We start from the raw sequence: 130,453 nt of genomic DNA, 5'->3' as shown, positions 1-130,453 counted from the left end.
GCCCCTCCACAGGCTCCGCAGTAGGCGTGGAGTCTGCTGGAGATTCTTTCTCTCCCTTTGCCTCTGCCCCTCCCCCTGCTGCCCTCTAAATAAATAAATAAATAAATCTTTAAAAAATGTATCTTGTGACATAGTCTTTATAGCCTTATTCCTTATTTCTAGCACACAGATTTTTCTAAATAAAAGTTTGACCGTAATTACACACACTGACTCATACTCTACTTCTACTTAGAAACATGGCATAAATGAATTCCCATGTTTACCAACAGTCTTCCACAATGCCAGTTCTCAATCTGGTATTTTCTTTCACTTAAGAATTAGAATCTATTTTACCCACCTACTATTGTTAATATTTGGCATGCCGATGCTATTCTGACAAAGACCACTGCAGGAGACACATTCGGAGACATGTCTTATGTACATTCTTGATATTTTCCTCAGAGAAGTTTTCAGAAGTGGAATTTCTTGTATACACACACACACACACACACACACACACAGTGTGTACATATATACTCACAAAATATATAGGCACACCTATTTTTTTATATATTGACCAGAATAAGGCTCCAATAATTCTCTTTCCCACAACAGCACTTAAGAGCCCCTTGTCTTCAAACAAGGGGCTCTTATTTTTCCTGGGCATTAACATTGTGCTCTATCTTTACATTTTTTAAAGATATATAAAACAGGATCTCATCATGAAGTCACATCTTTAAGCTATTAGTAGGGTTGGATTTTTTTCAACATTTTTGACCACTTAAATCACATTGATGGATGCAAATGCTTTATGTATTTATATTTAATGTTACAAATATCTTAACCCCGTTGGTAATTTATCTCTTAAATTTTCTTTATGGCGCGTTCTAATCAATAAGGGATTATGTTTAGCAAGCAAAATCTGTTGGGTTTTCCCTTATATTTCTGTTTGGAGAGTCCTCTTTCCTCATTTCAAAGTTAATGAACATTTACCTATTTTTTCCCCGTGGTTTTGTTTACATTTAAACCTTCACTCCCTCTAGTGCGTGTCTTCATCTCACGCTGGACGACAAACTGACTTTGTTTTTCTCCCAAATGGTTATCAAGCTGTCTGAGCACCACCCCTTGACTTCTCCCTATCATGTCCTCATTAGTTTAAAGGACGCCCTTTTCAGGAGCTAAATTATCGTATGCACTTGAATCTGTCCCTAGACTTTCTAATCTGCTTACAGATTTCCCCATGGAGATCAATGAAAGCAGATTAGAAGGTCTAGGGACAGATTCAAGTGCATACGGTAATGCACTTATTAAAGTATGTTTTAACAACTTGTCGGCAAGGATACGAACAGGTAATTCTCTGAGGAAGATAGTCAAACCAGTAGCAAAATTGTGTGAAGACGCTGGACTTCACTAGGAACCGGGAAAATGCACATTAAAACAACAAGACATTTTTTATCCATCAGATTTGCAAAAACATTGAAGACTGGTGACATCCAACATTGGAGACTACGTGACAGAGGCTCTCAGAGTCTATTCACCAGAGTATGAACCGGCAGAGCCCTTTAGAGCAACTGTGGCAATATCAATCATGATTCAAAATGTCAATATTTGTAGACTCAGCAATGGCAGTATCTAACCTATGTAAATATTCCCAAATGCGCAAAAAGAGAGACGTCTCTGTGCATATTTCTGTGGCCTGATGTGATGCGATCCTATTTACATAGTGACAGCCCCGTGCTGTCCGTAAGCGTTTGCGCACGTGCTGCACAGAAAGATGTGCGGAGGGTCCCACGCCAGGGGGAGAAGGGAGGTTGGAATTCAGGTGGGCAGTGGAGCGCCGAGCACCTGGGGGCTTTACAAGTGGAACGGAAGCTGACCCTTGAACAACGCAGGTCTGAACTGCACCGGTCCGCTTATATGCGGATTTTTTCATAAATACAGAGCAGTGCTATAAATGTGCTTTCTCTCCCTTATGATTTTCTTAATAACATTTCCTTTCCTCTAGCTTACCGTATTATAAGAATATAGTACATAATACATATGCAAAGTATGTGGCTTGCTTGGTGGTTAAGAATACAGTGTATAACACCTGTAACATACAAAGTATGTGTTAGTCGACTGTTTATGTCGTCAGTAAGGCTGCCGGTCAACAGCATGCTCTTGGTAGTTAAGTTTTGGGGGAGTCAAATTCTATGTGGATCTTCGACTGTGCGGGGGGGGGGGGGGGGGGGGGGCGGAGGCGGAGATCAGGGGTCAGTGCCCCTGGACCCCTGCATTGTTCAAGGTCAACGGTACTTGTGTGCTATTTGCATAGTTTTCACTAACTAGCAGAACAAAGCTCTTGTTCTCCAGGTTAGTCTAGCTCAGCTGCATTCATTGATTCTTCCCGATTAACTTCTGTCAAATTCTCTTTCCCCCCACACAGCTCCCTGGGCCAAAAAATATCCCATGAGAATTTTGCTGCGAATTACATAGGCAACATATAGATTTGGGGAGGATGTGCTGCTCTACAAAGACTTAAAAGTAGAATCTGTAATTAGGGAATGAATTTTATGTAAATGAAAACTGAGTTTTAAGAGAGTCTGAGGTGACTTCATTAAATTAGTTCAATATTGCCTACATCAATTTTTTTTAAAGATTTATTTATCTGAGAGAGAGAGAGCAGGGGGAGGGGCAGAGGGAAAGGGAGAGTCCTCAAGCAGACTCCCCACTGAGCACAGAGCCTGATGTGGGACTCAATCTCAGGACCTGAGATGAAACCAAGAATCAGATGCTTAATCAACTGTGCCACCCTGGCGCCCCCCTCTACGTCAACTTCTACTGCCTTTAATTTGCTCGGCAAACTCTTCAGGGAAAGTTTCTGGCCAACGCCGGCTCGCAGACACGAGGAACGCCAGCATGGTGGGGGCTGAATATGCAGAGCTTCTCTGCATCCCAGCAAGGCTTAGCACAGCCATAGAGCCCTCCAAACAGAAATGACCAATTGTGGCCGCCTGGGTGGCTCAGTTGGTTGAAGTGACTGCCTTCAGTTCAGGTCATGGTCCTGGAGTCCCGGGATCAAGTCCTGCATCGGGCTCCCTGCTCAGCGGGGAGTCCGCTTCTCCCTCTGACCCTCCCCCCTCTCATGTGCTCTCTCTCTCTCTCTCTCTCATTCTCGCTCTCTCAAATAAATAAATAAATAAAATCTTAAAAAAAAAAAAAGAAATGGCCAATTGTGAGCACTGCGGACTGGACACCTTCATGCCCAAGTCCACCTTTGCCCAGGGTGGGTGGGCTAGCCTGCAGCAAGGAAGAAGCTCATGGGTCTGCTTTCCCAGGGCTCCAGCCCCGTGCCTCCCAGGGCAAAGAAAGTCCAAACACCCACATGCTCAACCACAGGAAATGTTTCACGTCTGATCTACCCATGATGAGGAGCACGTATGAGAGGCAGGATGCCCCCGTGTTATAACGATGGGATGGATCACTGCCCAGCGAGAGGGCGGATTTTGGTGAGATGCAAAAAAAGAACCAAGTGCCCCTCCTCTCTGCCCTCTGTCGGCGTCAGAGGCTCACGGAGAGGCACGGCTGCCCACTTTCTGTATTTGGAGGGGGTGGGAGGGTTCCCTGAGTTTTTAGTATTCCTCGTCAACATATTTACATAGACTGGGGGAGGAGGGCACACATCGTTTCCCACCGACTTACGTTTTTGTTCAAGAACTTGCCCTGGTACCTGTGGTTCAGGTGAATGAGTTCGGCCGCACCCTCTTGCTGTCCATTCACCCAGGTACCTACGTACTTACTGCCCGTCTCTGCATAGAAATAGGTGCCTTGCCCATGCCTGGTTAAGACAGAGAGAACAATGCGTTTTGTTCCAACACAGTGAAAAATCTTCCAGGTTTATAAGACACATTTAAATTGAGGGTGGCCTACACTTAACTTCTCTATGTGTGCCATCAGAGCTCATTCCTGCTCCGTGTGCCCAGCATGGGAGGGGAATCGCCTGCTGGACAGCGACGCCCGTCCCGCGTATCAGCCACTTCACGTGGACAGAGGCAGCGCTCCTGGGAGCTGTGGCTCTGTCCCCAGGAGGGCACTTCCGTGGCCTCCTGGCCCCGGGGGCTCTTGAATGAAGGACCACATATTCTCCCTGCGAGTCTGCACCTGCCCAGCAATGTCGCATCTGGCGTGGCCACCTTAAAGCCACGAAGGGTTTGGACTGCCTGGCAGAGTTGGCTAATGGGCTCTTGTCATAGTTCTGCCCCATACTAAGACGTCGTCCTAGTCTCATTACATAAGTGAGTTTACAGAACGGAAGAGAGAACGCAAACCTTTGGTGAGCAAACCACTCCCCCGTGTAGGTGTCATTATTGACGTAGTAGTAAATGCCGTAACCGTGCCTTCGGTCGTCTGCCCACTCCCCTGGAAGGGACGACACAAAGCAGGCCCAGTGAGAAGAGGGAGAGAGGACTTTCACCTGCTGTCTCCTCCGTCTGTGACCCCCTCTTTCCCCCTGCCCCTCCAGCTGGACGGCATGGCGTGGGGGTCCGGTTAAGGGAAGCTGAGCCAGGGGCTCCCTGGATGCAGGTCTGGGCAGGGGTAGGCATGTGGGCTGCAATGAGCTGAGTGTGCCAACAGCAGGTATCACGGCTGGTCAGTGGCAGAGCAAGGATTTGAACCCAGGTTTTGTCTGCCCAGCTGTCCCTAGAGCACACTCGTTCTGCTTGCATGTATTTAGCGATCCAGCACCACCACCAAGGCTCGATGATCTCTCCTCAGGCCCTAGCCAGCAGCTCACTCTATTCCCATTCATCACCTGGCTCCCACACAGCTTTCCAGCCTGGGCGCCCGGGGTGCCCCACCTGCACACCAGCTCCATGCGTGCGGACGCCGCACCGTTCCCAGCCCCTGCCTCTACTTGGACCCTTCCCTCACTAATTGTCCCTGCCTCCTCACCTCCGTGCCGGTTCCTGCGAATCTCCTGCTGACTTGCTGAGAAATACTGGAATTGGCAAAGATACCGTAAACTGCCTGACACCTCTACCATAATGACAACAGCAAACTAGTTAGTGAATGCAGTCGATCCTTGAGGATGGATCCCTGCACCAGGAGACTTCTGACGCCCTCCAGTCTTACAGCTCACACAGGAAAGAAACTTAATAGAGGTTTCCGAGGTTGACAACTCTCCTAAAAACACACGTGGCATTGCTAATAACAAGTTGTTACCCTGAATGACGCTTTTCGAGCCTATGAATAATTTTTAAAAAAATGAATTTTGATCAATTTTTGATCAAAGACAAAAGATAGAATTCTCTATTTTCTCTGTAGAAAGGGATATTACAAAATTGTTGTCGGACAGACATTCCATTATTAGCTAGAAAGGTAAGAAAAAGGAGTGCAGCAGGCATGTCAGACATGAATTTTTTTAAACATCCATTTGTCACTGCCTCAGATTTTGTACTGTTTGTGGTATTTTAAAGTTGTTTTTATTTACTTTGATTTTTTATTACAAATAAACATTCACATTTATGCCAATGTTATATTCTTTTTCTTAAATAGAGCCCCTGAAACTTGCATAAGCTCCTGGCTTACAAGAAAACTGGACCCGCTTCCGCATGAAGAGAAAGCATAACGCAGCATGCCAAGAACATGTGGACCATCCAAGAAGTATGTGTTTACATGAGAGAACCCCATGTTTGTCGACAACAACAAATCCACAGAAGGGCACGTCCACATGTTTTCTCTCTCAGTCCCACAGGTCCCGAGCACTCTGTGAGACAGACAAGCAGCACTTCCAGGAACAGAGCTGCCCTGGGAGAGCGTGCCATCACCCGGGCGGGAGGCCAACCCGCAGTCGCAGCCCCAGCCGCAGAAAGAGCTGCGTGTTCAGGAAGCAGCTAGCACTCCAGAGAGAAGGAGCTGGGGCCGGTACCAATGAAGGAAGACGCGTGATGTGTGCCAGGAGCAGCGTGAGCAGGGGTGATGGAGAACCCAAACTGAAGTAATTCAGCAAACACAGGGGCTCGAACCTAAAGCCGCCCTGAGGATAGAGAGAGTGTGCAGAAGTCCTGGAGGACTTGGGCTTTAAGGGGTCACTGTGTCCTGGTAAATTACCAGTTTAAAAGAAGGAGAAGGAGGGCAGATGTGTAGCACGGGCCGGTTTCTGCGGTGTAAATATTCCCACTGAGGCCACGGTTGAGCTGAGTATGGGGCTGGGGACAAGCAGCCCAGAGCTGGCTTGTGTGAGCGCTCAGGAGCTGAGCAGCCAGGGCCCCGGGGGCCAAGACGTCCCTTGGTTTCTTCCCCCAAAAAAGACCATGATAAAACGGTTCCATCCTCTTCTCTTGGCCATGAGAGCTGGTCTCCAGGGCAGCATGGCATGAAAAACGTAGAAGTATTTTGCAGAAAATTTTCGAGAAAAATAATTAGATTATAAGGGCACCTGGGTGGCTCAGTCAGTTGAGCGTCTGACTCTTGATTTTGGCTCGGGTCATGATCTCAGAGTCATGGGATTGAGCCCCGTGTCCAACGGGGTCTGTGCTCAGTGGGGGTCTACTTGAGATTCTCTCTCCCTCTCCCTTTGTCTCGACCCCCATGTTCTTTCTTTCTCTAATAAATAAGTAAATGTAAAAAATAGGAAAGGAAGGAAGGAAGGAAGGAAGGAAGGAAGGAAGGAAGGAAGGAAGGAAGAAAAAGAAAGAAGAAAGAAAGAAAGAAAGAAAAGAAGGAAAGAAGGAAAGAAGGAAAGAAGAAGGAAAGAAGGAAGGAGAAAGAAAGAAAGAAAGAAAGAAAGAAAGAAAGAAAGAAAGAAAGAAAGAAAGAAAGAAAGAAAGAAAGAAAGAAAGAAAGAAAGAAAGAAAGAAAGAAAGAAAGAAAGAAAGAAAGAAAGAAAGAAAGAAAGAAAGAAAGAAAGAAAGAAAGAAAGAAAGAAAGAAAGAAAGAAAGAAAGAAAGAAAGAAAAAGAAAGGGGCGCCTGGGTGGCTCAGTCGGTTAAGCATCTGACTCTTGATTTCAACTCAGGTCATGGTCCCTGAGTCGTAAGATCAGGCCCCGAGTCAGGCTCTACACTTGGTTCGGAGTCTGCTTGGGATTCTCTCTCCCTCTCCCTCTGCTCCCTCACCCCTGCTCGTGTGCATGAGCGCTCTCCCCCCCCCCAAATAAGTAAATAAATAAATGAAATCTTTAAAAAAAATAAAATAAAACAAAACAAAAATAAAATGAAATGCCCTTCCAAGAAGCTCTCTTCCCACTTAAAATGAGGGTTAGTCACTGTCTGCCCTGCTGGGTCCCTCCACTGCTGGGTCAGCAAAACATGGAAGAGACAGGAACTGACATTGGTGGGGCATCACTCTGGTGGTGGCTCCTGCCAACTAGGGTCTTTGCGCTGGCCACCTCCTTAGGGATGTGTAATAACTGAAACACGTTTTTATAGGGACAGCACCCAAAACCAGAGAGATCATGCACATTGCCCAAGGCCACACGGCAGGACTGAAATGAAAATCAGGGTTTCCTGGGCTCCAACATCATGCTCTCCACCACAAGCACCAACGGCCAAGCATTCGTGTCTTCTTCCGCCTCCTGCCACCTGAGAGCTTCCAGAAAAGCCAACTTCAAGTCATCAGAGCATTTTGTCTCTCCACAGTGTTATTACTAAACATCTTCATCTTTATTTGCTCCTTGCGGCCGGCAACAGGATCAGCGCTGGAGAGGGGTGCTCCCTCTCCTCTCCCAAGCCCTCACTGACCCTCCATCCCCACATCTCACAATCTGTAGAGGTGGTCCGAACACCCCTCCAAAGTCTGGCACCCACTCACCCCTCCAACCTCATCCCCTGCTCCGCCAAGCACCCCTGCCTCCCTGCCTCTGCTCAAGTGGCCCCCAAACTAGGAGTGTGCGCTCGTCCCTGGGCTCCCGAGCTGGGAGATCAGTAATGTGCCCCCTACCTCGGGCCGAGGCTGAGCGCTCTTGCTAACCTGCAGGAAACCACTCTGCATCCCTTAGGCTGACCGTCGCCCCATACACAGTTTTGAAGAATTCAGCCATGTGTTGACTTAGACTTTGTGACTGGAAGGTTGTTCACTTACTGAGCTAAAATTAACATTGTAGCTTCTGACCTCCAAGAATAAATCTCTGAGCAGTGACTACACCCTGCACCCTTTAAGGTACAAAGCCACATGGACACACAAAAACTCACATCTATTTCCAAAGAAGGTTTACATGTTGGCTAACTTTCACGTTAAAAACTCCTTCGATCCCTTATTCTGAGTATCTTTTTTATACATTTACATGTTGTTCAGCTTGTATTAAAGGTCTACACTCAAATACAACATGACAACAATGCGATTAAGTTCATAACAGTCTGAAAGGAATTAAATCAAACTCTAAATTGTTTAAGGTTGATTTAAAAAGCAGATGGTGCTCCTTCTGGAATAAGCCCTCTAAGAAATAGGAAACAGAGCAGAAATTCCCTCTCTAACACAACCAGCATTGGCACCCTTCCCCTGGCTCTCGGACACTGGCAGAATCTCTGGTTTAGAATTCCCTGGTTCCACTTTCATTCAGCAACAAGGGAGGCAGCTCTGGCTTGCACCCGAAGGACACGGCCTCACCGGGAAGCGATGTACCCGGCCGACGCGTACTGAGCGCTCGCCATCCGTCAGGCACTGTTCCTACTGTTCGGGCCTCACGCTGCAGACCAGAAAGCTGGGACAGCGAGCAGTGAGCCTCCCTACATGAGGTCATACCTCTTGTCACCACAGCTCCAGGGGTGTGGTCACGGGCCTCCTGGGAAATCTGATGAAAACTGGACACATTCTTCCCAGAAAAAGTCCAGAACACAGAATCCTGCATAGTTTCTGAGGGCTCCCACCCACTCCCCGCTTGTCTTTCTTCTGCTTTGTGAGCACATCTCACCTTCATATCTTGATCCATCTGGGTATATAAAAGTGCCGTGACCATGCTTTTTATTTTTAACGTATTCTCCAATGTACCGAGCACCGTTTTTAAATTTGTAGACTCCCTGAAACACAGTAATTACAGACACTTCATGTCATTCCTGAATTCAGGGCTCACCACGAGAGTATTAGCTGGAGAAAGCTACCCACCGAAGGCACCCATTCTGACCTGGCCATGTCTTTTGCCGTGTTCATAATTCCCTTCGTACGTGTCCCCATTGGGCAGTCTTGCTTTCCCGTGTCCGTGTCGTTCACCTACCTCATTCCGCTCCCCCTCGTATTCCTGGGCAGAAGAGACAGGGGTAATTACAGCCACCGTGTATTAATCGCGAAGGATGGGTTAAGCATTTTTGTAAATAGTATTTCACGGAATCCCTCCCAATCCTCAGCCCCATCTTACAGGTGAGGTAGGTAACCACACCTGAGCGAGGAGGAGCATCGGTCCAAGGTGACATCCCTAGGACCTGGCACTGGTGGGAGCCTCCCTCGCTCTCTCCAACATCTGAGCTTGCAATTTCTCATGATAATCCTTTACACTGTAAACAAAATCGACAAATTGTGGAAAACTCAACGTATTCCGAATTGTGTTCTTTATGGGAACATGTGGGAAGTAATAGATGCAGGTGGAATAGGTCTCAAGCCACACAAATACCTCCCTGTGGCTTCCTCCAATAATCCAGGACTTAAAATGCAAAAAGCCACCTCTTCTTTCAAGGATCCCTGGGAGCCTGCGGCCTCCTGACAGCTTTTACCCTCAGGAGGGGCCTGTGGGAGGGGAAGCCACATGGGGGAGCTGAGGAGTAACTAGGGCTCAGCTGTCACAAGAGTCCCTAACTCCACTTAGTCAATCTCCTTATCAAGTTTAAAGTCCTTATCAGGAGACTTGAGTTTCAAACACTCAAAGACTAATACGGAAATAATTATGTACCTTAAAAGTAAATCAATAAAAAAAAAAACTAACACAGGCTTGTAATTCACCTATTTTCTCCTACCCTTCACAAAATAAACATTCCTCAAGCATCTAATCATGAGTGCAGGGTGCACATAATAAATAATAAAAGGGCGAAGGCACAGAGTAATGATTTGACATGGAGTTGTACCTGCAAAGACTTACTGCAACACGGGCTCGGAAACACTACTAGGACTTCAGAAACAAACACCTCTGCGGTCTGCCCTTGCCTAGCACTATCTAGCTCAGAAATCGTTGCTTGGAACAGAAGGTAAAAATGTGTGACCTTACTGATTTGTTTCAGGGTTAGTCTAAATCCAAATATATAGAAGCTACCCCCACCCCTCAGAAGACCTCCCAATGCACCCGATACTGAGCTGGAGTGACTGAACAGGAGGGGAACTCTTAAAAATGACCCCAGCTGTGATTTAAAGCTAAAATTATGGGCACAAAAGAGTTACAAAACACTAGGGCTACCTGAGGAGACAAACTTGAAGGCTTACTGGGCAGATGCTGTAGGTTGGGTTCCCCCAGAAGCAGACCCCGAGCAGGTGATTTTTTAAAACTGCTCCCCGAGAAATCAATAAAGGGGGAAACAGACATGAAAGAGGAGCATGGGGGGTGTCAGGAGATGTCCCCGACTTGGCCTCACCGCACAGGGGATTCTGGAGTGTAAATCACTGCAGTTTGTCCTGCTTTTTAGCACTAGCTGCTGGCTGTCTGGAGAGCACGTAGATCCCAGGCTTCTGGCCCTCCCTACTGGCCAGGTGGTTCCGCTTCATAGACATGCTAGTCTTGAGCAGTAACCGGGGCAGAAGCTGGGAGATGGACGCACAGAGCTAGCAAAAATGTCAGAGCAGGCACCAACCCATCTATCACAGCGGAGGTGATAGATTTCTCAGTAAATTCTGAAACTATCTGAACTCTGTACACCACGGCTGGGGTTCCCACCTGTCCGCCAGGAAATGGTCACCCTCTGGGGTAGAGTGATTAATCTGTGGACATATATATACACCCGCAGAGAGCCCAGCTCACACGGCCGGATGCTGTGCACCCGGCACCGCCTCTCTGCTGCCTAAACCGGGGAATGCCAACGACTTGGGTCAGTTCCCACAAGACTGAAGAAAGCACATGGGATTCCGGGTCTCTAGGGCAGAATCTTCGGGAAGCCTTCGCTGAGACCTTCTCAGCATCTCTTGAAGGCTGCCGCGAAGCAGCTTTCCTCCCTCCACCTCGATCCTGAGGAGCCAGGCTCCATCACAGAAAGGACTGCTCCGGACAGCACGGCAGGGCGGGGTGACCCAGCCGACCGCGGAGAGCGCCTGGATGGAGAGTGGCAGCAGGCCCGAGGAGGCTTCCAGGGGCTTTGACTCGGAAATGGTTGCCTTCAGTGGGAGGCGGGATGCGGAGGGGAGGAGACGCGAGAAGGGATGTGGCAAGAAGACGTCAGCGTTTCACCTTTCACCGCCAACTTCCAGGACGCGGCGCCTCTGGGGCCGGCGCGGTCCCCGTCCCTGGCTGGGAAGCCTCCCCCTCGCCCGGAGCGCTCACCCCAAGGTCATTCTCCCCCTCCTCCTCCAACTCCTCCGAGCCCAGGTCCGACATGGCCTCGCCCCGCTGTCGGTCCTCGCCGCCACCAGCGCGTCTCTAGTCGGTAGGTCCCCGCCGCCCGCACCGCCGCGTCCGCCGTCGCCATGGACACGCGGCCTGCCCCGCCTCCCAGCGGGCGGAGGGGCGGGGGGGCGCCGGGCGGAGCCACTGGCGGCTTTCGGGTGCTGTCATAGCAACGGGAAGGGGCGCCCCGGCCTATAGCCGCCCCGGAAGACAGGGGGCGTGGCCTGGGGCGGGAAGGGGCGGGGTGGGAAGGCGCGGGGCGGAGCCGCTGGCCGCCTTCGGTGCTATCATAGCAACGGGGAGGGGTACCTCGACCAATCGCCGCCCGGGCAGAGGGAGGGGGGCGGGACTCGGGACGGACTTGGTACCCGCGAGCTGTCAAACCTGGACCCCATGTGGCTGGCCCCGGGACCCTGCAGTCGGCTGCTGGGTGGTGCTGTAACGAGGAGCCACCTTTGCGCCAGGGCCATAAAGACGTGGTGCACAGAAGACGCACAGAGACCAGCTCTGGACAGGGCTTCACCTCTGCCTGGCGCTGGGCACTGCCCCCTCCGACCCGTCCCCTTGGCTTCTTGGGTCCCTCCGTGGGCCCTGCCCCCTCCTCCTCACCTTCTGGGCTCTTCTGACCCTTCGGTGTTGGCAGTCCAGAGAGATACGTCCGCCGAGAGCTTTTCTCGTGTTTATAAACCTCCTCCTGACGCAAGGAGTCAGCTCTAACCTCAGCAGAGGCGTGTCCACACGGACGCCCTTCGGAGTTTGACATCCCTTCTCCACCCCGAGCCTGAGTCCAGTCCCCTCTATACCCCAAGGAGGAAAGGACTTCGACTCCATGTATCATCTACCTGCTTGTCATCCGTCCATCTATCTATCATCCATCTGGCTATCAGCCCCCACAGCACCTAGAAAAGTGTTTTTCACACAGTAGATGCTCAGCCAAGCCAGTGAAATCCAGTCCATCGGGGCCTTTAGATCCCAGGTGAGATGGAAATATGGTTGAGGTCTTTCTTCATCGGTGGTACTCAAAAGAAGTTCTATTTTGTATGTGTAAATAGACAAAGACCACCCAAATGAACACGCAAAGACCATTTATTCAGAGCTTGCCCTAGCAAGGAAGTCAGCCGCCATCACTTGCATTTTGGCAGAGGCTCACAGGCAGGTGGAGGGGCGGCAAAGCTTACAGTGGAAACGAGAGGGGGCTTCAGGTGTGCCCCGATTGCAGGCTGTTGGCTCAGGGAAGCTGTAGGTGATTATCTAGAAGTGGGACATCCTAGATGATTGGTTAGCAGTGCAAACTGAACCTTCTCTGGTTGGTCCTAAGCTGGAAGTGGGGACAAAGATTAAGGAATTGCTCAGTTATTAATCAAGTCCTGGCCAATTGTTACAGCCGTTAGTGTTTGCTCCTAGATCAATTGGTGGAGATAGCAGAATGACTTCCTACAAGTCTGACTTACAGCACACTGGCTTCCTGGACTGGTTACTGTAGATAATGGGTTGGTCTCCTAGGCTGTAGCTTGTGGGTCAGAGTTCTGTTCTATGTGGTTTGGCATTGTACATTTGCATAATTACACATTTGCAAATTACACAAATAACTGTGTGGTCTCAAATCTCAATATTGTTGGGTTTTGAGTTTTAATACCTTGAACAATAACAATAACCCAAATCATTTTATTTCTTTAAACCTAATATTTAAGTACTCAAAAAAACTCATCTAAATGGAGGGGAAACAGGTCTCAAAGTCATCATTGTTCACTGAAAACATTACTCTCCTAGAGCTAGAATGCCCAAGTTCTAACTCTGGGTTCCCACGGCTTTGGTGACCTCAGGCAATTCACCTGCCCTCTGAACCTCCGATTCCTATTTTGTAAACTGGGGAGGATAAGCCCTTCCGATCTCAAGGAGGTGCCGTGGGGATCAAAGATACTATTTTATTAATGTATTGTTATTTATTATGATAGCTACCTAATGTTAACAATAAAACTATTACAAAGAAATCACATATCATTAAAAGAAAGTTCCCCTCACACCCACCCCAAGGTGTGTTGTTTGTTGTTGCTGTGCGAGTAGGGGGAGGAAACAGTTTGATCTTGCCGACAGCCTTAGAGATGCCAAACCCATGAGGGGAAGCATCCACAGATCTTCCAGAGCACACATACTTTGCAGCCTTTCCCTCAGAAACAGTGACATAATGGAAGGTAGTGATCTTAACCAAATCTCAGGCCCAAACACATCACTTACTGAAAAAAGAAACAATTTACAAGCAAATTAACACACAAGACCCTACAATTAGCATTATTTGTTAGTTGCAAAAAAAAAGGATTGTAAATACCAAAATTTAACAGTTTTTCTTGTGGGGAAGAGTGAGGTGTTTGGGAAAAAGATAATCATGATCTTCTTTATACTTGGCAGTTGCCATATTTACTACAATTAAGCATTGGAGGCTGTTGGTTCAGGGAAGCTGTAGGTGTCTTTTTATAATAAAATGTCAAAAAAAATATTTTAAATGCTAGAAGTCTGGCGTGGTAATTGGTAATTCAAATACATTTTAGCTTTTTTGCATGTGAAAATGAATGTCAGAAATTCAACATTCAGATTTGCTCTAACAATGACAGTAGTCAAGTTTTGCTAAGTTCTGACTCTGTGCTGGCTGTGTTTTAAGAGTTTTATATGAATTATCTTATTAAATCCTCGCTGTCATTCCCCCACTGTACGGCTAAGGAAAGGAAGCCACAGAGAGGTAAAGTCATTGTTCAAGTTCACACAGCCAATGGGATTCAAAGCCATCACTGTCCATCATTACACTCCACTGCCTCCCAAATCTCTGATTTAAAGGAATAACTGGTTTTTCTGGGAGTGGCCTTAAACCATCTACTAAGCAGAGAACCACTGGCTCAATGAGCTTTAGATTGAAAACACACACACACACACACACACACACACACACACACACACACACACAAAATAGAAGTGGCTTAAGCAAACCCTATTCAGGATCACATCCATTGGCAAGCAGCTGGGTGCCTAGCCACAGGCAGCACTAGTGAATTCTAAAATTTACAACTTGATTTACATCTCGTGCAAATTAGTCAGTTACCCCTCCCCCCCAGATCTTTCAATCTACAGTAATTTCACTACACGGCAGGTTTAGCAATGGCCCACATAAGATAAGACGGGATAACAACAGGACCGCGTCCCTAGCTTCCCACAGCAACACCGGACATGACGCAAACTCCCCCTCCGCCCAGAAGAGCTCAGATCAGGCTCTCCCCCTCTGGGAGACCCGGGGAGTATACCAGGAAGACTTCATCAGGCCAGGCTGATTCCTGGTACCCCAGACTCCCTGACCCCTGGCCCCCAGGTGACCCCGAAGTGCCCGGTAGTCACAAAAGCAGCACTTTCAAACTCCGAAGTAAGGCCCTCAAGAGGCTTCCTTAACTCGTCCTCTTCCTTTCTTCGTGGGCATGAGGGGGAAAGGGTGAGAACATCAACAGAAGCGGGTTTCTTCACTGGAAAAAAGAGAAGAAAGCCTCTTCCACCTCTTAAAAACATTTTCAGGGAGACACTTCCCAAAATTCACCTGCAAGGTCTCCCATCATCCCCCAGCCAGCCCTTCCCATCATCCCCCAGGAGGCGTTTCCCATCATCTACCAATGAGCCCCTCCCATCACCCACCACGAGGCTTCCCATCATCCCCCAGGAGGGATTTCCCATCAATCCCCAGCAGGGAGCTTGCGCAGATGCGTCCCTCCGCGAAGGAGGGAGGGCCTCGGGTGAGTGGAGGTGGGGAGGGCGCACCGCTCTGCGCCGCTGTTTCCCCAGTAAGAAATTATCTTCTTACCTTTACCAAGTAGAAATGACAGAGACCCACCTCTCTCAACCTACCCGCCCTCCTCCAAAAAAGGAATGAGTGAAGAAAACGCGGCCCAGGCTGGCCAGGCCGGCAAGGGGGCCCTCAGCCTCTACCCGGGGACTGCTCCAGAGGGGAGGAAAGTGTCTCGGAAGCACCCGCCCCGGGGGTCTGCCACCTGATTCCACACCTTTCTGCCCACCTCCAAGCGGAGGGCTGTAGGCCTGGCAGTTGCCATGGCGACTAGCTGTGTCCCTGAGCCTGGCCCTTCTGAGTTCCTCAGGACCCGCTGGAAAAGGCCCTGAGAACTAGGTAGAGTCAGAAGAATGCAAACAGGCCTGTTTTGTTTTGTTTGTTTTGTTTCAGGCTGTGGCAACTGCTCAGGTAATAGGTAGGGGCTCTCAACAAAATGAGTTCAGCCCCATCTTGACTATGGAAATGTCAGGCTGTTAATTAAAATTGCCTCCGTTCTTGGCAGTGTAAGCTTGTACGTATGTATACACCCATGCAAACCTACGTGTGTAGGTACAGAGAAATAGGCAAATACAGGTGGACGTATAAATCGGTACACCAAAAACAGGAATTGCAGCTTCTTTTTGTAAAATCGAGTTTTAACAGCATTTAGTGGATACGAGCCAGATGCAAGGCTGGAATCCTAGCCGTTTCCTACTTTCTGAAGTCCATTTGCCCATCTTTTTTTATTTTATTTTATTTTATTTTATTTTATTTATTTGACACAGCGAGAGAGAGCACAAGCAGGAAGAGCAGCAGAGGGAGAAGCAGGCTCCCCGCTGAGCAAGGAGCCCGATGCGGGGCTCGATCCCAGGTCCCCGGGATCATGACCGGAGCCGAAGGCAGACGCTTCACCGACTGAGCCACCCAGGCGCCCCCATTTGCCCATCTTTAAAATGGAGATATGGTCACTGCCCTCTGAGGGCTGTTGTGATGTCTACGTAAAATGTTTACAGTGAGCCTCGCACGGTGCCAAGCACACAGTGAAGGTGGCTGTAAGCTATTCACGGTTATACTGTGTTTATCGCTCGTGTAGTCAGCTGAGCACCTTCTACCAGTAGGTCTTCGGTTGATCTTCGTGATTTTCAACCATTGTTTCTTCCTGAAAAGGATCAAAGTGCCAAAGGTGGTTCGGCCAGGTAATTGCTTGTGAGGATCAGAAGTTGGTCTGTGACGAAGTCTTGTATTCCTTAGTGCCGATGTGTATGAGAGCGAGCGGGAAGAGACCGCAGTTCCTTGCAGTTCAAAGTGAACAGTCTGAAGTTACGCCTCTCGTGCACATGGCAGCCAGCAAAGAGGAGACAACCAGCTACGCACACCTACCTGAGTTATGTGGTTTAATGGAAGGATGTCAAGATGCTGTCATCAAGACACAAAAACAAATTCTCGTCCACCCAGGAAGTGAAACCATTCAGTAATGCGGCACAACCTGTGGGGCAGAGAGCTTAGTGGAGTCTGCCGGGGCGGAGACGAGATGTCTGGAAATTGGGCAGACTAGCATTTTATGTTGGACAGCAACTCGAGGGAAGAGCCTGCAGCTCATCCTCGCTCCCCTCTCTCACCACACAGCACAGAGCGAGTGTTCGGTCAACACGTGCGTATCAAATTGCATGTTAGACACCATTTTGCAACATAACTGTAATTTATGCAATACTTGGAAAAGAGAAAAAAGTAGAGCACATCAACTTTTTATTCCTTTTTTCGTCTGGTTTGTGATTCTGTTTTTTTATTCTTAAATCAGATTCGATTGTCCAGGGGCTCTCTCAATACATCAGTTAAGTAAGTGTAGCTGAGTGTGTGCTGAGCCCCTGGGTTGTATATTAGGGGGCTCTGAGGAAATGAGAAAAATTTACAGACCCATTTGGGACAAATTCAGCATTCATGCATGCTATTAAAAAAATCACCAAAACTCTGATCCTCTGTGGCTTCCTCTTGATCCATTATTCTAAAACGGATGTCATTCTTCCCTCCTAGTGGATGTGTAAGCCTGGTTCTACTCTGATGCTACAGATGAGCTTGCGGTGGCCAGGGGTGGTGGAGGGAGATGCCGAGGTCCTAGGGGCTGCACCTTCCAGGGCCTAAGGATGCATCAGGTTCTCCGAGGCAGGTGCAGGGGAGGAGCCTGCAAGCCAAGTGGCTTTTCCCAGAATAAGGCTTGCCCTGCCCAACTTGGGGGAAGGTGATGAGGATCGAATGAGATGAGGAGGATGAAATGCTCTGGAAAGGCCACGTACTGCTCGGGTTTTTAAATCACTGACCACATACTGCTTATCTGTACAAAAAAATGCACGTTCCCATGTGTCAGTGATGTAAGGTCGTAATGCGGTGAACCCACTCCCTGAAATGAAGAAGTGAACGAAGAGAATCATTGTGAGGATCTGAGTGCGAAGATCTCTGTCCACACCTCAAATCCAACTGTGCAGAATTCAGCCTTGTAGGAGTTGAGGGTTCCCGGGCCAGTAGGAGGAGCAGGGAGACTAAACACTTACTACCCTGTGTTGCCTCCTAGAATGGCGGGTCCCGTGCCGCTGTCCAGCAGAGTGACTGATTCTCCAGGATCCCTTGCCTGCTGTAAGTCATTTTTCTTCTTGGCTACTTTGGTGGGTGGAACAGCATCTCATGGTGCCTTCCCTTTGTATTTCCTGGATTGTTTGTGAGGATAAGCACTTTTCCCCACAGGCTTATTCCTCACCTACATTAACCATTGGTAATTATTTAGATCGTTTTTCTACAGGACACCATCCTAGATCAGTGAATGCTGTTCTCTCTTTCTGAAACATGATTCTCATGTTTCTCTACCTGGTGAACAGTTCTTCACCTTGAACGCCTCACCCAGAAGTAACCTCCTCGGGGACGCTCTCCTACCTGCTTCGAGCCCCTGGGTACCTCCCCTTCTCTCGGCTTCTATTGCAATCCTGGCGCGCTTGTGACTTGTGTTTCCAGGTCAGCCTCCCTACGTGCCCCAGGGCCTTGGCCTCCGCAGTCTAGCACAGAGCCTGACACACAGTCAAGGCTCACGTTATTAAAAATTACTAGGTGCTTTTGGCAAAATTGGTAAAATTCACTGAAGTATAAAGAAGAAAGTAAAGATGACCAGTAACCCTCACCTCCCTGGGACAGTCACTTACTGGCATTTTGGCGTGAATCCTTCCAGGCTCTTAAAATGCATATATATTTGTATTTAATTGGAATGGTTTCATTTATCACTCGCCATTATCATGTGCTATTATATGGTAAACACGTCAGAACTTCTTCAGGAGCGTTTTAAATAACTGAACAGTATTTCATCTTGAGGATATGTCAACATTATCTTGACTCAGTCAAGGTTTGAGGAAAGAATGAATGGAAATGTGTACTTACAGGTTTGAAGGAGGTAGGGAGCGTTACTTAAGGAGATTGTACTCCTTTATGTTATTAAGAAAATACCATTTCAAGGTCTTTTCTGGGTACCTCATTCATCCCTCCTCTGGGATGACCACCAAAAGCACTTCCTCAGCGCTGGGCACAAGCCTTTCCTCTGCTTATGGCTCTGGTACCCCTGCTTGTTTGTACGTCTTTCTCTCCAGCCCGGGGCCTGGCTTTTAAAGATCCAGCTGATAGGGCAAGCCTCCAAGCAGTTGTGGACCAAATACGGTAGTAGTCAGGAGAACTGCAGAAATCTTTTCCCTTCCCCTCCACAAAGGGGAGAGCCAGGAAGATTTTAAATGGGGCTGGTAGTTTAAGATTTCCTAGGACTGGCGTCCACGCCATATGAGCACTAAAACTTGGCCCCAAGAACCGGGCTGGGATCCACTTTGGGCCACGCTGGGCCCCCGGCTGCCAGCTCTGGGCATTGCAGCAGCTCATGAGCTTAGTGCTGTTTATTTCCGGCACTCGATGCACGGCCTCTGTGTAGGGATCCTCAGAGTTTCCCCGCTGAACAAGAACGGGAATGTACAAATCCTCACGTATGAAGCAAGTTCAGTTAGGTGAAGATAACTTCATCTCACCAGCGCATCCCTTTGATTAGTTCCTTAGTATGTTCAAAATAGTATTGGATTCACAGAAGTTACAATATCAAAAAAATACGTGATTTTTTTTTTCTAAAAGAGTTTTTACATTGTTGTAACCAGAAATTTTGTAACATGTTTAAGGATTTGGGAGGACTTGGGGGTTTTGTGGCTTGAAGCTCACTGTAGTTTCATACCGACTAGATGGCGAGCTCCCTGAGAATGGCATCTGTCTTCTTCCTCTTTGTAACAAGGACGGTGTGTTCCGGAGCCAAGTGCTCGGGGACCGTACATTAGAGAAGACACTGAGGCCTAAAGAGGGTCAGGAACGTTCCAAGGTGACACATCTAGCACGTGCTGCTGGGCACAGCAAGGACGCAGGTAGCACCCCTGCAGGGAGCCTGTGGGTGCAGGCAGCCAGGCCACTCTGCTCCCTCTCCCCCGACATGGCAGGGCGTGTCCCCTCACAGATGCTCCTGCGTTTGCCAGCAGGAGGGGGGCTGCCACGTAATCCACAGGAACTTTATAGGCACATCTGGGTTTCAAACCTCCATTAGCTTTATGCCACGTAACCAAACCTTGATGGGACTTACATTAAAGATAGGCGGGAAATCAAACTCCATTTTCAGAAGAGAAATGGCAGATCAACCACGCACGCTGCCAAAAGGGGCCCTGTAGCTCGCTCCCTCTTACGCCGGTGCCCAGGGCGTGTCGCGAATCATTCTGTATTCATACCGACCTGCTGTGCCTTCCAGTGTTTAGAGTAGCCACCACTTGGGAGCAGTCACTCAGCAGCAAGGTTTTCTCGAGTGTAACTCCTGCATGCCAGGCTTGATTCGAGGTGGTAAGGAAGGATTCACTGATGGACAAACGAGTAAAAAAATCTCTGCCCTCGTGGAGCCCACATCCCAACACGTGACCTCCTTCACCCTCACGCCAGCCCAGGAAGTCCCAGTAGGACAGCTGGCGCTCGGGGAGAGGACAGTGATGTTCCTGCTCCCCCCGCCTCCATGGGACTCACAGTAAGGGGGGGCCTGCAGGACGTGCTTAATGGACAGTGGGAGGCTGTCCGTTCTGTTCGTTACCAACAACATTAATAATTGAACAAAACCCACCTTGCTCGCCAGGTAGCGCCCCATACTGCTGGACTTTTTGATGAGTGGAGATTAAAAATGAAGCTTCTCTTCTCCACGTTAAGCAAACAGGTTCTGATTTTACCTTTCCCTCCCTCTCTAATAATGTTCCACGGTTCTCTGCTTTCTAAGCTAGGGGCGTTCTCTCAAGCTCTGAAGTTCGGACTCATCAAAGCGCCCTCCAGGGAGGCCCTCCCCAGGGAATGTCTGCTCCTTTCCCCAATGCACCCTGGCCTCGCCTCCGGGGTCCCTCGCAGACACCGAGCTCTTGGACAGAAGGTCCTTGTTTTAAACCTTACTTCTCGTTGCAACCGCGGCTCCTAGCACACGGTTTCTTTTGCACACAGGAGGGTCTCAAGCTTCATGGTTCTTTCTCATGAAAGACCGAACCTTCCAGAAGGTGTCAGAGTCGCCCCTTTCTCAATGCCAGGGGAAAGGAGTGACTCCTCCCTAGAAATTGGGGGACTGGGGGGTCGTGGCAAAAGCTGACCCTTCAGGTTGGAGCTGCCCACCTTTGTCCTCTCTCGGTGTCACTCGGGCCACAGACACACCCCAGCGCACACACAGATTGGCACCGATAGAAACTCACGATCTCATGACTCTCCTTCTCATGGCCAGCGGCACCTGCTGCCCTCCAGGCAGTGTTCGCGGCAGGTTCCCTTAAGTCCTGATTTTCCTCAAACGCCAGAGGCTACCTCCTCCCTCTTCGCTTTCAGCCGCTGACTTTATCTTCCGCGACAGGGGCCGTAGGTAAGGGCTCCCCGCTCGTGCCTGCCCACCTAAAATGGCCTCTGTCTGCATCTGTCCTTTTCCATATTGCCCCTCCTCCATCCTGGGGCTCATTCCTCCTCACGTGTTTTGGATTCCTTGTCTTTCTGCCTCTGGAGGGACATGTGTCCTTTAAGCTGACAGCCCTCTCCCCTCTGCACTCCGACTCCCGTTGTCTCTTCTGGCTTCTGCAGGACGGGTGCCTCCTGAGAGAAGTGGCTGCTTCCAGGCCTGGGGCACCTGTGTGGGATGAGCTGAGGACATTGTGTCACGCTGGAAGGCAAGGACATTACCAAAGGACCAGGTCGTGGCAGGAGGACTCAGGAGCCAATGAGAGGAGCCTCTCACCGGGGGCCCCTGGGTGGCGCAGCCTGGTTGAGCATCTGACTCTCGATATCGGATCAGGATCTCAGGGTCGTGAAATCGAGCCCCGCGTCAGGCTCTGTGCTCAACGCAGAGTCTGCCGAGGATTCTGCTTCTCCCTCTGCCCCTGCCCCTTGCTCTCTCTCTCTCTCTCTCCCTCTCTCTAAATAAATTTTAAAAATCTTAAAAAAAAAAAAAAAAAAAAAAGGAAGAAGAAGAAGAAGCTCCCACCGGCCAAGATGGGCAAATGAGATGAGGGCGTATAACAAAAAGGCCGAAACAACACGAAAGGAAACTGCTCGATAACTTTTGAAGACTGCTAGAAAACTAAGTCATTTTGACAAGTGGCAGAGAAAAGAAGAAATCCCGCCTTTATCCTGCCTTTTCCACCTGAACCACGCCTCAGAGTTGGCTAAGTAACCAATGAGGGCAAGTCTCTGTGGAAGTGAGCTACCAATAAACAAACAGAACTCGTGGGACTGGGCAGGACTTCTGTGACAGCCCTTCCCAACGGCTGTGATTCTAACTTCCGAGGAAGAATGGACTCAGGCGGGGAACATCGACTGTCACCCATGCCGTGCTCCTCACTGCCCGAACCTGACTGCACCTCAGGGTCTCACCACCAAGTTCAGGAAGGGCAGGGGGCAAAAGAACACATTCGATCACCTCCCAAAGATGGAGCCAGCGCCGCGCAGGGTGTGGGAAACTGCAGGACAAATGGCCCAGCCCCTGCAACCACAGGGACAAAGTGTCAGGGGCAGAGAGAGAGAGAGGCACAGGGCAAATCTCCAGATGGGGAGACCCGGGGGACGCATCAGGGCAGTACGTGCGCGGTCTGCACGGAGCCGCATTTAAAAACAAAATAGAAGGCGAGAACATTGGTAGGACCGGCAGGGAGGCTGAGAGCACAGACTGGGTATTTGATGCTGTTACGGGATTATTCTTGTTTGGGGGAGCCACGATGCTTGGGTTGTGGTGATGTTCGAAACCATATCTTTTGGAGATACATACTGAAAATTTACAGATCCAATGCTATAATGTCTGGGACTTGCTGCAAAATACTCCTGGGGCAGGAAGGGGTTGAACAAGGAGGAAACTCGATTGGCCGTGTATTGGTAGTTGATGAAACTGAGTGATGGGCACCTGGGGCTTCATTCTAGTGCTCTCTCAACTTCCGCATATGCTCGAAAATGTGCAGACATTCAAAACATGTCCTCCTCCTTCCCCAGGCCCCTCTCGAGCTTTGGACCCTTCTCTCCTCCCCAGGCACGGCCAGCCTTCCTGAAATGATTGTTTTATGCTGCCTCCTCTTCCTCACTCCCCACTCAGTCCTGCCCCACAGCGGTCTGCCTGCCCCCATGGAAGCTTCAGTCCCCCGTCTTCTGGGCGAAGCCTGTAAACCCTGACTTCTGTGCAGCCTCTGACTCTATGGCCCCCTCCATCCCTTTCTGGAAACTGCCTTCCTTGGGCCCTTGGACATCACCCTCTCCTGGCCTTTCCCATGACCCCATCCCCAGCTTGCAGCCCCTCCTCTCTGCCTGGCCCTTAAATGTCCGTACCCCTGGGTTCAGTCTCGGCCTCCCGCCTGGGCAAGGTTCTACTCCTCTGCTGTCCATTGCTGTCCAGACCCGGCCTCCCTCACCAGCCTAGGGTTCTTCCAGGGACTCTAAAGCCACACCTCCAGCCCCAGTCAGCATCTCCACTGAGGGGTCCCCTGGGAACCAGATGCTCAACAAGTACAAATACATTCCTCGTCCACCTGCCTCCCAAGTCTGTATGTTCTGTGTCCCTCTCTCCACGAGGACTCCACTGTTCACTTAGCTGCCCAAGCCTGACACCTGGGGGCCAGCCCTGGCTCTCTTCTCTCCTTGCCCCCTAGACCTTTCTCCCACCCCTGCTCCCCAGCAACCATAATCTTGGGCCATTACCACTCCTCGACCAGCCTGCTGCCTTGCTTCCCAGGCTTTTGTGCATGCTGGGTTCCCTCTGCATGGACCGTGTCCCTTCTCTGCCCATGCTCTTGGCCAACCCCTTGTACGCTCCTGAGATGTTATCTCCTGTGACCGGCTAGTCTAGATCAGGTGACCCAGTGTGTTCGCTGCTGTAACGTGTAACTGTGTTGTGATCGCTGGCTACCTGTGTGACCTGTTCCCTAACCGGATGCTCTCTCTGGGGGGAGGGGGATGGAAATCACATCTGTCTTTGCCTCCTGGAGCTGCTCTGTGGCAGTGGGACTCCCTTGCCTCTTCCCCCCTCTTGGCTTGGGTCAGTGAGGGAGTGGGACTTAGTCGTAGGACTGTTCACTCCCTGTTCCTTCCCCGCCGGGCCACGGCCTGACAGCCGCTACATCCCATCCCAAGCCCAGTCTGTCCCCAGCTCTGGCCGCAGCCTCAGCTCCCTGAGTCCGAGGAGCTGCTCACTTCCCCGGCCCAGCGTGCTAGCAGCCTCCTGATGTTGCTAGCTTGAGGGTGCATTCCCACACTGACCTCCCTACCCCCTGTGCCCTGCTTGACCTCTGTAGTGGCCCTGTGCCAGTCTGGTGCCCCTCCCCCCCACACACACAAATTCTTGTCCTTCCCGGTACCGCAGAACGTGACCTTATTTGGAAATAGGGTGGTTGCAGATAGGCCAAGGTCCTATTGGAGTAGGGTGTGCCCCAAATCCAATATGACCAGTGTCCTTGTAAGAGGGGAGACACAGAGACACAGACACGTGGCAGGAAGTGAACACAGACACGTGGGAAATGCAGTGTGATGGCAGACCCCCCAGGAGCCATGCATCTACAAGCTAAGAAAACACCAAGGATGACCCCAACGCCGGAACCTAAGAGAAAGGCCTGAAACAGAGTCTTCCGTGGAGACTTCAGAGGGAGCACAGTCCGGCCGACACCTGGATCTCAGGCTTCTGGCCTCCATAACTGTGAGACCATGAATTGCGGTTTGAAGCTACCCGGTTTGAGGTACTTTGTCACGGCAGCCCTGAGACGTGAATATAAGCCCCTTCCTCACGCTCACGTGAGTCTCCCTTTGAGGGGACTGGCCTATTCTTGCCACACGGCTTTTGCTCTATGAACTTTTCCAAAGTCAAGGCCCCTTGTTGACTCTGAGGCCTCAGTGCCCGGCATAGGGCTGGCCCCTACCGGCAGTAAATACCTGTTGGGTAAGAATGAACGTGCCTCTCATTTGGTCTGTTCCTCCTTTACTGAAACAACATCAAAACAAAGTTAAAGCAAGCATGGACGTTTTGGGTTAAAGCAGAGGCCCACCCAGGGCCGGTGTGTTCAGCTGACAGCCCCATGTCTGTCCCCATTGGGTTCATCCATCTGGAACCCCGGCCCTGGGCTCAGTCGGTGTTAGCCCGAGGGCACAGCACCTCTGGCCTAGCACACCTTGTCATGACCTTGAAACACTGGATTGGAATTCACTCTGTTCGCACAAGAAATCTCCGTATTACATGTCAAGGAAAGAAAAGGAAGAGCTGTTAGATTCTTTATCATTCCAACTGTTGTAAAACCTGTGATTGTAAAAAATAGCTTTAAAGTTACCTAGGGCACCTGGGTGGCTCAGTTGGTTAAGTGACCGACTCTTGATTTCGGCTCAGGTCATGATCTCAGGGTCATGAGATTGAGCACCCTGCATTGGCCTCTGTGCTCAGGGGGGGAGTCCGCTCGGTATTTCCTCTCTCCCTCTCCCTCTGCCTCTCCCACGCGCGCGCTCTCTCTCTCTCTCTCCCAAATAAATTAACAAAATCTTTTTTAAAAATTTCTAAAAAGTTACCTAGTTGCACAGAGAAAGTATCTCAGTGGTGATGGCCCAGCTGTCCTCTCTGTCCTGAGCTTGCGTGCAGCCAACTTAACCATAAGACCTGGAATGTTCATCGAAGCAGTCACAGGTTCTCATTTCAAAGTGTGAACTGTTTTATTTGGAAGTTTTATACATCTCCCCTACTACATTTTTTGGTGTTTCTTATAATCATATAAAAGATCAATATTTTATAAAAGATTAATATTTTAATCTTTTTGAAATTAAAAGACTAAATATTTTCAGCAAATATGCTATAGACCATCCTGGCCCCCTCTGGTTTTCCACAGTGTGCCATACAAATATTTCCTCTGAGACAGCTTGCATACAGGGACTGCGGCCTTCTGAGTCAGGGCATGACCCTGAGTATCTCCCCAACTAGATTTAGAAGTAACTTAGTACCAAGTCACTGTGATAAGTCGGGATAAACTGGTTTCAGCTGCCCCCAGGAAATGCAGAGCAGGCCGCCCAAGAGGACAGAGATATTTGAGGCCCGGAGGAAAGGCTGAGGTGGGGCGGGCGTCACTGTGTGAGAAAACAGGCCTCCCGGAGGCGACAGCACTGTCCCGAAGCTGGGGCAGGAAGCCGCAAGAGTGGGGTCAGACCTTGTCCGGCTACTAAGGGACCAGGTCTTGTTCCTGTGGGACAAGGGGCACCGTGAGGGGTTTCATCAGGAATGATAGGATCCCAGCTGCTTTAAGAGGGCAATGTGAGGCAGCTGTGAGTGGGTGTCTGAGGGAGAGCTTGGAAGTGGGGGGGAGCAGTACACACTTTCAGTGAGAGAGCAGGAGCCCCGAGTGGAAACCATGGGCGTGCCAGAGGAGGGGTGGTTTGGGGAGAGATGGGAGCCAGACGGGGCTCATTTGGGGATCACCAAGAACAGATAGTAAGGAAAGGGAGAAAGAACTGGCCCAAGGGAGAAAGAACTGGCCCAAGGGAGAAAGAACTTGAGAGGCCTGGGGCCATCTGCCTTGCCCGAGGAGGGGGCCCAGCAGGTGTCCTGTGGCTGAAACCTTGGGGCCCCCTGAGGCTGGCAGGTTTCCTTTCTGCATGGAGAACGCTTCTCAAAAGCCAAAGGGGACATTTGCGTGGCTCAGTCAGTTAAGTGTCCGACTCTTGATTTCCGCTCAGGTCATGATCTCAGGGTCCTGGGATAGAGCCCCGCATAGCATCTGGCTGGGCATTCAGTGGGGAGTCTGCTTGGAATTCTCTCTCCCTCTGCCCCACCCCCACCCCTGCGCACATTCTCAAAAAAAAAAAAAAAAAAAAGCCAGAGAAGTGGTGCATTCTACACAACTCAGTGAACAGAAAAGGATAGCAGAGTGTGTTTTAGAAACAGAACAGGCCGCAGGGGAAACCGTGAGGCCTGGCAGGGGAGGAGGAAACCCTCTCCAGGCTGGGCTGAGGGAGATGCTGGGCGGGGCAGGCTGTGTGCCCAGACCCACTGTCCCTACAGACCTCTGGGCATTTACAGCGAGGCCTTGGATTGTTTTTAGCCATAAGCATTGTTTTTCTTGTTGTTTTGTTTTGTTTTTTATAACCAGGGGCAGCCTCCTTCCTGGAATTTCATCTGCAAAATGTGTTTTCTGCTTCCCTTGGCTCCTCCTGGGAGGTTCAGTTCTGGGAGCTGGGCGCCTGGGCCCAGTTAGGATGCTCGGTGTCTACTGTGGGTGCCTGTAGGAATATGATCAGGCCCTTCTGGGGGCTGCCCAAGGTCAGAATGGGCCCGAAGTGAGAGTGCGATGTGATGGGAACTGCCTGTGAGGGCACCAGCGAGGCCGTGGACGCAGGTGACTGGAGCCAGACTGGGCTTCTCCAGTCTAACCGTCTGAGGTTCGTGTCATGCGCGTACAGGTGTGATTAAAGAAGGCTCAACAGAGCCTATCCGTGGGCCCCTTTTCACTCAGTAGAATGCTAGTTTTATGATTCTGACCGTTGAGAAGGGGCAGTGGGAATAAAAGCAAGTAGACCAAGGCACACCCTCTTTAGCGCTGGGCCTTCCAGGGGGCGCGTCGCTTTACCGCTTGTGGGTAAGACCCACCTTGAAGACTAAGGGCCCAGGGGGAGCTCCCTGTCGGCCAGTGGAGAACAAGCCAGTAATTGACCGCGAGCCCGCCGGTGCAAGGTGCAAGGACACAAGCCGGCCGCCAAGATCCCGAGCCGGGGGCGGCCTGGGGGCCCCAGCAGCCGACGGGCGGGCAGCGCCACTCGCGTGGGCCGCCCCCCCGGGGGGGCTGTTTGGGACCCTGGGCGCGCCCCGGGGCCGGGGGAGGATCGGGGGAGGGAGGGGAGGATCGGAGGAGGGGGACGAGCCGGAGGGGGAGGGCCGAGCCGCCCGCCGCCGCCCCGGCCCCGGCGCCCCGCCGGCCGCAGGAAAGTGAAAGGGGCGGCGGGGCCGGCGGGGCCTCCGCGCGCCGCCCCAGGAAGTCGCGAGCAGGAAGCGCCCGCGGCGGCCGGCTCGGGCCGCGGCGCAGGTGAGGCGCGGGGACAGGGACAGGGCGGGGGGAGAGCGACGCGGGGACGCTCCGCACCGCCTGCACCCGCCGGGCCGCCGGCCTCGAGCTTTGCGGCCGCGCAGCACCTGCCGCGGCGGGGCGGGTCCCTGCGCTCCGGCCGTCCCCCGCCCCGCCGGCCTTTGTGCTTGGCCTGGGCCTGGGCCGGGGAGTCTCGACTCCCGCCTTGCCTCGGGAGGGGCCGGAGCGGAGCGGGGGTCCCAGGCGAGTGGAATCAGGGGCGAGCTGAGCGGTCCTGCGAGCGCCCCTCCCCACCCGGCCCCGGCCGCGGTGACAGCGGGGGTCCGGGGAGCCCGCGGGAGGAGCCCCGCGCATTGGCAGCCGCGCGCCGGGGCCGTGGGCGTGCCGCCGAGTCCGCCTCCCCCGGGGACCGGCCGCCGGGGAGGAGCCGGCGCTGAAAGCCGTCCGGGAGCCTCGGGGCGCTGGCGCTCTGGGCCTCTGGGCTGTTTGTTGCGCAGGTGGCTCCCCGGAGCTCGTGAGCCTCCCGGCCAACAGAGTGACAGCATCCTTGTGGACCGATAGGAAAGCGCCCCACCTGCCCACCTCCAACCATCCGGCTCTTTTTTCCTCTTTCCCCCACCTTCCGGCGCTCCCGGCCCTAGCAGCCACGCCGCCCCTCCTGGTGACCCGGTGACCCACGGGACCGTCCGGATTTGCATTTGAACGGAGGACACCGGAAAGCTCCTTTACCCAGCCCCCAGGTTTGCATTTCTAAAGGTGGAATTCCAAAGCCTGCCTCTCCTTCCGTCTCCTGGGGCTGGGAGCTGGCAGCTGGCAGCTGGCTGCGGGGGGGGGGGGGGGGGGGGGGGTGCCTCCTGCCTGGGACCAGAAATTGTGGGAAGTTGAGTTGGTTAACTGTGTTAGATTTTCTCCCAGGCTCCTTCCTTGGTCTCCCTGTAGGTCAAGACTCCAGACCTTAAGCGTCTCACCATGTAGTCTTGGACCCCCATCTGCAGGTTCTATTTTGTGCATTCCCTTTGACGTTCAGTGTGTTGGTGGGGGAGAAGACAGTGGTGGTGCAGACAGAGGAGTCCTTTTTGTGTTTAGACCACAGGAAAGAGATAGTCGCCACTGTCAGTAATGTTTAATATGGAATAGAGCCTTTAAAGTACAAACCATAGAAAGTATTTTCTCTCAAAAGGAGGTTGTATTCATTCTCCCCCTACCCCATTTTCTCCTCTCTCTGTCTTTCCAGGAAAAAGAAATAACTTTTGGGGGGGACATGCACCTCCCAGCCAACTTTGCCTTAAAATAAGATCCACTTTAGAAACTCTGTCTTTAAGTAGATCATTTAAAATCTGCACAGGGCTGCTGAGATGATTTACAGCAGCGTTCCATTCTGGGAAGACCATTTTCAGTGTTACTCGTGCCAAGACTTTCAGTCTTAACTCTTGTCGGAAGAGTGCAGGGAGCTGCTCTGGGTGGCGGGTCACCCGCGGGCGGCCCGAGGGCCCGGCTCAGGGAGTGTGTGTTTGTTTCCGGTCATCCCTCTCCTCGTTGCCTGGCTGGGGCTCTTTCAGAAGACGGGTATAAAAACGTGTCTGTTACGGATTTTGACTGAGCTGCTCTGGGAGGAGGGTGGGAGCTGAAGTCCCTGTCTGATGGTAGAATGACACTGGGTGGTGTGACTTCTCTCCTGGATCGGTGAGTCCCAGAAGCCCCTATAAAGAGCGACTAGGGAAAAAAGTATGTCTTCTTTGCAACTGGGCTGTACACCCAACACAGGGTGGCAAGCAAGTGCCCCGCCTCGTTCCCCTGTGCTCTCCGGGGGACACGGGGCAAGCCGGAGGAAGAGAGGGAGGACGGGGCTGAGAGAGTGTTGACCTGAATTTGCGCAGTGTCCGGCCCACCGGGCAAGCTGCCCGTCCTCGTCGGAAGGGAGTGCCATGCCTCACGGCGGGCCTCACAGGGCTTGGCGGGCTCTCCATGCGATTCAGTCGGTGCTTCTCTGGGGCCATTGCCCGGGTTCCGGAGGAAGGAGCCTCATTAAATTGAGCTCTTAACATCCCGCACGTAAAATCACTACCTTTACGCAGCTTAACAGCACCTCTCTGGGAATTACAGTACTTGCTTTCACCCATTTCACAGGGGAAGCCCCTGCAATTGTTTTAAAAAAGAAATTGAGATGGTCTTCCCCTGCTGATTTCCAGGGCCTTCTGGATTTTTTTTGTTAAATTACAGGTTTTACCACAATTGAGGTTGATTGATTGATTGATTCAGATGGCAATAGAATATTCCTAGACAAGCCACACCTAGTGGACAGAGGAAGAAAGTGGACTCCGACCACCCATTTTCAGACCCTGAAAAACTTAAATCAAATCCTTTACTCTGAAGTCACCGTCACAAAATTGTTTCTCAAAGTATATGGAGCCCCAAAGAGGACCACACTCATTTTGAGCGGAGTTTTAGTAAAATATTCTTTAAATCTAGATTTTGAGCAGAAACATCTTCGAAGCATTTGCGGAGCCTGGTTTAACATCTCTGGAGCACTTGCTCTGTGCTGAGTTTGAACCTAAGTCTTGGGAATGGGGCAGCCACCTGCAGCCCGGGCTCCCTCTCTAGCTGCTATTTACAGAGCTGCTTCTACCCACCAGGCCCTGGTGCTAAGGGCTTTCCATGGATGATTTCCTTTCCTCTTCCTAAGAACCCTAAAATGTAGGTGCCTAAGGTCAGCTGCGGCAGTTGGTGGGGGGGGGGTTGGTGTTGTGGGGGGTGGGAGGGGGTAGCAGCAGGCTGGCTGGCTGGCTGGCCGAAGCAAAGGTCTAGTTCTGGCTGGGGCACACATACCTCCCTGAGAGAGATGGAGGGGTCAGGGTCAGGGGTCCTGGGATGAAAACGGCCCAAGGATTTTGACTTTTTTGCTAAAGCATGCAGGGAGATCCTTGAAGAAGGCGCAGTGTGTGGAGTGGGGAGGGCTGGAATGAAGGGGGGGCGCCCAGGCTCTTAGGAATTTAGCTGGAGCCTTCCAACAGAGCTATTTGCTTTGCTTGTCTGTAACCCCAAAGAAGTTCTTTGAAGATATTAAATAAATTTCAGCAGATTTAAATTGAGATGCATGTTTACTCAAAAGTAGCTTAAAAAAAAAAAAATCATATAACCGGTGAATTTTCAGTAAGTATTAAGACAGTATGAGCTATGCTCCTGCATGCACGGGATTTGCATTTTGCATTTGCATGGTGTTATCTAATACATTGGTCCAAAAGATTCCACCTTGCCAGGCACAGAGGACAGACCGAAAAGTACCACGTCCTGAGGTTGGCTTTGGGACAGGAGACCAGGCCTCCCTGCCCATTCCTTCCCATCTTGCTCTGCCTTCGGCCCTGACTTCAGAATGGGGTCATTTCCCATGACCTCTGAGTGACCACAGGAGATGAGGTATCAAGAGGCAGAAACACAGTCAGGTACCTGCCCACAGCAGGAGATGCATTTCATTTCAGTTGCAAGGCCACAGTGAAATGATTGGTTTGCTGACCTGCCATCTTGCCCAGGCCCGTGTGCCTCTCTGTTAGTGTGGCTCAGCGTGGCCTGGTCCACAGGGGGTGGAGTTGAGCGTGTCCCGTTCCCTGGCATGCTCTGGCAATTGAGCACATGGTGGAACCACTGGGCACGTTACTGGTTTCACATGAATATTAATATTAGTTCCATAGAGTATTGTGGTTAAGAGTGAACAGGATGATCTGTAGATGTCTCCCAGATGGAGAGGGACTCTGGGTCTCTCTATTCCTCATCAGAACACCAGGTGGAATTCATGTCTGTGATTTTTGAGCAAGCCATCCCCGAGGGTAGACACTACCTCCACCCAGTAGCTCTGATGGGGGGCAGTTCCCTATCAAGCTGGAAGCCCCGCTTTGATCTGGGCTGGCTGACACCTGCACTGGATGTTACTTCTGCCAGGGACTCCCACAGGGTCCCTCTTGGGACACCTGACTTTTCCGTTCCTCATTCTCCTTGTAGAGAGCCAAGCCTCTGCCCGAAGGAAGAGGGCAAGCGAGACCCTGCAGGACACCTCAACGCACCTTCCAGTCCGCAGGAGCTGCAGGGGCCAGAGAGAAATACTTGGAGCCAGGGTTGATCACCTACGCATGAAGCATCTTCTCTTGTGACCAGAGCTCCGTGGTCTGTGCAGTGTAAATGGCTCCACTGCCCCCCGGCATTCGCTTCATCGTCTCATTCTCCCGGGATCAGTGGTGAGTGTTGGCTCGTCGGTCCTGTGGCCCGGTGCTGTGTGGAGGTGCGGGCCCTCGCGCACCCTATGTCATTATATAACATGCACACAGATGCCTGGCCTCTCTGCGTGACTGTTGAATGGCTTATCAGTGGTGGCAGCTGTGACTGGGAACGTTGCTAAGTTGTCCTCTGTCTTTGGTTTTCAGTAGTTTCTATAATAATCACGGTGTCCCCAGAAAAATGACCGCTGGCTACTGGCAGGATTATAAAATGGCTGTGGGGGAGATAAGTGTACGAACCCTGAGCCCAGTGAGTGGCTTAGCCGGGGCAGAACTTGCTGAGAGAAAATGAAATCTAAACAAGTTAGATGCAGACCAGAACACCGCTTCCTGTTCTGAGAGCAACCTCACCTCGCATGCTCTGCCGGCCCTTCTCACCCTGGGTTCAGCTCTCCCACCCTCCTTAGAGGAAGAAGAGGGCGAGGGCAGGGTCTAGGGCCAGCTCCTCCATCCTCGAACCCACCCTCTTCAAAGTTCCTCTTCCCTGTTGATCTCTACTGGGAAGGAGTAAGTTTTCCTCTATCCTCTTAGGCTCTTTCCTGAGGGGCATGCAAATTAAACTACAGAAAAACAGATGTGATCACGTGAGTAGGGGAGGTCACCGCAAAATGTGACTCCGAGGGCTTATCTGCCATCTTAATAAGGGAAAAGGAGGAGGAGAAGGGCATGCATGGAAAAACAGATGACTTTTTGGAAAGGTTAAATGGGCCCCTCTGGGAACAGATGGGAGATTAGATAGTGCTGTGGCAGCCTCCGTGTAGGTGTGCTGGGGATTCTTGTCATTTCCAGTAAGAAGAGTCTTCTCCCCTGGTTACCCCCAGGGAGGGGTTTATGACACTTGAGTTCTTCTAGGTGGCTGTGCTTTTAGGCAGATGAGAAATTTCAGGAACTCAAATGCCTCCCACTCAAAATCGTCCCTGTACCATGGCAGCATATTCTGGATCCCGTCATCTCTGCCACGACAACCCACTGTGGCCGCCACACTCTTACTTGCTTCTCAGGCTCCTGCTGGTTGGTGGGCACCCCCAGGGCCTCAGGTGTGACTGCAGACCCCTGCCTCCCTTCCAGAGCAGTTCCCTTGTCATTTCGTGTCTACCAGTAACCTGGCCACAAGCTTTAGACACTTACCTTCCCATCTGGTGGGTGCTGACCTTCAGTGTCCTTGTCTGTTTTGGAACTTTATTTTGATATAATTTTCAAAATCACAGAAGAAAATTGTAAGAATATCACAAAGAGCTCCATGGAACCCCTGTATATCACAAATCCTTTCTTTCTTTCTTTTCTTTCTTTGGTTGAGGCACTGGTGGAGCAGGGCTTCTCACACTTTAGTACACATGTGCATCCCCGCCCCCCAGGACTTGTTAAAATGCAAATGCTTACTCAGGAGGTCTGGGGTGGGGCCTGAGAATCTGCATTTCCCAGGGGATGCGGTGCCCTGAATCCCCAGACCACACTCTGGCTAGCAAGGCTATAGAGTATGTGTTCCATCTCTGCCTCAGACTTGCTCTTTGACCTTTACTTTCTAGATCCCAGCTTCCTTCCCTGTAAAGGGAGAGAGTTGGCTTTAACATTTCTTTGAAGGGCTTTATATCTTTTTCCCAGCAGGCCTTGCCCTTCCTAACAACATCTTGATTTCCTTTGGGGACCTGACTTCCCTCCTTTTTGTGCAGTTGTGGGACTGATGCAGGCTGGCTGGGTGGAGGTGACCCAGAGGAGGGCCCCGCGGGACCAGCCAAGAAGGCCCTCGGCTTCATGCAGGATAGAAATCAGACATGAACCTAGAGGGAAGTAAGAACAGAGTCTATTAAAGATACAGAGAGAGTGTGGATCCAGACAGAGCGTTTGGGAGACTCAGAAAGGAAAGAAGAGTGAGTCTCATATTTGCTTGGGGCCTGGGCTTTTTATTGATGATGGTCTGGCGCCTGTGTCTCCCCATTGATCCAGGAACAAAGACAAGTGTTCAGCTGTCCTCCAAAAAGTCACTTATGCCTTGGAGCCAGGGGTCTTGGTGAGTCTGTGGTCTTGGAAAAGTTCATGACGACTCCACCCAGTCACTCCTTAGGTGTTCTCTGTTGTGCTGGAAGACTCCAAAGAAATCATTAACTCCTTGACGTTTACAAGGAGGACACAGTTATCTGTTCTGTGACAGATGTGTAAGGCGGGGATGTAGGTCCTAGCAAAAATAGACGCAGGAAAAAGAGTGAGAAAAACAGTTTTTTATGGGGTTCCTTTAGTTTCCCTATCTCAGTAGGCGGGTAAGTCTCGGGACTTTGGGGTTCATTATGGAGGCCAACGGTGGCCCCGGAGGCCCTGTTACCATGACCTTTCTCCTTAGCCCACATCCCCCAGGAAGCAGACTAGGACCCTGGGTGGGCTACGGGTCTCTCTCCAGGGATGTTGAGTCTTGAGTAGAATAAACCTAGGGTAGAGGGACTATTGAATGCAGCCAGTCCAGCTGGGGGCCAGGGCTCAGCTAGCAGACACACCTTCACATTCTGCCTCATTTGCTTCTCCCTCCACCCTCTGTGTGTGTGTGTGTGTGTGTGTGTGTGTGTGTGTGTGTAGATGTATACACACACACACACTTTTTTTCTGAATCATTTGAGAGTCAGTTGTAGGCATTATGCCCTTTTATTTCTAAATAGGTTAATGTATTTCCTATGAATAAGACATTCTCCTGTAACTGTGCCTGAAGGTCAGAATCAAGAAATATAACATGATGTAATACCATGATCTAATCCACAGTCCATATCCAGAAGTTATATCAGATGTCCCGTAATGTCTGGTCCAGTGTCCCCTGGTCCAGGACCCCATCCAGAATCACATGTTGTCTTCAGTTGTCCTGTGGGTTTAGTCTCCCTTAATCCGAAACTGTCTCTTGGCCTTCCTTTGTCCTTCATGACCTTTACATTTTTGAAGAATACCAGCCATTTATTTTGTAGACTGCTCCTTGTTTTGGGTGTCTAGTTAGTATTTCCTCTTGATTAGATTCAGTTAACGTTCTTTTGTCAGGAACACCACAGAAGGGAGATGACTTCTCACTGCTGGGTGAAGGAGCTACGAATGTGGGTGCAGGAGGGGCTGGATGGGTCAGGTGCTGTTGGCTTGGAAATAACGTGATCAGGAAGTGCTGGAGAAATGGATACATATGGTTCTGCTCTGTGTTTGATGTGTGTGTGTGGTATGTGTTGTGTTTGATGTGTGTGGTGTGGGTGTGTATATGGAGTGCGTGTGTTTGATGTGTGTGATATGTGTGGTATATATGTGGTGTGGTGTGTTTGTGCGTGTGCGTGTGTGTGTTATGTGTGTTGCATGTGGGTCACGTGCCCTGCCCCCCGCCCGCTCAGAGGCCGTGGGAACAGCAACACTCAAGTGGCGGTGAGCACCATGCAGCCGGATCTTGGTCTCTATGTGCCGTCTCCCACAGAGGGAGCCAGGCTTCCTTGGAGACTGGGCCGATGTCAGGGCTGTGGGGCAGCAGGCCAAGGAAGATGAGCCGGGAATATCTGGTACCAGAAAATAAGGAGGTGCTTGAAAATGAAGGGGCTCTCACTGGCTAAGTCTAGAGTGACTTGAGATTTAAAACAAATGATACTAGTGATGGATTAGCCCGTTGAATAAAATAACCTCGTGAGCGCGCACTGCGGTAAGTAAGTGTGTGCACAAGGGGGAGAAAGGAAGCCCCCCCCCCGTGGATCCCTGCCGCTGAGTAGAGCCGTGGGGCCTGGCTGGCCTGCTCCCGTTCCGTGACCGTCAGAAGCACACACTGTGGGGGAGACTGGAGGACAGGGTAGCCGTGTGGGCTCCACGTATGTCCCCACAGACTGCATATTAATTACACAAGGGAAAGTGTCGCTTCCCTGAGGGGCGGACAGGGGCAGAGAGCCCCTTAACCAAGTGGTCAATGCCAACGTCACTGACATCCTGTCTCTGCTTTAGGGTGCTCTGGAAAGGACTCACATCATAGCTGTGTGTGGTTTCCTTGTTCCCAAGTTAAGGATGGCTTTGGACTACTTTCTATGCCAGATCCTAGTGCCCAGTTACTCTCCATCTAAAGTATTTGTTTCTCCTCATCTGTATATGACTCTGATAAATAACACCCCAGCAAGGAAAGAGATACTGTGCCCTGCATCGCTCAGGTTGAAGCAGGTTGCTGTTCATCTGGGGGCACGTGCGATGTTCAAGAACATGTCTAAGGAGACCCTGCGGGTGCACACCTGTCCTGGGCTGGCATTGCCGAGATGTGCTTTTGTTTTGCTAGAAACTTCACGTTAACCCCAGTGCTGGTCTTGTCGTGCTTGTAGATGCGAGCAAGGCTACCCCCAGACATAACCACAGGGTAAGTGGCACACCGAGGAGCGAAAAGGTTCAGTAGCTCACCTGTAATTGTACGTGTTTAATGTTTCCAAGCCTAAATGTGACACCGAACAAAAATACAAGTGTCGTCTTGCATTCGTGTCCTGAGGCTGCTGTAACAGCCCCGCACACAACAGAAGCTGGGAGTCAAGAGACCCAGGCATCGGCGGGGCTGCGTGTCTCTGAAGGCTGCAGGGAAGGATCCCTCCTGCCTCTTCCAGCTTCTGGGGGTGGCTGGCGGTCCTTGGCCTTCCTTGTCGTGGCTCTGCCTCCGCAGTCACTTGGCCGTCTTCCCTGTCTGTCCCTGCATCTTCATACGGCCTTTATAGGGACGTCAGTCATTGGATTTAGGCTCTCATGTGATCTGAGGTCATACATGGGTTCAGGATGGCCTCATCTTAACTAATTACATCCACAGGACTTGATTTCCAAATAAGGCCACGTTCTGACGGACTTGAATTTGGGGGGCACAGGATTCAACCCAGTGCAAAATGGATGATAGAAAACAAATATCATCCACAATTCTGCTTCATAAAGGATACAGGAAGACAGAAAATGAGGTTAGAATTAATTACAAAGTGGGAAAAAGAATCAGGAAGGTTGTGTAGGACTTTGGTCCCATAACCCCGGGGAATCCCACAGAAGTAAAATGTCTGCTCAGTCTCCAGGACAGGTAAATTGACACGGCTGCTGTGGTCAGACCTTCTGGCGGGGAACAGTCAGCCTGGGCTGCTGGCTGTTCCCCCCACCCCCCCAAACCCCATGTAAGCAAGATGAGGAAAGGAAGGGAGGAAGGACAGATTTGGAAATAGGGGAACTAGAGTCGGCCCTGATACTGGCTAAATAGATAGCGTTTTCCTGTTTAGGAGACGTAGGTTCTGTCTCCAGGAAAATGCTAGTATACTGTGTAGGTTCACCCGTTGCCCTGACTTCGGGACAGCTTCTCCCAGAGAGCCCTGCCAACCTGTAGGCAGTTACCTGCCCCAAAGAGGCTGATTCATCAAGGAAAGTTCAGTTCAGTCTGGAACCATGCACTGCCCCCTCTGTGGCCCCTTTAGTCATGGGGCGTCCCCCCAGCGAGGGACAGTCAGGGGAACCCCCTTCATCCCACTGGGCCCTGTGCTGGTAAGAGCTACATGTAGAGATGCCCGTTAGGGAAGGAGGCAGCAGCCTGGGGAATGAACGTGGAGGCCCAGGGAAGGAGGATGGCAGCCCAGAGGTGGAGGCTGGAGGCCCAGGTGGGCCACTCAGTCCCGATGACCTAGACAGACTTTACCATCTAGGAATGCACATGTATCAGGGCCCCTGGGGCTCTTCAGACATGATCTGGACACACAGAGGAGCTCTTTATTTCTGGGCTTATTTATTCTATTTAATAAATATGTTAATGTCAATAAGGATCAACTATTTGTGCATAGAATATTCTATTTATGTCTGGTTTGAGACTAGAGAGCATGAACCCAAGGCCCTTTGAAGTTGAGCCACTCTCTCAAAATCCTTACCTGGGTGACGATGAAATTCACATTCTCCTGGTTGATAGTACACCTGTGAACAGGTGTCAGGTAGCATCCTCGAGGGCTCCAGATTCTTCTCTGAGACTCCGATCTGGGAGGTGCTGGGGCTGACTCAGTCCCAGAACTTTGTTCATGCTCCTTGTGGAGATTGCAGAAGGGAACCCTGTGCCCAGGTGGGGTCAGCTCAGGGTCCCCACAGAGCTGGAGCCCTGCCTTGTGCCCTTCTGCCACCTGTACCTCCTCCGTGGGTGACTGTCCACTCGGGCGGGCACTCTGTCTGAAAGTCACTGGCCTTTTCAGGCCAGGAACAGGCAGGTTCTTCGGCGGTAAGGGCTGTGCCTCCTGAAACGAGGGGCCGGCCTTGCCTTCCTGGGGGGGCCCCTGCTCTCCTTCTCCTCTCTTGCCACGCTTCCGGATGACCTCTTTTCTTCTGCAAGAAGTACTTTTCTAGAGAGTGGTTCAAACTTTGAGGCTGGAATGAACCTTTCTCTTCTTGCCCAAGTGTCTTCTTTTCTCTAGTCTCTGATTCATTTGTCTTACTCTTGGGCTGTTTTTCGCATAAACCAAGAAGAGCAGCAGGGCCTTAGGCCAGGCTTTCTTATGTCATCAGCCTTGTTCATAGCGTGTCTGCGTCACTGACTTTCTCCTGGAGGTCAGGGAGATATTTATATTCCTGCCTTGCATGTATCTTTCGAAAAAGTTGCACAGAAGCGAAAAGTAAAAAAATAGATAGGATCTTAAATGCCCAGGATATGGGCTTACAAGAAATTTGCAGGTAATTCTCTTACAAACCAGTTAATGGTTTCTTTCTGTCTACTTTGTGAATTCTGTTCACTTCTGCGTCCCAAATTTCTCTTTGATTATGGTTATTTTTTTTAAGAATATTTAAACAGCTTCAATTGCACAAAGCAAAAGTGGCAAAATTTTTAAATGTAATATTATGGTGATGTTGCAAATAGGATAAATAATTGATATAGGACTAAGTGAATAATACACAGCCTAGGACAATTTAAAGTACAGTTATAATGTATTGTTTGTTTGTTTTTTAATTTATTGATTTTAATCATGGTAAGTGCACTCCTCCTTCATCCCCATCACCTCGCTCGCCCATCCTCCTGCCTTCTTTCCCTCCGGTGACCATCACTGTGTTCTCTAGAGTTATGAGTCTGTTTCTTGGTTTGTGTCTCTCTCTCTCTTTCTTTTTTTTCCCCTTCACTCATTTGTTTTGTTCTTAAATTCCACATATGAGTGAGACCATATGGTATTTGTCTTTCTTTGACTTTTTTCACTTAGCATAGTACTCTCTAGATCCATCCATGTCATTGCAAATGGCAAGATTTCATTCTTTTTTAGGGCTGAGTAATATTCCATCACACACACACACACACACACACACACACACACACACACACACCCCACTTCTTTATCCATTCATCTCTCTGTGGATACTTGGGCCGTTTCCATTATCTTGGATACTGTAGATGACACTGCTATAAATGTAGGGATGCACGTACCCCTTTGAATTTGTGTTTTTGTATTTTTTTGTGTAAATACCCAGTAGTGCCAATACTGGATGGTAGGGTAGTTTTATTTTTAACTGTTTGAGGAACCTCCATACCGTTTTCCAGAGTGCCTGCACCAGTTTGCATTCCCACCAACAGTGTAGGAGGGTTCCCCTTTCTCCGCATCCTCACCAATATCTATCATTTCCTGACTTACTCATTGTAGCCATTCTGACAGGTATGAAGTAGTATCTCATTATAGTTTTGATTTGCATTTCCCTGATGTTGAGTGATGTTGAACATCTTTCCACGTGTCTGTTGGCCATCGGGATGTCTTCTTTGGAGGAATGTCTGTTCATGTCTTCTGCCCGTTTTTAAATTGGATTGTTTGTTGTTTGGTGTTGAGTTGTATACGTTCTTCATATATTTTGGTTACTAACCTTTTATCGGGTATGTCATTTGCAAATATCTTCTCTGATTCAGTAGGTTGTCTTTTAGTTTTATTGATTGTTTCCTTGGCTCTGCAGAAGCTTTCTATCTTGATGAAGTCCCAATAGTTTATTTTTGCTTTTATTTCCCTGTCTCAGGAGATATATCTAGAAGGATGTTGCTATGGCCGATGTCAGAGAAAGTACTGCATGTGCTCTCTTCAAGGATTTTTATCTCTTCAGACCGATATCTCTCGTGAATATAGATGTGAAAGTCCTCAGCGAAATATTAGCAAACCAAGTCCAACAATATATCAGAAAAATCATGTATGACAGTCAGGTGGGATTAATTCCTGGGATGTAAAGGTGGCTCAATATTCAAAACAATCAACATGATACGTAATATCAGTAAGAGAAAGTTTACAAACCTTATGATCATTTCAGTAGATGCAGAAAAAGCATTTAACAAAGTACAACACCCATTCATAATAAAAACTCTCAACAAAGTAGGTCTAGAGGGAACATACCTCAACATGATAAAGGCCTTATATGAAAAACCCACAGCAAACATCATACCCAATGAGGAAAAACTGAGCTTTTCCCCTAAGCTCAGCAACAAGACAAGGGTGTCCACTCTCACCACTGCTACTCTACATAGTACTGGAAGTCTTAGCCTCAGCAATCAGATAACAAAAAGAAGTAAGAGGCATCCAAATTGGTAAGGAAGAAGTAAAGCTCTCTCTATTTGCAGATGACATGATACTCTGTATAGAAAACCTGAAAAGACTCTACCAAAAAAACTGCTAGAGCTGATACATGAATTCAGTAAAGTCACAGAATACAAAATTAACAGTCAAAAATCTGTTGCATTTCTATACAATAATAATGAAGCAGCAGGAAGTGAAATTAAGGAAAAAATCCCATTTACGATTGTACCAAAACCAATATAAAATATCTAGGAATAAACTTAACCAAAGAGGTGAAAGACCTATACTCTGAAAACTATAAAACCCTGATAAAAGAAATTGAAGATGACACAAAGAAATGGAAAGACATTCCATGCTCATGCATTGGAAGAACAAATATTGTTAAAATGTCCATACTACCCAAAGCAATCTATAGATTCAATGCGATCCCTATCAAAATGCCAACAACATTTTTCACAGAACTAGAACAAACAATCCTAAAATGTGTGTGGAACCACAAAACCCCCCAAATAGCCAGAGCAATCTTGAAAAAGAAAAACAAAACTGGAGGTATCACAATCCAAGATTTTAAGATACACTACAAAGCTATAGTCATCAGAACAGTACGGGACCGGCACAAAAATAGACGCATAGATCAACGGAACGGAATAGAGAACCCGGAAATGGACCCGCAACTCTATGGTCATCTAATCGTCAACAAAGGAGGCAAGAATATGCAACAGGAAAAAGACAGTCTCTTCAACAGATGGTGTTGGGAAAACTGGACAGCCACATGCAAAAGAATGAAACTGGACCACTTTCTTACACCACGCACACGAATAAATTCAAAATGGTTGAAAGACCTAAATGTGAGACCTGACACCATAAAAATCCTGGAAGAGGGCACAAGCAGTAACTTCTCTGACATCAGCCCTGGCAACATTTTCTAGATAGGTCTCCAGAGGCAAGGGAAATACAATGTATTCTTACTGCATCTTATATTATTTTATGTCATCCCCTACCTCTGTTTTGTGTTTCAGGTACAGAGCCTTCATTTTTATTTTGACATTTTTGCTGTACGCAAGTTTCCACTTATCCCGAAAGCCTATCAGCATAGTTAAGGTAAGAAATCATAAAAAGCACCCCATTTCATATCCTGCCTGTAATTCCTAGGAGGAACTGGTAATTACTTTAAGAGCCGTTTTGGGAGTGGGGGAAGGGGTGGGGGGGGCGGTGAGATAAATGGAGAAACCAGATGGTTTAGAAGCAAGTTATTGTGCTTTGATTGTTAGTTTCTCTTTTCTGAAACAAAAATCTTTGACATACTTTTAGGGTTTATCATTTTAGAGGTGATATTATATATATATATCAGTTATATTAATTGACAGCTGCAGAATTCTAAAGCTTAATTAAGTATTTATTCTGTGAATTTTCCCCCTGAATATATCCAATCCTAAATTGTTCCCCAAAGTGCCTCTCTTGTCATTGTGCTCTGATTCTAAGTCTGGCTGTGGTGGTGGCTCTCTATTATTCTTAGAACCCCCAGCTTCTGTTTGAGTGATGGGTGAGCAGGAAGTTGCTCAGCAGACATTTAACTACACTTTGAGAAAAGAAGATTAAAGTAGACAATCCTACATAATAGCCAGTTATAACTGGGGAAGAAGCAGGATAATTTTCTTACTCTCATTGGAATGACATCATTTTTATAGACTTTGAAAAAAGAAGATTAAAGTAGACAATCCTACCTAACAGGCAATTATAACTGGGGAAGAAGCAGGATAATTTTCTTACCCTCCTAGGAATGACATCATTTTGCCTATAAACTCTCAACAGGCTTTTGACTTTCAATTGTAGAAGGAACAAGGAAATTGTCCGGTGCCAAAGAGTGCTTATTTACAGCCCGATTGCCCCCTCCCTCACCTAGTTGTGGGCAGGGACACGGGTCCAGCACTGTAATTCTGACCACTGTGGCCACGCCTCCTCCAATCCCACCGAGTGGTTGAGTGCTGGCCTCAGTCTTCAAGCCAATGGGAGAGGCAATGCCAAGCAAGGCTGTTGCTTCTATAGACAGTTTTGTACTCCCCATTCTCCAGTAATGCCCAGTGGATGTTAAATAGCATCCATCTATGCAAAGGATCCTACAATTCCTCCTTGACCTCTAGTAAGCCTTCCATGCCCTTCATGGAGGAGACTGTTGGAGAGGTCCCATTGAGCGCCGTGGGGCTGAAGGAGCAGGAGTTGTTGGGAACCTGCTGGGGTTTCAGCTTGGGATCAAGCTTGGATGGGGGAGGTGGACCCCTGGAGTAGCAGATGGAGGATGGGCCCTCACCGTGAAGCCCCAGCCTGGTGGGCAGAGGCTCTGCTGGGACACAGGCAGTGTGGGGAAGGCGGGCTGGCCATCGGAGGATCTTCGTGGCAGGACAGGACACTTGGATTGGATGCGATATCGTGAGGGCCTTGTGTAGCCAGGAACGGATGTAGCAGTGCTGTAGGGCACCCTCCCAGCTTCCCTTTGGGAGCTTGGGGCTTACTGATGGGCGGTGTCACGATGAAGCAGGGTCCCATCGGCTCTTCTGGAAGCATTCTCTCAGTCACAGGGCTTGCTGAAGCCCATGGCGCGGCACGGTGCACCTGCTCATTTAATGGAGTCCTCTCAGCGGCCAGGGACTCAGGCGCACAATCCCCTCCTGCAGGGCAGTGCGAGCTCCGGTGAACTGGGCAGGGTCTCTGCTCTCAAGCTCTGTGCCACGGGGTCTGCAGGGTATTGAATTACCCGAGTGTATCCGCAGCCCCACAGCCGGGTCTTCTTCCACACACAGATCTTCAGACTTAGCACCTTAGTTGTGCTTGGACATGGATTGGCCTCACGCAGGATCTCCTGAGATAGATAAGGACGTCCCACTACATACGCTAACTTAAACTTTATAACGCCTTCCAAGGCTTTTACATGCTTTAGTGCATCTTATTTATAAAACTAGAACTAGGGGTGATTCTGGTGACACAAGGAGTAGTTTGAATTATCTGTAGCCTGTATTTCCTAACATGTGATAAGCAAAACAAAATGAAAATGTATGTGCTTACCTGGAATTGATCACCAGTGGCTGTGAATTATAAAATGGTTCACGTTCCTTAATGACATTTGAAGAGTGGCGTGACATACGTCATTTCAGTGTAGCCAAAAGAAACGAGGGTGGTAGCAATGGACACGGGCCGGGAGCCGCGGGCGGGGCTGGGGCCGGCGCACCTGCTCCTTTCCACGGGCCCCCACGGGATCGGGGGCCCCCGCCTGCTCTGAGTGTGAGTGCCCAGCCCTCTCTGCACACAGGCAGCCTGGAAGGAAGGAGCTGTGAAGCGCTCAGCGGCAGATGGAAGACAGCTGGGAAAGCTGGCGGGGCACACCCTGACTTTGGTGGGAAGCTTGCTCTCTGGAAAGGCCAGTGTCCCGGGATGAAGGCTGGAACAGAAGGCAGCTCCCGTGGAATGTCTCGGCAGTGAACAAACCCATCCAAGAATTTATGTAGAAAAATGTCCAAGGGAAGTGTGGAGAAGATAGCGTTCTTAAGCCACTGTAATCAAATTCTTATGGTATTGCATGAGAACAGACCAAGAGGTCAGTGGAAGAGAATAGACGGTGGGAAAAGTGTAACTTATTTAGCAAATGGCATGAGCACGACTGGCTATTCTTCTAGAAGAATAAAGTTGGATCCCTATCTTATAAAAATAGATGGGTGGATTAAAGATTTAAGTGTAGTAAATAAGTAAAAATCCAAGGGCAAAATTATGTCCGTCTGAGGGGTGGGTGTGAGGTTGGCAGACCTGAAGGACGGCCAGAGAGGGCGGAGCGGTCGTTCACAGACAAGGAGCCGGAATCTTGCCAAACCGGATGAGGCGAAGGCGGTGAAAGTCGCCCTAGATCGCCTCACACCCACTGTCCAAACACCTGATCGCGCGCTAGCCCGGGTCACGGGGAGAGGGCGGCAAGGGCAGCAAGGAGGGGAAGACAGCCGGGCGCCGCTGATGGGAGCTCAGGGCTGCAGGCTCCCGGGGAACATTCTGTGAACACCTATATGCACCCTTCAGCCCTGGGACCCTGGCCTGTGAAAACGCAAGGGTCCACACTCAGGAGAATCTGCGTAAGTGCCTTCATTGTAGCATCTGCAATTCCAAAAAAAAAAAAAAAAAAAAAAAAAACCAAAGGAAAAAGGGGGAAAAAAAAACCCCGCATATTATGTGACCCTAATCAGCAGGTGGAAGTTTGAGTAAATTATGGCCAGTCCATATTCTGACATGTGCAACCACTTAGAATTAAGAGAGACACCTGGCTGGCTCAGTCAGAAGAGGGTGCAGCTCTCGATCCTTGGGGTCATGAGTTCAAGCCCCACGTTGGGTGTAGAGATTCCTAAAAAACAAAACAAAACAAAAAAAAAACTTTAAAAAATAAATCAATAAGTAAATAAATAAGGCCACAATTAAAAGAAAAAAAAGAGGGCGCCTGGGTGGCTCAGTTGGTTGTGCGGCTGCCTTTGGCTCGGGTCATGATCCTGGAGTCCCAGGATTGAGTCCCAGATCGGGCTCCCTGCTCGGCGGGGAGTCTGCTTCTCCCTCTGACCCTCTTCCCTCTTGTGCTGTCTATCTCTCATTCTCTCTCTCTCTCAAATAAATAAATAAAAAATCTTTAAAAAAAAAAAAAGAAAAAGAAAAAAAGAATTAGAGCCACACCAGTTCACACAGAAAGATTTCAGAAACGGATATGTTGAGTAAGAGGAGTTAAGGGGCCCTGAAGTCTGTACAGAAGGATTCCAGTTTTGAAAAATCAGCCATGAGCAGAAAGCTCCCCCGCTCTCTGCGTACACCTGTCAGTGGGGGTGTGTTTGTGCCACTGTCAACGTGGCACCTGTGTTCCCTCAGAGCCCCTGACCCCGCACGGGTCCCGCTGTGGGGACAGCATGGCCGGCCGGTCCTCCTGCCGCCGGCCTGGTCTCAGGCACTCCGGCTGCTCTCACAGAATCCCGTGCCCCGGTGGCTTCTCAGCCGCGGAGATTTACTGCTCACAGTTCTGGGGGCTGGAAGTCCCAGGTCCGGGTGCCGGCGGGCTGGGGTTCTGGTCAAGTAGTCGCTCCGGTTCCAAGCTTACACAGCTGTCTTCCTGCATGTACCTGTGTGTAGGTGCGTGCCTGGGAAGGGCCCTGCTGCCCACTGATCCCGCGAGGTTCCCTTTCGCTGCCCACTGGTGAGGTGGGGGCAGGGCTGGAGAGGGATCTGCAGGGGGGACAGGCGCAAACACTCCCAGCCACCCCTGCCCGCCGCTCCCCCCAGCCCCGCATTGCCTGTGGCTCCGTGGCTGCTCACTGTGTTCCCCCGTCACGCAGTCCTCTCCCGCCCCCGCCCCCGCCTTCCAGTCCCTGTGGCCTTTGCTGTGTACTCTGTTGCTGTTCTTCCTCCGTCGGGCACACGGACGGTGGTAGACGACCTCGAGGATCGTGTACCCGGCGCGCCATGCGCCACCTCGTCTTCCCATTGCTCAGCTTTTAATGACGGCCTGCTGCCCTGTGTGATTAGTGCTGCTTGTCTGTTGGAGCGCTCTGTAAACACTGGCAAAGGCAACTGCTTTTGTGAAGGTGAAGGACAGACCCCAAACGCTGTCACGCCGAGGTATGCGCCCATTCACCTGCTGAGCGTTTTTCTGATCGGTTCATCTTGGTCTATTTAATCCTTAATTTTCCCTCAAACGCCAGGTTGGGGAGTAAAACTCGCTGAAATACGAAAATATAGCGGTGTTGCTGAAACGCAGCATGTGGTGACGCAAGCATCCCCAGGACCCTGTACCAGAACAGTATGGGGTCTTCCCTTGCTTCCGTGCAGCCTTTCAGCGGCCCAGAGCAGTGGAGATTGAGCTTCCCCGGGGAGGGGGCGGGCTGTGAGTGGGAGACCCCCTGCCCATGGCCGCCAGTCACCACGCCCTCCGCGAGGCCCGGGGAGGAGCGGTCTGCCAGCAGCTTGGCACCGGCGTCCCAGCTCCGAGTCCCGTCACTGCGGGACAAACCAGAACAGAAACGCTTTTCTGCTTGTTTCTGAAACAATCTTTTCTGTTTCTCACAACGGCTGCTCCCTGGGAATCTGACCTGATGGTAGAGGATGTGAAAACCGCGTTTGGAGCAGGGGTCGGCAACCTCCTCCCCCCTTGCTCCCGTGTAAGGCCCTGCACACGGGGGTCTCTCTTTCTCGGCAGGCGGCACCCCCCCACCGCCCCAGCCTGCCTACAGCATTCTTCGTGGGAGGTGAACAGGGAGGACAGTGAGGCGCAGGGTCTGGCCCAGGGAAAGGCTGATTTCTGCAGGCCAAGAGAAGGAACCAAGTATAGAATCAGGGGAATGGGGGAATGTGAGACTGCCCGCTGCATGCGGGAAGGAGGGGTTCGGCCTCAGTCTCCCAGTTCTCTGCCACATCCTGCTGGATGAGCCCAGAGCACGGGCAGGGGCAGAGGGGGCTCTGAGTAATCCAAGGAGGACGAGAGGAAAGTTATTTAGCAAAGACTTAACTAAGTTTGTAAAGCAGAGCCTTTAGCTAATTTTTAGGCAATGTTTGAGTTCTAGCAGAACGGCCAACGATGATGACAAAGCCACAGGACCCCAGAGTGGCTGAGTCCCGTGTGCCATGCCAGGTCTCAGTGGTGTGTGTCCATGCAAAACCAGGAGGTGGCCAGCCCAGGCTGACCACAGCCTTGGCAAGGGCGGCCGCTTGGAGGTGATCGGCCTCTTTGGTGACTCCCTTCTGAAGAAACGGGTGCCAGCAAAGGATGGTTGTGGGAAGGACTCTGGCTGCCCCCCACCCGGTGCACCGAGGTGGAGCTCCTTGCCAACTGCTCTGTGTCCTGACCTGGGGGGGAATGCTCCTCCTGGGGCCAGCTTTCCTGGTGCCCCCCAGACCCCCTGCCTCTCTCAGGTGGCAGCTCAGTTAAAGTATGCCCCTTTAGGGCCCCTGCTCCCCCTAAGGACCATCTCCCTGACCTTGAGGGTGCCTCCTTTCTGCCCTCCCATCTGGAGGATTGCTTCCTCTGGGCCTCTTGCAGTGAAAAACCCAGAAAACGCACAGCAGGTGGCAGGGAGCCCCTGGGGAGGAGAGGGGAGACATGGGCCGAATGGCAGACTGGCAGATGCATGGAGGTTCCCCCATACTAAGATGGGCCCCGGCCGTCATGTGGCACTTTTCTGGAAGTGAGGTTCCTCTTCCTCGGGAGCACCCTGCATCCCCTGTGCCCTGCACACGTCCCCTATGACCGCTTGTCCAGCCCTTCCTGGCACCTCCAAGCCCCACTGCAACGGCCACCTTTCCTCATGGGGCGCCACGTCCCAAGCACGGTGCTGACTCATGGTGTTCAGCATCGCCGATCCCAGGAAGTGTTCTGTGGGTGAGGAGGGGCCGCCCCATCTGCAGGCGGGCACAGTGAGGCAGGGTGGGAGCGGCTCGCTCAGGCTCCCACACCTGTCAGCCAGAGAGCTCCTGAGCCTTATGCTTCCCTTCCACCTGAGCGCCTCTGCCCCGGCCTGCCTCCATGCATCTGCCAAGGCTGGCCACCTCCTGGTTTTGCATGGACACACACCACTGAGACCTGGCGTGGCACACGGGACTCGGCCACTCTGTGGTCCTGTGGCTTTGTCATCATCGTTGGCCATTCTGCTAGAACTCAAACATTGCCTAAAAATTAGCTAAAGGCTCCGCTTTACAGACTCAGTGGACAACTTGGTGAGCTGGTGGCCTTGTGCCCCAGGTGTTTTGTTGTTTTATTGACGTATGATTTGCACACAGTAACATCCACAGATCTTAACTATCTAGCCTGGCAAATATTTACGTGCCCGCCTGGGAAATCATCACTTAGGCTCAGGTCTGGCCCCCTTCCAGCTCCAGCTCCAGGATCTGTGTGCCATGTCTCCCATGGTTACCCTCCCGCAGGTAACCAAATCCCCACCAGTGCCACCGAGAGTTCGGGGCCTGTTCTCCAGTGTCGTAAGTGGAGTCCTGCCGTTTGCACCGTGTCAGGCTTCCTCTGTTGTGAGATTGTCCTCATCGTTGCGCGGACCTGCGGCTTGTTCTTGTGTTTTGCAGGGCAGTGTTTGGTTGTACACGTCTAGCACGATGGGTCCATTCTTCCACTGCGGGCAGGGGCTGCCAGGATGGCAGCAGGCACGTCCAGTCGTATGGCTGCTCTGGGGGCCCCGCGTAGGCCTGTGTTGGCTGTGTGTGTTTAGGGCTGGGCGCGGCCAGGGGCCCAACGAGCCTCAGTCCCCGCAGGGACGCAGTGGGTTCCTGCAGACAGGCCGCCCCAGTGGGGCCTCGCTCCCCCGCAGCGAGGTTGTCCTGCGCGGGCTTTCGGCCACGAGCCTGCAGAGCCTCCCTGAGTGCGCTTTCTCCCTCTGGCCTCTGACGCCCGCGGATGTCCTAGGGCGAACTGCACAGGTACTGCACTACCCTGCACGAGGGGCAAGTCGAATTCAGCAGCTGGAGCCAAAAAGCCAGTGGCTCCTTGCACCATCAGCCAGCAGACAACGAGACGGACTGCAGCTGGGCCCCGTTTGGTGAGTTGTCCTCCTGCCCCCCCCCCACCCCCCACCCCACGGGCGCACTCGGGTCTGGGGTTCTGGCTCCTCCACGGCTGGGCGGCAGGCATGGACGGCACGGGCGCTGCCGGACTCCTGGCCTGGCCCGTCTGAGTCGCAGTAACCACCGTCTCGAGTGTGACTGCCCCTCCGGGGACAGCAGTCTCCTGTCAGCTGGCCCTCCCTCCACCGCGACTGCGTGTGCGGCACCTGCGTGCAGAGCCACTGCCACCTGGCAGATTCTCGTCCTGGGGGATCTGCGGAAGATCCCTTGTATTTTGTGTCGAAGCTGAAAGAGGATTTGCAGAGCATCAGCTGTGGGGGACAGCAGGGGGACCCCCAGAGGCGTGGGGCAGGGGCTGGCCTGGGGCTGGCCTGGGGCCAAGTGAGCGGTGGGGATTTCCTCTAATCCAAATGTTTGTTTAGTGAGTATTTGAAAATGTGGCGACTTTCTTTCCCTTTGTCAAGAAGCCACCCAGATGTTCTGCCAGGTCTTCTGCGCTGGAAACGGCCCCATTCTCTGTCCCAGTGCACTGCCCAACTGTACAGGGCTTGTGTGTGTGTTTTATCGTCCTGCCCAGAACAGAAACCGGTGTTGAGTGAAAAGTAAACAGTACTCACCATCTCCTGTTGATTTTCATCCCGTGTAGACCAGGACAACTACCAGCAGCTGCTCGGGGCCCTGGATTACTCGTTTCTGTGCGCCTATGCCATTGGCATGTACCTGAGGTAGGTCTACTAGGGTTCTCTGTCCCTTGCTGGTTCTCGTCCCTTTGGTGCAGAACGTGTCTGCAGGTTGCTTCCCTTCCCATCTCTTCTCAGAGGTGAGGGCAAAGTGAAAGCCAGCATGCACGGGGTGCTCTGTTGGTCAAGGCACCGCAAAGCTGCCCATTTTAGATGTCCCAGGTATTATGCTGATCAGGGCAGACCGTCCAGGGTTGGCGCTCAGGGCCCTGGGGTTTCAGATGCACCGTGAACCCTGCCTTGATGTGATCACCAGGGACAGGGTGCTGGTGGCTCCCAGGGATGCTCTGCAGGGTGCATCCTCTCCTCTGGTCTCTGGGGCTGCCATCTATTCACACGTCCCAGATCGCCAGCGTCAGAGCAGTTTATACTGGCTGCCTAGCTCGGCCCCACAGAGCACTTCACCGCCCTCCTTGTGCTTGGGGCACGGACCCCAGAGGCATGCTGTTGGGAATGAATCCCGACTCTCGTGCTGGCTCACACAACTTTGGGCAAGTTACTGCCCCTCTGTGGGCCTCAGTTTCCCCTTTGTGAAATGGGGAGAACGGTAGTTAACTCCTAGGATCATGGTGAGGACTGAATGAGCTAATACATGTGCAATGCTCAGAACAGAGCCTCGCCCATGGAGCGTTCCCAGCATCTTTACATGTGGTCATTACCCCACTCCGAACTGACCTAGGAAGGTGGAAATGGTATGTGGGTAATAGGACATGTGATTGGCTGATTAAAAACTGGCATTGTGTCAGTCCAGCCAGGTTTAAAAAAACAAAAAATTGTAGGGACTAAGGCCCTTAGCTCAAGAGGCTTTTGTTCAGAGACTGAAAGATCTTCAAGAGCTTTGAGAATCTTGGGGATCCCTGTAAATGGTTAGCTTCTTCCCTGATATCCACCCAGAGTGTGGCATCATCTCGACCTGCCCCCCACCCCCAGCTCAGGGCAGTTGGGTGGTCGGTGCCCAGTCAGGCAGTTTCTGTTGATGGAGCAGATGTCCCTCCACTTTATTGTTGTTTGCATAGCACTGCAGAACTTGTCTGAATGAACGAATGAATAAGGACAGATATGGAAGCCTGCTGTATGTGACGAAAACCAGAACACAGCCCAGCTGAGAAGGCGATGTAAGCATTAGACTTCGTAGGGCAGGAGTTGCGACCAGGCGGCTGGCCATATCCCATCTTGAGGTCACTCCAAAGACTGCAGTCTTACCGGACACCAATAACCTATAGTATAAAAAGACCCAAAGGTTGGAATTGTGTTTTTCTCAGTTACTAGAAATAGTATTTGCGTGTGGTTCTCAGCTGGGAGTGATCAATGTTCCCCTAGGCAACACTGAGCAGGATCTGGAAGCATGGTTGGTTGTCACAGCAGGAGAAAGGGGTGCTTCTGGCGTCTAGCCGGCAGAGAGCAGGACTACTAAGCATGCTCCAGCACAGGACAGCCCCTCACCACAGAGAATGACCCCATGCAACATATCAAGAGTGTTGAGGTTAAGAAGCCTTCAAATACGGTGGTTTTTTTGTTGCTTCTTGGTAATTTGTCACGCAACCCGCTAATGAGGGTTATTACAAAATTCTGTCTAATGTAGAAGCTGGAGCAGACTCGTGACTGTAACGAGGGCATGCACTGCTTCTTTGCGTGGCCTTTTAGTAACGTCAGGGCACATGGCTGGTGAAATGAATTGTATGTCAGGCAAATGGTCTACAGTGGGCGCCTTCACTAGCACAGGCCCTTCCTAGCAGGTGTGGCGTGGCCCTTAGTCCCTGTATCGGTTGGATGTAATAATGGAATGGCGTCCATTCCATTAGGCCTTTTCTTTAAAAACTTTGGAGTAGAGACTAAATTTGGGCCCGGTATCGTATAGCAAGACTGAGAACATTGGTCAGCCCTGGCCGATGGCACTAGCTCTGTCCTGTGACGTCAGGCAGGTCAGCCGGCCCCTCTGGGACACTTTTTCTCTTCTCTGAAGCCAGCAAGTTGAAATAGATCACTTATTTGGCTCTAGAATGCTCTTGAGTTTGTTTGTGATCAGTTTCTACCCAACTTAAAATTTGACCTGAATGTTGTTCCTAATTTTAAATTACTTTCTCTGCTTTAGTCATTTGCATGGTGCTAGGTAGATATCCCTCTTTGGGGTCTTGAGAAGGAAAAGTTTCCTGATGTATTGGTTCTTGAGATGAAGGGCAGAATTTTGGAGATAGTTCCCTAAGTATTGCCCACAGGCATTACGTTTCTTATTATTTTACTCCCGGAATGGTTATGTGGAAGGAAAGGAGATCCATAGTTTTCAATCCCTTGTAATTATTCTGGGGTTTGTTCACTTAATACATGACAATGACAAGTAGCTCCACAGTGGCATTTCTCCCCCAGGCCGTCAGGCATCTACTTCCCGTGGCATGAGGTGCTTTATTGAGCAGACAGCCATGGACCGGGCCCTTTGCCCATTTCGATCTCATTTGAGCACCCAGTCAGCTCTGGGAAGGAATCGTCCCATGAGGCCAGCTCATTATCGAGTGACATTGCTGGGAAAGGAGCATAGCGGCGTAGCCCCCTGTGTCAGACCGCGCATTAAAGAAGATCTGTCTTCAAACCGGGTCATGGTGGTGGCGGGAGGAGGGCAGCTAATGGCAGAGCCCATCCGGCCTGGCGTGTGAGCGCAGGTGACTTAGCCACAGCTCCGGGCTGAGAGCCTTCCCGAGGCCAGAAGTGAGCCCTTTTCATGACACACGTCTACAGTCTGAACATCAGCATTTTTAAATACAGATTTACTGGACGCTGTTTATATAAAAGCAGGATTAACTAGCGGAACAAGTTTTTGCTGTTTTGTTTTGTTTCTAAGATTTTATTTATCCATTCCAGAGAGAGAGAGCCGGAGGGGTGGGGGTGGGGATCAAGCAGACTCCCCGCTGAGCGCGGAGCCTGACACAGGGCTCGATCTCAGGACCCCGAGCTTATGACCTGAGCCGAAACCAAGAGTCAGATGCTTACCGGACGGGGCCCCCAGGCACCCCGAGATTTTGGTGGTTTCAACTGGCAGCCGTCACATGCAAGTCACAGTGTTTGAGGTTTAGGACTTGACAGTTAGTGGCTCTTACTAGAAATAAAGTCTTAAAAGACGTTGCCGATGGCCAATTTCTGGTTAAAGCACTCCGCTGGAGACAGTTGTGACGAAATCTTCCTGGAAACTGTAGTGCATTTGAGTTCTGAAAGCTCCGAGAACAGCATGGAAACATCCAGAAAGATCACGGGCCCTCCACATCATGGGTGTGTCTGTCTTCTCATTTCTCATGTTTGCTTCTTTTTCCTCTGTCCTCAGCGGCATCATAGGGGAGCGCCTGCCCATTCGGTATTACCTCACGTTTGGGATGCTAGCCAGCGGCGCTTTTACCGCCCTCTTCGGGTTAGGGTATTTCTACAATATCCACAGTTTTGGATTCTACGTGGTAACTCAGGTAAGGGCTGGGTCCGTGGCTGCCTGCGGCCGGGGTGTCCATGACGAATCGGACTGGGCGTTTGTGCCTCGAGTCCCCACCCCTGCCACGCCAGGAAGCTTCGAGCTGGGGCCACTCTGCTCTGTGTCCTTTCTGCCGGCAGGGTCAGCGCTGCGGGAAACCTCCTCCCCTTTGCTCCGGCCTTGCAACCGCTGTGAGGCCTCCCCAGTCCCAGGAGTTGTGTCTTAAAGAACCCCAGTCCCACCCCCATCAACACCCCAGCAGGGGGACGGAAGCAGGAAGCCCGTGAGCCCTTCCACCTTCGGGTGGAAGACTTAGGGATGGTGTGTCCTGTGATGCACTTGACCTCACGTTGGGGGGACGCGAGGTGGTAGGAGGAGGGGAGGGCTCCGGAGTTGCCGGCAGGAGGACGGAGCTGCAGGCGGTCAGCGGGGAGGAAAGGAGAGAGCCTCACGGTGCTCCGAGGGGAGTAGAGGCCAGGGCAGGCCACGTGGCTCTGCCCGTCCAGCGGGGCCCCGTCCTTGCTGCAGCCTTGCTCCGCCGCTCCCCACGGCCCCGTGGGTAAGTACTGACTGCAGGTGGAAAGTGACTTGCAGTACTGCTGCTCAGCCTCTGAGGCTCTCTACATAGCCTGGGGGGTGCTGTAATATCATCAAAGCAGATTGTATGTAATTTGCTTTTTAAGATGTTGCCATAGGACTTTAAAAAGTTTGGGTGTTTTAATTACAACAGTGATTCACACTTTATAGTAAAAGGGGAAATTAGAGGGAAGGAATGCACAGTTTCCCAGAGTCCCAGCGTATTCCTAGAGGGAGGGCAAACCTGGCTGGCCCTGAGGCCAGACCCACAGCCCCCCGACTCCCGGAGGGCTGGCCAGCCCAGCGGCGGTGGGAGGGGGCACTCAGCTGGACCTGGTCTCCCATCTCGTCGTGAACTTGCCCTCAGCACTGCTGAGACTGCTCACCCTTCCTGAGCCCCTTCTTAGAGCCTAAGCTCGGAGTACTCTCGGAAAGTGGAGGATTGCTTTCCCCGAGCACGGGGTCCAGCTTCCGCCCCTTTCAGAGGGTCAGGAGACAAGGAGTGAAAGTGTGGTCTATGAGTTTCACTGTACGCACTCATGATTACACGCACACGCACGTGTGTGTAGTTTAAAACACATCTTTGGCTGTTGAGGCTCACATCAAAGAGTGTTTTGCTGCCTTCTTTTTGTGGGAGTCCCCACTGTGTTCCCAGACTTGCAAAGAACAGGGAGGAGTGAGCTTTTGTGAGCCTGGCCTGAAGGCGGGGCGCACGCACCCTTTTCGGCTGGTGCTGAGCCCTCCATCCCGTCTGTCACAGATCATCAACGGACTGGTGCAGACGACCGGCTGGCCCAGCGTCGTCACCTGCCTCAGCAACTGGTTTGGAAAAGGAAGGTGAGCAAAGGTGGCCCCGCTTCCAGCGGTATTTATCTTTTCAGATCCTGATGAACACCAGACCACCACCTTCTTTTTAGTTACTCTCTACGTTTACTGCCGAAAAAGCCACTTTTACTAGTCCGCTCTATGGGGGAAAGTGATTGAAACCTCTGGGACTTGGGGTGCTGAATTCAGGTGGGCCTTCCTCCTGGGAGACGCCCCCCCCACTGCCCCCGCCGTGTTGTGGGCAGGTCGAGCCTGTCAGTTCACACAGCTGGCGAGCAGCTGGTCACCTGCAAGCCGGGGAGAAACACAGAGCTTAGGGCCTTGCCCCACATCTTCTGAAGCAGAAGCTGCATCTTCCCAAGACTCGAAGGCACATGGAAGTGTGGCAAGTCCTGAGTAGGTCACCCAGCGGCAGAGCCCTACTCAGCCTCTGGTGACGGGACCACAGTCCAGATCCCATTGTGATGTCCGTGTGACACACAGTGTGGCCAGACCCAAGGTTAGAAGTGCCTGAAGCCACTCAGCAAGACAGCGGAAGCAGAACGGGAGTCCAGCTCCGCGAGCCTTGTTTAGATTCTCTGCTTCGTTCATCTGGTGGGCTCTGTGAGTGGGCTATTTCCTCAAATGACTGTGTTTAGATTATGGAGGCACAGATTTAAAGCTGGGGTTTTCCAAGAAGTTCAGGGAAAGGCTTCTTTTCCTCTCTCTAAGCTCTGCGAGAGGTGCGCAGTTATTCCACTGAGGTAAGGTACGAACACCGTTCTCTTGCGCACGTCTCCAGCCCGCTACCTCCCGGGAGTGGCGTCCACACTCCCGCCGATTCCCGTGGTAACTCTCACGTCCTGGGCCTCGTCAGTCCCACACCTACCGGCCCACTGAAGCTCCTCAACGCCATTTGCCATCTTGTGTTCTGTTGTGTTGCAGGCGAGGTTTGATTATGGGGGTCTGGAATTCCCACACGTCCGTGGGCAACATTCTGGGCTCCTTGATTGCTGGCTACTGGGTGTCCACGTGCTGGGGCTTGTCCTTCATCGTTCCTGGGGTCATCGTGGCAGCTATGGGGATAGTGTGCTTTCTCTTTCTCATCGAGCGTAAGTACACTTGGCCTTGGAGGTGACGCCCTGGGAGGGCTTTGGAGGGCCAGCTGTTACGGGAAAGGGCTGTGTCAGTCCAGCGCAGGCCCGTGGTGGCCCTGGCTCTCTGCCTGGCCAGGTAGACTTCCCTCTTCAGGTGTAGACTTCTCCTGTGAGCGGTCTCTCCAGCTCTTGGGGGGTTTTCTGTTGTCTCCTGATTTCTGGAGTAACTGATGTGGAAATTCCTCGCCCCCTGCCCCCCCCCCCAGCCCCGCAGCGTCGGGTGTGCATGGTTCGCCTTGTGCTGGGAGTATCATATCTACCAGAGACCTGCCATGTCACTCACCTCTGTGGCTGCACCTGTTCACCCGTCTTGCTGCCACAAACTGGTCTCTCACCAGCTTGCTTGCCTTCTGATAAGATCTATCTGAGACAATACCATGAAATCATTGCATGACTTAAGACCATATATCCTAATCAGGTGAAGAGGGCTTACCAAAAAATCAAATTCTTTGTTCCCTTCTAGACTCAGTACCAAACTTCTGATTTAATTGGGTTTGAAATTAATTTTCAAAACAGAGATCTGGCAGGACAAGGATTCCTCGCAATTAGTCCAGTGTTAGAAAAGCCAGCATCGCTTTAGCTGTTGTGGGTCAGGACGTCTGATCCCCCAAGCTCTTCTGAGGAGCTGTATTGGGCGCTTGCTTCTTCGACTTGGCTTAAAGCAAAATAAAACCATACGGTAGTCGACAGCTGCCTGCTGTTAACTCCGGATCGGGAAGCTCAGGAGCTCCGCTACGCCATCCGTGCTGGGCGTCAAGTGCGGCTTCAGCTTTGCATCCCGAGCTGCCAGCTTCGTCCAGGACGTTAAGGCGTGTTTTACTCAGCTTCTCACCTCTCTTTTCTCATTGCTAACGCTAACCTTTCCATTGTAAAGGAACTACTGTCTAACCGCACAGGTGTGCGGCTCCGGGCCGGCCTCTGTCGGTGAGGGCGGAGGCCATGGTCCGCTGAGGCGTCAGGTGCACCGCCACTGCAAGCAGGGAGGGGCGCCCACCGTGTCCCGCGGGGGCGAGCGTCTCCCCGCGGCCACAGCAGGTGAACTGTGAGACAGGTGGGGGTATCTGAGCCCGCTTACCAACATCACCAGCCTGTGGCACTTAACTGTGGAGTGAGTGTCAGAGTTCCGGGAAGGGTCCCCCGTGTCACCTGTTCTCCAGGCTGGCTCTCTAGCCCGTGGAGCTCTGTCACGGGGCGCTCCAGCCTGTTCCTTACGCATTAGTCACCCCGAGAACAATGTGCTCCTGCACAGGGGCCCCCGGGTGTGTCCGGCCCGAGGTCTAGAGTCCACGGTCCCTTTTCTTCTCTTCCTCAACCGATGAAGGGTTGGTTCTGGGGGAAAAGGGAAATGCGATGAGGAATGGGGTGTGTGGCAGGAGATGTGAGCAGGTTTGCCGGCCGGCCCGGATCTTAGCACCCGTATCCGGTCAGCCCGGTTCTCCCAGGCGGGGCCTCGGCCTCCGCTCAGGGCAGGGCTCCCAAGAACAAGGAAGTTGTGGTTTGTCTTTTGTAATAAAATGAGAGCCTCCTTCCCATCGAGCCTCCCCTCCTGTGGCTTCTGAGGGGGTGGGACAGGGCAGAGGGGGTCCCCACGGGGCTCTCCTGGAGCTTCCTTCCCCCTATTTCTTGTTGGGGCCTCCCGCTCCATCCGGGGGTTGGCCTGTGGCCCCATCCTGTTCCCGCAGTGCCGCTGGAGCGCTGCTTCTCTCCGCCCTGGCCTGCTGGGGGACAGAAGCGCAAGCCCTCAGCTTCCCCAGGCCCACCAAGCCTTGAGGCCAGGGGACCGTGCCTGCAAGGCTGTCCCGGGAGGCTTGCTGCTACTGGCACGGGGGGCGGGGGCTCGTGGGCACCTGGCCCGGGCATTTCTCTGCCTTCCCACCAGATGTCTTCCTTCTGGGCCCCATCTTCTCTGTGGGCTCCCGTTGGGTGTTAGCATCTACCCTCTTGTATTAAAATCCGAGGTTTACTTTGTTGTTTGCACTGGAGTTAAGACATCTTTCAGACTCTCCTAGTAATCTGTGAACACGTGCCCTGTGGCCCTTCTTCCACATCATCAGGAGAACATTCTCAGGGGAGAGGCGGCCACTATGTAGCACGTGCTCCCTGTGTCCCAGGCACGATGCCAGTCTCAGTGCGGGTATTATTTCACGGATTTCCAGGGGAAGGTCTTGAGGCTCAGGGGCTGTAGGTGACCTGCCCAAGGTCACACAGTAAGTGGTGAAGTTGTGGTGTAACCAGGTGCCTGCTCACCCATTCAGACTTTCCCATACTTTGGCCATGGATCCTTAGGTCCTTAGGATGTGTTCTTATGGTGCTCGCTTCGGCAGCACATATACTAAAAATAGGATGTGTTCTTATGGATTCAATTAAAAAAATGTTTTTTCACTTAGATGATAATTTCAAAAAAAACAAACTTGGTGTATTATAAAACACCGCCTTTTCTCATACAGACAGTACGCGTTTGAAAAACATTTTCTTGCAGTGGGGAGTATAGATTCTTCTGAAGTCTGTTTCTCAAACCTGGGTTCCTGAGAATCCAGGGAGTTCAACATTATTCTCTGGGACCGTGGGAACTCCTTTCTTAAAAAGCATCTGAGAACTACCACACTTCTCAGCCGCCATCATTCCACTATGTGAGCCTCTCCCTGCCGACTAAATGCACAACTGGCCACTGCTCGTGGGACGTGCGCTGGCCCTAACTGCAGCCCCTCTTCACTCCCTCGCTGTGTGCCGCAGCCCCCACTCCTCCTCGCCTGCCCTCCCACCCTCCTTTCCCCGCAGGCCCGAGCATCTGTGAGAGAAGAGGTGGATGCACCCCCGGTGTTCCAGGCGCTTCTCTTTCCTGCCCCTGATGAGGCCCCCCGACAGGAGCCGTGAGGAGGTCAACGGGGCCCGCGGCCCCCATCGCTCTGGCGTGCAGACCAGACCATACCTCTTAGCGGGGGGACCTCATCACCACAGTACAACCCCTGACCCCCCACATAGGCCTGTCTGCTCAGATGCGGCCTGTCTGGGGCAGCGCCCTTCCCCCACCATGCACCACCCCCCATCCCCCCCCACTCCCCGTCTCCCTGCAGCTGCGGTCGGGAGGGGCGGCTCCTCTCTGCTCCGCGGTGACTTTGCTCTGGAGGCAGCGCCACGAGCTCGCCTCATGATAGGAGGCATTTCTGTAGCCTTCTGACTTCCCCTCATGCTGGGCCCCCGGGGCCCCCACGCAGGAGTGTGTGAGCAGAGAGAACCCCCTGGCTCCTCCTCCTCACTTGGGCCCCAGCCGGGCTCCAGCCGGGCTGTTGGTGTGCCCGCGAAGCTCTTTTACCCAAAGTGACAAAAAGACCCGGATTCGGGGGGGGGGGGGCAGGGGGCGGGGCGGATCTGTTTGAGGCCGCCGCCTTGATTCTGAAGGAGGGGGTCTGCTCCCCCCGGCTCCTCGTGGCCGTAGGTCTGGCTGTCGGTTCTGTGACTGCACATGTCCTTCCTTCTTTGCGTTTAGATGAAAAGGTCTCTTGTTCTTTATCAAGGTAGATGTTTTGTCCCCACTAATTTGTATTTGTAATTGATTCCATGGTGTGGAACAATGCATCATAAATGTTACAGGTCACCCACTACTCATGTCTTCACGGTTCCTCCTGATCCTTGCCCTTAATCGTGTCTTCCGTGGCTTGTCACCATAGTGTGCACACGCTCTGCTTTTTGTGCTTGTCCCGTGTGAAGTCTTTCCCGAGGTGCGGAGCCGTCTTCACACGTGCGACGGTTTGCCTTTGCCGGGGCTCCCTCCTCCACCTGCGTGCGTGACAGACTGACGGACAGGGGTGTGGGGTGTGCGTGGCGGGGTGCTGCCACGCCCATTGTCCTTTTCTTCAACCGTTGCTCATTTGGTCAAGTATCAGGTGGTGTCTTGTTTTGGTGTGATTTCGTGGGTGGTGGAAACGCCCAGCCCTGGGTTCACCGCTGTTCCCGTTTGCTGTTTCAGATCCGAAGGACATCGCCTGCTCCTCCTCCCTGGCGGTGGTAAGGACCCCCTCTCCTCTCCTTTTTTTTTTAAAGATTTTATTTATTTGAGAGAGAGCGAGAAAGAGCGCACAAGCAGGGGGAGGGGCAGAGGGAGAAGCAGAGCAGGGAGCCCGATACGGGGCTCGATCCCAGGCCCCCGGGATCCTGACCTGAGCCGAAAGCAGCCGCTTAACGACGGAGCCACCCAGCCCCCGCCCTCCCCCCCACTTGTGTCTCCTATAGGACGGTGTGCCGTCGGCCAGGTGTCCGATGACTGTCATCAGCCTGGTTCAGTCTGTGCAGTGTCAGTGGGCAACAGGTGTGTAGGTCCCGCCCTCAAAATAGTGGCAGTGCTAGATGCTAGAGAAGGGCCAGTCATCAGCACAGCAGCGGAAACCCGGACAAGGAGCGCGGTGCATCCTGGGCACAGCTGTGCGTGCAGAGGCTGCCGTGAGGCCAGCCCTGCCCTGTCTTGGCCGCGAGGGTCTTGCTCCTGCCGTCCCACTTCCTCCTGTGTCGTTCTCCCCCCTCCCTTTGTTGCTCCCGCAGGTGGTGTCCCCACCTTGGACGAAGTCTCTGTGGCCCGGTTCCCCGCTTACCTTAGAGCAGGCCCCACGAGTCACCCCCCTCCCCCCACTCCGGCTGCATGGCTGCTCTCCTTCCGTCAGGCCTGCACCATCCCGTTGAAACAGCCCGGCCCGGTCCCAGCAGCAGCATCTGGCCGCATGTGCTCAGCCTCTGGCCCCACCCCACGGCCTGCTGCCAGCGTTTGACACGCGTTTTCCCTCCCCCGTGTGACGCTCTGTTTCTCGGGCTTCCCCGTCGTGCCCACGCAGAGCGCTTTGCTGGCCCCGCGCCTCTGCCGGACCCCCGATGCGCCAGCGCCTGTCCGCGCCCTCCCCGCCGGAGATCCGCACAGGCCCTGGCGGTCCGCGCCTCCCTGTGCGCCAGTGTTGCGTCCCAGCAGGGCCTCCCGCTGAGCTCTGCGGTCACATGTGCCGCCGCCCCCCCCTGCCATCCCTGCCGGGGGCTCTGGGGGGCTCAGACATGCCACAGCTAGAGTCATCTCTCCACCCCGTAAACTTGCTGGGCCCCACGTTCCCTGTCTCAGTTGGGGAACCCCTGTCCTCACCATGGGCAGGCCAAATCCACAGGAGTCCTAGACACGCAGGATGTCCCCTCCACCACTGTGACCCATGGCACCGGCGTCTCTCCTCTGAGGCTCCTCAAGCAATTCCCCTCTGCTCCTCCAAAACCCATGCTTCACACTTCACCTGGGAAGATTTTCTAGAAGTAGGAGTCAGAGCAGGTCCCTAACTTGACTGACAGCCTCCCGCGGCTCCCTGTTTTCCGCAGCATAAATCCCGCTTACCTCTCACCGCCAGTCACTCGCAGGGTCTCCTCTTGCTCTCTGCCGGGGCCGGGGCCGCGGCTGCCATGTGCAAGGGCCCTGGGGCCAGAGCGTCCTGCTGCCGTCCATTTGGCAATACGTGGAGCTTTTGAGCACAATTAATTAGAAAAGAAGAGTTCCGGTACATTCTTAAGCAAAAATAAGCAAAAACTCAATTTTGAAAATCACTGCCTTCAGGAAGGCTAAAGGCCACATTAAAAAAAAAAAAAACTATAGTTGATATTTTATAACTTTTTTTAAAAAAAGTCCTTTTCCTGCCATGAGCATGAATTTCGGTCTCAGAGTTTACAGGGATCAGTGTTTAGTTGTGCAGTGAATTAACCCTTAGAGCTGGCCCAGCAGCTCCACTCCAAGGTGCCCAGCCGAGGGAGGGGACACACGCGTGCCTGCGCACACACATCCTGCCTTCTGAACCATCTACTGACCTAGGAGGGGCCTCGGTTCCTCACTCGTCAGAGAACATTGCCCGATATTGTTTCTACGGGCCTTCCCTTTCAAGGTCGTTTGCAAATGTCAGAGCTTGAAGCAAAATGAAGTTTTGCCGGTCAGCAGCTTTCCATGTCCCCGTACCTCAGTCTTGGATCGTTCTTCCCAAAAGGATCTTCTCACCTGCTTTTGTCTGGGGTCTAGAGCCCCCAGTTAGCCCTTTGTTTTATTTTATTTGTTTATTAGAGAGAGAGAGCACGTGAGCAGGGGGAGGGCCAGAGGGAGAGGGAGGGAGAATCTCCAGCAGACTCCCCAGCGCAGAGCCCAACACCGGACTCGACCCCACGCCCCCCAGATCCTGACCTGAGCCAAAATCAAGAGTTGGTCACTCGACCGACTGAGCCACCCAGGCCCATCCGCCCTGTGTTTTATTTGAATCATGGGTCTTACTCACGCCTGGGAGCTGTTTTGTGGGGCTCGCGCCGAGCGCCCTTGCCACCCTACAGTTAGAGGTGGTGGCCGGCTGTCAGGTCGGTAATTGCTCACTGTGCTTTCCTCTCCCCGAAGCTGAAGGGCTGTGAGAACGGCACACACAGATTCCGACTGCAGAAGCAGGTCTTCACGGACAACAAGAACAAGCCTCTGGTGAGTTGGACCAGCCTGTGCTGCTTGGCAGAGATCAGAGCCCAGGCTCGGTGACAAACTTGGGTCTCGTATTTCTTCCGTAAGACCCATGTGTGCCTTGTGCGATTTTTTTAGGTAGCAGGCCGGACTTACTTTAAGTTTGTAATCAACCTGAAAGCGATGCACTCATTCCACGACTGTTGGCAGCATTCGGTGTCCCAGGCACGCTCTAGGTCAGGCAGCGCCCGGAGCCTCAGCCACAGTGTCTGCCCTGCTCCTATGGACTCCCATTCTGGGGGGCAGGATGGGGTACAGACGGGGAACCAGCAGTTTCCGCAGCAGCTAAATGCCAGGCACAGAGCCCAGTGAGAGGGGTGAGCAGACACTGGTCCAGGTCCGGTCTTGGGAGCCGTCCCTACGCAGGGGGCGTGGATAGAGCTGTGAAGGGGGGGGTGTCTGCATGCACCTGGGCCAGGGGGGTTCAGGGAATGCACAGGGAGGGCTGGGGATGGGAGGTGGGCCCAAGAGGCAACATAGTCATCTCCCAAGTATCCACCCTGCCACTCCCGTGTTCCAGATGAGGAAACTGAGGCAGAGTGCTCAGGGACCTGCCTGGTCGTCCTCCGAAGGGAGGCCTCGAGGCAGCGCAGTGGGCCCCTTCCCTTTCAGGGTACTTCCGACCAGTCCTTCATGGGGCTCTGCTTCACAGCACTGAGCCGTGGGGGCATCTCAGACTGGGTTTTACTCACCAATATTGTAAGTTCTTTTCTTTTTAAATCAAATACCTTAAAGGATAAATGTACCAAATGGGCTTCTTACTTTTTTTTTCTTTACTGCCTAAGGAAACTTATTTGTGGTGGTGGAAATAACGGGAAAGGGAAAAATGATGTCTCATACATCGTGGTTCTTGGAATTTAGGGAAATCCAACTGGAAAGCTCTAACCTCTCTACTCATTGCTGAGGGTGCATTTAAAAAGTCGGGTGTCTTAGTTTGGGCTGCTCCAACAAAATTACCATGGATTGTGTGGTTTAAACAACACATTTCCTTCTGGAGGCAGGAAGTCCCAGATCAAGGCACAGGTGGGTCTGGGGTCTGGCAAGGCCCACTTCCGGGCTTGCAGCCCGCCGCTTGACAAACAAAGCACGGGAGGGACGCAAACTCTCGGGGCCTCTCCTTACAAGGCACGGACCCCATCCTGAGGGCTCCACCCACCACAGTAGGACTTGGGCTTCCACTCAGGAACTTTGGAGGAACACAGATAGTGGGTCCACAGCATCAGGTGTCAGTCAATGTCCGAACGGCTGTAACTCCTGATTGTTACTGAAGACTTACTTTTTCCTTTGAGTCAAGACCCTGGACCCTGTGTTGCGGCGCAGTACTGACCAGTCGAGCTGGCCCTGTCTTCTCGAGTGTCACTTCCCTCTTCCCTTTCCTGCTCCTTCTGCCAAAGTGTATTGACTAACATGTCACCGGAGAGGCCTTGGCAGGTCTTGTCTCTTCGGGCCTGGCCACACCGCAGGCTGACCCTGACGTGCTCACGACCAAGCAGGTTTTGGTCCCTTGTCCCTTATGTGGCAGGAAGGGCTCAGGCACTGGAGGTGGCTCTCGGGTCACGGGGCTGGACGCCCCCCAAGCTCGGCCGGACATCCTGGTGTCCCCTTTCCCAGAATGACCTGGCTCAGATCTTCTGGGCTGGGAATTAAACGTCACCCAGCCCCCGCATCATCACCGTTTCTGTGCCAGGCAGGATGCTGAACAACTTCGTGAGGAAGGGCGAAAGGAAAGGGGCGGGTGAAGAAGCAAGGATGAGCGATGAGGAAGGGGCTCTGGCCTCACGGAGCCAGGAGGACCCTCTTCCCTACTTCGGGTCTTTATGATGATTGGCTCGTGGATGGTCAAAGTTTGTCACCTTGCGGTCACGTGTCATTGCCCATCCTTGGCTTCTCTGAGGATCTTTCTGATTGGCTGTGGCTCAGCAAACACTTCCTGAGCACTGAGTGGGTGTTTTAATGCTAAAGGTGACTCCACGTGGCACACCAGTAGGAATCCCCAGTTCCCTGGGGGCGACCTTCTGGCACAGTGTAGCTGCAGGCAGCGGAGGGCATGGCGTGGGCTTATCACGTTTAGATTAGTGCATTATTACACGCTTCCCCTCCCCCCGCCGTGCGTGTGTCTGTGTCTGTTTTAATCGCATGGAGCCCTGTTGCTCTCTGACTCCTAAGCCTAGGAGTGGGATTCCCTGGCTGAAGAAGGCCCATCCCCCCGCCGAGGGCTCCAGAGGTGCCATCAGACTCTGTAGGGCCCCTGATGCACAGCTTCCCACGTCCTGGTCGACCCAGGGGGTCTCTGGCTCTGTAAGGAGGCAGCTTTGCTCTCCTGGTTTGTTTTGGAAAACCCACTGTGACTTCCCACTTTCCCTCTGTGTCCTCCAGACACTGCAAAGGACTGGAATTTGGTAGCTGGGAGCCCCCGAGCTGTGCATAAAGATGAGTGGCTGTGGGCAGGGCGCCCTTTCCAACAAAGGCCAAGCTTAGCTAAAGAGCTGAAGGGCTGGATCTGGGGCTTTCCACCAGCCCAGCGAGTGGCCCAGAAATGCTTTACAGACCCGGGAAGGGCCGGGTTGGTTTCCGTGTGCAATTCCTGCTCTAGGCTGGAGCCCCTCTTCTCTTACCTGAGCAGGATCTGTTCACTCTGTGTTTTCTCTTTATCTGGTTGCATGCCATCCCCTGGAGAGCCTGCTTTAGTGTTTACAAACACCTGTCCTAGATCCGAAACCATAGAAATCCTAGAGGAGAGCACAGATAGTAAGGTCTCTGATATCAGCCCTAACAACATCTTTCTAGATATGTCTCCTGAGGCAAGGGAAATAAAACCAAAAATTAACTGTTGGGACCTCTCAAAATAAAAAGCTTCTGCACAGTGAAGGAAACACCAAAACTAAAAGGCAGCCTACGGAATGGGAGAAGATATTTGCAATTGACATATCTGATAAAGGGTTAGTATTCAAAATCTGTGAAGAACTTGTAAAGCTCAACACCAAACAACGACAATACAATTTAAAAATGGGCAGAAGACATGAACAGACATTTCTCCAAAGAAGACATCCAGATGGCCAACAGACACGTGCAAAGGTGCTCAACGTCACTCATTGTCAGGGAAATGCAAATCAAAACCACAATCAGATACCACCTCACACCAGTCAGACTGGCTAAAATTAACAACACAGGAAACGACAGATGTTGGCGAGGATGCAGAGAAAGGGGAACCCTCCTACACTGTTGGTGGGAATGCAAGCTGGTGCAGCCACTCTGGAAAACGGTATGGAGGGTCCTCAAAAAGTTAAAAATTGAATTACACTATGATCCAGAAATCACACTACTAGGTATTTACCCAAAATATACAAAAACACTAATTCAAAGGATACATGCACTCCTATGTTTATTGCAGCATTATTTACAGTAGCCAAGATATGGAAGCAGCCCAAGTATCCATTGATAGATGAATGGTTAAAGGAGAAGTGAAGGTGTGTGTGTGGGGGGGGGGATATTACTCAGCCATAAAAAAGAATGAAATTTTGCTGTAGCAGCAACATGGATGGAGCTAGAGGGTATTATGCTAAGCAAAATAGAGAAAGACAAATACCATATGATCTCACTCATGTGGAATTAAAAGAGCAAAGGGGAAAAAGAGAGAGACAAACCAAGGAACAGTTACTGATGGTCACCAGAGGGGAGGTAGGCAGGGTGATGGGGGAAACAGGCAATGGGGATTCAGGAGGGGTGCACCTGTTGTGATGAGCACCGGGTGTCGTATGTAATGTGATGAATCACCATATCGTGCACCCTAAACTGTACGTTAACTATATGGGAATTAAGATAAAAAATCAAATATTTTATTAAAATAGTATAGTAACTATGTATATTGATAGCTACACATAGGTGTCAATTCATTTGAAAGTAATGAATCTGAAAGTATTTTTTCCTATAATTGGTCTAAAAGTCTATTTTTTCCTATAGTTCATACATTTCCTAGTTTAGACTCTTCATTCCATTCATTTGCAAGTTTGTTTTAATACATCTTTTTTTCAATGAAGCAATTTAATAAGATATAGGAATTTCATGGGTTTGGTGACAGTATTCATGAAATTGATGAAACCACATATTGTTGAATGATTTCTGTTATATCATAATTCATACCTTAAAATTCTTAAAAACTAAACAGAACCTGTCCTGCAGTTTTCAGCCTTGACTGCACACCAGACTCTCCCGGGGCCTGTCCCCCAAGATTGCTGTGACTGGTCCAGGGTGCAGCCCGAGTGCCGGGCTCCCTCACAGCCCCGGAGATTGCGGTGTTTACCTGCGATTGACAACTATCGATTCGGTCTCCTGAACGGGACCACTAGCGGTGTCATTCAAGAGAGAAAAGTTCTTTACTACAGACTCAGACCCTAGTTCTCTGTTTCTGTATGCTGTTATGGAATTGTCGTTAGGAAGATGTGCGGTTTCACTGGGGATTTGTCATCCTCAGAAACGTCAGATTATATGCTGAAGTGTGAGTAGGCCCATCACCAGGCCACATCGTTGTTGGACGTCAGCTTCTCAGTGATGGGAACCTTGGGTCGCCCCAGGGGCCGGCTGCTGGAGCCTTCCTTCCAGGATGCCAATTTCTGTTCTTCCCTGGAAAAGAATTCTAAATATCGAGAGAGGAATATGGCAACACATTATTCGTTTCTTTTTTCCTCATTTAACTGCACTTTGAAACTTGCAAAGGTTGTAGTGAGATAAACACAATAAAACTGTGATGCACAGAAACATTTCTTTGTAAGTTTTGGACCTTCATGGTTCACTCATGAAGAACATCTTTAGATCATCTTGGCTCTGACTTGGCCCCCACCCCGGAACTGGGGAGCACTGTTCTTTGCTTTAATGAAGGCAAACTGTCCTTTAGGAATGTCCAGAATTGGAATTTACAGAATATTGGAAGTGCTTTATGAATTTTAAAATAATGTTATTTCTGGTAATGAGTGTCCATTGTGAACTCCTTAGAAAATACAGGGCCATGTAAAGAATTTATTGACCTATTGACCTTTCCCTAAAAATCACACATAATTCAGTTACTCAGTGATCATTGTCAGTTTAGAATTTATCTGCCTTTTTCCCCTATAATTAGATCCCGCTAGTTACCTAGATATGTAATAGGTATATACTAAATGTTTTTAAAGATCATAATGAAAATGCAGTTAATGGGACATAAGCATTAAAATCTCACCAGCTTTTTTTTTTTTTTTTTTTTTTTAACAACCGCAAGATATGTCCTTTATATGGACGCACTTGACCAGTTCTCCCTGGTGGTGCAACGTTCAGTTTATGGTATTTTTCCACCTTTCAAATTATCTTTCACAAATAGATTCCTAGATTGCTGGGTCAAAGGATTTTGCCTGTTTCTAGTTAGCATTTCCTAGAGACACATGGGCGTTCAGACCTCTAAGGTGAGGACCCGGTGAGCAGCATACCCAGGATGACCCCATGACCTAGGGGAGCCGCGTCCTGCTCAGGAGTTCTGGCCCCACTCAGCCAGATGCACACTCCCTGCTAACACCTTTTCTCCTCTCTTTCCTTCCCAATGGGATTCACCTCCAGGACCCTGAGATGCAGTGCTTGTTGCTGTCAGACGGAAAGCACCCCGTCCATCAGAACCACGTCATTGTCCTCCCAGCTGATGGCGGGAGCAGCACGGCCGCCATCAGCTTCACCGGGGCCTTGAGGATCCCCGTGAGTACGCGCGCCTGGGGGGAGTTTCAGGAAGGGGCATTTGTGCCTCCTCTTGATGATCAAGCTTAACAAAAGAAACCCATGGTTATGTACTCTCCTGCACAAACCAGAGGTTGCCAACAGGCAGTCTCGGGACTGAGTAAGGCTGCGGTGTCTGTTTGCCTCACACTAAGCTTTCAATTTTTCAAAATTAGTTGCCTCCATGTAGAAGTTCACCCATTTCGTTGACAAATAGGGCTTCCCATCTCCACTTAGGAAACCAGAACATCTGGTTCCAGCAAGCCCCTTGCCCCGTGGCCCAGCCCCTCCCTGAGCCTGAAGACCCTGAGTGTGAGCCCCCGGGGCGGGTGTGGGGGGCACTGTCTCCGAGTCCCGCTCTGGAGTGTGGGTGAGCCCACTCGGTTTGCTTTACCCTTTAACATGCTTTTAGGAGAACAAAGCTGGTGTGTTGGAGCTGCACGTGCTAACGGAAGGAGTGGGGGGGTAGTGTGCAGAGCCAAGGGAAAAGACAAGCCCCTGGGCAGACAATGCTGCTGGTCCGCAGACTCTGTTCGTTGTTTAAAGATCAGAGTGCTGGGCCGTGCTGAGGCGGTGGGCCCTGGCTCCAGGCTGACGGGCACACGGAGCACCTGCTGGTGGGCGCGCTGGTGTGTGGTGAGGGCATGAAGGAGGTCCAGGGAGAGGATTTTCCACACGGGGCAGGGAGCTGTGCCGTGGTGAGATTTCTTGTTGCTTTAGGTTTTTCTTGTATGAAATTCATGGGCTCCCTCAGCAGAGAATCTGGGGGGCTCACAAAGGACACGTGGAAAATGTGTTCTTCTAACATGGCGAGCCATGGCGGGCAATGAAGGCAGAGCCCAGGGCATAAGCAGGTGGAGAGGGGAGATCGCAAACACTGCCCATGTGGGGGAGGATGTCCAGGCCCATGTTGTGGCCAGGCCGGTGGACCGCACCTAGAAATGTCTGAACTCCTGCCCTTGGGTGTGATATCAGCGGAGCTACTGCCGACCTCACACACAGACATGGTCAGCCTCACCAGGGAGCTACTGCCGACCTCACACACAGACATGGTCAGCCTCACCAGGGAGGCTCATGCGGCCCCCAGTGAGAAAGGGCTGAGGGGGCAGAGGCCCAGAGGCCCTTTAGCGACTGGGTGAGGCAGGAAATATAAACAGTACACCCGGGACCTGAGAATCACGTTACCGAAGTGAAAGAACGTCAGAGAACTTGTGCTGGAGAACAGAAAGTCCTGGCAGCACCCAGATGAAGCTGGGCGTCCAGCCAGCAGGGAGCGTGGAAGGCCAGGCCGGGGCTCCCAGAGCCACTGAGAATGTGGGCTGGCAGCGTTTAAATAAAAACTCACCCTTAATAACAACTAGTAACTTTCCCGGTGGTGCCTTATCGTGTGGCTGCTCGGCTGAGGGTAGGGCGCACAGTTGCAGGGCGAAGGTGGCACTGTGGCCCGGCCTGGCGCCGCCACAGATGCGCTGGGGGTCCCAGGCAAGTGTGCCAGCCACTCTGAGCCTCTGTTTCCTCATCTGCAACGGGGCTTGGGGCTCGGTGCAATACTTACGGTTCCAAGGATTGAATGAGGTCGCTCAGGACAGTGGCGAGCACCGCGCTGGGCGTGTGGTCCTCATGCCATGAGCCGCGCGCGCATCCTCGGACCGAGCTAGCCACTGTGAGACACTAACTCGGGTAATTCCAGAATCGCATAAAGTGAGATTTGTGTTCTCTGCCTAGTTTGGTGGGTGTCCCTGTGCGCACACAGCGTGACACCCTAGCGTTACCCCGTGTCTCACCCAGACCTCCCGAAGATGTCTGGGATGCGTGTCTCGTGATGCCATGTCTTTCTAAGAACAGAGCTCGGGTAGAACACAGACAGGACTCTGACAGCAGCTGTAAGACCGCAGGCCCCGGGGTCCTCGTCAAGACCCGCATTTCTCTTCCTGGTGTCTTCCCAGTGCCCCCACTTTGTTGGGTGCAGGTGTGGGCATGTGTGTGCGCTGTGACTGGTCGGAAGGCCTGTCCTGTGTGTGTCGGCTGCTGCGTGGTTTGCAGTGGTTTCTGGCAAAAGGAGAGAGAACACCACGTGCACAGTGGCGAGGTGGCCCCTCCAGGCACGCTCTTTGAGAACTCCTTTAACAGCTAGGTTTCCAGAGCATTGTGGTGTGGGAATCAAATCAGCGCATACTTTTATGGACTCTGATCTGACGTCAAGACCTTGGGTCTCCATCTGCAAAGATAGGCAGGTGCTGCAAGAGTGGCCGTGGGCGGGTCCTCTGACCACCCCTGCCACCCCCATCCTCGGGCAGCACCCTGACCCACAGATGCCGCCTCCCACTCCCCGCGGCTTCTGCAGGTGCCCCACCAGACAGACATGCCAGCTGTTTTTATGGGACTGAAGTAACTCATAATTGTGTTGCTCGTTTCAATAAACCTGCTGTGTACACACTTGGGATAAAGACTGGCTCTCTCTTTTTCAGGGTGTGATCGAGTTCTCTCTGTGTTTGCTGTTTGCAAAGTTGGTCAGCTATACCTTCCTCTTCTGGCTTCCTCTGTACATCACAAACGTGGGTGAGTTCTTGCTGGAAGCACCGATGTTACGTTCGTGCAGGGGCTGTGATCTGGACTCCCTTTTATGTGCTGATTTCTAGAGCCTCATGATGCACGATGAGTTGAGACGTACTTTTGGATCAAACAGTGTGATTAGTAGAAAAGTAGAGGCAGAAAGAGAATTCAGATATGGAAGTTGTATTGCCGTAATAACTCTGATGGGGCTTAAGGGGCCCCATGTTCCCAGCTGTGGCTGCCAGCTCCAGGGGGCTCTTCCTATCTGGGGCGGCCTGCATTTCAATCTAGGCTACATCGAACTTCAGGTCACACCCTCCCATGAGGAGGAGAGGCCCCGGGGATCTGAGATAATAAATGCTGAGTCATCTGACCTGGAAATTGCTCCTTGGAGGTGAGCTCTAATTTTAGGGACAGCTGACAGCCTGTTTCCTAAGTCCGGCCGTGGCTGAAGCTGTAGAGAGGACAGAATGCACCGGCCCACCGGCACCGTGCACCCCTGTGCTGTGTGTGACCACAGAGGGAAGGTCAAGAGGGGGCACCAGCCGTTCTTAAGAGATGCTGAGTGCAGGGGCTGCAACCACGGCTGAAGGGGGTTGGGGGACAGTCAGGGAGGGCCCTGGAGCCTCTGGGCCCAGGAGCCAGGGATTGCAAGGAGAACGGAAAGGAACCAGGGCCCCGCAGAGATGTGGGCTCTGGGGATGTGACAATGAGGGGAGATTTGGAACATGGGGGTTCATAGAGCACAGACCACTGTCGGGGAGGAAGACCTTCCTCTGCCCTATGGTCCTTCTAGCTGGACTTACAATCAAAGTGCCCTGTGACAGGTGCCCAGAGAAAATCACAGTTAAGAGCGTGTGTACGGGGAATCCACACAGACAGGGACAGTTCAAAGACAGTGAGGTAACGTGAAGCTTATATGAACTCAGGAGCGGGCTTGGGTCTGGGGGTACAGGGGGGCAAAAGCGCATTAGCGGGCAGGTGAGAGGAGGTGTTTGGAAAACACAAGGTTGCCCCCTTATGCAGATCAGTTCCTTAGATAAAGGGGAGTCTTTGGTAATAGCTCCCTCGCTGGTACAGGCTCCCCTTCCCAGTATAAAGCTAGGCAGTTGTGGGGGAGGCAGAGAGCTTTTGCTGAATCTGCTGGGTTTTAATTACTTGAACACGAAATAAACGTTTTTATTTATTTATTTAGAGAGAGCATGAGCAGAGGGAGGGAGGGAGAGAGAATCTCAAGCAGACTCCACTCTAAGCTCAGAGCCTGACGCGGGGCTCGATCTCACGACCCTGAGGTCATGACCTGAGCCGAAATCAAGAGTCAGACCCTTAACCGACTGAGCCACCCGGGTGCCCCCTTAACTGAAAATAATCTTTATTCCAAAGTGGCCTGTCCTGGGGCGGCCTGCCCTGGGCCCCAACACCACATATTCCTGGTGGTCACTAAGGACAAGCAGCGGTGGCCGTGAGCCCGAGGCAAGAGGGCTGGGTTTCACAGGGACAGCAGTGAGGCAGTAAGGGGGCCGTCCACATTAGGGGGGACAGTAAGGAGCTGCTCCCTGTCACGTGACTCCATTAGGGCAGGGAGGCCACATGCAGCGTAGACAGGTACCCTACCTTCTTTCTTCCTTTGTTCCCTGTGATTGCAGAAGGGGTGACATTTCCAGGACTCTAGTCACGAATTGCTGGCTTTCCCAGTCCCGGTGGTTAAAAAAGCCAAGTCCCTTGTATGTGGCACTGAGGTCACCAGGAAAGGCTGGACTTGACCTGTGGTCCCAAATGCTTCCCCAGCCCACTTCTCCTGCACGGGCCAAGCTGAGTCCCCCGGGGAGCCCAGCGTGGCTTCCTACCTCTGCTGTGTGAGGAGCTCCAGTCCCTCCAGACCCAAAGCCTCAGGGTCAGCCGGCCAGGGTCCGTGGCCCTCCCGCCGTGCCAGAGCCTCCCTGTGCCAGGCAGTTCTTACCGCCTTCTCTGCTGCGCACAACTTATGGCCACCCCTGGGGGACACTGAACCAGAGAATGGTAATTAGGCTGAGCTGGGCAAATCCTCATTTCTTGGTAAAGAGTGGTTTTCATCTTTTCTGCGTGTTTACCTGCATAGGGGGCTGCAGAGTCAACTGCTAGCTGCTATTGGTGTAAGTCACCCTTAGGACACAAAAGAGTGCCATGTGTAGTCTTCCTTTGCTGTGACTTGCTCACCAGGACACTTGTCGTTTTGTTAGATCACCTGGACGCCAGACAAGCCGGGGAGCTCTCCACCCTGTTTGATGTGGGCGGGATCTTCGGTGAGTCCTTCCCTCCCTGTTGTACTTGGATGGGAAACTTTGCCCGCGGTAGGTGAGCGCCTGGGCCTGTGTTCTCTCTGAGCTGACTTCCTGTTGAGAGGAACACACGTTCCCCAAAACGTCGCATCACCCGAGTGGACGTTACGGCCGTCCCTCCGAGTGACGGTCCCCTGTCCCGCACCTGACTCCGAGCCCGAACTGGCGCTCCCTTGGAAGCAGGGAGCAGGGGCAGACTGGTGGTTTAAGTGCCCTGACAGTGAAGGGGCTTCGGGGCCAGCCTGGAACCAGACCCGAGACTTGCCCTCCGTCTCACGGGGAGATGCCCCCGGGTCGCCTACCTCTGCCCACAGCCCCATGAGGCCTGTTCACTGAGATGGTGAACATGGACAGGGACATGGGGAAGGAGCTGATTCTCTTGTACACTCCGCTTCCTCTCGATGGGCTCTTGCCCTGGGGACCCAAGCACCCCAGGCCTCACCCCTCTGTGTTGCAGGTGGGATCCTGGCAGGTGTGATCTCAGACCGGCTGGAGAAAAGGGCCTCCACCTGTGGCCTGATGCTGCTGCTCGCAGCCCCGACGGTGAGTCCAGCCCCCGCTGCACCCCTCCCCTGTCCAGGCCCCAAGCCTCCAGAAGCAGCCTCCCTCCCCACCAGTAAACACTGTCACGTCACGCCCAGACTCAGCCCCATTCATGGCTCATGGTTTCTGGGTGCTGGCTATAACCTCCAAACCCCTCAGCATGCCCCTCAGCCTGCCGGGCCCACTCCCCCAGACGCCTCCCGTGCCCCCTGCACATTGCCGGCCCACCTCTTCGTTCATCCCTGGCTCCCTGTGGGGTGCTCCCTCCCCGGCCCCTCTCCCCTCCCCCACAGGCTCCTGCTCAGCCTCTAGGGTCCCCTACCTCCCCAGGCAGCGCTGACCCTGCCCACCATCGTGCTGGATTCTGCTTTTCATGCATTTGGTGTCACACGACCTTGGGCAGGTGACCTTCCCTCTCTGGGCCTGTTTCCTCGTCCGAAAACTGAGGGTGCTGGTAGCACCCCTCCCTCCCAGAGGGAATGTGAGGGTTTCTCAATCAGTTCATGGTAATTTTGGGAATAACGCCATTACTCAACTTGCGTTGTACGCATCTGCCCGTCTGCTAGTCCGCCGGGCCGTGTCCCCACAACAAGGCCTAGCTGCCAGTCATCTGGGGGCCTGGGACACTGGCCAGCACAGACCCTCTAAGAACCTTTACTGAGCAAGCGTCGGTGTGGCCCCTGACACAGGACCCCCTTCAGCCGCTGCAGCTGTTCAGGGGGATAGCCTGAGAAGGAGACGGTCACACGGAGCCCAGGGAGAGCTGCCCCAGGCCGCGTCCGGCAGCCCTGGGAGCTCAGAGTGGGGGGTGCCGTCAGACCCTGCGCGTGGGCACCGAGGCTCATCTCCCGCTGGTGCCTGAGAATCCTCTGCCTGGCTTTTCGGAAGGACAGGCTCCTGGGCGGTGTTCGGCCACCTGTGCTAACCCATGGTTCCCCTGTGTTTACACCCTTGGCAGCTCTACATATTCTCCACCATCAGCAAAATGGGCCTCGAAGCCACGATCGGTGAGTCCGTGAGGCTTTTCTTGTTGCGCACCCGGGTTCTGTCCACACAGCTTGCTGAGACAAAGTAGAAAATCAGCACAGATTTGGCTGATACAGCTGGAGCGTTGGTGTGGCTGCAGTAGGCCCGTGTCCCTCTCTGGGCGGGACACCTGCTCCCCGAGGGAGGCTTGCCCATCTGCAGGTCTGAGCGCAGGCGTAGAAGAGCGCAGGCTGCCGGCTCCGGGGCCGCAAGGAGGCCCCCAGAGAAGCCTCAGGCCTGCAGCCCTGGCGGGCGGGAGCGGGCCGGAGCCGGGCAGGGGATAGGCTCCCAGCTGGCTTCTGTCACCTGCCATCCTGAGAGCAGTTGCATGACACTGGGGGGCTCTTTTTAACTTCCCGCAGGCAGCGCTATCCGATGATGGCTCTGACGGTTGGTGAATATTCTTTCTGTCATAACAAGCTGGCCGTGGGGTCTGGGAAGGAAGCAGGCTGTGTGTGATCCCATCAGAAGTTATCCAGAAGGCAGGTTGCTGACGTGAGGGACCATGGGGTTTCCCGCGACCTGGTGGTCCAGGAGCTACTGCACAGAGTGTGAACCAGAGGCTAGCTTGAGAAAGTGAGCCTGGAGGACCGTGTAGAAATAAGCATGTTATCCTGCCCTCGGGTGCTCGGCTACGCTGGGTCTGCGGGTTCCCCTCAGGGAACCAACAGCTGTGGGCGCTGAGAGGGAGCGAACCCTTTCCACTGCAGAGAAGGCCGTGGCTGGTGTTAGCACCCGGCCAGCACCGATGACAGGGGCACCGGCACGCCCAGGGCACGGTCACACTCGGGGCACCAGGGTTCTGCTCGCTCCTGGGGTGTCCCCAGCTGCGCCCGTTGAGGAAACGGGAGTACTGGGCCCTCTGGACACAGCCGGAGCCTTCGGGGGAGCGTGAGAGGACTTAAAAACACATCCAGGCAGGTTTAAAGGAAGATGCTCACCACACTTGGCCCGGCAGTCACCACACCCCAGACGTGCGGGCCGCCTTCCCAGCACCCGCCTGCGTGCGTTCCGCTCAGGCCAGGCCCGTGCCTGACGCCAGGCTGCTCACCTCGGGGCGGCTGAGGCCGTGGAGGCTCTCCCAGAGGGCACCGTTTTGCTACTAAATCCCTCCTTCTGGTTTCTGGTTCCCACAGCCATGCTGCTCCTCAGCGGGGCCCTGGTCAGCGGGCCGTACGCCCTGATCACGACCGCCGTCTCTGCCGACCTGGTGAGTGGCCACGCGTCTGAGCTCGGAGCAGAGGCAGGGGCCGGTCCTCTCAGCCGTTCTTGACAGAGATGGTCGCCCTTAGTAAAACCGTGTCTTTGTAGAAGCAGCTTTTTCCCTATGAACAATCCCTATGGTTTTAAGAGTCTTCTGAAGCAAATGCGGGGAGCTACTGGCCCTGTTGCATACACGAGGGCGCCGAGTCGAGGTGAAGGGGCTCATGCGAGGCCCGCGGTCAGGACCCAGCTCGCTGGCTCACTCCTCCATGCTGCCCTTGCTTAACCCCCGGGGGCTGGTGGCCGTGCACCCCAGAGCCCGGCCTTGGGGCCCAGATGGAGACCCAGCGGGGTCGGCTCCTCCCTTCATCCGGCCCCCTCTGTGCCTGGCCCTCTGCTGGTCTGCCTTGGGATCCACAGGAATAGCTGCTGACAAGGTGACCTTGGACTCCTGATCAGGAGAGCCCGGCCTCCATGCTCCTAGGACCCCGTGGAGGCAGGGCCACCCTCATCCACCTGACATGAGAGACATTTCACACGGTCGTCAGATGCCCCCATCTGTAGGGAACGCTGCACCGAGATACAAAGTCCTCTTTAAAAAGCTGTTTCCCTACACAAATGGGAGAAAAGAGACAAATGCCCCGTACAGACTCTCTGTGGATGCTCTGTCCTCGGAGAGAGGGGGCACGCCTTGCTCTCCTTAGGTGTGGGCTGCACCCAGCGACTTCCTCCCAAGGGCGGGGGAGCAGGGTGGCTACGGGGAGACCTGACAGACACGCCCACGAGGGGGCCACAGCCACGCCGACAGTGACCGGGCGTGTGACGGCCTGCCCCCTGGGCACGTCCCCGAAGATGGCACTGCACCTCTGTGGCCTCCCTCCCCAGACCCACCACCCAGTCTCCTCACGAGGAAGGCGTCGCACACAGCCCAGCAGAGGGGCGTTCCGCTCGAGGCTGTCGGTGGCGTCGGAAAGAGCAAGCGTGAGGACCCATCAGGAGACGTGCTGTGGCTAAATGTCACGTGGGGCCCTGGACAGAAAGAGATCAAAGTAGACAGTAGCTAGCACCCAGCGTGTTAAGTGATGCTGACCGTCAGTGTTGGGCCCCTCATAGTGGCAGCTGTGACACAAAGTGGGTGCAGGGCACACAGCCCTGTGTACGATCGTGCAGAATTCCGGGCACCTAAGACTATTCGAAAATTAGAAGCTCATTCAAATTCATAAGCAGTTGCCCAGAGCTGGTTTGTCGCTTCCTGGGCCAGATGGCCGGCCTCCCCTCCCCGATGCACCCCCGAGGCCCCCGGAACTTTGCGGCCCCTCCAAGGACCCTGCTTCTCTTCTGCACCTCCCTCAAGTCCTCCTAGAATCAGACCCCGAACTCACCAGCCCCTCGCTCCTTCTCCTGCGTGGAAACCGTGGCAAGCCCGGGCGGCTGCGGACCCCGCATCTGCCCCCTACCCTCCTCTCTGGGCCGGGCATCTCCCTGGCACTGCGCCTTGCCCAGCGACGCCTGTGCTGTTCTCAGCACCTCAGGCCCTTCCACGTCCGAGGCAACCAGAGGCCCTGCCCTGCCAGGTCAGCAAAGGGAAGTGGAGGGAGGGGCACTGGGGAGTCCACAACAGGCCCACCTCTGTGCTCCTGCGTGCACGGGGCACAGAAAATTCTGGAAGGGTCCACCCCGGACCACTAACAGTTGTCTGCCCCGTGGGATCAAGGACAGAAGAGGGACTCCAGACTCCAGGAAACGCGGATATTGCTCGTGTGTGTGCTGCTTTATTTTGTATCTTTATGTGGGCACACATACAAGCATCTGTTGTTGCCGTCTTGGGTTTATTTGTGTAGTTTTAGGCTTCCAGGCATTATTTCTCCCAATTAGTGTTTTTCTTTTATTGCCCTCCATTTGTTTCTTCCTCCTGACCTTTTGTGTCTTGCTTTCTGAAAACCAGAGCTCCTGTGGGTTTGTCATTTAGGACTCGGTGACCCCCACGTTGGCTTCCTGGGTCCTGCCCCATTCCCCATCCTTCCTGGCATTTGCGGAGAACGGGGTGGGTTTTTAGGTACTACAGAGCCATCTGGCACGTGTCACAGCCCCTCGCGGGACCGTGGAAGTGGGCATCGAGGCTGGCACAGCCCAGGGACAGGGACGAGGGTCATCCGTGTCTTTATCTTCCACATTGGCTGGTGGGGTGTGCTGAGTAAATATTTGCTTAAGGAAAAATTCTGAGAGTTCTTTAAACCAGAATGTTTGGACAGTTATTTCTGATGATTTCTTACTGTTAAAAACCCTTAAACTTTGTATATCTTTCCAAAGTGAGTTTGGAATGGAGTAGGGTTTAAATTTTCTGATGGAAAACACCCCATGTTTTGAATTGCTTTGCAAAGTTGCTTGGGCAAATTGCTGAAGGAGGGGCAAGCTTGTTTCTCACTGAGGCTGCCCAGATGTGCCTCACGTTTGCTGTCCCCTCTCTTCTAGGGCACGCACAAAAGTCTCAAGGGAAACTCCCATGCCCTTGCCACTGTGACCGCCATCATCGACGGGACGGGGTCTGTAGGTGCGTGGATATTTTTAATTCTAAGAGGTTAATTGTGGTCATAGGGGAAACCGGATTGTCACATCGTAATTAACAATTGCCAAGGATTCCAGGTGCTTTGGTAATATTAGGATTGGCTGGCTTTTTTTTTTTTTTTTTTTTTACTTTTTTGGGTCTTTTTACTGCATGAAACACTCTTTACACTATTGTTACAGTGCTTATTATTGGGGCACCTGGCTAGCTCCATCAGTAGAGCACGCCACTCTTGATCTCAAGGGTTGTGAGTTCAAGCGCCACGTTGGGCATAAAGCTTACTTTAAAAATAAATAAATAAAAATAAATAAAATTCAAAAAAAAGATTTTTTTCAAGAATCAAAGATTATTTTTAGTTAGATGGTATCATCATGCTAGTAAAAGTATCTTTTTTTCTCTACAAATGAGTGCAACACTGTAATTTAAAAAATATAAAGGTTGATATGGGATTTGGGCACCAGAGCCTTAAAAATGGCAGAGTTCAGAAGAAAGAGCCCCTGCAACACGACAGTTCTCTACAGACACAGGGAAGGACAATGTCAACAAGCAAAGGCAGAAACTCCCCTTTCTTAGTTAATTTTACAAAAGGAACTTAATTAAAAATTTAATCCTAATACATAATACACATATAAAATCTGACTTGACAAAACGGAAAACATCTCTCATGTCGTAAATATAGTACTTACATGCACTCAATAATTTAATAATAATTTTTACTAATGGAAAAATACGGTAATCATAATCACTTAAAGTTCAGTTAGTATTTCGGCAGAAATGCTAATGTATTTTAATCATCTATTACAAAAACCAGCTAAGGGCAAATTGATTAGTGTAGTTGCCACAGAGTTCAGATAATTGTTATAGGCAAGTTTAGATCATTTAATGAAAAAAAAAAGCTCTAACAGTTGTTACTGTGAAAAACTGATGTTTTCTAAGACCAAACCATGGCACGCACGCAGACTCAAGGAGTGTGCAGCGAAAGGTGAGGACTGGGTCCCCACGTTCAGTCTAGGGGCAAGACCCTGCGTAGCAGAACACCAGCTCACCCGAACACATCCATAGCATTTCCAGTATGTTACAGAATTTTCATCAATCGGAATTTTAAAATTTCAAGTAGAAAACATAATTCCAAGGTAGGATGTTCAGATAATTTCAGTATTCAAAAAGCTCAGTCCCCATTCAGAAACAGATAAACAGTGTGCTTATTAAATGAGTTAAGACAAACTTGGGCGCCTGGGTGGCTCAGTCGATTAAGCGTCTGCCTTTGGCTCAGGTCATGATCCCAGGGTGCTGGGATCGAGCCCCGCATCGGGCTCCCTGCTCAGTGGGGAGTTTTCTTCTCCCTCTCCCTCTGCCTGCCACTCTGCCTACTTGTGTTCTCTATCTCTCCGTCAAATAAATAAATAAAATCTTTAAAAAAAAAAGACACATAAACTTTACAAACAGACAAATAATAAGGGACGGCTTGGCCTTTTACAGATCTGGTCAGATCAAAAGCATGTGCAGCTCTGGGGTACATGGGCGTGCAGGCGTCTGTCCCCTGGTCGGGTGGCTCCACAGTAAGGATGGGCACGGGACTGGTGGCAAGTACTTTCCTTCCACGTGAAAGAACGCATGCTCAGGTTTTCACCGAAGCCAGCTGTTGGCAAACTGCGACTGCGGCCACTGGTCCCTGTTTATCACTCCCATTCAAGACGGGAATTAACCATTCCCTTAGCCCAGTACAAACGTCAGGAACACTAATAGTCCCCAGGCATACAAGATTCAGGTGTTACCAGCCTTGTTATGGTTCTTTTTTTATTTTTAAAGAGGCTCATTTTATTTTTTTTTAAAGATTTATTTATTTATTTAAGCAAGAGAGAGCATGAGTTGGGGGTGGGCAGAGGGCAAAGCAGACTCCCCACTGAGCCCAGAGCCCAACACGGGGCTTGATCCCACGACCCATGAGATCATGACCTGAGCCAAAACTAAGAGTCAGACACTTAACCAACTGAGCCCCCCAGGCGCCCCTCGTCACGGTTCTTGAAGAGCGTTCAGTAGCATATTCTGGAGGAAAGAAAGGTGGCAAAATAAGCAAGTCCTTCACTCAGAGAGAGTCAGGTGGGAACCAATACAGTGACAAGTGTGTTCTTACCGACAAGTTAGCAGACTGACGGCAACGTTCTTGAGCTTTCTCGAGCCATCCTGCCAGGAGCACATGTGCTGTGACCGCCCCCTGCCAGGGGCCCTGCCCTGCACAGGGCACCTGCCGTCCTACGCCGGTCCCTCTCCGGATGTGGGAAGCTGAAGCTCGGGAGGTTGGCTGGTGTGGCGCCCACGGCTACCCAGGAGGACCTTGGGTGGCATCCCGGTGTCACCTGCTGCCCCAGGCTCCCACAGGAGGGGGACCATGAGAGAGAGTGCAAGCTAGATGGGGAGGGACACCTGGGCATCTAGGACAATCTCACAGCAGTAAAACCAAGCTCTTTCCAGACAAAGGCGGCTCAGGAAGAACACAGTTCCACCTGAGCCTGGCACCTGGGGCTGTCCTTCTGCCCCACTGTGGGAAGCTGAGGTTTTTCTCTTGGCAGTGCCCATGGCCCTGTGTGCTAGCTGGATAGAAACAGCCACCGTCCACTCCTGGACGCCCACTGCTGTCTTACTAGTGCAGAATCTGAAGTCCTTCCTGCCACTCTCCCAAGCCACATGGCCTCCCTGCTGATGCTCGCAAACACCAGTGTGCCCCGTGCAGGGCCTTTGCACGGACGGTGTGCTGCGCCCGAGGAGCTCCCTTCGGGGACCTCATGCCTATGCCCTTGTGCCCTTGGAGTCTTGGCTCAGCTATCACAGCTGGTAAAAACTCAGGGCTCTACGTAGTTGCTCTGTGTACAGCACAGAGCACACAGGTCCTCTCTGGGACCTCTCGGCCTGTCTGGAAGGTGGACCCTCTTCCCTGGCCTCTCTTCTCCACAGCACATTTTGCCTGTCAGCTCTGTGGACCTGGATGGAGTCTGTCTGCTCCAATCTCTGCTGAATTCTCAGCACAGAGACAGCACCTGGACATAGTAGTCACTGAGTAAACGAGTGTGAAATGAATGGCCTGGGTGCTCTAAGCCTCTGTCCAGGCCGTTGAGTTCACAGGGGAGGGGCCGGGCCAGCGAGGCCCTGGGCTCACCACAGCCCGCACGGCTCATCGGGACAGGGCTGCCCCCCTCCGGGTCACAGGAGCCCTGTCTGTGCTCCGGCTGCCATTCCCAGGGGCTCCGGCAGCTGGCTTCATGTGGCAGGTCCTGCGTGTTCCAAGATGCACTAAGCAAAGTCGCCATTGCAAGGGGGCCAGGCTTGAGCGTCTGTTTTTCTCCAAAGTCATACCTGCCCCATTTTTGGATCCGATGGGGGGAGGTGACTGAATTTGCTGGGCAGTGTTAGCGGCCACCCCTCTGACGTTTCGAGGCACCCCTCGGGGCCTGGGGATGCGTCCAGAGAGAGGGCAGTGGTGCTGCGCCCATGGCGGGTGTGTGCAGGGTCCACGGCTCTGCGCAGTCACGTAGCTTGGCCAGGGAGACACACACACACTCGGTCAGAAGTCGGGATGCTTCCGGGCTGAGCTCAGTTCTAATGAGCCTCGTGACTTTGAACCACCTTCTGTCCGCAGAGGACAGATGGCGAGTCAGCCCAGCTGCCACCGTGAAGCCGTTTCTTCAAGCAGACTTGCACCCTGCCGGCGGCCCCCATAGCTGTTTTCTAGCAGAGGATGGCAGTTTACAAGGAGGGAAATTGTGAATCAGGTGAAAAAAATACGTCTTTCCTGATAGTCTTCTCAAAACAAGAGGGAGCAGAAGGGCCTGGCTGAGGATGGAGAGCGCGTCTGTGAGCCGCCAGTAGAAACCAAGGCTCAGCTCGGAGCGCCTCCCCCCACGAAGGACGGCAGAGGGCAACCGTCTCCCACCTGGCCCCTGACATGCAGCCCTGCCAGCCCCCGGCCCACGGGCCGGGCAGCAAGCAGCGCCTGTCATTTCTCGCTGTAAGTGCTGCCCCCGCCACACAGAAGAAAGAACGGCTCGAGTGGAAATGCACGCCGTTCACAGAGCGTTCACCTTGACGCCTTTGTTCAATGTCGCCAGTACTGGTTTCGACGGAGGCCGAGCTCAGCTCGTGGTAAATAAGCCAGTGTCTTCTTGCAGCTCACCGGGGCCATGTGGTTCCAATGACGCAGTTTACCTGTTTGGCGTGTTCCCAGCGCTCTTGGAGGGGCCTTCCCGTGGGACACGAGGCTCATTGTGTCTGTATGTCGTACACAGAGCGACTACGTAGAGCCCTGAGTTTTTTCCAGCTAATTTTTGTCTTATCAAAGTAAAACATGATGTCACTTTTGAGGCCAGATAGCCTTAGCAGCTAATTACGATGGAAAATGCTGGCCCTCGTGCCCCTCCCCCAGCTCCCTCCTCCTAGAAGCAGCCATGTCAGCTGGTCCCCCTGGTCTGACTTGCATACGAGTGTACGTACTTCTCCATTCCTCGGCCTGACACTGTCTGCTGTCCTCCTAGGAAGGAGACTGGGGCTCGGCTCTTGTGCCTCCGAGCCCCCTTCCACATCCTCCTCAGCACCCCTCGTGTTAGCATCGCTCACTCTAAGCCAAGAAATAATCGTTTTGCTGTCATGCTCGCTCCCTTGCTTCCGACCATCAGCCGTGAGGGGCTGCCTGGCCCCACGCCTCGCCCCAGAGCCTGTTCCCCCGCCTCCTGTGACCCCTTCCATCACGTGCCCACCCATCTTCTAGCCGCCAAGTCAGCTCCTCTTTGATGGAGGAGACTTCCAGTGGCTTCCTGAGTATTAGCTCACGGGGGGTGGAGCTTGAGGGTTGAGAGTCTGCACGCTCTGGCTTTTGCTGTAGCTTGTAGATAAGCATCCCAATCCCGGGCTAAAAGTGGTTTTCTTCAGGATTCCAGCGTTTTACAGCTTCCCTGGTCTCCCTTGTGAAGTCCGTTGTCACTTTCGTCCCAGCCCTCATTTCTGCCTCTGCCTGCTTCCCCCAAAGACTTCTGCGCACCTTTCTTCATCCTCTGTGCCCGCCCCCCCCCCCCCCCGCCCCAGGGGCCCACCTCGCCTGGAGACACATGCCCTTCCTCTCCGCGAAATCATGCTCTGTGTTTTCTTTGACACGTTTCCCCTATTGCTGTCTGTTTTTAATTCCTGGAAAACTGATTAGTCAGAGGTTAACCTTTCTGGGTTAATCCTTCAATTTTTTTTCTTTCTTTTTTCCTTCTTTCCTGTCTTTTTCTTTTTTCTCTGCTTCCTCAGAGATGTTCTTGACTTTGCTTTCCAACCTTTACTTTGGTTGTCTAATGTTAACATTCATTAACGTTATCTGCCCCTTGTGTGCCCCTTGCGTGCATCTCATTTTTTGTGGGGTTTTTTGTTTTTATTTTTTTATTTTTTATTTTTTTGCAGTTTTATACCTTTATTTGACAATCAGCAATTGTCACCCTCCGAGCAAGGAGACTAGAGCCCATGTCCCTGTCGTGCCCTTGAAAGTCCATCCTCTAAGAATGGCGCCTTGTCTCATCTGCCCTTCTCTTTGTGGGCTTAAAATCTGTTAAATTCACATGTGGTGCATTTTGTGGTGTTGGGTGGTGTAGAAATAAGCACACATGAGCAATCTACCGTGGTTACCTGGAAGCTCCCCTAAGACTTAACACACATGCAATCACTTCTCAGGTATACAGGCAGGAAGGGCTCCCTATAAACACTTGGAACAACAGTACATATGAAGTGGGAAAGACCCTCACACTCCTACCTCTCGGGGTGAAGTGTCAGGATAACTTGATGTAGATTCTTCGTACTTCTTACCGTGTCGAAACGATGACCCATCCTATCACGGATCATAATCTATTCCTATCTCTTTTAGGACAATAAATACCCAAACTGCTGCAACATTCTTGGATATCTTTGGGCATTTTGAGGAATATTTGCTTTCTTTCATTTTCATAGTCTCTCAAAAATCATTTTGACATAGTTTTAGACTTACAGAAAAGTTGCAGAAATGGTACAGAGAATTCACATATCCTACATCTGCTTCACCCTCTGCTCCGTGTGCACACACACATTTGTACCACACGTGTATGCACACGCACATGTAAGAATATACATATGCGTATTTTTTCCCAAACTGCTTAGGGGCAAATTACAGACACACTGCTCCTTTACCAGGAGCTATGTATTCAGTGTGCATTCCCTGAAGACAGAGAAGCCCGGGATATAACCACAGCACCTAATTATCAGAATGAGGACGTTAGCACTAATACAGCATTAGTGCCTACAAACCTTACTCATATTTTACCAATTGTACGTTTCATAACATAAACATATCTAAGATTGTGCTTTAGATTCAGATTTCTTCCATAAAGTTTTTCACTGGGATTGTTGGATCCAAAGAATGAATGTGTTAATGTCAATATGTATTTTTAGATTTGCTTCCAGAGGGAGGTGGTGCCGGCCACGTCCTCGTGGGTACTGGGTACTTGTGAGCTTTCCATCCCCACCAGCCTGAGAGGCGAAAATGAGTCTTTGTTGTTTTAACGTGTTTTTCGTTAACCATGAAGGCGGTGTTGAGCACCATGCTGTGTACTCCCGGGGCCTGGGTATTCCGGAGCCACCTTCCGGAGTCTTCCTCGCACGGCTCACCTGTGTCCCTTCGCCCCCTCCCAGGAGCAGCCCTGGGCCCTCTGCTGGCTGGGCTCCTGTCCCCATCTGGATGGAACAACGTGTTCTACATGCTGATGTTCGCAGACGCCTGTGCCTTACTGGTAAGTCTCTCTGGTTGTTGACCGAACACTGGTGACGCTTCTTCCAGGGGAACTGTGGGCTTCAGGGAGGCTTGGCCTGTGACAGAGCCCGACTTCCCTGAGTGCTCATGATCTGAGGCCTTCCTCTTCCTGGTCTGAGCAAACGTCAGAACAGAAACAAGCCCATCCTGCTCTGCAGCTTCGGGCAGGATGGTAGGGAAGCAGAGAGCAGGGGTGCCCTGGCGTGGGACCCCAGCCCTGTCATCCGTCGGCGGGTGTGCACCTGGAGCAGATGACTCAGCCTCTGTCCTGCAGCTTCCACGGTGGTTAAATGGGCATAATAACAGCACCCCAAGACAGGACTATTGAGGGGACTGGAGAAGATGGCAAGCCGAAACCCACTCCTACACGGGGACCCCCGTTGCCCCCGTGCTCCTCCTGCATCCGGCAGCGCCCTGGGGAAGCAGCCCGATTCCCAGCACCCAAAGGGATGGGAAAGAAGAAGCAGAGGCTGCAGGGGCAGGCGCGTAGGGCTTCTGTTGGCAACCCTGCTCTCTGGTGGCTGCCCTGAGATTCAGGTGTGCTGCAGGACAGACGGGACCCGGCACAAGTCAGAGGTGTGCAGTGCACCCCTGGGAGTGGCTAGTGTGCACGGAGTCCCTGACCTGAAGCCACGTGCCTCCCCTCACTTCCCCAAAAGACACCTGACATTGATCCCAGTAAGAGTGAGCTGAGGACTTGGAAATCTCAGCTTTGTCAATCACATGAAAGTTCTGTACTTTCACTCCAGGACGATTTCAGATAGAATCCAACGTCAACTTTCAACTCAGAAGCCTGTTAGGTTTGAAGAGGCTGTTCCTAAGAATATTTGTTTTTGTCAGTGCCTGAGGGTTTTGGTTAAGTCCCCAGCTCATTTCAGCTAAGTGGCAGTGAGACTCTCACCAGGAGGGCTGTTTGAAAACTGAACACTCTCCTTCACCAATGTCGCGGATGCACCTTACGCTTCCTTCTAGATGCATAGCAACCCCGAGGAGAGGCAGGGTATCCACAGGACCCACAGCGTCAAGGTAGCATAAACAAGTACTGAGGCCCTGGCTGGAGCCTCAGGGCAAGTCGTCCACTCGGGAATGGGGGGGTGCCGGTGGTTCTGCCCCCGAGGAGAGGAGATGAGGGGTCGGGCTGGGCTCCAGTGGGCAGCTTACCGGCAACACTGGCACGTGGGTCCAAAAAGACGAGGACCAGATGGATGTACAATAAGCCCACAAGACACTACGGGAGATGTCCGGGAAGGAACGGAGTCCATGAGCACCGAACGCAAGCTGGTGGAGCAGACAGCAGGAAGCCCGGGGCAGCTCGGACAGGGAGGCAGGGGCCAGCGCCAGAGGCAGACCAAGTACAGGATGGAGCGCACACGGGTTGTCTGCTCCGAGCCCCCGGGGAGGGATCTCAGACCCGGATGGAGCACAGGGGAAGACAGAATAGCTGACGGAGAAGCCGGGGTGAGCACACGTGTCCAAACGGGACTGTGAACGGCCTGCGCCGGCCGGTCAGCCACAGAGGTTGCAGACTGACGTGTCACGGTTCAGGAAGGACAGAGACGAGAACGTGAACATACCCGCAGGCAGGTAGTAACCGAAAGGAAGCTGGACTGGCCGGGTCAGATGCGAGGTCGGGAGAGGAGCCACCCCGCAGCGGGCGGTGTAAACACCTGCCATACCTCTTCTGGGACCTCCCCAGTCTGAGGCTGGGAACCTCGGCGTCCCCGGGCAGGTCACCTGGAGGGGTCAGATCCGGGCGCCCTGTGGGACTGTCCATGGAGTGTGACCAAAGCCTGGTGGCCATGCTGTCACCTACATAGCCTTACCCCCGCAGACGCGCGTCACAGGAGTGCCAGGCAGCTGGTCTCGCCTGCAGACACAGCACTTCGTCCCCTTTGACCTTCAGATTCGTTGCTACCGTCTGCACTGTATTTCAGGCCACATAAATCACTTGTCATTTTCCTCCCTCTTCCCCTCCTGTGATCTGCCCCGTGGAACCAGAGGCTCCTCCCGCTTGCACTTCACACGTTGCACATGGTGGGGGGATGTGTGTGGTCGGGTACCAGCTCCAGCTGAGCAGACGGATGCTCCTCTGGGCTGGAGGCTCAGATTCTCAGGGTCAGCTTGTGCAACAGAAATGTCACTGTTGCTGCTGTCACCTCCAGCCCTGCACCGAGCACCTGACGTGCCCCCGCTTTCCCACTCTAACCGCATGCGCACTGCTTGAGGGTCAAGCAAAGCAGCCGGCCTGCGCTTTCTCTGTGGGAGACACACCTGTTCTCTTCAGCCTGAACTCGTGTCGTATGAGGGACTTCGAGCCCCTGCTTGGAACTCGAGCGTCAAAGACAATAAGTGTCCCTGCCTCCCAGAGCTCTGACCTGAGCTGGGTCCTGCGGAGCTGCGTGGGTTTTTAACCTGTGCTGGGCCTCTCTCGGCGCACTGGTCCCTCCTGAGCCCAGGGGCACCTGCTGCCCTTGTGAGGGTGGCCACCAGAACCAGGAGCCTGTTCCCCTGCGCACGGGGCCCTCCTCTGGGGCTGGTAATCGGCGTGCAGGCAGACCAGGTGCACAGCCACAAACAAGCGAAACCAGCTCACTGGTGTGGTGTTCTGCCATTAGTCCGGCTCTGTAGACCAACTCGGCCCTGTGAGCAGGTAAAGGAGCTCGAGGGAACGGTGGTAGGTGAGGCAGAGCTGTCCCTGGTTTAGTCCCACAGCCACTGCAGAGGCTGTGGGCGAGGGTCCCGGCGGAGCCAGGTTCTCCCCCAGAAGCTTCCCGATAAAATGCGGCTGTTCCAAAGATGGCCCGGTCAGCCTCCCGGTGCTGGGGCCCGGGCCCAGGAGATGCTCACCTGGCTTTCACAGCGCCTGCGCGGCTCTCCAGTCCCCCCCACCCAGTGTCCCCCTGCTCGTGGGTCACCTTGTCCTTTTTCTCTGTTTCTGATCTGGATACTTTATGACTGGACTCATTTCGTTTTAAATGTTACTTGACCCAGAAATTTTAGGCTGAAATTTGTCCCAACAGCCCTACCTCCAGGAGCGTGGCCTCAGTGGGACTCACAGGCCCACGGCCCTGCTGTGGGGCCCAGGCCTCAGGCTCCCGCTGCCCCACTGAATCCTTTATGTCCTGAAGGAGCCTCGGAGCTCCCCCGGGGCAGCCCAGCGGGGGCGTGGGGGCCGCCTCTCCTGACAGGCTCGCGGCCGGCAGTAACCGCCTCTCCTCTTTGTTCTGGGTACAGTTCCTGATCCGCCTCATTCACAAGGAGCTGAGCTGCCCGGGGTCTGCGACCGCGGACCAAGTCCTGTAAGTGCCCCCCCCGCCCCGGGTCAGAGGGCAGCTCTCATGAACCCACCCACTGTCCCTGCTATTGCACGGCTCGTTCACGCTCACTTTTCCTAATAAATGCCTCAGTGGGGCTGCGATGGTCGTAATCTCTCCTCAAAATCTGAGAAAAATGTCAGGGAAATTGCCTTCTTTGTTGTCTTTGAGCTGCAGCTTTGTGACAAAAACAGCCCCAGAGCCAGCCTGGCGTCGTGCGTCCTGCTCGCCCTGCTGTCTTCCGCCCTCTCACCCCCAGGGCTGCGGGGTGGGCGGGGGGCTGCCCCCTCCGCGTGGCTCCAGAGACCCCGGCAGAAGGGTGAGAAGCTGGCTGTGCGAGGTTTGCACGTTCGGCCCGCACCCAGCGTCTGGCCTGTGACCGTTGCCGGCCGTGTCACCAGCGACTCTTTGATCCTCTTCCAGGTTCAAGGAACACTGACCCCCTCGAGTCCCCTGGAGGGAGGCTGGGCCCGTCCCTCACGAACTGTCAAGGAAACGTTCAAATAAAGGATCCTGTGCTGGAAAGAATAATTTACCCTTGCCTTTTGCACACACACCCGGAAAAGACACAAAAGCCACCCTGAGAAGTCCGGGTCCTATTTTAGGCGAGCCCCGGTGCTCACGACAGCAGCAAGGAGGTGCGGGAAGTCTCCACGATGGAGCCTGGGACACACGGCGGGACAGGCAGGCGCCCCGGCAACTGCTCGGGGCCAGGCAGGTGGCGCTCAGGGGAGCCGGGGTCTCTCAGGTGTTTCAGTCTAGAATGGGAGAGCAGGTGAGAGCCGATACCGCGGCGGGCGCCAGAATGCAGCCGGCGCAGAGCCCAGCCTCTGGGAGGAAACTGGCACCTGGATCAGAACCAAGACGGAACTCAGAGCCGTCCCATCACCCAGAAGACTTTCCCAGCACCTCGTCCTGCTCTGCACGGGCCTCAGCACCAGCCGGCGGGAAGCGAGCAGCCGAGAAGCTGTCCAGGCCTGCCTGGCAGAGGCCCCGGGAGTGCCGGCCGGGACACCTGGACACGTCTGGGGTCCGAGCTCCGAGGTGGCCGCCGCTGCTGTCCTGCGGGTCTCGGGGAGGACGTGGTGGGGGCGGGTGGGCCCGGTGCCCTGATGTGCTTTACCCCTCCACGCGCCAGACACCCGGAACTATCTCTAGCGATGTAGCACCAGCGTGGGTTTATTTATCGAAAATGTGGTATGTGTTCTAGATGTTTCAGAAACATAAACGGCATTTTGTTATTTATTAAGACACACTGACTTCTGGCCACTTGTTTTCCCACTTGTCAGCAAAATACTCATCTGCTCTTTGAAATAAAATGGTTTTTTTTTTAAAAAAAAAAAAGCTCAAGCAGAATGTTGATTATGTCTCCTCGCGTTTCCAATATGTTAACAAAAGAGAACTTCGAACACTACATGTTCTTGGTTTTCCAGGGTCGGACACAGCCTGTAGTTCTGCTGCTGGAAGCTGAGGCCGTTTCCAGCAAAGCAGGGGTCATCCTGCTCAGGGGCGGGTTGAGCCCAGGCCCCGGCAAACAGAGTCGGGGTATTTTGTAAATCGTGCGATTTAAGGGACATCCTGAGATCTGTCCTCGACGCATGGGAGGAGCAGGGCTGCACCTGAAATTGCACGGAGTGGGGCAGGCTCTCAGAGCTTCTCCCCAGACACAGACAGTGGGTTCCCTTCCCGTCTGTGTGCCTGGGCCACGGCCGGAATCCAGCCCGGTCCCCCGTCGTGCCCACGGAGGCTCCTGCTCTGGGCTCTCCGGAGAAGGGCCGGAGATGAGGGCTCTTCTGGTGACCATCGTCCTCACCAGATAGGCTTGCTTTGTGTAATAACAAAAGTGTCTTAGACATTTAAAAGTTCCCAGTAGTAACTGGAATAAAATTCCTGGCCGCACTGAGTGGATTGTGCTGTTCCTTACACAAGGTTCCCTCCGCTCACAGCGATCTCTTTCCCTCTGGTTCCTTCCATCTTGTGTTTGCTCTTCGCTTCGAGCCCACCGGCCTCTGGCCGCTCCTCTTTGCCTTCCCTCCCTGTCCTGGGCTTAAGCACCCGGCCCCGTGTAGCCCCAGGGCAGCTGCTTGCTGTGCCCCCTACAGCCTCCTGCTCACCCCGTGTACCCAGTTTCAGCATCGACTCAACACGGAGAGGGTAGAGGCAAACACAAACGTGTGTTCCCTGATGCACAGAGAATCCTTCCTAATGACATGCTGGAGCCCACTGCTCCCTGCCCCCCCCCCGGGAAGGTTCTCCCTGAGGCCTGAACTCGGTCTATTCCCCAGGCAAGGCCTTCAGTCGACCCACTTCACTTCTGCCGCTGCCCCAAAGCACAGCCCTCCATCAGGTGTGGTTCAGCCACGGGAAGCTGTGGGGTGATTATTCTTCCCGACTCTGGGGGCTGAAGCCGTAGACAGTCTTCCACAACCCACAGAGGAAAGGTTACTCTGCACCCCTGAGCCTGCTAGGAGAACCCCAGTCATGCCTGTTGAGATGCAGAGTTGACATCTGAATGCATGGAGGAGTCCACGCAGCTACTGTGTAAAGCAGTTTGGCTGAAACATGTCAGATCCATGGATGGAAGATCTCATCATCACTTTTAAAGGAAAAGGTATCTGATTTCAATAGAAGAATTGATCTTCATTTCACCCTGAGCAATAAGCTGAGATGATCTCCTTCTGCTAATAGCTGGTTGTGATGCATGCAGGCTTGAATTCTCATGGAAATGTGACTCTGCCCTCCATGAGTTTTCCTATTCAAATCTGAAAAAAAGATTTTCCCATTCAAATCTGGAAAAAAACCAAAAGAATCCCCAGGACAGCTGAAATGCGAGCTTGTGACAGGGGCAGTGAAGGGGCGGAGCTCAGGAGCAGAGCCCTTTCCGAGGTACCGTGCATGGAAGCTCACCCTCCGAGTCAGAAATCAGAACCATCACTCCAACTGCCTAATGAGACCCAATCAAAACAAATTACTAGAAAAAATGAACTGGAAAAACCCAAGTCCTAATGCCAGACATTGTGCCAATTGCTGTAGGGGTGTGTAAATGCTTGCTCGGGTCTCTGTGTACCGGAACGTTCACGGTTGGTGGACGGGCCTGAGCAGGGAGAGCCCAGCCAACAGGGTAGCCCTGCCGGGCGCTGACTGGGGTGCTGGGGTCCAGCGTGCTGCGGGGGCAGTGTGCTGTGAATTGCTCACAGAGTGTCACACGGAGGGTCCCCAAGAAACTGCAGCAGCCCGACTCCTAGGGCGCCCCTGGGCCTGCCGGGCTGGGGACTGTGGGCAGCAGAGCTGGCAGACTGGTCTCTCCAACCCGGGCCCAAAGCCGAATGAAAACCTGGGCCCTTTGTTCAAAACGCAGGAAAAGGTGTTGTTCAAGGTACTGAAATAGAAAATGTCCTTTCTTCTGCTCTAGGAAGTGGTGGGAGGCGGTAGGAGTCGGGATCATGGGGAAGGGTGGGGAGAGGCTGGGCTCCAGCCCCCCAGCACCTGCCGCTGTCCCACCCGACTTCAGTTAGAAACCGCAACGCATCAGAGCAGGAGACGAACCAGGAGAGACGACGGACTCTGAGGAACAAACTGAGGGTTCTAGAGGGGAGGGCGGTGGGGGATGGGTTAGCCTCGTGATGGGTATTAAAGAGGGCACGTTCTGCGTGGAGCACTGGGTGTTATATGCCAACAATGAATCGTGGAACACTACATCAAAAAATTAATTAATTAATTAAAACTAAAAAAAAAATTTTTTTTAAAACCCCACAACGCAGAGATCACATTATTCAGGCCATCAGCACCACAACTGCAGAGTATTAAACCCCAAGCATGGGCCTTCCGAGCGCAGGGCCCGGGTGGCTGCAGGGTCCCGCTGACGCTCCACCCAGACCTAGAACGGAGACTGATGGGGGTGGGTGGGTCCTAGCCTTGTCTCTGACCGCCCGGGCCGGTGTCCCAGGGCGGCGGTGGCGTCAGGAAGGCGGGGGTGTGCTCCCTTGGTCTCCCCTTCCCCTGGCGGTCCCGCCTTGATACTCTGCAGCCAGTTCAGGTTCTGTGCCATCGCGTGAGCTTCCTTTTCCAGAACGTTCCAAATGCTCCTCCCACTGAAGATTAGTCTCCAGACTCTGAGCTCGTCCTTCGAAGCCCGGCTGTCAGGCTCCAGCCAGTCAGTCCCCTTCCGTGGCCCTCTCACCAGCCGGTGCGGGGTCATTGCCCTCGAAGGCTCGTACTTGGCGTGTGTTCGGGGCCGCTGGCCCTGTGCCCGTCCCCGGGCCTGTCCCTTCACAGCCGCTGTGCAGAGCTGCTAGCTAACGCAGAGACACGAGCCAGTCCTTGCGAGAGCAGAGGTCTGAGACCAGCAGAAACCTTCCCTGGGGACACATTCCCGACGAGAGAGCCAGGCTCCTCAGGCCCCAGACGACACGGGGGAGCTGACACGCGTGTCGCATGTGAACCCCGACTGAACGAAACGGGTGAGTCCCAGTCCCAGTCCCAACCGACACAGCCCCATGACAGGGCAGAAGCATCCCCTTCAAGCGCACAACCTGGGGCGGCATGAGTCCCTGTTGCAGTCCTGTTCCGTGCCCTGCAGCTGAGGGGCGGGCAAGGGCGAGGGCGGCCGGCACAGTCATTCCGGCCGGGGGGCGGGGGGGGGCACTGGGCGACACCTTGACTTAATGCCCCAGGTGGCCCTGCCCCTGTTTGAGGTTCTAACCTGAGGCCTGAGTCAGGTACCCTGTGACCTGTACCCTAAAGGCATTTTGCGTAAAGGGGCCTCAAGTAGAGGCACAGAGACGCTGAATGTGCTCACGGCCTGAAGAGGCCCAGGGTCTCGGGCTGCGGTGCCCACGCCGCTTGCTGATTATCTTCGAGTCCATCAGAAGGAGTGGCGTGTGCACCTGCCTCGAGCGCTTCATTTTTATATCTTCAGATTGAGGTGAGATTCACGTAACCATACAGTGTGTCCTTTGGCGGCTTTCGGTGGGTGCCCGATGCTGTGCAACCACACCTCTGTAGTCTCAAAGGTTGTCATCACCCTGGAACCCCCCCCAGCAGTCACCCCCAGCCCCTCCTCCCCCAAGCCCATCACAGTTAAAATGAGGGTTTTCAAATAGATTGGCTCCAGGGCACCTTACAGCACAAAAATTCTAGAGTTAAATGTGCAAACTAGCACTTCCTCTATTTACGTGCTAATTCATTCACTTGTTAAACAAACACCATGAAGAAATCCATGAAAGCATGCTGTCACATCGTGTTATCCCGGCTCCTCTGAGAAGCCTCGCAGGGGACCGTGGTCCCGGCTCTGCTGACCCCGGAAGACCTCCCCGAGCTGTCACTGTCCCTGGAGCCACCGCTGAGTCCCGCAAAGGCCACGAACAGGGTCAGCTCTGGCTTCTCCCTTCCACACCCACCAGCCTCTGCCGTGGCTTCGTTGCCCCACGGCCCCACGGCCCCTGGCAGCAAAGTGTCCCATCGGGGCTGCTGCCCACACAGGGGGGAGGGACACGTGCACGGAGGCCGCACTTTCCCCTGACTTCCCGGGAGCAGGACGCTCTGTTTCCTGAGCCACAGCGCACTGTTTCCCGGCACGTTCCAGAGCCGTGCACAGTGACGTGCAAAGACTCAGACCTCGGCATGCACCTTGCCTGCACGGAGAGCCACCGGGCTCGGTAGGAACCCCGGATGCCGCAGGTGGAGGCGCAGGCTGAGGAAGGGAAGGGGGCTCTGTCTAGACCAGCTCAGTGAACTCGAAAGTCCTCAGATCCTTCCTGCACCCGTATCCACAGCCGGCAAACCTCACTTCTTTCCAGGGCCCAACGGGAAGGCGATTTCCGGCCCATCCGAAGGGTCCTCATGAGCTCCGCGCACTGAAACCGCAAGGAAGAGCGAGTGAGCAGGAACAGCGCTGCGGGCGCCCACACAGCCTCTCGGTGCGCGCATGTGTACGTGCGCCCCCTTCCCCTTCCAGGCCGAGGCCCTGACACATTGGTCCTAAACACCCCTTCCTGCCTCTTCTCACTGGGTTTTATTTATTGGTGATCTCCTGGTAGCGCCTGATGACTCGGCAGTCAGAGCTGGGACATGCCGCGAGTGTGTCCCCGTGCCCACCGCCACCAGGATTGAACAAGGGTCGGTTTAGACTCCTGATTTATTACTCTGAGTCGGACTAATCAAACGGCCTGAGACGGGCAGACCATTCTGGCCAAAACACGTCCGGATGCCTACAACAGTTGTGACTGAGACCCCCGCGTGGGTTTGTGCCGTCTGCACCAGATAGCGGGGCTGGGGTGGACGCCCGAGAAGCAGGTGGCCTGTTTGAAAGGGTGAGGGAGCCGGTGTTTCCTCCATAAACTTGTTGGACCCCACAGACAAGCACATCCTCCCCGCCCTGAGAGCCAGAGCCGGGCCCTGGGAGCGCTGCAGCCTCCACGGACAGGTCACAAATTAAATTGCTTGGCCACGGAGCCAGTATCCAGGGCAAGAAACAGAGTATTACCAGCGCCCCAGAAATAGCCCTGGGCCCCCCGCCCTTACAAGTCAGCTCTATTCTGAGCACCTGGTTTGCCTTGAGCTCATCGAGCAAGGTTGAACGTCTCTCCGCGCGTTTGTGGGCCACGCGGGCTGCCCCCCCGCGCCATCGTGCTCCCCACAGCCATGCCGTGCTCCGGCCTCTGCCGGATGTGCAGACCACCCTCCTGACCCGCGCAGGCTGCCTCTCTGGGTGGCCAGACGCTACTGCAGGCGCTGCTGGGAGGCCCCTGGCGGATGTGTGAGCATCTTCACGCAGCTGACGCCAAGTCCTGAGATTCTCTTTGATGAGCTGGGGGCCGCCGCAATCAGCCCAAAGGCCTTTCGAGCAAAACTGAGGTTTCCCTGAGGAACAGGAGATCCTGCTTGTGGACCGCAGGGTTAGCTCCCGCCCGAGAGTGTGTGTGTGTGTGTGTCTGTGTGTGTGTATACAGGTGTGTGTGTAGTATGCGTGTGTGTTCCCTACTACTCGTTTCTCTGTTGGAAACCTGACGTGCACAATGTCTTCCTGTATCATCCATATGTCTGGCCGTGAACGTGTCTCACTTTTAGAATCCGAAGAAGTAATAAAGCTAACTTTAAAAGTAGAGGCTGATACCAAAAAGTAGAGAGACCTGCTCCGCAGGCTGTTGTTGCCCGGGACGGCTGTGTTTGGAGTACGTGTGTCCAAGATGCGGTGCGGCAGCGGCTCTGCTGAGCCCACACCCACCACCCCTCAGGGACCTGGGATGTCCCCAGCTCTACAAGCTCTCCTTTGGAGCGCCTTGTCCTTGAAGCCAAGCCGCATGACGGCAGCTCCCAGGAGCCTGGCAGCAGGATTTAAACCTGACGGGTAGACTGGTGCCATCCCTTCGTTCCTGCATTCACTCAACACACACCCATTGCCCAGTGCTAAGTGAGCATGGGGACAGTGACAAGCAGGGGGATCCTGAGCCATGCACCCATGGGGCTGCACCCTGGCGGGAGCAACCCACCCCAACCAGCAAACAAGTCAGCAGCGCCGGCTGAGGGAGGCCAGGCCCTAGCAGAAACTGGCCGGGGTGAGGGCACGGCCGAGGGCACAGCGTTATATCTGAGATCAGATGGCCTTCCTTGAGGGGGGAGAGTTGAGCAGAGAGCCCAGTGACGTGATGAGCAGACCCAGGGCAGGTGGCAGGTAACCGGGATTGGGGTTCTCTGGACACGCAGGGCCAGGGGAGGGGGCTGCAGGGATGGGGAGGGGGTAGTGTGAGGGCCGAGACAGCCCATTGGGTTCAGAGAGGGTGCGGCGGGCCCCTGGGCGTGAAACCCTGATGGAGGGCAGTGCAGGGGCCGGCCCAGGCACTCAGGAGGTGGCAGCCAGCAGGCCCTGGGCCCAGACACCCTGGCGCGGGTGCAGACGTGGCATGACCAGGACGAGGCTACTGACGGTGGACCAGGGGCTGCCACACCCTGGGGGGCGGGCGGGCACGCAGGGCTACTCCTGCTGCAAAGCCTGGGCCCCAGGTTTTGTTTCCTTTTGTCCTAATACAGCCCAGATCCTTTGCCGCCACGAGAGGGCCCCCAGCGCTGTTTCACAGAAGGACCTGGGGAAGGACAGCCCAACGTCCCCGGGACGCTCCTCTGCAGGGAGCTTCCGCGGGCCCCTGTTCGAGGTCCCAGCTGTGCCCCGCTCCCCAGCACACCCCTCCCAGGGCCTCCCTGGGGTGTGGGCTGTTTGCCCACCTGTCTGCCTGTCCCACTTCCAGCGTGCAAAAAGCCCAGGGGGCCTGCAGGCAGGCGGGAAGGACGGAGCAGTCTAGGCTCAGCCAGGCACCCGTGCGGCCGCTCCTCAACCCCTCCTCCTAATGAAGAATGAAGGAACTCCGTCTGGAGAGGTTACCACGCAGAAGCCAGGGGTAGCCTCCGGGGCCCCAGCCTCCCTGTGACTTTCTTTTAAGGGGTTGTCCACTTCTCACCCAGAACTGTCATGAGCACACGAAAATAGACCAGATCACGTAACGAGCTGCACGTGCCCAGCCTCACCCCCGAGCACAGGCTGAGCTCCCTGGGGAGGGGAGGGGGATTTGCTCCGTCCCAGGTCTCCGCCTGCACTAAGAATCAAGCTGACCCGAGGCAGACAAACAGGAGAAAGAAAACAAAGTTTTATTACGAGCGCACGAGGCCCAGTAATGAAATCGAGGCTAAGAAACGAGCAAGGCAGGCAGTTTTTACGCCTTCTTCGACATAGAGACAATGCATCAGAAAGGGAGGCAGGACCAAGCAAACATAACTTGGGGAGGTTCGGGTAGTAAGGAATTCTACACAGAATTTGGGCTGGGGTGGTGAATTAGCAAAAAAGTAACGAGGGTTGTTGATACAGCTGCTGGGCTCTTGATGATGCCCCACCTCTGGTGACAAGGACGTTTTTCCTTCCTCCTGGGACAGGGAGGGTGCCTTCCACAAGGGAGATTAACCTCCTGCCTTCAGGGGACAGAGGGGGGTCGGAGGGTCCCTCCTGCACAGACTGGCTCTCAAGTAACTTCTATTTAAAATGATCGATAGGCCAAAATGGCCCATTTTGGAGTGGTGTGTCCATGACCCCTACACCTGCTTCATCTCTACCCGGCCATTTCAGTTTTGGTTTATAATGTGGTATGTTTTCAAGCAAATTCTAAATTGATGTCTTTGTGCCCCAAACCCCTTCCCTGCCTAAGCCAGCCATTTTTCTCAGCCCTCTATCCCGTGGGAGTGAAGTTCAGGCACGCTGATTTTCCCCACTGTCCAGATGAGATCACTGAAGCCCCAGAGGTGGAGCGACCTCACAAGACAGGTTCCCCAGGATCAGATCTGGGGAGCGCTCGGGCGCACTGGTCCTCCCGGGTGACACAACCCAGGAGGGGAAGGTGTGGGCCTCCACCCCCAGCCGTCGCACCTCCCCGGGTGACCACGCCCGTGCCAGTGGGATCTAAGCAGAGGGGTGGGCACACGTGCCAGGAAGGAGCCCAGGGGGCTTGGTCCCCCACCCATCTCCTCAGCAGCAGGATTTTATAAATCTAATCGCCTGCTGTCGAGGGGAAGAGAAATGAGTAAGAAACTCAAGTTACCACTAACTTTATTTTTAGAAACAGCAGTATGAAATGAAAAATGAAGTCTCTAGAATACCAAGTAGGGGAAATGATAAATCGATGCCTCCAAATTATATGAAATGCAAGAAAACCATCCAAGCGGCAATGACTCAGAGGAGCCCGGGGGTGGGCTCTGAGCAGGTCCAGGAACTACTGGACGGCTTTCAATTCAGGGACAAATTGATGGTGTTAATGACACCCTCCAGGACAGACCCCACTCTCCTCCAGGGCATCCCGGAGCATTTGCAAATGCAGTGTGAGGAGCAGGAAGATTAGCACCTCAAGGGCTCCCAAATCCAGCTGGAACAAAAATCCAGGACCCGTTCCCAGAATGGAGACCCTGCGTGGGCAGCGGAGGGAGCTCTCGGGGCTCTCGGGCAAGGACGGGGTGCGCGCCGGGGTTGGGCAGGCCTGGAGAGCTGAGAGCACGGCTCCCAGACCCCGCCGTGTGCAGCCGGCACGAGCCAGAGCAGCGGACAGACCATGACACACGCGGTGTTCTCTCTCCAGACCACCATGGCGCCCCACTGTGGGGCTCGTCCCCTGCCCTGGGCACTGTATCAGAGACCTGCTCCCCTTGAGCTCCCTTGGTCTCTTTGGTCCTCTGTGGCGGCCTTTCCGTGCTTTCTGCCAAGCATTTCCAACTCATGCCCCCTCCAAGCACGCACAACAGTGGTCTCCCCGGCTCCCTGCCTCATTCAGCCAACGTCCCGTGAGAGTGGGGGCACGCGTCCCTTCGGGGCTGGAGCGCGCGATGGCCCACGCGTGCGCGTCCCTCCAGAGCTCCCGCCCTCTGCCGCGGCGCTGGCGGTTCCTGGGTCCGCCTCAGGCGTGGAGCAGAGCCCGCGGCCGCAGCGTGTAAGGAGGGCTGGTGGGGGGGCCGCGAGGAGACCGCCACCGGAGGCAGGAAGACGGTAATTCCTGGGTGGGCAGGTGCGGCCCGTTCCATAGAAGTGGTACCTGACAGTCCGCAGAGCTGGGGACAGAGCTTGCCCCTAAGGACACTGCGCTCCGGGGGAGGTGCCCGAACCTGGATTTTAGAAGCATGTGCTGTTGGCTGTCGGATTCCGTGGGACAGGTACTACAGGAAAAAGATGAGCTCGGAGAACACGGATCTGGTTTGTAAGCAGGGATGAAAGGGCGCAGGGAGTTAACAAATTCGGAAACCTGCGGGATTAGACAGTGGCTGCTCCTCACATACCAACAGCAAAATGATAAAATCGGGACGTGCCCGCGGCGGCTGCCCACCCACGTCAGCGGCTCGAGCGCGAGGCCCAGCCCCACCCCGCGGGCTGCAGGCGGCGGCACCGGGCTCCGTTTCGGGAGGGACCCAGGCACCCAGAGTAAGGGTACAGCTCCCCCCCCCCCGGGGCTTGTTAGGCTCCAGACACCAGCCACTATCTCTCCGCATAGCCGCAGCAAGAAGCCACCTGCATTTTTAAGAGGCAGGTGCCCCCAAAGAAACCGCAAACCGGGAAAACAGTCAGTCCTCATTCTGTGCAGTAGCTCTGTTCTAGAAAGTCTGCGTGAACACTGAGCTGGCAAATACAGAGCCCTCGTTCCCCGGGCGGAACACAAGACTGTTCTTTCAAGCCTCTGCTCACAACATCGTCATCAATCAGCACACGACCGGGTGGGATGCATGCTTCTGCTTAAAGACACATGTTTCACGTTTCCCGTTGATGCGTTAACACCGACCTCCCGGCCGACGGCACCGTCCCTCACCCCTGGAAGAGGTTCATCTACACCCACATTTTCTCCGTGAGGCGCATCCTAGCACGCCAGACAGCACTTCCCACCCTGCCGGGAGCCATTTTAAATAGCAAAAAGCACAAAAATGTGAGAAACGCTCCCTGACACTGCAGAGGCCACAGAAGGGACACTTGTTTACAGCGAGGCCTGAAACAAGGAGGCGGGGTGGCATCTCTCCCACCTCAGCTGGGAAGGTACGCGACCGGCCACTCACGGGCTTGGGGCCAGCCCCGTTCCTGTCTGAGAACGACCTCTGAGTTCCTGGCATGTTGATGAGGGGCTACAAAAAAATCTTCCCAAGTAGGCAAATTCAAAAATACAGAATCCACAAATAATGAGGATGGACCGCGTTGGGGACCCTTTGGGTGGACCTGAAAATCACGACGGAGCCCCGTTCCTGCAGGAGCGCAGGCAGCCCGACAGCGCTCAGCCCCAGACCAGGCGAGAAGGACCCCAAAGGGCAGGGCCGCGGGCCAGAGACATGGGCTGGGGCACGTCCCGGGGAGAAGAGACCAGGGCCGACCCGGGCAGCGCGTCCCACTCGCTGGGATTCAGGACGGCCTCAAAACCCTGGCTGCTTCTGTTGTCATTCTGCCCTTTTCCAAGTCAATGTGCGGTCACAGACACCCCCCACCCCCACCCCCCACCCTCCAGTCCATCATTTTGCAGCAAGTGCGGGTGAGGGGTAACCTGTCTTTGCCTCTCATCCATCTACAAATCAAGAAGTGGCCGATCTGGGCCTGATGGGGACCACTGGGCATCCCCGGTGCAGGGACCACCCCACACCACCCCCGAGGGCCCGGGAGTGCGGTGCGGGGCTGAACGGGAACATCGGGCACCAACGGAGAGAATATATGTCCCGTGTGAGGAGCATGAGCCTCGACCAGAGGGGTGGATGTGCGGGCGTCAGGGCGGCTCTCGGGGACTCCACGTTCTCTCGCTCTGGGAACAGGTGTCACGGGCAGGTTCCCCACAGGCAGGCTCTGAGACAGAGTTTATTAGGAGGTCCCCTCGGAATCGACGGCTGAGGAAGGGAGGGGGAAAGGGAGAGGGGTTGCTGCAGGCAGGCCACACGGCGGCCTCAGGCCCCCCACGCAGAGAGCGGGAGCAAAAGCGACCCGCGGGGTCGGTTGACGTTGGCCGAAACAGCCAAGCCTACCCTCGCTCCTGGGTTGTTGAGTGTTCTTTGCGGTGGGCGATCCCTGGGGGCACTAACCTACTTCACAAAGATCTTCCCACCTCCTGTCCACTCCTAGATGCACCCGCCATGCCTCAGCTGCAGACCCCGAGGTCCCTGCTCTTCACACCGCTCCTCAGCCTCTGTGCCCTGGCCATGTCGCTCATGATTCAGATGTCTTCTAACCCTGGGGCTACTGCTCTTTCCACACAACGTGGATGCCCAGGTGGACCCAAAGCTCTGCCCACTGGGAGACTTTTCCTTCCTCTCGCTCTTTAACGGACAACCTGAGTGGGGCTGGAGGGGAGTGGCCATGCACTTTTGGCTGGCCCCACAGATTGAATGGACCCGCCCCCAGCCAAGATGGGGTTCTCCCTCCCCTGCCGGTTCGCTGGAGGGTTCCTCCATGGGGCCATTGTGTGAGCCAGGGGGCTGCTGGGTGACATGCAGCTTACTGGCCCTCTGCCCCTGCTCAGGTGTATACTCCCACACAAGACGGGTTATTTCTGAGCCCCCCAACCCTACAACGTGAGGATGTGACAGGACCCAGCTCACGCTGAGTGGGCCCAGATGCAAGGTCACACGCCCGTCTCTTTCGGGGCCCAGCAGCACATCAGCAGCTGTTTTTCAAAAGGCACAGAATTCTCTCCTGCAGATGGTATGGCTTTGTTCCAAAATCCCAGGGGCCTGCACTGGGACTCTGACATAGGCTTGCCATAAACGCCACTCGGCATTTTTCCCCACCCCCAACACCTGTGATGACATGGGGTCTATCTGGTTCTGCAGGCAGGATCTCAGAGCTCTTTGCATCAGCCTGGACCTACTGCAGAGCCCTTTCCTGCTCTGGGCTCCCCCAAAGCTGGTGGCTCTCCCCGTCAGCAACATATGGGCTGGGGCTGTCTCTCTCTGCAGCTGTAGGCAATCCCAGGCATTGTCTGTCTCTCTCTGCATTTTGAGAGATGCAAAATGCAATGATTGGCCCTTCACTCTGGATGGGGGGGGGGGGTCCCAACATACTCCTGGTTAGGGACCCCCCCAAGAATGTTATTAATGTGGTACTTCTCTCAGCCTTCTGAGGGCTTATCTTCCACCGGCTGGAGCTCAAGCAACTTACCAAGACTTCCGGTGTGTTTGCCACTCCTTGTTTGTCACCCTACCAGCGTTGTGCCATCAGTGTAGTAGACCGATGTGATGTTCTTCGAGATGCCCGGGCCACCCGTCTCTCTTTGGGCTCCACGAGGACGTAGAGGGCATCAGGCAAAGCAGAAACGGACCCTGTTATACATTCTGCGTGAATGCAGACTCTTTCCTCGTGGGGATAGAAGAGGAGGCACCGGCCAGCTCAGTAGGGGGCAAACCGTGGACCTGCTCTGGCGATGGGCAGTGGGGGCCACCTCCTGGTGCAGCTTGTGAAGCCTCCTGTCCTTTCTCAGGATCTTCTCTTTCTGCAGGGGCCAGGGTGGCACATTAAATAGGGATGTGACAGAGGCCACCACCCTGCACCCTTCAGATCCTTAAGCATGGAAGTTAATTCCCACCACCACTTTTCACCAGGGCATATGCAATATTGTCTTGTATTTCCTACCTTGACCAGGGGCAGGGGTATTTTCAAAGGTTTCCATTTGTCATCCCCCATGACAGTTGATTTTAAAACTAAGGAGAGTTTTACCCACGGCCAAATTTGTCCATCCTAATTATAATTTGGGGATGGGGGACATGGCCCCCCGGGCAGGGGCACGGAACCTGTGGATCCATTGTACATCAGTGCTCGGGCAAGACCACGATTATTACCTGGCCTCCATACACCCCCACTTCCATTGGGGGGTCACGATGAAGCTTTGGGTCTTTACGTATCAGTGCAAACTCTAGCCCTCTATGCAGCAGGCTTTAAGACGTTTGGGTATTCCGCCCTCCCCAGTGTGCAGTTACCCAAGTAAATGACCGTACGTCTCATTTGGGGAAGGAACAGGGCCATTGCTACCAAGCTCTCTGGCTAGGCTCTTTTGTCAACCTTTTCACTGGGGATCCAACCTGCTCTTCAGCCAAGAGGTCCCGGGTCTGAATATGGCTCAGATCTGGAAACAGGACAAAGGATCGTGACTCCTTAACGGGGCACCTCTCTCCCCCTCCAGGTCATCCACCCTTGCTTTCTTCTCGGGTCTGAGCCGAGGTCTACCCTTGTTGGCTGCACACGTCTTGCCTCTAAGGACACTGTGTTCTCTTAACTGTCTTCATAGCACTGCAGATCAGGCAGCCACACCAAACCTCTCTGCTCACTGCCGTAATTATAGCCCCTGTCTTCTGACATTTGGGCACTGACGCCTGCCCCTGTGGTTTTGATCTCTTTATTCCCATTGCTCTCAGTGAGCCTGGTTCCACGGGCCCCTCCCATGGTGGGCCTGGTTTCAGTGGCCTGTCTGCAGTGAGCCTGGTCTACAGGGGAGGCCACCACTAACTTCTGAGTGACGCTGGTGCTGTCCCCAGCAATGCGCTTCATGTGCCTGTGGTCAGTGTGCCACCTCCAGGACTCCTCATGGAATCTAACCATCTGGTAGGCCTTCAGCCTTATGTAGCATACTCACTCCAGCAAGCCCGCTTCCTGAGCTTTGGAGAAGGAATTACTGTGTCCACCATCTGCCCTGGCAACTGTGGGTCCCCATCATACTCAACAGGGGCCTGTGCTTTTCCAGGCTTCTGGGGACCATCCTAATAGAAAGTCGGGGACATCTCCTCCTAGGTCCTTGCCAGGGTATGAAATTCTGACACTTTAGAGAAGGCAAGGGAGACATCTTATATTGTCTTCAAACAAGCGGGTGTGTTAGCATCTGTACCAGGAGGGATGACCCACTTCCGCAGACTCGGGGTTCCAGGGAAGTTGGAAATTTAGGATTTTCAGGTGAGTCAACCTGAAAGTCTCTATTCTATGTGCCAGGGTCCCCTTTCTTTCCAACCAGGACGCTGGCCCTGGCATAGCAGACCCACCTTGCTTGGGTCAGGGATCTAACCTTTGGAACTCAACTATTGTGATGATTGAGCCCTGGGTATGACTCAGCTTTCTCTGTCCTTCTGCTATGAAGCTGTGAGCTTAAAGACAGCCTTGGCCAGCTCCCAGGGAAGCTCTGTGTCCCATTTGGGGCCCAAACGGCCAACGTTTGCAGCCCCTGCCATGATCAGCCATGGAATGTGGGCTGCTTGGGAGGCTTGCCCTGGTGGCTCCCCAAGGCTGAGACAGTCACTGCCTGATGACAGCCTTCCCAGCATCCGAGCCAACAAGTTGTTAAATGGGACCTCAGGGTGCATCTCTGTGTTTATTTCTGCAGAGAACATTTCCAGAACTCCTTCTGTTTGAGCGGGATCATGTGACCAATTTTGGCCCAGAGTCATGAGTGGAAGTGCCATGCATCATATCTTGCTGGACCATTTAATTGCTCATGCAAGATGCTCCTGAGCCCTCCATCCCAGGGCGGTGCTCCCTAACTTACAGTAACCGATCTACTCCTCATTCATACTACACGCCCTTTGCAGCACTCTGGCGGCCCTTCTCCAAACTCCCAACTCTGGGGGCCACGCTAATGGAATAGGCAGCACTTTGAAGGTTGGCAGACCCGTACCACAGGGAGCAAGAGCCTCTGATACACCTGGATTCACAGCTCATGGGTCACGGCCAGTTGTGTGACCGCACCCACCACACAGAGGCCTGGAAGCTGCACCTGTCTGAGGGGCAAGGCCAGCTTCCACAGGGTCAGTCATTCAACGGGGTTACCTGGAAGTATCCAGGGAGTCCAACTTCTCAGAAGGAGCCGGCCCAGGGCAGGACTTCCAGTACAATACTACACAGAAGTGACGAGAGCCTCCGTCATTGTCTTGTTTCCAGTCTCCAAGGAAGAGCTTTTAACATGCCGCGTGTAATTATGATGCTTGCTCGAGGTTTTCTGGCATATATTTTATCAGATTTGGGAAGTTCCCTCATAGTCCAGTTTGTGCAGACTTACTTCTTTCTAATCACAAGTGAATGTTGACATTTTTTCATACTCCCCTCCCCCATCTATTGAGACGATTTAACCATTTCTTTAATGGTTGTAAGACGATTCACATTTTATATTTCTTATTGTGCTACTTTTGGTAAGTTATTTTCCCAGAAATGTTTCTATTTCATCTAAATTTTCAAGTTTACTGGCATGACGTTGTTCATAAAATCCTCCTATTTCTCTTCTCTTTTTTAAAAAAATTATTTATTTGACAGAGAGAGAGAGAGAGAGGAGTACACAGAGGGAGAGTTAGAGGGAGAAGCAGACTCTCTGCTGAGCAGGGAGCCTGACACAGGGCTCGATCCAGGACCCCCGAGATCATGACTTGAGCCAAAGGCAGACACTTAACCAACTGAGCCACCCAGGTGCCCCATATTTCTTTTCTCATTTTTCTTTTTCTCTTTTTCTTTCACATCTGTGTCTGTGGCAATGTTCTCTTTATTTCTGACATTGGTTGTTATGCCATTACTTTTCCTTTTGATCAGTCTCAGACTTTTGTTAATGTTATTAATCTTTCAATGATGTTTTCTGTCTTTGTTGGTCTTTTCTGTTTTACATTTGCTGTCTACGCAACTCTTTTGTCCTCTTTTTTATTTCCTTCTTTCTACTTTGTGTTTCTTTTTGTTCTGATTTCTTGAGAAAATTCTTAGTCAGTAGTTTTCCATTTTCCTTCTTTCCTAATGTATCTAATCAAGCTATGAATTTGTTTTTAAGAACTATTTAGCTGCTTCCCAAAGGTTTTCTTTCGATTCAAAATATTTTAAAAGTTTTCATTGGTATTTCTCCTCTGAACTTAAAGCTTTTAGAAGAATTAGGGGCGCCTGGGTGGCTCACTCGGTTAAGCGGATGCCTTCGGCTCAGGTCATGATCCCGGGGTCCTGGGATGGAGCCCCGCATCGGGCTCCCTGCTCGGGGGAGAGCCTGCTTCTCCCTCTCCCTCCGTCTGCCGCTCTGCCTACTTGTGCTCTCTCTCTGTCTCTGTTAAATAAATAAATAAATAAATCTTAAAAAAAAAGAAGAAGAAGCTTTTAGAAGAATTAAATTCCAAGCATGGCGGGGGGTGGTTTCTATTTTTCTTTTGCTGTTCCTTCCTGGCTTGGTTGCATTCTGGCCAAAGAACGTATGCTGCATGATTTGGCTTGTGAAACTTGTTGAGACTGACTTTATGGTCTATTTTGGTAAATATTTCACAGGTGCTTGAAAAGCATGGGTATCTAGCAGATTTTGGTGCAGTGTTCCACATATGTATCTATTATGTCAATTATTGATTTTATTGACGTATTCAGTATCATTACTGATTTTTGGGCATGTTATCTACAAGCAATGAAGGAGGTGTGTCAACATCTTCCACTATCATTGCAATTGTGAATTTTTCTACTTATTTTCACTCTATCAAATGTTTTTAAATATATTTTGGTATCATGTTATTAAGGGCCTACAAATTTAGAATTGCTGTATCTTCCTGATGAATCAAAGTGTCCATCTTTGTCTCTAGTTTGTGTCTCTGATGATGTCATGTTTGAAGTCAGTTTTGTCTGATACTAGTATATATACACTAGTTTTCTTTTTTGTGAGTGTTTACATGGCATTTTCCCTATTATTTGGGGCGTTCCTCCAATATTTTGTTTTAAACAATTTTTCAGCTTACATGCCAAATGTTGTAGGATGCAGGAGAATAATGTTTAAGGAAAATGGTTGAGTCTTAAGTGTCTGTCTTCAATTAAAAAAATTCTTAGTCAATATACTTTGTAATATTGCTTCTCCCAGTTCTTTTTTTTTTCCTCTCCTTTTCAGACTCCAGTAAATATTTATGAAACCTCTCACAACATTCTCTATCTCTTTTACCCCCTATTTTGTATGCTTCATCTTTGTATCTCTTTCCATACTTTATTCTGGATATTTTCTTTTAGCCCACTTTCAGATTCATTAATTTTCTTGTTAACTGATATAATTTCTACCCATCCATTGAGTTTTTAATTTCAATGATCATATATTGCAGTTCTCAAATTCGTACTCAGATATTTCATATATATCATGTCATCTTGATAGCTTCCAATTCTCACCTATTTTAACGTTTTGCCTGGTTAATTACAATATCTAGAGAGAGCCTGTGAGCGTTTAATTGTATTGTCCTTTCTTTCTGCTGGTTCTTGTCAACACTCTCTTCTCTTCATGTGTTTACTTATTCTAGATTGTGTGCTGGACATTGCATTTGGGAAAAATTGTAGGAAAATTTTCACTGGGGATTTTTGCGCCTGCCAGGCATCTGGCTGTATTAGCAATCTGGAATCCTCTTAATCTAATTTTATGGACTGAGATTTTCCTGGGACATCCAGGTGTCTTAAAACTGGGCTGAAGTTTTTGTGGGGGCTTGTGTATTTCCAGTTCACCTTTTTCTTCAGGTGCAACACTTTGGGGTCCCCACCAAAGGAGAAGGGTTGCTAAGAACCCCAAACTTGGAGGAACTTGGACTCTAAATTTTGTCCTCTATCACCGTGGAATGGTACAAGGTGCTGCCCCACCTCTCAGCTGTCTCTTCCATAATTGGCAAATGCTCCCAATGTAGCAAATGCCCCAGATGCCGGGCTCATCTTTTCAAATTTCTGCCTTCTCCCTAAAGTTGGCCCCATGACTTTCACTGTCCGATTTGTTCATCAGTATTCAAGAGTACTTTTTCAGATAGTTTGTTCAAATATGTCTAGTTGTCCTCAGAGGGAGCGTTTTGGTCCAAATTGCTTAGTTCACCATTACCGGAAGCAGAAATCTATGTGTGTTATTCTCAGCATAAATTCAATAACGCATTCTTCTGACACCAGGAGATCAGAGCTTCAAATATGCTCACTTTGGCAGCCTGACAGTGTTGTTCTACACTCTGAATACAAATGGGGGAAAACTCTGTCAAACTCTCTAAAAAGTTGAGAGGCTTGAGTACAGGCTGACCTAAAACTCTGAATCAGTTGCATTCCAAAGCTCATTTGTAAGTAGGTTATCTAGAGTTCAGAATGGATGTTCCCTTATGGGACAGGCCCACCCTCAAGAGCCCCATGGCAAGGTTGAGCCACTGAGTCCCCAGCCATGCCCTGAATGCTACGCTGTAGAAACTGGGGTGCAGACAGGAGGAGAAGCACCAGGGGAAGGGATGTGTCATGTCCCCTCATTACCCAGCAGGAGGAAGGCTCAAGGAGAAACTGTCAAATAGGTTCTGCCTTAGGCATTCACCCCTCGTGTCATAGTACTCAGGCTCCAGGCACCCTGTGCCTTCCTGGGGTCCCCCATACTCACCAGAGAGTCTCATCCAGCCTGTCCCCCACTAAGTGCTCCATGCTCCCAATTAACCTCATTGTTCTCCCCGATAACAAAACTTCAAAGTCCTTTGCAGGCCTTGTCAGTTCAGAGGTAAGGGCCAGAGGAAGCCTCTATGCTTGGTGCACACTAACACTCTGCCCATTGTATCTGAGGTTTTAAAGATGCATGTGTTGTAACAAGTGACCTATCATCTCAGGCCAGGCAAAGAGAGAAAACTTGCAGGAGAGTTGGTGAAATTACTTAGGGGAGAGAGAAAATAGGAGAAGGCCATTGAGGAGTCACATTAACTATTCGGTTCCCACCTTCGGGTTCTGCTTTTCTAGCTCCTTCCCTCCCTTCAATTCTGATTCCTAGGAATCTCAAAGTTCCAAGTCTGGATATCTTTTCATTGGCTTCCGGGTGGAGGGCTGTTGGTGTTGTATCAAAGGGGGCCAGTGACAGGAGGCGGGGGAGAGCAGAGGGCAGGGCTCCCTCGTGCATCTGCACCCTGGGATTCTCTGGAGTCGTGCTTTTCGGTTTCTTGCTCCCGATGAATCAAATATGTCTCTGTGCCACAGTGCTGTTGCTTTCCTTTTTCCTTCTTGGCTATCACTGTAAAAACAAATCAAAGTCAAGTTTTCGTTCCTGGCAGGATTGCCTTGCTTTTGCTTTACATGCGAGGACAATTCCGTTGCGCTCAATTTGTCCATAAAACAGAACACCTTCCGAGTTTGGCTGTGGCCACAAGAGGAGCGCGTGTTATGAGGAGGTGGAGGATCATTGCAGCACCTCAGAGCTGCTCAGTTCCTTACTATTAGCCAAGGGCGACCCTCGCCACCCCCTGAACCATCGGTGTGGCTCTTCCCACCTTACAGACAAAGAAAGTGAGGCGCGCAGAAGCCAGAAGCCCCTCCGGGTCACAGCTGGCCAGCCCAGGGCTACTGATCCAAGTTCAGCACTTCCCTTAAGCTCCACAGCATTGTCTGCATTTCTCTCTCACTGCTCTCATGTTTTACAGGGTTTGTCTGGTCAAAGTGTCTGTAGTAGAAAACCGCATTCACCAAGGGGCTATTTGGGGGCAAACAAACTTTGTACTATTTTTTCCAAAAGGGACTTCTCTGGGATTTACAAGGATGAGGGGATATCTGACATTTATAATCCACTGCAGGTCTGGGCAGAGTTTACTCCCTGACAGTTTGGTTTCTGAACACAACTTGGCAAAGCTCAGGAAAGGGCAGCCATGAAAGGAACAGAATGATGGAGATGAAGCAAAAAGTAAGCCCTCCATGAAACAGACACCCAGCACGGAAGGGTGACGTCAGGAGATCCTGGCACAGAAGGGTGATGTTGGGAAATCTCGAAGCCTTTTAAGCAACCTGCAAATTTAGTACGTTTAAACTTGTCTTTAGGGGCGCCCGGGTGGCTCAGTCAGTTAAGCGTCTGCCTTTGGCTCAGGTCATGATCTCAGGGCCCTGGGATCGAGCCCCGCATCGGGCTCCCTGCTCAGTGGGGAATCTGCTTCTCCCTCTCCCTCTGCTGCTCCCCCTGCTCATGCTCTCTCACTCTCTTTCTGTCAAATAAATGAAATCTTTAAAAAAATAAAATACATTTGTCTTTAATCTTCACCAATTTGAGACTTAAAGGCTGGTGTTGTTCTTTTAATTTGCATGCACGGGATTACTGGTGAGGTGGACAATATTTTCACAGGTTCGTTGATGAATTTACTCCTCAGCAGATTCCTTATTCCTCAGCGTGGCCCCATCTCTGCATTCTGTGTGCTGAATTGAGAAAGCTCTTTACATTGCACACATGGCAAATATTGACAAGTTTTTGTTGGAGCTGTTGGTGACAGTTTCTGGGTGTCGCAGAAATGCACCCGTGAGCCCCCCACCAGTCAGGGGTGACGTCCTCCATAGGATGGGGCTGACGGCGGGCACTGCTGCTTCTGCCCTGGGCTCCCGAGCAACAGTAGAAAAGAGGGTGACAGGGTGCACATCCCATAGCTGCGGGGAGGGTGGCTGGCTCAGGGCAAGGAGCACAGCAAAGGGTACCACCTTCTCCAAAGAACTACGGCCAGTCGAAAGGGGGCCACCTCACCCCTGCATCAGGCCCTCCCCCTCCCCTGCAGCCACAGACCATGGCTGACCCACAGTTCCAAACCTGGCCCGTCTCAACGAGGGATGAGGGCTGTGGAGCAGTTTTCACTCCGGGGCTCCTCTGTGGTGTCAGGCCAGAGCCAGTGCTCAGCTAAGATCCCCTGGCTCTCCTGGCCCACCCTGCTTCCCTCTCTCCTCTTCTGAGCACAGGCCCTCAACAGATCACCTGCCCAAAAATCCCTGCCTCGGGCTCTGCTTCTTCTCGAGAACACAGCCTGAGACACCACGCGGAGTGCTCACAGAGTTATTTTTCCGGAAATTGGGGTGGATGTATATGGATCTGGCCACATTTTCCTTCCACCTCCTTGTTATGGGCTGAATGTTTGCGTGCCCCCAAAATCCATCGGTGAAGCTCTAACCTTCGATGTGGATGATATTTGGAAGCAGAGCCGCACAATGAGATTTGTGTTTTTATAAGAAGAGGAAGAGACACCAGAATTCTCACCTCCCCGCACAAAAGAAGAGGTCACGTGTGCACAGTGAGACGGTGGCCCCTGGCAGGCGGGGACGGGGCCTCGCTGAGAACTGAAACTCCCAGCACCTCAGTCAAAGACGTCCAACCTGCAGAGTCGTGAGACATACACGTGCCTTGTTTACGGGCCCGGTCTGTGGCATCTTGTTTCCAAAGCTGGAACTAAGACATTCCCCTAACGTGCAAAGATTTGTAAAATGTGGTTAATGGGGTCTCCACATCCTGAGCTCATTCGAGATGGTGAACCTAACACAGGACGGCCTTGCAAATATGTGACGTGTAAGCTCCCAGGGAAGCAGCTAACACTGACATTGAACACACACACACACACACACACACACACACACACACACACACACACACGAGCCGTCAGGACTCCCAGAATCACAGAGCCCGGGCTCCGCCTGCATCTCCCACCTGCTATGCCCAGAGGGTCAGCGTGGGTCCTGCCCACCGTTACAAAATGGCTTCCGCCGCACCAACGGCCAACGTCACGTTTTCACACACAGCATCCGCGGCGCGAAGGGAGGGAAGCAAAATGTATCTTCACACAGCTCTCTTTTATTTATTATCAGAGAGAGAATAATTTCCCAGAAACGCTCCCGCCACCTCCCTGTACATCTCATTGGCCAGAAGTTGGTCACCTCCAACCTTGTAGAGATAGTCACTGGGACACATGGATATAGGACAGACGCAATTGGCTTAGACCAGAAAATACTTAATCCCGGGGCCAGGGGAAATTGCATTCAAATAAAATTGAGGTTTGTTAGGGCCGCCTGGGTGGCTCAGTCAGTTAAGCATCTGCCTTCGGCTCGGGTCATGATCCCAGGGTCCTGGGATCGAGCCCCGCGTCGGGCTCCCTGCTCAGCGGGAAGCCTGCTTCTCCCTCTGCCACTCCCCCTGCTTGTGCTCTCTCTCTCTCAAATAAATAAATAAAATCTTTTTAAAAAAACTGAGGTTTGTTAGCCAGGAAAAAAGGAGATAAAAGACTACAGTGTTTGCCCACGTTAAAGAATTAAACTAATACTGGAGTAGAGCGTCGCCAGGTGGTGGGAGCACCTTGCCAGGGATGATCTCGTGGTCCAGGTTTAAAGGTGATTGATTATTTTTGTATCTAAAATAATTGTTCATGGCCCAATGTTAAAAATCGTGGTCTTTATCACACCTCCTTACGTCGGCATCCTGATTGTACCATTCTTTACAGACATAGAATCCGGCCAACGTGCAGAAGTAATTAACTTTATTTCTGGGTTGCAGACCAACTGGAAGACGATGGTCCATGTCCTTTATTCTTCAGTGGATTTATTAAACAGATTTTTGTCACACAGGAGTTTTCTTACGGTTACTTTTCTCATCGGAAAGAAGGACACGGCCTTGTCAAAGGGGAAAGACTGTGCCCCCAGCTGCCTTCCACACGGGCCACTGCCTGTGTCATGACATGACATTCCACCCCCACGGCCCTTGCCGCTCGTTACCTTCAGAGTGTGTCCTGGTACAGAGTCTTGCATCTTTGCCACTAGACATTACCTCTTGGAAAATGTTTGTGAAGGAGACACAAATTACAGTGGTTTTTCCACCACCGTTAGACCACTTGTCAAGGGCTCCAGGGAATGCAGAATCCCTCCCATGGGAGTGTGGTGTCCTCCAAACCCACAGACAGCAGCCCTCTCTTCACTTCGTCCACTTCTGGTCGCAGAGGATCTGGGCAAAACATACATTTTAAGTTATCTTATGTGCTTGTCTTCAAAATGGCATGGTCTCATAGGCAGACAAGACCCCATGAAGAATTAGGAGTGTACGTGAGCAAAAATCTCAAATGGGCTCATTTACTGACTCAGACTGCTGAAATGGGGAAAATGTGTGCATGGCCCTGTAGCCAGCAGGGGACAACATTGTTCTTGTAGGGACAGTGCTCAGACTTGACCTGTTGTCACAGCGGACGGCCTGGCGCGAGATGCCCAACAGGAATGTGTTTCATTCAAAGCCAATATTCTAGAAAGCCCCCATCTTTGTCCAAGGGAGTGTAAAGGCAAAGATAGGCCATTGCCCATTGGAATAATTGCCCACTTGAGTTGACAGGAATTAACCCAAAGCCTCCCTGAAAATGGTGCCAAGGTACATAGCTGTGCCCTTTGGGTCAGATCACGTGTCTTCTTTCTACTCAATTTTCATGGTGTGTATAATGCTGGTGGAAAATCTGATCTGCATCCCTACTTCCAAAAGATTACGAGACACTGGTCTGGCAGCAGAAATCTGGTAGAAATAACAGATCTCAGGAATAAATGTAAGCATTTGTTCCTAGGCACACCATCTCCCATATGGGTGCGTTAGAGCATGTCCAAAAATTTAAACCATCTTCCTTTGTATTAGTAGTCCAGTGAATTGCAATTAAAAGCTACAAATAAAGAAATGTTGACCATGAAAACACAAAGACATTTAACAAGGAGACAACTACTCTCCCAGTGCAGGGCCTGCGCGTGCTTGGACAAGTCAGCTGTGGCTCAGCAGGAATTTATTGGGAACCTACTGTAAACAAGGCATGGGTTAGGTAGCAAACATGACTGAATTGGTCACGAGAGACTCGCTCACCATCCTCAACCAGCTTACACTATTCTTGATTGCAGGGAACCAAGACAAGCCCAGGACTAGAGATTTCGCTGTACTTCCAAGTTGTTTAGTAGAAAGTAGACATTTTTATTCTACTTCATCATAAACTAGGAATCCAATACTCTTGTTTGACAGTTCTATGGTATCAACTCTACTTAGACTCTCTGGAGACATACACCTCACCCCTCGCCAGGCCTTCCTCCCACTGACCTTCTAAAATCAACACACCATTTAGCCAGAATGTTAAGTGGTCACAATGCTGGAGAGAAGAAAGATCTTTCCCATCCTCGCCCTAATTCCTCCGGATTAGTAATGTCCACCCTCTGTGGGCCACCCCTTTCCCAGGCTCGGTCTGTGCTTCTCCTCAGAGTCCCCACACCCCTCATGTGCCACCTCTATCCCTCGAATGGAGTTGGAATTGTTTGTGTCACAGTCTGTGCCCACATTACACAGTGACCTCGACGAGGGCAGGCTATGGTTACAGCTCAGTGCCCAGGACATACTGGCCTTCCCAACGGCACTGCTGAACAAATGAACGAGTGAACTCATGGAGCCTTCACCTGCCTGCTCTTATCCTTCACGAGGGCGTTGCACAGAGAGGTGTTAGACTCAGGACTCAGCCACCACAACACGCTCACTCCCATCAAACTTGGAGACGTGGCTTCCCTCCACTCCTTTGGTCCTACTTTCCAGTGACTGAACTTGGTGCAGGATGGATCACCGCCATGTTGAAAATGCCAACTGGCATTTGCCCTCTCCCTGGTCATCCTGGGGCAGCAGGAGACTTTCGGCATCCAGTGAGATGTACCTCCCATTAGCCCACAGAGGCTGGTCCCATCTTCTTCGTCCCAGACATTGCTGACTGAATTCCCATTAGGAGTTTGACACCACGCTGGAGGCCATGGAGATTACGGAGTTGGGTAAGATGTAGTCCAGCCCTGGAGGCGTGTACCCCACTAAGGGGGTAAAATGTGATTGGAGTCAGGGACACCGGCAGAGACAAGTCCAGAGGCCACGGCGCCTCTTCCCTCAGTACTGCTAAGTCACGAATTTACACCTCAACTCACTCCGATTCGAGGCCACGTCGGCTTCATTTCCAGTGCAAGCTGTGCCTCAAAATGTGCGGTCTTAAAAATACTGATTATTCTATTTTAATTAAGCTTCTGTCATCTGCATTTCCATTTTGGGACAAGCTGTCAGTCACTGCTTCCCTGAAATGCATGTGGATATGCACAGGCTAATTTAGGGGCAGCTGGGTAATGACTCATATTGAAGAGGAGCTAATGAGAGCTTGTCTGCTTTTGAGACGCTGTGGGGAAGGGATTGACCCAGTTAGTGTTTGTCAACTTTATAAGCTCCCTGCAGGGCAATCATCCAATCTTTCATGTGGTCGTCAGCAGCCTGGATAATGCTGATCAAGGGGCAAAGAGAATGGGGGTTCCCCACTAAGTTTGGCCACAGAGGGGCCCCCATTCCTCACAGGCAACGCCCACCCAGTCCCCCGCACCAGTTCAGCCCCAACTCTTGCACCCAGTTGACTCTGGCTTTGCAGCAATCAGAAAGTTCTACACAGTGGCTTTCAGCACCCACCCCAGGGTGCTCTTTTTAAAATACAGATTCCCAGCCCCACCCTCAGAGATTCTGGTTCTTTTGGTCTTGAGTGGGGCCCGGGCATCAGCATTTTAAAATACTCCCCAGTAGACACCCATGGGGACCCAGAGCTGAGAGCCCCCACTGTACTGAAAGAACTTTCCTACACTGAGGACCCTGAGCGCTAACAAATTGTCTTCTCCTGGACTCAGCATGTTCCCAGGTCTCTGGAGGCCATGCCTCAAAACATCTTTGCTTGAATTAAAACAGTGACTTCTTCTGAAATTCTCAAACTAATTTAGCTTATTTCACATGAGAAGCTATTACCTCTATTCTAAAACAGCATAGTAAAATGGCTGTTTTTCATATCTACAAACATATAAGGTGACATTTTGTGTAAAACAGATACCCGTACCGGTCATAAGATTAACCAAGTCATTTGGTGCCTAGTAATGTTTTCGACAGCTGCAGAGCAAGGAACCTGAAACTTTTCTCTCTCTCTCTCTCTCCTGCAGAGCTGGGATCCACAACACGGTGATATAGGAGTTGTGCCCCAGAGCCCCCAGGTCAGGGGAGCTTGTTTCATGCCCACTGTGGTCTACACTTCACAGACCCTACGAAAACCCCAAGACTGGTTCCCCCAGTCTACATGGGTAAGACACAGACCAGCACAGCCTCGGCTAAAGAGCAAAGAAACCACTACACCTTTGATGGCCAAAGCCATCAAAGGGGGACCTTGAAGTGGAAAGTGCAGTTGGAAACTCTGGGTGTGGAGTTGGACTGTGGATTCCATTTGGAATGTCACTGATGTTCCCAGCTTGACGTTTTTGGTGCCTTTCTGTCCCAGGCAAAGGCTTCTCCATGCCCTAATTAATTGTTTCTATTTTTTCTTGTTTCAGTAGATGATATTCATGAATAACTGACCATCTTTTGTGGCGATTGTGGCCCTGGTCACAGGCTGACCCAGAGGGAGAGGATAGCTGAACCATGCAGTCTCTCGGCAGAGTCCGCAGCACAGACACCCTGGTGGTCCCACAGACCCCATTTCTCAAGGTCACCCACACCTCCCTTGCCATTAACCCTGCCCATACAATACTCGACCTCAAAGGAAGAGAACTGATGGGGACTTTTGACCCTGAAACCAATGTTTCTCCCCCAGATTGGCTGTCATCCTGACATTGGGTACCAGCTTCCATCCGCTCCTGTCCCCTTTGGGCTCATAGAGAGTGGTTGCAAGCTGATAGCCCTGCATGCTCCCAGGTCTGATGTCTGGCTGCCATGCCTCTGACACATGCCCTGCAGAGCACTGACATCCTGACCTCCTCTCTTCAGCATTGGTGCTTTGTCTGTGCCTAGCCACCACCTGGTGTGTGTATGGGGGGGTATCCCCTAACCCCCTCCTTCTTCAAGAAGCACCTATTAAGCTCCTATTTGTTTTTTTTTATAAGATTTTATCTATTTATCTGAGAGAGAGAGAGAGAGCACAAGAGCTTATGGGGTGGTGGGGGCGGCAGAGGGAGAGGGAGAAAGAGTTCCAAGCAGACCCCACACTGAGCACAGAGCCTGATGCAGGGCCCTATCTCATGACCCTGATCATGACCTGAACCAAAACCAAGAGTCAGACACTTAACCGAGTACACCACCCAGGCGTCCCAACCTTGTATTTAATACAAGTACACATTGCTAGATGTCACCCTCCTCCCATGCACCCACTCTTCCATGGCAACACAACCAAGCTTGCTGTGTAGACCCAGCTGGGTTGTGCCTCACACAAAGGTGCCAGCCATACAGGTGCGTGGGGCTGAAATCCAGTTCATCTCATGGCACTGTCACCAAATCTTCAAATGGGCACACACTGATCTCCATTGAGAAGAGGTACCCATTGGTCTCCAGTGCGAAGGGGCATCCGTTGGTCTCCAGTGTGAACGGGTACCCGTTGGTCTCCATCAGGAAGGGGCACCCATTGGTCTCCAGTGTGAAGGGGCATCCATTGGTCTCCATCAGGAAGAGGCACCCATTGATCTCCATCAGGAAGAGGCACCCGTTGATCTCCATCAGGAAGGGCCACCTGTTGGTCTCCATCAGGAAGGGGCACCTGTTGGTCTCCATTAGGAAGGGGCACCCATTGGTCTCCATTGTGAAGGGGCATCCACTGGTCTCCAGTGTGAAGGGGCATCCACTGGTCTCCAGTGTGAAGGGGCACCCGTTGGTCTCCACTGTGAAGGGGTACCCATTGATCTCCAGTGTGAAGGGGCATCCAGTGGTCTCCAGTGTGAAGGGGCACCTGTTGGTCTCCACTGTGAAGGGGCACCCGTTGGTCTCCATTGCCGAGATTGGGAAACTGAGCCTGAGTGATGTTAAATGACTCCCTGGTGGCAGTGTGCATATCTGCATGCGGGTTCGTGTCACTGTAATGCCCATTCAAGCATGTGAGCACATCTGTAAATTGATATGCACATGTTTCAAGAAGCAAGAGGCCTACCACACCATCTCCTCCCAACCCCACAGGTCAGCTGAGAGGCCCACTGCCCTTCCTCTAGAGCCCCTCTGCCCCTTCCCTAACAGCCCCACTGCCTTAGTGCAGGACACCAGTGCCTAGTTCTCATCAGGTCAGAGTGGATGGATCCTGGGCTCAGACCCAGTGAGCAGGAAGGTCCTCTCTTTTTGGTGGCTTCTAGGCCACTGTTGGGGTAATGTGTGTCAACTGCACCAGGCCAGGGGTGTTTGGGGGTATTTGGCTAAACACTATTCTTGGTGTGTCTGTGAGGGTGTTTCTGGGTGAGATGAGCATTTGAATTGGTGAACTGAGTCAAGCAGAGTGCCCCCTCCCCAGTGTTGTGGTGGGGGGCCTGTCCAGTCTGTTGGAGCCTGAATAGAGCAAAAGGTGGAGAGGGAAGACTTGCTCTCTGCTTGGCTGTTGAGCAGGAACATCGGACTCCTGCCCTCAGACTGGGACTTACACCACCTGGGCTCCAGGTCTTAGGCCTTTGGACTCAAACTGGATCACACCACCATCCTCCTGGGTCTCCAGCAAGTCTAGGGACTTCTCAGCCTCATGATCACGTGAGCTGACTCCTTATCTTAAACACATAGACGTCTGTTCCCCTGGAGAACCCTAACGTGGCCACCCCACCTAGATTCCGTTCAATCTGCCTTTGATCCCGAGGCTGCCCCATACCCCATTAAGTGGGCCCCATGTAGGGTGATGCTGGAGAAACCTGTTTTTTTGCTCCACAGGAAATAGCAGAAGAGAGTTCACCTGGAAGCAGGTGTCAAACCCGCTTCCACTCATAAATATAAGAGGATTGCCAGGCCTGAGGAAATGCAGGAGCAGCTCCCTTCTCCTACCCAGCACTCATACAACTTTCAGAAAACAAGCCGACCATGGCTGGAAATGACTGGCAGGAGAACTGCCCGTCAGGATAGAAACTCCAGGGCAACTGAGTGCCCCACCCACATGGTGTGGTATGCAGGACTCGATCCAAGGCAGGGAATCCCAAAACAAACTGATTCTACAAGGCAAAAAGAGTCTGAAGGTGAAACATGGCATTTCCTAACATGAAGAGCCACCCCACCATGGAACCACTACCACAGGTACAGGTGCAGGTGTTCTGCCACCTTTAAGAGTAGGGGACAAGGGGTTCTGTCATCTTGTTTGCAACAGAGACACAAGGAAGGAGTCCAGCTGACAAACGAAATGGGGTATGACTGTGTCAACTCTCAGAATGGGAAAGCCAGCCCAGACAGGCAGGTTGGAGAAGACTGTGTGTGGCCAACATGGCCCAAACAGTCATCCCTGGGCGGAGGCAAGGGTGTATGGCTCTCAGGAAGAGTATCTGCGGCCTTGCAGAGCTGCAGGGGCTGTCTACAGTCTCCTTTGATTCCAGAATTTACATCGCTATCGTGGATGAGGCACTTAACCCCTCCAAACTGGGTGGAGAGAGACCATGGCTGAAGGAGGTCACAGCAGCTGAAGTAGGGTTGGACAAGAGACATCCCTGGGCAATGAGGCCCTCACCATCCTGTCCAGGAGGAATTGGTCCCCTTTTGTTATGTGGGTCTTTGGGCAGTGAGTTATTTTATGTTGTGACCCTGACTTCTGGGTGAAAGACTGTGCAATAGATTGTTTAAATGTTGAGTTGGTTGTGGTTGGTTGGTTGGTTGGTTATGGTTGGTTGTGGCTGGTTGGTTGGTTGGTGGGTTGTGGCTGATTGGTTGTAGTTGGATGTGGTTGGTTGGTTGGTTGTGGTTGGTTGGTTTGTTGTGATTGGTTGGTTGGTCGGTTGTGGCTGGTTGGTTGGTTGGTTGGTTGGTTTGAAAATATGCCTTTGTGTTGAAAATATGCCTTTGTGTAGAAAATTCCTTCAGGCTCAGAGAGAGTTCTGTGCCAAGAGCCTCCACCTCCTTGGGGAACGCTTTGTCTTAAACTCACACTTGCTCTCCCAAGTAAGCTCAAGTCTGTACTCAGAGGACATTGTTTTTCAAAAACTTGAAAGGATATGACATTCTCCCTTAAACAAATGGGTACAGGCCCAGACCCCGTGCTGTGGCCCCTGTTTCTGTGGTTTCCAGGCACCTGCACTCTCCTTTCTCTGAGACAGGGAACTTTGTGGACACCTCTGTCAGGCCCCCCACCGGCCACCCCCTCTTCTCTGGCACTCTGACAACACCCCCAACATGTCCACATTATTAAAGAAGTGTGGACAACAGCACTTGCCACCCTCATAGCCCCTTATGCAGACCTTTGTACCTGCTCAAGGAGACTCCTCTGGGAGTCACATTCAGACCATAAGATTTCTCCAGCAGCCAGATGTTTGTTACACAGAAACTGCTGACTGATGCAGCCTCAGGCTTCTCTCTGGTTCTCTCTGGGTGAGACCTGGCCCTCTCACAGATCCTGCAGTGTACCTTTAAAATGGCCCAGTCTGAACTTGAGACATCCGAAAAGTGTCTGCCCCTTGTGGCGCAGGGTACCCAAAGCATCCCCAAACTCATGCCTCTGTCCCCCACATTTCCCCTTCCAATCCCTGTTCCCTCAACTGTATGACAGCACCAGGCTCTGGTAGGATGACCCAGGGGTCAGAGCTCATTCCCCACTCAGGAACTGTATGCCTTCAGGCAGTTTGTCCACTTCCTTGGCCTCAGTTTCTCTTATTGTAAAAGAAGACTGCTAAGTGAGGATGATGTTTTAAAAGGCATATGAAACCCCTCACACTGCCAGGTATACAATAGATACTCAATAAATGTTTTTCTTCTCCACCAGCTCCCTTCTCTGCTGCCCCAATAAACCTTCTTAAACTACCACCGCCTGTGGACTGACTTGTGTCACCCCCCAAACTTAGAGGTTGAAGCTTTAACCCCACTGTGGGTATATTTGGTAAAAGGCAAAAGATTTATGCATTTTGAAGAGAAACCAGAGTATTCTGTGGGTATATTTGGAGTAAGGAAGTAATGAGGTTAAATGAGGTCCTAACAGTGGGGCCCTGATCCCACAGGACCAGTGTCCTTGTGAGAGTACAGCAGAAAACTTGCTCGGTCCCTCCCCATCCCCGCCAAAGTGCATACAGTGGGGGAAAAACAAGACGGTGGCCATCTGCAAGGCAGGAGGCGAGCTCTCACCATGAACCAATTTGTCAGCACATTAATGTTGGACATCCAGCCTCCAGAACCATGAGGAAATGAACTTCTACTGCTTGGTCACCCAGTCTATGGGATTCTATTACAGCCACCCGAGCAGACTGAGACACCCTGACAGCATTAACTCTCGTCCTGCCCATGGTTTTTACTGCATTGTGAAGTCAGCGAGGGGGCAGGCAATGAAGGCTTTCCCAGGTGGGGCTCCACCTGCCCTCCTGGAACCATGACCGCCCCACCACCAACACCCAAAGGTCCAGCCACACCAGGCCAAGCTGATGGCTGATCATAGATGGACAGACAGACACGAGGGCCTGAGGGGTTCCCCAGAGGGAGCAAACTCAGTACCTTACAGCCACAGAGATGGCCAGAGGGATGCAGTAACAGCCGGTCACTGTCAGTTCTTGGAGGCGTTGAGGCTCAGCCCATGGGCTTCTTCCTCGGAGCCACACTCTGTTTTGCTCTGTAGCTGAGCAATGCTGGCAGTCACATGCACCACGGTCCTGGTGCCAGGGCCCTGGCTGTCATTATCTGCTCTCAGAGTCAAGGTTTTCACTAGAGCTCTACTTCACTTCTAGGGTCCCTGAATTAGGTGCTCATCTATTCATGTTTTGTTTTATGTATTCGGTTTTCAACCTAGGCTTATCAAGAGGACACTGTTTAAGAGGCTGGGCTCCAGCAGTGATCAAGGCTGACCAAGCCCCTGTCCTCCCAGAACCTAGAATCTGATGGTCAATGTTGTTATGGAAGAAATGCAAGAGGACAAGTCATGAAGGACAATCTACAGAAACAGGTCTTTCAGTCTGTGGAAAGTTTATCAAAAGCAAGCCTGAGGTGCTGATTTTATCTTTATGAAGGCAGCAGGTCTGTATGATCTTGCAAGCCTGTCTCATCTTATAGGCAGGGTGGTTTCTGAAAGGCTGACAGTCAACTTTCCTCCATATTTAAAAGGTCTCTGCAGTGAAACATGAGCTTTAAAGTCACAGTATAGGGGCAGCTGCTACTTGGAATCTACGAAACCCGAGCATCATTCAGAAAAGGAGCCACAGGGAAATGTGTTCCAGTGTGACCTCCATGAATGTGAGCTGGCTTGAGGTGCATGTCAGGTGGCCACAGGTCAGCTGACAAGCAAGCAGCCTCCGGGCCTTGGTGTTCACCTGAAACTGATGGCTGACGAGAGCCGGGCTCCTTCCTGCTCCAAAATCCACCCTCCCCCCACTGATCCTTCCTTCTGTGGTGTGGCATCACATGGCAGGTGTCAGCGGGAAGAGCAGACAGGTGGACCCCGTCCCGCACAGCCGAGGGCTTGCTCTCCTGCAGACACCTGGGTCCAAGTGTCCCACGGGCTCTGGCCAGGCCGGCAGTGCACCTGCCCCCGCGCCGATGAACCTCCTGTGTGCTTCAGGGGAGTCAGAGCAGGCTGGGGCCCCCCCAGACATGGGCCACTCACCCTCTTCCCACCAAGGAAGGATCTGCCCAAAGCCGCAGGGCAGGGTGCAGGTGAGGCAGGAAGCAGAAATTCCATCTAGATCCTCACTGTGCCAGCAGAGCATTTTCCCATGAGGTCTTTGGAGCTCTGCCCTCTGCCTGAATGGCTGCTGACGTGTTGGGTCTGTGAGCCGGTGGGCTCCACTTGTCCACCATCTTCTCTCCTTCCTCCTCCTCCGGAGGACGTCTGCAGTGTTTTCCATGATTGTTTTTTCTCCCTGTAGAAGTTGCAACCCAATAGGGGAAAAGAAGAAACAAGCCAGGACAGACAGGCAGAGTGGATGCCTACAGTGCATCACTTCAACATCCCTAAGAAAGAAGAAAGATGGGGACAGAAAATGCAGGATTCCATGAAGTTCAAGGGGACGGAAATGGGAAAAAACATATTTAAATATGCTATGTTATTGGAAATTAAAGGTGGAGACAGAGGGCTCCCTGTTTTCCCTACTTTTGTGCAAATTTGGAAACTTTTGTAATTGTAGTCTTGGGAGCACCAAAGAAAGGGAGGTCCCATGCCACCTGGAAGGGAGGGAGCAGCAGCCTCCATGGGACCAGAACACTCTTGTGAACGAACAGAAAAATCTAGCCAGACTGATGTAAACCTTTAGGATGTGAAAACAACATAGAACTCTTAAGGGATGCTTAAAAATGAAACCACCCTTTTTATAGACTACAAGCAAATCTCAACGTGTCCAAATGCACTGTTGGAAATAATGCACCAACATCCTGATCATCATGGGGACAAGACCCTGCTGTCTCCAGAGTGGTTTGGGAATATGTCACTGCTTCCTTAGTGGCCTTCTAGGTATCAGGTCACTTCTCAGGACCTTCCTTAGTGGCCTTCTAGGTATCAGGTTACTTCTCAGGACCTTCCTTAGTGGCCTTCTAGGTATCTAGGTCACTTTTCAGGACTTTTCAACAGCTGGAATGTTTGGAATCTTGTAAAGAAATTTTAAGAAAATCAAACTCCTAGTCTATATGTTCACGTTAAAGAATTTACGGATATTCGGAGTTTGCTGTGTTCATAATCACAGTCAAAGGGCTCCCTGGTTTCTTCTTTCAATTAAGATAGAAGTAACTGGTGTAGACTGGGGATGTTAAGTAGAAATATTCCTAAATTTATTTCCAGCATGGGAACATTTGAAAGAACTTGAGAATCGAGTCCGGGAGCAAGACAGCAGAGGAGTAGGAGATCTAAATTTCATCTGGTCTCAGGAATTCAGCTGCATAGGGATCAGACCATTCTGAACACCTACGAACTCAACAGGAGATTGAAGAAAAGAATAGCAGCAACACTCTGAACAGAAAAGTGACCACTTTCTGGAAGGTAGGACGTGCGGAGAAGTGAGTCCGAGGCGATATTCGGGAGGATAGACGGCGGGGGAGGGGGCCTCTGTTGGGCGCTTCTGGCAAGTGCTAGAGCCGCGGAGCACAGAATCGGAACATGTAGAAGTCGGCTCCGCTGAGGGACGTCACGACAGTGGCTAAGTGGGGGGGTGGAACCCTCGCGGGACAGTGTGGTCTCAGGACCCTCGGGGTCACACAAAGACCGGGGGTGCCTGAGTGCAGCAGAGCTCCCAGGGATCGGAGCGGGGAAGCCGGCTGCAGAGATGGAGCCGAGGCACGGGCTCTCAGCTCGGGGTCACCATAAACTGTGATCCGCGGCCCAGTTGGACTACTGCTCCTCCAGCAGGGACCCAACAAGCGGCAGATCCGAGGAGACTCCCCTTCCTCCCCCGGGAGGAGCGGCGCGGGAGCGCACCGCAGGGATCTGCTGGGTTTGGAGACTCCACACGGGGTCGGGTGCCAGAGATAGAAACGCTCGGTCACAGGCCGGGTGAGCGCGGAGTGCGGCCGGAGACCGGGGAGACGGGAGTGACTGCTTTTCTCTGGGGGCGCACTGAGGAGCGGGGCCCCGAGTTCTCGGCTCCTCCAGGCGGAGATTGGGAGGCCGCCATTTTCACTCTCGTCCCCCCAAAGCTGTACGGAAAGCTTGCAGGGAACAAAAGCTCCCAAGAGCAAACCCGAGCAGATGACTTAGCCCGGACCGACAAGGGCGGGGCAATTCCACCTCCAGCAAAGACATTTGGGAACCACGGCAACAGGCCCCTCCCCCAGAAGATCAGCAAGAACCGCCCGCCAAGACCAAGTTTACCGATGAATGATAACGGCAGAACTCCAGCACTAGAGGACTACTGCACATAGAATTCATGGCTTTTTTACTATGATTCTTTAGTCTTTCAAAGTTAATTTTTTTTAATTTTCTTTTTTTTTATTTTTCTTTTTCCTTTTTTCAACTATCTTATCAATTCTTTTTTTTTTGCAAATCTTTTTTATTTTTCATTTTTAGAGTCATGTTCTATCCCTTCATTTTAGTTAACCTTATTTTTGGTATATATATATATATATATATATATATATATATATATATATAAGTTGTTCTCTCTTTAAAATTTTGGGATACAGTTTCCTCTAACAGACCAAAATATACCCTAAATCTCTAGTGTATGGTTTTGTTCTAGTCTCCTGCCTGATCACATTCCCTCCCTTTTTTTTAAAATTTCTCTTCTTTCATTTTTCAACCAATGTCTTATCAATTCCTTTTATAAAATCTTCCATAATTTTCATCTTTACAGTCATATTCCATCCCTTCATCATATTTACCCTTATTTTTGTACATATATGTTTTTCTTTCTTTAAAATTTTGGGAGGCACTTTCTTCTAACAGACCAAAATACACCCAAAATCTAGTGTGTGGCACTGATCTATGCACCAGCCTAATCATATTTGATCATAATCTTTTTTTTCTTTTTTCTTTCTTTACCTTTCTTTTCCCCTGGTTTCAGGTCTCTTCTGATTTGTTTAGTGTATATTTTTCTGGGGTTGTTGTTACCCTGTTAGCATTTTGTTCTCTCATTCATCTATTCTCTGGACAAAATGACAAGATGGAAAAACTCACCTCAGAAAAAAGAACAAGAGGTAGTACTGACTGCCAGGGACGTAATCAATATGGACATTAGTAAGATGTCGGAACTAGAGTTCAGAATGACAATTATAAAGATACTAGCTGGGCTTGAAAAAAAGCATGGAAGATACTAGAGAAACCCTCTGGAGAAATAAAAGAACTAAAATCTAATCAAGTCAAAATCAAAAAGGCTATTAATGAGGTGCAATCAAAAATGGAGGCTCTAACTGCTAGGATAAATGAGGCAGAAGAGAGAATTAGTGATATAGAAGACCAAATGATGGAGAATAAATAAGCTGAGAAAAAGAGAGATAAACAACTGCTGGATCACGAGGGCAGAATTCGAGAGATAAGTGATACCATAAGACGAAACAATATTAGAATAATTGGGATCCCAGAAGAAGAAAGAGAGAGAGGGGCAGAAGGTATATTGGAGCAAATTATAGCAGAGAACGTCCCTAATTTGGTGAAGGAAACAGGCATCAAAATCCAGGAGACACAGAGTACCCCCCTCAAAATCAATAAAAATAGGTCAATACCCCAACATCTAATAGTAAAACTTACAAGTCTCAGAGACAAAGAGAAAATCCTGAAAGCAGCTTGGACAAGAGGTCTGTAACCTACAATGGTAGAAACATTAGAATGGCAACAGACCTATCCACAGAGACCTGGCAGGCCAGAAAGGACTGCCATGATATATTCAGAGCACTAAACAAGAAAAATATGCAGCCAAGAATACTATATCCAGCTAGGCTGTCATTGAAAATAGAAAGAGAGATAAAAACCTTCCAGGACAAACAAAAATTAAAAGAATTTGCAAACATGAAACCAGCCCTACAAGAAATATTGAAAGGGGTCCTCTAAGCAAAGAGAGAGCCTAAAAGTAACATAGACCAGAAAGGAACAGAGACGATATAGAGTAACAGTCACCTTACAGGCAATACAATGGCACTAAATTCATATCTTTCAATAGTTACCCTGAATGTAAATGGGCTAAATGCCCCAATCAAAAGACACAGGGTATCAGATTGGATAAAAAAAAAAACAAGACCTATTGATATGCTGTCTGCAAGAGACTCATTTTAGAACCAAAGACGCCCCCCCCCATTGAAAGTGAGGGGGTGGAAAACCATTTACCATGCTAATGGACATCAAAAGAAAACTGGGGTGGCAATCCTTATATGAGACAAATTAGATTTTAAAACAAAGACTGTAATAAGAGATGAGGAAGGACACTATATCCTACTTAAAGGGTCTATCCAACAAGAAGATCTAACAATTGTAAATATCTATGCACCGAACATGGGAGCAGCCAATTATATAAGCCAATTAATAACAAAATCAAAGAAACACATCGACAACAATACAATAATAGTAGGGGACTTTAACACCCCCCTCACTGAAATGGACAGATCATCTAAGCAAAAGATCAGCAAGGAAATAAAGACTTTAAATGACACACTGGACAAAATGGACCTCACAGATATATTCAGAACATTCCATCCCAAAGCAACAGAATACACATTCTTCTCTAGTGCCCATGGAACATTCTCCAGAATAGATTACATCCTAGATCACAAATCAGGTCTCAGCCAGTACCAAAAGATTGGGATCATTCCCTGCATATTTTCGGACCACAATGCTTTGAACTAGAACACAAACTAGGACTCAGTCACAAGAGGAAAGTTGGAAAGAACTCAAATACATGGAGGCTAAAGAGCATCCTACTAAAGAATGAATGGGTCAACCAGGAAATTAAAGAAGAATTTTTTAAAATTCATGGAAACCAAAGAAAATGAAAACACAACTGTTCAAAATCTTTGGGATGCAGCAAAGGCAGTCCTAAGAGGAAAGTATATAGCAATACAAGCCTCTCTCAAGAAACAAGAAAGGTCTCAAATACACAACCTAACCCTACACAACCTAAAGGAGCTGGAGAGAGAACAGCAAATAAAGCCTAAACCCAGCAGGAGAAGAGAAATAATCAAGATCAGAGCAAAAATCAATAAAATAGAAACCAAAAGAACAGTAGAACAGATCAACGAAATTAGGAGCTGGTTCTTTGAAGGAATTAATAAGATTGATAAACCCCTGACCAGACTTATCAAAAAGAAAAGAGAAATGACCCAAATAAATAAAATCATGAATGAAAGAGGAGAGATCACATCCAACACCAAAGAAATACAAACAATTATAAGAACATATTATGAGCAAATATGCCAGCAAATTAGACAATCTGGATGAAATGGATGCATTCCTAGAGATGTATAAACTACAAAAACTGAACCAGGAAGAAATAGAAAACCTGAACAGACCCATAACCACTAAAGAAATTGAAGCAGTACTCCAAAATCTCCCAACAAACAAGAGCCCAGGGCCAGATGGCTTCCCAGGGGAATTCTACCAAACATTTAAAGAAGAATTAATACCTATTCTTCTGAAACTGTTCCAGAAAATAGAAATGGAAGGAAAACTTCCAAACTCATTTTATGAGGCCAGCATTACCTTGATCCCAAAATCAAAGACCCCATCAGAAAGGAGAATTACAGACCAATATCCCTGATGAACATGGATGTAAAAATTCTCACCAAAATCCTAGCCAATAGGATCCAACAGTACATTAAAAGGATTATTCACCATGACCAAGTGGGATTTATTCCTGGGCTGCAAGGTTGGTTCAACATCCACAAATCAATCAATGTGATACAATATATTAATCAAAGGAAGTATAAGAAACATATGATCCTCTCAATAGATGCAGAAAAAGCATTTGACAAAGTACAGCATCCTTTCTTGATTAAAACTCTTCAGAGTGTAGGGAGAGAGGGTACATACCTCAGTACCACAAAAGCCATCTATGAAAAACCCACAGCGAATATCATTCTCAATGGGGAAAAACTGAGAGCTTTATCCCTAAGGTCAGGAACATGGCAGGGATGTCCACTATCACCACTGCTATTCAGCATAGTACTAGAAGCCCTAGCCACAGCAATCAGACAACAAAAAGAACTAAAAGGCATCCAAATCGGCAAAGAAGAAGTCAAACTCTCTTTGCAGATGATATGATACTTTATGTGGAAAACCCAAAAGATTCCACCCCAAAACTGCTAGAACTCATACAGGAACTCAGTAAAGTGGCAGGATATAAAATCAATGCACAGCAATCAATTGCATTTCTATACACCAACAACAAGATAGAAGAAAGAGAAATTAAGGAGTCGATCCCATTTACAATTGCATCCAAAACCGTAAGATACCTAGGAATAAATCTAACCAAAGAGGCAAAGAATCTGTACTCAGAAAACCATAAAATACTCCTGAAAGAAATTGAGGAAGACACAAAGAAATGGAAAAACCTTCCATGCTCATGCATTAGAAAAACAAATATTGTGAAGATGTCAATGCTACCTAGAGCAATCTACACATTTAATGCAATCCCTATCAAAATACCATCAAATTTTTTCAAAGAAATGGAGCAAATAATCCTAAAACTGTATGGAACTAGAAAAGACCCTGAATAGCCAGAAGAATGTTGAAAAAGAAAAGCAAAGCTGGCGGCATCACAATTCTGGACTTCAAGCTCTACTACAAAGCTGTCATCATCAAGGCAGTATGGTCCTGGCACAAAAACAGACATGTAGATCAATGGAACAGAATAGAGAGTCCAGAAATGGACCCTCAACTTTATGGTTAACTAATCTTTGACAAAGCAGGAAAGAATGTCCAATGGGAAAAAGACAGTCTCTTCATCAAATGGTGTTGGGAAAATTGGACAGTCACATGCAGAAGAATGGAACTGGACCATTTCCTTACACCACACACAAAAATAGACTCAAAATGTTTGAAAGACCTAAATGTGAGACAGTCCATCAAAATCCTAAAGAAGAACACAGGCAGCAACCTCTTCGACCTCAGCCGCAGCAACTTCTTCCTAGAAACATCACCAAAGGCAAGGGAAGCAAGGGCAAAAATGAACTATTGGGACTTCATCAAGATAAGAAGCTTTTGCACAGCAAAAGAAACAGTCAACAAAGCCAAAAGACAACCAACAGAATGGGAGAAGATATCTGCAAATGACATATCAGATAAAGGGCTAGTATCCAAAATCTATAAAGAACTTACCAAACTCAACACCCAAAGAACAAATAATCCAATCAAGAAATGGGCAGAAGACATGAACAGATATTTTTCCAAAGAAGACATCCAAATGGCCAACAGACACACGAAAAAGTGCTCCACATCGCTCGGCATCAGGGAGATGCAAATCAAAACCTCAATGAGATACCACCTCACACCAGTCAGAATGGCTAAAATGAACAAGTCAGGAAACAACAGATGTTGGCGGGGATGTGGAGAAAGGGGAACCCTCCTACACTGTTGGTGGAATGCAAGCTGGTGCAACCACTCTGGAAAACAGTATGGAGGAAAAAAAAAAAACAGTATGGAGGTTCCTCAAAAAGTTGAAAATAGAGCTACTGTACGACCCAGCAATTGCACTACTGGGTATTTACCCCAAAGATACAAATGTAGGGATCCAAAGGGGTACATGCACCCCGATGTTTATAGCAGCAATGTCCACAATAGCCAAACTATGGAAAGAGCCAAGATGTCCATCGACAGATGAATGGATAAAGAAGATGTGGTGTATATACACAATGGAATATTATGAGGCCATCAAAAGGAATGCGATCTTGCCATTTGCAACGACGTGGATGGACCTGGAGGGTGTTATGCTGAGTGAAATAAGTCAATCAGAGAAAGACATGTATCATATGATCTCAATGATATGAGTTCTTTTTTTTTTGAAATCAACTGTATACTTTTTTTCCTGCTTGTGATTCCCTTTATTCTTTTTTTAAGTAATTTTATTTATTTTTTTAATTATTATTATGTTATGTTAATCACCATACATTACATCATCAGTTTTGGATGTAGTGTTCCATGATTCATTGTTTGCATATAACACCCAGTGCTCCACGCAGAACGTGCCCTCTTTAATACCCATCACCAGGCTAACCCATCCCCCTACCCCCTCCCCTCTAGAACCCTCAGTTTGTTTTTCAGAGTCCATCGTCTCTCATGGTTCGTCTCCCCCTCCGATTTCCCCCCTTCATTCTTCCCCTCCTGCTATCTTCTTTTTCTTCTTCTTCTTCTTCTTTTTTTAACATATAATGTATTATTTGTTTCAGAGGTACAGATCTGTGA

General features: G+C 51.8%; 2 protein-coding genes across 4 annotated transcripts; one reads left to right on the top strand and one right to left on the bottom strand.

Moving 5' to 3' along the window:
• Positions 1-2,789: 2,789 nt before the first annotated feature.
• On the bottom strand, positions 2,790-11,463 carry LOC148164955 (radial spoke head 1 homolog). Its single transcript, XM_088027967.1, has 6 exons — positions 11,410-11,463; positions 9,079-9,192; positions 8,869-8,974; positions 4,287-4,377; positions 3,661-3,796; positions 2,790-2,906 (listed from the first exon to the last, which is right to left on the bottom strand). The coding sequence occupies exons 1-6, from the start codon at positions 11,461-11,463 to the stop codon at positions 2,790-2,792; spliced, it is 618 nt and encodes a 205-aa protein (XP_087884093.1).
• Positions 11,464-27,771: 16,308 nt separating this feature from the next.
• SLC37A1 (solute carrier family 37 member 1) lies at positions 27,772-89,829 on the top strand. Of its 3 annotated transcripts, none has more exons than XM_028126431.2 (21): positions 27,772-27,855; positions 28,497-28,595; positions 31,849-32,081; positions 41,647-41,728; positions 49,047-49,179; positions 49,851-49,929; positions 53,255-53,390; positions 54,729-54,805; positions 55,718-55,884; positions 59,897-59,934; positions 62,321-62,398; positions 68,018-68,149; positions 70,636-70,726; positions 72,940-73,002; positions 73,496-73,581; positions 74,540-74,588; positions 75,744-75,817; positions 78,283-78,361; positions 85,061-85,158; positions 88,413-88,477; positions 88,916-89,829. In XM_028126431.2, exons 3-21 carry the CDS (start codon positions 32,026-32,028, stop codon positions 88,929-88,931), a joined length of 1,599 nt encoding a protein of 532 aa, XP_027982232.1. In that variant the 5' UTR covers positions 27,772-27,855; positions 28,497-28,595; positions 31,849-32,025; the 3' UTR covers positions 88,932-89,829. The 3 variants fall into 3 exon arrangements, with proteins under 3 accessions (XP_027982232.1, XP_027982231.1, XP_027982233.1); XM_028126430.2 differs by having other exon boundaries at positions 27,802-27,855; positions 28,500-28,595; XM_028126432.2 differs by lacking the exon at positions 28,497-28,595 and having other exon boundaries at positions 27,815-27,855.
• Positions 89,830-130,453: the final 40,624 nt, after the last annotated feature.

The sequence above is a fragment of the Eumetopias jubatus genome, unplaced genomic scaffold (assembly GCF_037043125.1).
Source record: "Eumetopias jubatus isolate StellerSeaLion01/CBP00866 unplaced genomic scaffold, mEumJub1_p1.0 scaffold_1, whole genome shotgun sequence".
NCBI classification, from domain to species: domain Eukaryota; kingdom Metazoa; phylum Chordata; class Mammalia; order Carnivora; family Otariidae; genus Eumetopias; species Eumetopias jubatus.
This window is presented reverse-complemented; position numbering and strand designations above follow the sequence as displayed.

Coding starts and splice junctions, on each gene's coding strand:
- LOC148164955 (XM_088027967.1), bottom strand. CDS start 11,463: ATGTCGGACCTGGGCTCGGAGGAGTTGGAGGAGGAGGGGGAGAATGAC. Junction 9,193..11,409: donor AGGGGGAGAATGACCTTGGG/GTGAGCGCTCCG, acceptor TCTTCTGCCCAG/GAATACGAGGGGGAGCGGAA. Junction 8,975..9,078: donor ACGGCAAAAGACATGGCCAG/GTCAGAATGGGT, acceptor ACTGTGTTTCAG/GGAGTCTACAAATTTAAAAA.
- SLC37A1 (XM_028126431.2), top strand. CDS start 32,026: ATGGCTCCACTGCCCCCCGGCATTCGCTTCATCGTCTCATTCTCCCGG. Junction 54,806..55,717: donor AACTGGTTTGGAAAAGGAAG/GTGAGCAAAGGT, acceptor GTTGTGTTGCAG/GCGAGGTTTGATTATGGGGG. Junction 75,818..78,282: donor CCGCCGTCTCTGCCGACCTG/GTGAGTGGCCAC, acceptor CCTCTCTTCTAG/GGCACGCACAAAAGTCTCAA.